Source organism: Nymphaea colorata, chromosome 6 (assembly GCF_008831285.2).
Source record: "Nymphaea colorata isolate Beijing-Zhang1983 chromosome 6, ASM883128v2, whole genome shotgun sequence".
In the NCBI taxonomy this organism is placed as follows: domain Eukaryota; kingdom Viridiplantae; phylum Streptophyta; class Magnoliopsida; order Nymphaeales; family Nymphaeaceae; genus Nymphaea; species Nymphaea colorata.
This window is the reverse complement of record NC_045143.1, coordinates 10,149,999-10,293,712: the sequence shown is the minus strand read 5'-3', so window position 1 is coordinate 10,293,712 and position 143,714 is coordinate 10,149,999. Positions and strand designations below refer to the sequence as shown.

At 37.9% G+C, this 143,714-nt stretch overlaps 10 protein-coding genes across 13 annotated transcripts; 6 read left to right on the top strand and 4 right to left on the bottom strand.

Annotated features, from left to right (window-relative positions):
• The first annotated feature begins 16,390 nt into the window (after positions 1-16,390).
• LOC116256133 (serine/threonine protein phosphatase 2A 57 kDa regulatory subunit B' beta isoform-like) lies at positions 16,391-21,438 on the top strand. The gene is made up of 3 exons (XM_031632360.2): positions 16,391-16,793; positions 17,237-18,607; positions 20,804-21,438. Exons 2-3 carry the CDS (start codon positions 17,405-17,407, stop codon positions 21,131-21,133), a joined length of 1,533 nt encoding a protein of 510 aa, XP_031488220.1. The 5' UTR covers positions 16,391-16,793; positions 17,237-17,404; the 3' UTR covers positions 21,134-21,438.
• A 1,198-nt stretch (positions 21,439-22,636) lies between these two features.
• On the bottom strand, positions 22,637-32,538 carry LOC116256406 (putative transcription elongation factor SPT5 homolog 1). The gene is made up of 22 exons (XM_031632769.2): positions 32,109-32,538; positions 29,450-29,682; positions 29,196-29,351; positions 28,941-29,102; positions 28,778-28,861; positions 28,581-28,651; positions 28,134-28,491; positions 27,880-28,035; positions 27,675-27,772; positions 27,548-27,596; positions 27,312-27,464; positions 27,044-27,187; positions 26,826-26,922; positions 26,472-26,636; positions 26,355-26,403; positions 26,165-26,259; positions 25,321-25,399; positions 24,445-24,505; positions 24,252-24,366; positions 24,036-24,179; positions 23,714-23,814; positions 22,637-23,379 (listed from the first exon to the last, which is right to left on the bottom strand). Exons 1-22 carry the CDS (start codon positions 32,404-32,406, stop codon positions 23,134-23,136), a joined length of 3,114 nt encoding a protein of 1,037 aa, XP_031488629.1. The 5' UTR covers positions 32,407-32,538; the 3' UTR covers positions 22,637-23,133.
• Positions 32,539-45,563: 13,025 nt separating this feature from the next.
• LOC116256892 (purple acid phosphatase 2-like) lies at positions 45,564-51,361 on the top strand. Its single transcript, XM_031633431.2, has 8 exons — positions 45,564-45,971; positions 46,106-46,306; positions 46,899-47,010; positions 48,164-48,390; positions 48,951-49,089; positions 49,273-49,493; positions 50,679-50,800; positions 50,957-51,361. The coding sequence occupies exons 1-8, from the start codon at positions 45,792-45,794 to the stop codon at positions 51,156-51,158; spliced, it is 1,404 nt and encodes a 467-aa protein (XP_031489291.1). The 5' UTR covers positions 45,564-45,791; the 3' UTR covers positions 51,159-51,361.
• A 1,099-nt stretch (positions 51,362-52,460) lies between these two features.
• Positions 52,461-61,212, top strand: LOC116256573 (purple acid phosphatase 2-like). The gene is made up of 10 exons (XM_050078340.1): positions 52,461-52,628; positions 52,777-52,977; positions 53,209-53,320; positions 53,995-54,221; positions 54,910-55,048; positions 55,196-55,416; positions 56,089-56,210; positions 56,479-56,636; positions 61,062-61,088; positions 61,169-61,212. Exons 1-10 carry the CDS (start codon positions 52,461-52,463, stop codon positions 61,210-61,212), a joined length of 1,419 nt encoding a protein of 472 aa, XP_049934297.1.
• A 13,488-nt stretch (positions 61,213-74,700) lies between these two features.
• LOC116256535 (probable GTP-binding protein OBGC2) lies at positions 74,701-83,636 on the bottom strand. The gene is made up of 10 exons (XM_031632929.2): positions 83,388-83,636; positions 82,330-82,808; positions 81,820-81,914; positions 80,853-80,936; positions 80,260-80,337; positions 78,979-79,179; positions 78,784-78,891; positions 78,047-78,121; positions 77,461-77,681; positions 74,701-75,108 (listed from the first exon to the last, which is right to left on the bottom strand). Exons 1-10 carry the CDS (start codon positions 83,483-83,485, stop codon positions 75,045-75,047), a joined length of 1,503 nt encoding a protein of 500 aa, XP_031488789.1. The 5' UTR covers positions 83,486-83,636; the 3' UTR covers positions 74,701-75,044.
• Positions 83,637-88,188: 4,552 nt separating this feature from the next.
• LOC116256682 (uncharacterized) lies at positions 88,189-99,844 on the top strand. Of its 4 annotated transcripts, none has more exons than XM_031633092.2 (8): positions 88,189-88,689; positions 97,522-97,663; positions 97,788-97,935; positions 98,116-98,191; positions 98,356-98,467; positions 98,604-98,695; positions 99,102-99,200; positions 99,422-99,844. In XM_031633092.2, exons 1-8 carry the CDS (start codon positions 88,654-88,656, stop codon positions 99,464-99,466), a joined length of 750 nt encoding a protein of 249 aa, XP_031488952.1. In that variant the 5' UTR covers positions 88,189-88,653; the 3' UTR covers positions 99,467-99,844. The 4 variants fall into 4 exon arrangements, with proteins under 4 accessions (XP_031488952.1, XP_031488953.1, XP_031488955.1 ...); XM_031633093.2 differs by having other exon boundaries at positions 88,192-88,689; positions 99,364-99,844; XM_031633095.2 differs by lacking the exon at positions 99,102-99,200 and having other exon boundaries at positions 88,203-88,689; positions 99,364-99,844.
• A 4,102-nt stretch (positions 99,845-103,946) lies between these two features.
• Positions 103,947-108,602, bottom strand: LOC116255502 (cytokinin dehydrogenase 5). The gene is made up of 5 exons (XM_031631349.2): positions 107,307-108,602; positions 107,033-107,160; positions 106,335-106,604; positions 104,934-105,199; positions 103,947-104,574 (listed from the first exon to the last, which is right to left on the bottom strand). Exons 1-5 carry the CDS (start codon positions 107,854-107,856, stop codon positions 104,241-104,243), a joined length of 1,548 nt encoding a protein of 515 aa, XP_031487209.1. The 5' UTR covers positions 107,857-108,602; the 3' UTR covers positions 103,947-104,240.
• A 10,537-nt stretch (positions 108,603-119,139) lies between these two features.
• Positions 119,140-122,267, bottom strand: LOC116256572 (zinc finger CCCH domain-containing protein 15-like). Its single transcript, XM_031632972.2, has 3 exons — positions 122,041-122,267; positions 120,728-121,363; positions 119,140-119,476 (listed from the first exon to the last, which is right to left on the bottom strand). The coding sequence occupies exons 2-3, from the start codon at positions 121,337-121,339 to the stop codon at positions 119,174-119,176; spliced, it is 915 nt and encodes a 304-aa protein (XP_031488832.1). The 5' UTR covers positions 121,340-121,363; positions 122,041-122,267; the 3' UTR covers positions 119,140-119,173.
• A 1,960-nt stretch (positions 122,268-124,227) lies between these two features.
• Positions 124,228-127,715, top strand: LOC116256884 (low-temperature-induced cysteine proteinase). Its single transcript, XM_031633422.2, has 6 exons — positions 124,228-124,737; positions 125,834-126,069; positions 126,194-126,334; positions 126,419-126,847; positions 127,027-127,092; positions 127,258-127,715. Exons 1-5 carry the CDS (start codon positions 124,248-124,250, stop codon positions 127,090-127,092), a joined length of 1,362 nt encoding a protein of 453 aa, XP_031489282.1. The 5' UTR covers positions 124,228-124,247; the 3' UTR covers positions 127,258-127,715.
• A 4,647-nt stretch (positions 127,716-132,362) lies between these two features.
• On the top strand, positions 132,363-138,689 carry LOC116256474 (protein IN2-1 homolog B-like). Its single transcript, XM_031632846.1, has 10 exons — positions 132,363-132,447; positions 132,677-132,745; positions 134,855-134,915; positions 135,190-135,276; positions 135,352-135,450; positions 135,871-135,973; positions 136,863-136,942; positions 137,774-137,881; positions 138,017-138,097; positions 138,432-138,689. Exons 1-10 carry the CDS (start codon positions 132,437-132,439, stop codon positions 138,441-138,443), a joined length of 711 nt encoding a protein of 236 aa, XP_031488706.1. The 5' UTR covers positions 132,363-132,436; the 3' UTR covers positions 138,444-138,689.
• Positions 138,690-143,714: the final 5,025 nt, after the last annotated feature.

Genomic DNA, 143,714 nt, shown 5'->3' with positions numbered 1-143,714 from the left:
AAGGGCAGCACACTTTTGTGTTCCGACGCCCCTCAACCACAAATTTCTGGCTCCGCCAAATGTCTACCCGTAGACATTATTCCGATGCTACACGTTGCACCAGCATGATTTTATTGTGCTTTTGACTCTGCACGGCATCAGATCCAAAGGCGAAAATGGATTAGCTAACCTTGTACATCAGGCCGACGTGGATCGGCCCGATAAAAGGTTGAGCCCGACACCCAAAGCCCGAGTGCGGCCTGAGTTCGACCCAATTATAAAATATATATTTTTAATAAAAAATAATATACAAGTATTATGAATCGTAATGAAATATTATAATTATATATTAAAAATAATAAAATATATATTAAAAAACTATTATCGGGTTCAACCAAGCATATCGGGTTCACTCGAGCCTGGGCTCGAGTCGAGTTGGGTACCAGATACCCACCAGCGACCCGGTCCAGTGTCAGGCTTAGATTAACATCTCAATACTAATCCAAATATTAAAGCTACACACATATTTATATACCAAGCTGAAAATTGTGATTAACTATAATTGCCTGATCCAAAACCGTACTCAGTGCAATATATCAGATGCAGGTGGCCTTGATGATATATTTGAAGGAGCACCAAAAACCTTGATTACCAGGAATGGAGATATGAGTTTTTCGTTAAACGATTGAGCTACAGTTTCAAACATGACGTCCTTGCACGCTTAACGTATTGTTGTGCAAGACAAATTAAGCTTGGATTTTTTTTTTAAAGGAGAAGTACTTGGATGCAAAACATCAAATAGCCCACTGCATGTTGCTACCATGATTTAATGTTCAAGAGGCATATTGAAGGACTATGTACATGTCCGGTGACAGGTTGCACATGGTTTATGGTTTTACGATGCTGAATACTTAATGTGACATTTATTATGTACTTTTCTTTGCATTAACCACGGGTCAGACATGTTCTTAGGTGAAAAAGAAAAAGTATTCTATTTTACTGTTCAATAAAAGAGTTGAAACTTCCCTTTACCTCTACACACCTGCTTTCGGTGTTTCACAATAATGTCCACAATATGCTTTAACTTACATATCAATGCTTTTCTTTTTTTGCAGAATAGGTAGTTGATGCCTCATGTTGGAAAAGAGAACATCAATATATAAGTTGAAACACACTAATGGTATATTGTAAAAGTTGGAAAAGAGGATATATTTTAGAAGCATGTTTACATAGTAAGGAAAAAAAATCAAAAGAATTTAAATTGATTTACAGTAATGGCCATGACACCTTTTTTTTATTGTATATAATTCTCTCTCTCTTTCTCTCTCTCTCCCATAACTTCAGAAACATAGGCTTAAAATATCCTAGATGATAGCTGATGTAGCTTAAGGCATGTCAAGCAACAAATCAAACAAGTACACAATAAATTCTTTGGAGGACAAGTTAATATGATTTTAAAGGATCTCGAGTAAAAAATACAAAATGGATGCCAAATATGGTAATGAATGTCTTTGTTTCTAAAACTAACATGGAAAGCCACATGAAATGAAGATAAATAACCTCTTGGTAATTTTTGCACCTAAAAATAAAGAAGTTTTTGCTTGAAAAAGACTCTTTAAATGATGTCAAAATTTTGACAAGATCATTCATTTGCTTGTCCATTCCTTTATGCATCAGTTCCTTTTGAAAGAAAAAAAAAATGAGTACACACTTTGGTTTTAAATAAGTTGTTAGAGTCAGCAACTTTGACTATAACTCTGTACTAGAAAATTCTTTCCTAGAATATTAGATGGTGCATGACTGATCAAGTACAAAACTAAGCCAGATGTTTCAACTTTCAACCTATTATATTCTTCGCATATTTCCTATAAATCAACAAGGCAATGCTTAACTTTGGACCCCAAAATTCAGTATACATTTTCAGAAGGTCAAAGCATGTCCTAAACCATCCAAATGTGGTAAAATATAACTTCAGTAGAAATTTCTTTTAAACAACCTTGTAAAATTTTTTTTCTCAAACATCAAAGAAACAACACTAATAAGATTTTTCATAATCTTAACCAAAGGATACTTGAGGTCTATGAACAAGACATTCTGATGAGGAAATAATACTATACAAATAATTATCACCAAATAGTCAATGAATCTCTTTAGTTGTCAACATTGTTATTCTTAATTACTATTTTGTAAACATTAGCACAACGAGTACACTAAATTAGATGTAAAAATACCATGACGCAGATTTCGCATAACTATAATGAGCAAAGTAACAAAAAGGAAAATAGGGAAAAGACATACAAATAGTCAGCAAATAATGTCCAACATTTCAACAACTAATATATTTTATTAGCTGAATATGCAAATGCCTTCAAAGTTTTCTCTAATGTTCTAAACAAAGGTGTCGGTTGAACTTGTCAAGTGTAGAGCTGGAACTGCCTTTGCTAGGTCCGACATGATGCATGCAGATGCATGGATGGCATGGACTAAAAATTATAAAATAGAAGGAAGTGATTGCACTTTTGCATCCCTTTCTTGAGCTCCAACAGGACCATATGCAACCCTTGTCTAGTTCAAAAAGATACTTATATTTGATGCATGCAAAGACTCAAATAAAGAGGAATAGAGAAAATAACAATATAGTTATTTGGGAAAAATACATAAGTAGGAGTACTGATATGATGATGTTAAATGACCAAGACTCGAAAAATTAGAAAGAAATGGAGTTTCCTTGTTCATGTGCATAGTGCATTCTTCAAGGCTTCATGTAATTTTAAGATAAAATCAAATCATTGCCCATTCATGAGAAGGATGCTCACATGGATATAAATATGGAAAACCAGCATTTAAAGCAAACTATAATGCAAGCATGGGGCAAACTGTAGTCAAGGAATTCTTAAAAATGGCAAACAAGTCCCCTTTGCATTTAAGCTAGTGTCTCCAATGCAATGGTGCTCTCTAGTTATGATATTAGAGCTTCACTAGGATATGCTTAAGGTGACCAATGCATACCTAAAATGTTTTCTACAAAACAAAGGTTACATTGCCTTTAATTACATCTAAGGTGCTTCCCTAGTTATGTGGGAACTATCTAAGCTAAGAGGTGGATAAGAGGCACAGGGAATGCATGCTTCAAATGCAAGAAAACAAACTAACCTGTACAAAAAAGGCCTACATGATGTTTTTAAAGAGAAAAATTTTGTGATATTTTTACATTACTGAAAAAAGTATCTATACCATATTATCACTTCCATCTTTTTAAAAAAGTTCTTTTGTACTTTTTGTTTACACCTTTGGTTTATTTTTCAAAATTTCGAAAAACTATTTTAAATATGTATAAAAATATTTGAAACAAATTAACATAAACATGTTAATTTTAGTAGTTTTGGCTCATATTTCATAAAGATTTAAATTTTTTAATTCCTAAAATTCTATTGAGGGAAACACTTTTTCCACCAAATGCGCAAGAAAAACTTCGCAAACAAAAACCCCGAGAATTATGCATGTAATTCAGCAGGTTGGAACATAGAGTACCAATCTTTAGTTAATATCTTCCATTGTACACATGCACAAACAAATGCATGCACACATACACATGCAACAATATATGCACACCATGCATGTGACAGAAATCTATATTAATTGTACATTGCAGATGCACAATAAACAATATTTCTGTTTTGCAAAACACCATCCATTTTGAGACACCATCCATTTTGAGACACTCAACCTGCACTAAGAAATAAAAATATATGATGCATGCTTCCCATCTTTTTTGAAATATAAATATCACTAGATGAATAGCAAAACAGAAGGCGAGCAATGAATTAAGACATATATTATGTATATGCATACATGCATACATACTTATATATATATATATATATAGTTCTTATATTTACTTAGTCTACATATTTTAAAAATCTTACATATTTAGGATGGTAGAAGACTGTTCTGACCTAGTTTACATCCACAGGTGAAGCAAGTACCTATCGATACATGCATCTGCAACTAAACATGCAAACATAGAGAATGTGAAAAAGTAAAATAAGCAGATGTTTAAAAGAACAAGTAGAATTGCACAAGCACTCCTACAAACACAAAATATTTCAAAAACAAAAGAACATGTACCTATTTCAGCACATGCCTTCACTTGCTATAGCAAAAGAATACATACTCTAGGCACAAAAACGTACTTGCCAAGGATAAGTTTTGTTACCCCCTTCCTTGAATATATTGTATATATTTCTGAAGGAACCCAAGCACTCACATCAGCTAAATACTAGTACCGTTAGCATTTTTGCTGATCATTGGATCAACAATTGGATGTAGATGTTTAGTTTTATACTACGTGTTTACTTGAGAACTCCCAATGCTAGAATCAGAATGCAATGACTTAGTCATAAATGCATATTTGCTTTTAGAATGAGACTATTTGGAGTACCACATGTATCATATAGCAAAAGCATTCTATCAAAATCATTTTCATCATGTGAGAAATCCAAATACCTCATAGGCAAAAGAGACTTTTCTTCAACAAAACCTTTTGAAAAAGCAGTTGTTCTCATGCTCGCATGTCCTTGAGCATGCTTAAATGACCTTTCAGTTGAAGCTGGCTTACCGTGTTAAATACTACTGGTATTCTTCAGCAAATGCTCTTTGTAGTAAATATTATTTAAGTGATCCATTTTTTCCAAATCATGTTCCCTACTTGACTTATATGCTTTACAAACACAACTAAGAAAATTATCATTTGGAACTAAAACACATCATCTGCAAATTTATGGCTTCATTGCAGAACTCTTCTCCAGGAGAATTGGGACACCCGGATGTTTCATGAGTTATCCCATTCCCTGAATATATTGTACATACTTCTAAAGGAACCCAAACACTCAGATCAGCTAAAATAATATCCCTTGATGGACTACTACCAATTCCACACTTCTCAATTGACTTAGGATCACAATTGACTTCTTTTCCTGCTAAAACAATTAAACATGGAGAAGAGACTTTTCCAAGCTGATTTTATCTATCTCCAAAAATCTCAATTTCCATCACCTGAATACTAGTACCGCAAGCATTTTAGTTGATCATTGGATCAGCAGCTGGATGTAAATGTCCAGATTTATACTGCATGTTTACTTGATAACTCTCATTGATAGAATCAGGATGCAATGACTTAGTATAAGTGCATTATTTGCTTTTAGAATGAGAATATTTGGAGTACCAGCTGAATTATATGGCAACAACACTCCATCAAAATCATTTTCATCATTTGAGAAATCAAAATGCCTTAGAGACAAGAGAGATTTTTCTTCAACAAAGCATTCTGAAACAGCAGCTGTTCTCATGTTGATATGTTCTTGAGTATACATAAATGACCTTTTAGCCAAAGCAGGCTTACCATGCCAATATTACTGCTATTCTTCAGCAAATACTCTTCATAGCATGTATTATTTAAGTGATCCAATTTTTCCAGATCATGTTGTTCTCTACTTGTCTTAGATCATTTACGGACATAACCAATAAGATTATCATTTAAAGCTAACGTATCAACTGCAAATGTATGGCTTCACTCCAGAACTCTTCTCCAAGAGAATTGGGACATCTGGATATTTCATGAGTTATCTCCTTACTTGAATATATTGTACATACTTTTGATGAAACCGAAGCACTCACATATGCTAAAATAATAACACTTGATGGACTGCTGCCAATTCCACATTTCTCAATTGATTTAGGATCACTATTGACTTTTTTTCCTACTAAAATAATTGAACATGAAGAATGGAATTTTCCAGGCTTATTTTCTCGATTTGTAAAATCTTAGTTTCCATCACCTAAATACTAGTACCGCCAGCATTTTTGCTGATCACTGGATCAGCAGTTGGATGTAGATGTTTAGTGTTATACTGCATATTTACTTGAGAACTCCTAGTGCTAGAATCATGCACTTTGTCATTAAGTACATTATTTGCTTTTAGAATGAGACTATTTGGACTACCAACTGAATCATACGACAAAAACATTCTATCAAAATCATTTTCATCATTTGAGAAATAAAAATGCCTCAGAGACATGGGAGACTTTTCTTCAACAAACCATTCTGAAATAGCAGCTGTTTTCATGCTGACTTGTTCTTGAATATGCTTAAATGACCTTTTAGCTGAAGCAGACTTACCATGCCAAATGCAACTGCTATTCTTCAACAAGTGCTCTTCATAGCATGTATTATTTATGTGATCCAATTTTTCCAAATCAAGTTGTTCCCTACTTGTCTAAGATCATTTACGGATACAACAAATAAGATTATCATTTGGAGCTAACATATCTTCTACCAATTGTATGGCTTCACTCTAGCAGGAGAATTGGGACACCCGGATGTTTCATGAGTTATCCCCTTCCTTGAATATATTGTATATTTCTAAAGGAAGTCAAACATTCAGATCTGCTAAAATAATAGCACTTGACAGACTGATGTCAATTCCACACTTCTTAATTGACTTAGGATCACTATTGACTTCTTTTCCTACTGAAACAATTGAACATGGAGAAGAGACTTTTTGAGGCTTATTTTCTCCATCTTCAAAAATCTCAATTTCAATTACCTGAATACTAGTACCGCCAACATTTTTGCTGATGATCGGATCAATAGCTGGATCAAGATGTTTAGTTTTATACTGCATGTTTACTTGAGAGCTCTCAGTGCTAGAATCAGGATGCAATAACTTAGTCATAAGTCCATTATTTGCTTGTAGAATGAGACTATTTGGAGTACCACCTACATCATATGGCAAAAGCATTCTATCAAAATCAATTTCATCATTTGAGAAATCCAAATACCGCAGAGGCAAGGGAGACTTTTCTTCAACAAAACCTTCTGAAATAGCAATTGTTCTCATGCTCGCATGTCATGGAGCATGCTTAAATAACCTTTTAGCTGAAGCTGGCTTACCGTGCTAAATACTACTGTTATTCTTCAGCAAATGCTCTTCATAGTAAATATTATTTAAGTGATCCAATTTTTCCAAATCATATTGTTCCCTACTTGTTTTAGATCCTTCATGGACACAACTAAGAAGATTATCATTTGGAGCTAGCATGTCATCTGCCTATCGTATGGCTTCACTCCATAACTCTTTTCTCGGAGAATTGGGACACCCAGGTGTTTTATGAGTTATCCCCTTCCTTGAATATATTGTACATACTTCTGAAGGAAGTCAAACACTCACATCAGCTAAAATAATAGCACCTGACGAACAACTGTCAGTTCCATACTTCTCAACTGACATAGGATTGCCATTGACTTATTTTCTACTAAAACAATTGAACATGGAAAAGAGACTTTTTCAGGCTTATTTTCTCTATCTGCAAAATTCTTAGTTTCCATCACCTAAATACTAGTACCGCCAACATTTTTGTTGATTATTAGATCAATAGCTGGATGTAGATGTTCAGTTTTATACTGCATGTTTACTTGAGAACTTCTAGTGTTAGAATCCGAACGCACTGACTTAGTCATAAGTGCATTATTTGCTTTTAGAATGAGATTATTTGGATTACTAACAAAATTATATAACAAAAGTGTTCTATCAAAATCATTTTCATCATTTGAGAAATCAAAATGGCTCAGAGGTGAGCGAGACTTCCCTTCAACAAAGCCTTTTAAAATAGCAGTTGTTCTCATGTTGGCCTTTTAGCTGAAGAAGGCTTACAATGCCAAATACTACTGTTATTCTTCAGCAGATGCTCTTCATAGCATGTACTATTTAAGTGATGCAATTTTTCCAAATCATGTTGTTCTCTACTTGTCTTAGATCATTTACGGACAAAACTAAAAAGATTATCATTTGGAGCTAACATATCATCTACCAATTGTATAGCTTCACTCCAGAACTCTTCTTCAAGAGAATTGTGACACCCGGATGTTTCATGAGTTATCCTATTCAATCTATTGTACATACTTTTCAAGAAACCCAAACACTCACATCAGCTAAAATAATAGCACTTGATGGAGCTATTGTCATATCCACACTTCTCAATTGACTTAGGATCACCATTGACTTCTTCTCCTCCTAAAATGATTGAACATCGAGAAGGGACTTTTTGAGGCATATTGTTTTCGTTTGTAAAAATCTCAGTTTTCATAGCTTGAATACTAGTATTACCAGCATTTTTGTTGATCACTGGATCAGCAGTTGGATGTAGATATTCAATTTTGTACTGCATGTTTACTTGAGAACTCCCAATGCTAGAATCATAATGCAATGACTTAGTCAAAACTGCATTATTTGCTTTTAGAATGGGACTATTCGGAGTGCTAGCTGAATCATATGGTAAAAGCATTCTATCAAAATTATTTTCATCATTTGACAAATCAAAATGTCTCATCGGTAAAGGAGACTTTTTTTCAACAAAGCCTTCTGAAATAGCTGTTGTTCTCATGCTGACATGTTTTTGAGCATGCCTAAATGACCTTTTAGCTGAAGTAGACCTACCATACCAAATACTGCTGCTATTCTTCAGTAAGTGCTCTTCATAGCATGTGTTATTTCAGTGATCCAATTTTTCCAAATCATGTTGTTCCCTACTTGTTTTAGATCCTTTACGGACACAAGTAAGAAGATTGTCATTTGGAGCTAACATATCATCTATCAATTGTATGGCTTCACTCGAGAACTCTTCTCCAGAAGAATGTGGACACCCAGATGTTTCATGAGTTATCCACTTCCTTGAATATATTGTACATACTTTTAAAGGAACACAATCACTCACATCAGTTAAAATAATAGCACTTGACGGACTGCTGCCAATTCTACACTTCTCAATCGACTTAGGATCACCATTGACTTCGTTTCCTGTTTTTTTTTTAATTGAACATGGAGAATGGACTTTTTCTGGCAAATTTTCTCCATCTACAAAAATCTCAATTTCCTTCACCTGAATATTAGTACCGCCAGCATTTTTGTTGATCATTGGATCAACAGCTGGATATAGATGTTTAGTTTTATACTATATGTTTACTTGAGAACTCCTAGTGCTAGAATTAGGAAGCAAAGACTTAGTCATAAATGCATTGTTTGCTTTTAGAATGAGACTATTTGGAGTTCCAGCTGAATCATATGTTAAAAGTATTCTATCAAAATCATTTTTATCATTTGAGAAATTGAAATGCCTCACATGCAAGATAGACTTTTCTTCAACAAAGCTTTCTGAAATAGAAGTTGTTCTCATGCTGACATGTTCTTGATCATGCTTAAATAACATTTCAGCTAAAGCAGACTTAGCATGCCAAATACTACTGCAATTTTCAGCAAATGCTCTTCACAACATGTATTATTTAAGTGATCCAATTTTTCTAAATCATATTGTTCCCTATTTGTTTTAGATCTTTTACGAGCACAACTAAGAAGATCACCATTTCGAGCTAACATATCATCTGACAATTGTATGACTTCACTTTATAACTCTTCTTCAGACGTGAGTTATCTCATTCCTTAAATATATTGTACATGCTTCTGAAAGAACCCAAGCAATCACATTAGCTAAAATAATAGCACTTGACGGACTACTGCCAATTCCACACTTCTCAATTGACTTAGGATCATCATTGACTTCTTTTTCAGAATAATTTTCTCCATCTGTAAAAATCTCAGTTTCCATCACCTGAATACTAATACTTCCAGCATTTTTAATGATCATTGGATCAGCAATTGGATGAAGATGTTCAATTTTATATTGCATGTTTACTTCAGAACTCTCAGTGATAGAATCAGGATGCAATGACTTACTTATAAGTGCATTATTTGCTTTTACAATGAGACTGTTTGGAGTACCAGTTGAATCATATGGCAAAAACATTCTATCAAAATCATTTTCATCATTTGAGAAATCAACATACTTTATAGAAAATGCAACAAAGTCTTCTAAAATAGTAGTTGTTCTCATGCTGACATGCTCTTAAGCATGCTTAAATGACCTTTTAGCTGAAGGTATTATTTAGGTGATCCAATTTTTCCAAATCATATTGTTCCCAACTTGTCTTAGATACTTTACGGACACAACTAAGAAGATTATCATTTAGAGGTAACATATCATTGGCATATCATCTGCCAATCGTATGGCTTCACTCGAAAACTCTTCCATAAAAGAATTGAGACACCTGGATGTTTCATGAGTTATCCCCTTCTCTGAATATATTGTACATACTTTTGAAGGAACCCAAGCACTCAGATCAGCTAAAATAATAGCATTTGATGGACTGCTATCAATTCCACACTTCTCAATTGACTTAGGATCATTATTGACTTTTTTTCCTGCTAAAACAATTAAACATGGAGAATGGACTTTTCCAAGCTTATTTTCTCCATCTCCAAAAATCTCAATTTCCATCACCTGAATACTAGTACCGCAAGCGTTTTTGCTGATCATTGGATCAGCAGTTAGATGTAAATGTCCAGTTTTATACTGCATTTTTCCTTGAGAACTTCCATTGATAGAATCAGGATGCAATGACTGAGTATAAGTGTATTATTTGCTTTTAGAATGGAAATATTTTGAGTACTAGCTGAATTATATGGCAACAACACTCCATCAAAATTATTTTCATAATTTGAGAAATCAAAATGCCTCAGAGACAAGGGAGACTTTTCTTCAAAAAAACCTTCTAAAATAACAGTTGTTGTCACGTTGACATGTTCTTGAGTATGCTTAAATGACCTTTAGATGAAACAAACTTATCATGCCAAATACTACTGGTATTCTTCTGCAAGTGCTATTCATAGCATGTATTATTTATGTCATCCAATTTTTCTAAATCATGTTGTTCCATACTTGTCTTAGATCATTTACGAACACAACTAAAAAGATTATGATTTGGAGCAAACATATTTTCTGCCAATTGTATGGTTTGACTCCAAAATTCTTCTCGAGGAGAATTGGGACAGCCAGATGTTTCATGAGTTTTTCCCTTCCTTGAATGTATTGTACATATTTTTGAAGGAACCCAAGCATTCAAATCAACTAAAATAGTATCACTTGACGGACTGCTGCCAATCCACACTTCTCAATTGACTTAGGATCACCGTTGACTTCTTTTCCTACTAAAACAATTGAACATGAAGAATGGATTTTTCTAGGCTTATTTTCTCCATATGCAAAATCTTAGTTTTCATCACCTAAATACTAGTACCGCCAGCATTTTTGTTGATTACTGGATTAACAGTTGGATGTAGATGTTTAATTTTATATTGTATGTTTACTTGAGAACTCCCAGTGCTAGAATCATGATGCAATGACTTTGTCATTAAGTGCATTATTTGTTTGTAGATTGAAGCTATTTGGGCTACCAACTGAATCATACGGCAAAAGCATTCTATATCATTTGAGAAATCAAACTGTCATATAGGCAATGGAGACTTTTCTTCAACAAAGCCTTCTAAAATAGCAGTTGTTCTCATACTGACATGTTTTTTAGCATGCTTAAATGACCTTTTAGCTGAAGCAGACTTACCATGCCAAATACTACTATTATTCTTCAGCAAATGCTCTTTATAGCATGTATTATTTAAGTGATCCAATTTTTCCACATCATGTTGTTCCCTACTTGTCTTAGATCTTTTATGGAACAACTAAGAAGACTATAATTTGGAGTAATATATCATCTGCTGATTGTATGGTTTCACTCAAAAACTCTTCTTCAGGAGAATTGGGACATCCAGATGTTTCATGAGTATTGCTAATGTTACCCAAAAAATTATATATGGGATTGACATTCATCTCATTGGTCGGTGATGGCGCTCTACTACACCTCCTTAGAATTCCAAAGTCCTCGATACCTATCATGGTAGGATTTTTGCTAGAGCTACCACCCTACAAGATAATTATAAAAGTTATAAGCACTTCATTTCAAAACAGAGAGTAAATAATCTAGAACGCTACTTCAGGCTCTTTAGGACAACTTGAGCATTGCTTCACAGACTGCTCATTTGATTGGGAAATTATGTCATTTTCACATCCAGAATTTGCTTCAAAAGTGAAACCACTTGACGTCTTAATTTCGCATGACTTTTCTCTGTTTGTGATGCATTGTTTTTTCTTATTTGTGCTACTATTAACAATGAGCAATGAAGGGCTACATCTGTTTAGACCTTACTATGAGATAATATTGATCCAGTTGTTTTACCATAGAAGAAATTCCAATGTAACAAATATTCACAAAAAATGCAAACATGTGAAAAGGGAGCATGGACAAGGATCTGTATTGAATAAATTTTAGGTTGGAAGTCATGAAAGGAAAAGAAATGCCAAACCTACAATATACAGACAAAAAATTTGTTGGAAAATGTGTAAGCTCCATTTCTGCCCTTCTAATTTCGGCATTCACCCCTTCACACATGATAACACCAGCTTCTGGAGCCTTTCCTGGTAGGCGAACACTCCATCACGGAAGTAGATTTTCCAGAAATAGCTTCTTCACACACTGAAAAGGGACAAACTCCATTTTGCAACATCTTGTTGGAGTACAAAACTTTCAGCTTGTGAATTCACCAGGTACTTGTCTAGAGTATGCTTCAACTTCGGAGATGCTACTAATTGAGTACTAGCACTTCTCACACTTTTACCGAACTTTTCAGGGGTGATTCAGGTTTCTTTTCCCTTGCAACAAAGAACTATATGTGGCAAGAAAGTAAAAATAGTAGCAAGAAATGTATGAGGTACACAGTAACTAATCATTTTTACACTTTGCTAGATCCCATGTACAAAAATCAAAATCATCACAAAGAAGGGCTGTTGCACTCATGACAAAGTTGCTCAACAGGTCAGCAACAACCAAGCTAGAATTGTAGCTACATGAGGTCTAGCCCAAGCTAACTCTATGACTAAAGCTGCTCAGGACTGAAGCATATAGCTTGTTAATAATTGACCACAAATTTAGCATGAGACCCTTTTGACCTCTCTTGTGTCATTTGTGTTAGTACTGAAAATATGCAATGATACTCATCGAACCATAATAATGTCTCCATGTCGAGAAAGGCCCTTTTTTCTTGTGCAGGTTCAACCAATGTTTGGCTGGGAGACCTGGCCATTAGACAGCTCCAATGTCTAGAGTTCTAGTTGTCAAAGCTAGCTAAGTAGAAAGTTCCTTTTTGTCATATACATTTAGGCATTGCCTCCCTTTGCAAGCAATGCCGCTGTAGCATTTTTACAGTGTTTTTTGTAATACCTCATGCAAGTGACCTCAACAATGATTTCATATTTGATAGATAATATTAGGAATCCTTGAGGGATTTTAAAACTTTGGTGCCTTACCACCAATTCCAATTGTCACTTTATAGTCATCTTAGGTGCAAAGTGCATGCTGAGATCAGCGACAAAGCAGGTAGGGATGGGGTTCAATATCTATCGTGGATGCATTTTGAACCCTATCTTATGCTTTCCCATGATTGTGTGGTGAAAGTGCTCAACAAGTTGATGCAGAACATATCCAAGTTGATCATTTTTTGATTTAATAGTGTTTTTATAATAAGCAAAACTGAATAGCTTACATATTATAAACATTTTGATGATAGAAAATTCCATATTTTTAATAAAAACAAATTGATTCAAAACATGCTTTATATCAAAACTGTTTCTATAAATATATTACGATGCTTATATTTTATTTAAAATATTTTTCTTTTAATTAAAGGGTCAGGTTTTGTCTTTGACCTAACAATCTGGTTTCTATCCAAGAAAATTTTTATATCTCAAACCGCTTAGGCCACAGAAAAAAAAAACCCGACCTCGTAAATTTTTGTTGAAAAAAAAAACAACATTTCAGCTTTCTAATATGTTTATAAATACTATTTTAAAAGAAAATATGTCGTAGTTCATGTTGTTTTTATGACATATGAATTTTTCTACAATTAAATTTTGTATTTTATAAGATCAGTTCGTTTTTTCATTACTGCAACGCCACTATTAAGCTAAAAAATGACTAAATTTAGTGTACGTTTCTCATAGACATATTCTTAAGTTCATTTTTATACAGTTGAATTGTATTAAACACCTTTCTGACAATCAGTTTTGAGAGGTCCCCGCTGGTCTCCTGTCTACCAATTACTTATATATATGAATATATATAGTGAGTGGACAATGACTGATTATCTAGAGTCACCAATCTATTTAATATCCATTATGCAAATAGGTGAGTGAGAGAATAACAGGGTAAAAAATACGAAAACAAATCCCCATCATATTTTTCTTATTGTTTTTTGCATCAGAATCGTCTTATTAGATGTCATTGTAAACTCTGGAAAGTTAAACCAGTAATAAATTTTCTTTATATATATATATATATAAAACAGCCGAGCAATTTTGCGCGGCTATTGTGCAGCCTCCACGGCCTTTTTAAAATAAAAACATACGTTGCCTAGCGTCGAGAGCCCTGGGCCCTTCCACCCGCCTGTTTGTGATGCAGGAGGCCGTCGCCTCCCCTGTCATCGCTTGTTTGTGATGGGGGAAGCGTCGGCGGGTGGAGGGCGGCGCAGCCCGCCGGCGACGACGGCCTCACCCATCACGTTTTTTTTCTAACATTTACTGAAAAAAACAAGGGCAGGGGAAGCCATCGCCTCCCCCGTTCTTGTAACATTAATAATTAAAATAAAACGTCGGAGGCCTCCCCTTTCCGCCGGTGGCCTGCGCCGCTTGTCATCGCCGGCCGGTCCGGCGGCCACCACCAAGATGGCAGCAGGCCGCCAGTGGCGACGGAAGGCCACCCCTTCTCGTTGATGGGGAAGAAAGCGAGCCTCCCTTAGTCCGTTTCTTCCAACGCTCTATCGCGCGTCCTTTTTTTATTTATTGAAGTTTTCAAAAATCACCAGCGTGGGCCATCCGCGTCGACGGCCCACACCAGCCGAGCGAGATATATATATATGTATATATATATATATATATTATATGAAGCTTGTTACATGAATACCAATTCACATGCTTTGTAGAACTGAATCCAATCCAACTTATTTAAATCGAATCAAGCGTCAGACAGTTTGTTTGACAGTGATGAAAGTACATTGAAAACTAATATGAAAAGCTTTTGGTGATGACATTTTTTAGAAATTGAAGTTGTGCCACCTTTATCTCTATCCAGCTAAGATGTATATATCACTTCACATGTCATTTAGACATTCACAAATTCATTGATGAGATTTGAGGTTGTTAGATTTCCAAATAACACTCCTTCAGAGGGCGTTTGGTAAGTTGCATTCTTTGTAATGCAATGTTCAATGAATTTGTCCATTTTTTATAATACATCCATAATGAATCCATTTTTTTATTACATTCATAGAACAATAGATTCCAAAGAATACAGTATTCCTATTATCAACTGCTCTTCCAATGACAGTCGCTCACTCATTAACCACAGTCCGGAAACCCATTACTCGGACTCAGATCAATTGAAGTCATGGTCACTAGAGAGAGAGAGAGAGTTGACCTGGTGTCTCAGCTGGGTTAGGTCATAAACATTTATAATAGTGTTTTTTTATATATATAAATGGACGAGGAACACAAGTTTGTCATGACATCATGTTTGATTTTTTTATCAACCAAAATTGAATGACATGTACTATGGGTATTTATGTACATTTGGTAAAGTTTGTGATATTTCACAATTCAAAAAAAATAACAAATTTTAATATTTAGCAACACACATTAGTTGGCGATCCCGGCTGACTCGGCAAACCCCGACTCGACCTAATTACATGAATGAACTTAGCTAACTCGAACTCGAACTCAAACTCGAACTCAGGTAACTTGCAATTTGAATCGGCAGGTTTGCCAACTATGGCGAAGACCAATTGGCAAGTGCTAGAGAGTCGATGCTTTTGAATCCAATAAGGAGAACAGATCTAGCTTGCGACTCTTCTTATAGATTGGCAACGGTAACCGTGCTCCTTAAGGAAAAACTAATAATAAGTGTCACCATGATTTAGCTTTAAATATTAGCGCTTCACGTACTCATAAGGCCGTCCATAAATCTAACCTTGAAAGGGCAGAAAAGAAATGGGGGACAATTCGAGTCCGTGAAAAGCGATTAAGGAGGAGTACGGACGCTTCGATCGAAACAGTCCGTGAAAAGCATATACATTTATTGAGCGAAATTTCATTTTGAAGTCAACCGTTATCTATAACTGAAGAAAAAGACATCTTCTTTCAATTTGGTGATATCAGCCTCAAGTTAGAACCTCGTTCAGATTAAAGAGAATGGCAGTGATCGAGGGGCACACTCTTTTGGTAGTTTAGATAAATGATCTTCTTACTTGATGGTAAGAGACGAAACTTTAGATCTTCGTTTTGCTACGGCCAACTTAAAGCAAACATGCAATTACGTCTCCTTGTGAACTGAGCAGTTGTCGACAAACCGTATGATGAGTTTGGAAGCCAAGAAGTTTGCATCTGAAATTTGCGGAAATTTTTTAGTTCCTGAATAAAAGTTTTCTATTTTTAATTACTTCTCTTAGAAAAAGTGCCATATCTCAACCACTCTCCGTGCGTACAACGCTCTTTCTCTCGGTCTCCCTTTCGCTCGGTCTCTCTCTCTCTCTCTCTCTCTCATATGATCTGCTACCTGAGAGAACGCCACAAAAAGTAACTAAATTTTGATTTTTTTACGTCTCTCCCCTAAAAAGTATTTCCTGTACGCATCGACGCCAAGAAAAGTTCTGCAAGGGAACCTACTAATAATTGCCAACATTGTCGTCGGAGTTTCCTGGAATTACCATCAGGTGGTTCTGGCGTTCCTTGCATCAAACCGGCCATGAATCGATCGGGAAACGGTACTTTTTCTGGTCCTTTCTTTTCCTTTTCCTGCTTAGATTTATCAAGATCGGGCGCTTCTGAGGGGCACTGTTGGTCCCTTCTTCCCTAGTTCTTAGGTGAAGATCACGATATCCTTTCTCTTTTTCTCTAGGGTTTTGTGGTTATTGGCTTCCTATCCGTTAGGCCTTGTGGGTGGCTCTCAGATGGACGAAGTAGGATTTTAAATTTGTGGGTTTTGCTTTATTTGTGATTCTGTTTTCATTGAATCACGATGCCGGTGTTTTTTTTTTTCCTTTTATATTGATGTTTTTGTGGGGTTTGATTTCCGTAATTCTGATCCGTTACATTTCTATTGCATTTTTTCGTTTGGTTTTTATAGATCTTACGATGAATCGTGTTCTTATTCATGGTTTGGATTGTTTTGGAATTTGGTGATTTACGTTTTTGTTTTCTGTATTAGGGCTTACTGGGACGTGCTTCCTACTCCATTCGGGCCTTCTGAAACCGATTCATGGACCCTAATCTCATAAGGCTTGATGGGTTTTGTTTGATTTTTTTGACCGATCCATTGGAGCTTCTGGTAAGGCGGTTATCGATATATTTCAGCAGTTCCTAGGATTCTACAAAAATGTTTACCAAGATAATGGGCAAGCGGGGAAGCCGCAAGCCCTCGAAATCAGATCCAAATGAGTCGGCGGTGTTCCACTTGTCTGCAAATTCTTCTTCGGGCCATTTTGTTTCCGCTTCAGTTTCCAACCCAACCAGCATTTCGACGTCTAACGTCACTGTGAATAATAATGTAATTCGAAGCAATGCAGCTACTCAAGTGGGTGGGGATAGAGTTCTGGCCACCACGCCTTCTTCTGCAGGAGCCATCGAATTGCTTCCACTTTTCAGAGAAGTTCCAGTCTCTGATCGGCAGAATCTGTTCATGAGAAAGCTTCAGATTTGTTCTATAATTTTCGATTTCTCAGATACTTTCAAATTTGTTAGAGAGAAAGAGACTAAAAGGCAGACGTTGCTTGAGTTCGTCGATTTCATTCAGTCAGGTTCAGGGAAAATGACGGAGCCCATGCAAGAAGAACTAATCAGGATGATTTCTGTTAATATATTTCGATGCTTACCTCCTGCTTCTTATGAGAACACTGGATCAGATACTGCTGATCCTGAGGAAGAGGACACTTTTCTTGAGCCAGCATGGCCACACTTACAGATTGTTTATGATCTTCTTTTACGATATGTTGTTTCTTCAGACACTGATACTAAGATTGCTAAAAGGTATATAGACCACTCTTTTGTTCTGAAACTGCTTGATTTGTTTGATTCAGAGGATATGCGTGAAAGGGACTATTTAAAAACCATTCTTCACCGCATATATGGAAAGTTCATGGTCCACCGTCCCTTCATAAGGAAGGCAATCAACAATATCTTTTATAGATTTATATTTGAGACGGAGAGGCACAGTGGGATTGGTGAGCTTTTGGAGATTCTTGGAAGCATAATAAATGGGTTTGCGTTGCCAATGAAAGAGGAACATAAGCTGTTCCTGGTACGGGCTCTTATCCCACTTCACAAGCCTAAATCGGTTTCAGTGTATCATCAACAACTATCATATTGCATAACCCAATTTGTCGAGAAAGATTATAAGCTTGCAGACATAGTAATTAGGGGACTGTTGAAGTACTGGCCTGTCATTAATTGTCAGAAGGAGGTGCTTTTTCTGAACGAGTTGGAGGAAGTTCTTGAGGCAACACAATCTGCAGAGTTCCAGCGCTGCATGGTCCCACTTTTTAGACAAATAGGCCGCTGCTTAAATAGTTCACATTTTCAGGTACATTTGTTGTTCATATTCATTCCACACAGCTCATTTCCTTGTTACATATTATGCAAGATTTTTTTTACCTGCTGTTTGATGGAACTGTAGGATTTTAATTGAAAAGGAGAATTCCATGCTTCCTCGTTTAGGAGTCATGCGAATTGATGTTGATCTTTATTCCTGGCAGTTGTTTTTCCTTTTCTGTAACATAAGATCGACGTGTTCCTGATAGTATGGGAAGTTCAATATTTTGGGGGATTTTATATGGTTGTTACACAAGAAATATTTGAAAAACTTTGGCGCCCCTTTCAGTTTCCTCCTTTAGAGGAGCTGTGGTTTGAATACCTTGCTACAGCTTGTGTATCTCCAGATATAAATCAGCTATCCTGGAAATCTTCAATGAAGGAGCAACCTGATTTGCCATTTTCCAAATCTGGTTCCTTTATCCTGATCATGCTTGCCATTTTGACACTAGTTCTTTTATCCTGATTTTGCTTTCTATTTTGACCATTCCCTGGTTTTGGCTCATTAAATAATTTATGCTTGGTCAATTTGCTAATCGAACAAGTGGAAGGTTGTTATCTTTTAGCATCTGGCTTAAGAACTGACAGCATACTTTCTACTATATATGAGAAGATTATGTACCATCCTTTTATCAAACATGCTGTTTCCTATTTTTGATGTACTTGCTACATCCATTCAATTCCTAGTAAAACTCGCTGTGATACTTTTGATTCTGGTCTAGTATTAAGTTTTCTTGTGGTATTCAACCTCTCAACAAGCTTCATGAAAGTTGTATTTTGTCTGGAGTTTCATGTGTGTTCCTTGGCTGCTCATTACATACAATTTTATGCTTTGTTAATGCTACAACTTCCTTCCACTCCTTGCAAGTGGATGTTTTCTCTATTAGAATAAAATGGTTCTCTCATGTGCAGCGTAGGCTGGAAGCTGGTATAATGAATGTTTTTATCTTTTTTTTGGTGGATGGGGGTGAGAGTAGACTGATCAGTCAAGACTCAACTTCTATGTTTGCCTGCTTGACATTTTGTGCTAAGTGGTTTTTTCTGTTTTCGGGATGTCTTCTAATTTGCTTGGGATTATCCTCCAATATGTGTCTTTTGATTCTCTGTTCTCATAAAGCATATATAATTTGTAATGGTCAAATTTATCGTGCAGCTTCATCATATTATACAGCCTGTATATGCATAAACTAGCACAATCTGATTATCTGAAAATGAAGTGCAACCTTGCAACAGCTGAGAAATGGATTCATTTCATCAGTTGCACTTTTTTTTTAGCTCTGCCGGAAATTATTGGCATGCAGGATTATGTGGTGAACCTGTCAATATCACATACACAGTTTGGGGACATGCGTTTCCTGCCACAAGTTAAATTTTCTTTCAAGGCATTTCAAGCATGACGATTTTCCCTTTGGGATAAACATGCATTTCCAGTCCCAAGTTAATTTTCTTCCATGGCGTTTCACGCATGAGGGTTTTGGCTTACACTTGAACCTCTGTATCTACTGGATCTTGACTTGGGAAAAAGATGATTCCATATGATGATTGATCAGAGCATTCGCAAAGGAACTATTTTATTTTAAACTGGAAAGTCAGTCTTGAATAGTTTATTATTTCAGCATGCAGCTGGTGGCAGGTTTTTGTAAAGTTTAAATGCCATAAGCTGCTAGACAATTCTTACTTATTTGTTCATAATTATGAAGGCTTCAAATCTAAGGCATTGAAATCTTACCTATTTTATTTTGTGTTATAGTTGTTTTGGTAGTTTAGGCCCCAATTAATTGCTTTAATGGTGGATCCAATTGTTTGGACAATGGTGTGGAAGGGGGTACAAGAAGTTTATTTAGAGAATTAAGGAGAATGCCGTCTAGATGAACAAACAATCTTCAAAATTTTTAAGTGAAAGAAAGTGCTCTAGTGCAATTTACAGTGTCGAAATAAGATGCTATTTTCGTGGGATCTTTCATGTTGTATGTCCTTTTGGTCTCTTCTTTTTGTCGAAGCATAAGAGCACGTTTGAGCATATTAATATATTGACAGTTAACACATTTTGATTGTTATGCAGATTACGGACCCACTGTAGTATGCCTATCATCATGTTTTCCTTTGATGGTTGAATTCTAGTTTTTTTTTTTTTTTTGTAATGTATGGATTATGTGAATCATATGCTTTTCTTGGTACTTCTTTGCAGGTAGCAGAACGTGCCCTTTTCCTGTGGAACAATGATCACATAGTCAGTCTGATAGCTCAGAACCGTAGTGTGATTTTCCCTATCATCTTCGAAGCACTGGAGAAAAACATACAATCTCACTGGAATCAAGCAGTTCATGGTTTGACTCTTAATGTCCGGAAAATGTTCTTGGAGATGGACAATGAGCTTTTCCTTGAGTGCGAACGACAGTATCTGGAGAAAGAAGCAAATGCAAAGGAGTTAGAAGAACAGCGTCAGTCGATGTGGAAGAGACTGGAGGCTGAAGTAGCTGCGAAGTCAAGAAATGAAGAAATGGTGCTCGTAAATTAAGAGGCCTAGGTTGGTTTACTACCATATTCTTGCTCCCAGATCATTGGAAGGATGAAATCATTGTGTGGACTGCTGGCTGTTGAGAGTTTGAGAGTGGTTTCAATTGTGTCATGGGTCGTCAGTAATGGTATGCAGATTATGGTTTGTTAACTTTTTCGTTTCACTCTTCTTCATGAAGGCGTTTTTGCATTGCAAATGAAATGCAATGCCTGACAACATCAATGTTACTTGTTGATTGAGAAAGTCCAATAGGGGCAGAAATACGTTGTTCATGGAAGCTATAAATTTTTTCTGTATTCTTTTTCCTCTGGTATCGTGCCTGGACATGCATTTGGTTGTCACCTGGAACAGAAACAAAATTATTCGCATCCACATTCAGCGCGCGAGAGAGAGAGGGGAGTCCCTTTGTAACGCGACGTCCGTCGGCAAAATGAGCTGTGGTTAGGGTAAAGGCCCAGCACAGGCCCTGGATGAGGATCTTGCCTCTCTAAGCTTTTTCCTTTCACTCTGGACCAAGATATTTGCTTTCTCCTTTGCGAAAGCGAAACTGAAAGATAAGAATGCATGATTTAAAAGGTCCTTGTCCATGCGTTTGATCATCGACGGAACAAGAATCTATGGCTCCAACCAAATGACACAATCAGATGGTACGTTCCATAGTCAATCGTCCATTATTGCCGATACAGCTAAAAACCAGCTAATCAGGCATTGCTCATGACACCTTTGTTATTTCCCGAACGATTGCAATGCGATTAAACGCTTGGAAGCAGTTCGTTGAAAACTCTTTCACATCCCCGTGTTCATTCTTTTCCAACAACGAATATGTTGAACATTGTGTAGCAAATCATTAAGTGCTGTCATATTAAGTCATAACAAGAAATGACAAAACTGGTGAACCAAGGGGACGTGACCACGACGGTCGTTAGGTTCAAACCTTATCGTATCATTTTCCGGAAAAAGCCCATCACAAAAATGAGCTGTGGTCGTTAGGTTTAACCTCAAATTTTATGCATGTTGGAGAGGTCACGGTAGGTGGAACAGGCGGGTCAGCCACCTTTTCAGATAATACAGTAGATAAGTCCGTAGGTTTTTGAAGTTTCATTTTACATTTGTTTGCCCCTTGCTAACAAATGCTTCAGTTCTTCCATAAAATCTATATATTTCGAAAAGCAAAGAAAATCTCACATGCATCATATAGCCACTTGACGACACACAACATTATGTTGTTGTTGAGATGCTTAACATAGTGTAACTGGGGTTGAACATGATGAATATTTCATCCTACCACCAGACTTTATTCTACCACTTGCCAAAGAACCGAAGCCCCTATCTTTACCCAACGTTTGACATAGAAATTTAGATCATGGGACACATAAAGAAGTCACAAAAACCACTCTTTTGCAAATGTGCAAGGTTCCAACGTTCCCGGGCTGGAAGTCATCGTCCTCCGAATGCAATTACACCGATGAAGCCTTTCAGCTTCCAGCAAGAGGCACCATAAAATGGGGATGCAAGCACCGGAAAGAGAGGCCCAAGAAGCACCCTTCAGACCGGAAAATTTGGATATTAACTGAAACAATTTATACAGAACGGCTCCCAGAAGGCCAAGTGCCACCCCTATTAGGCGTATACAAGCCGGCAGGACTGTTGAGGCTAACCTCGTGACGATGACGGGAAACACCAAAAAACAGATGCTACGTCCATTGTAAGCAAAAGAAACTCTCATTTTGCGCAGTTAAGTACACAAAACCACCGTCGAGGTGAATTGCTCAACAAATTAGCATACAACTACTAAAATACAATAATTCTGAAAAAAAAAAAAAAAACAAAGCATCACATCCTCCAGCCTCGCCCACCCTATCATCTTCGGGTGCCTTCTGTGCCCCTAAAATTTGTTCCTCCATAACAGAACGCAACCTTGCAATAACTCCGTTAGGGTGTCCCTTTATATATACACGGGCGAGAGAGAGAGAGGCTAATGAACATTAGTATACTGCTTATTACTGTGGCGCCAACTTGGCAAGAATAACCATATCCAAAATCTTGATGTCAAGCGTGTCATCCACTTTCACGATTCCATCAGTTCCATCAATACCAATAAGCTTTCCAGTGACTCCACGCTGTGAACCACTCATTATCTTTATTCTGTCATTCTTCTTTGGCACAATAATCTCTAGATCTGTTGGATGAGCAGTCACCATCTCTCTGTTACCAGATGCCCCTAAAGAAACTTTGCAAGATCCGTCCTGCAAGCAAAGGAAAGGAAATGTAAGTTGGCTCACCAGCAAAAGTTTAATTTGACCGTGCTTTGGTGGGATACTAGCAGCATTTGTCATACTGGAACAAGTAGGTTGATGAGTTTGGCAAACGAATTGCCCAGAATGGCATCAATCGGATTTTAAGCTCACATTTTGTGATCTTTTTTTGCCATATTATGATCCTGGGGAACTACAACAACATGACTCAGAACGTATGGCTTAGTGACTGGTTACATCTGTAGGGTGCGTAATGGCCAAGATCCATTCCTCCACTTTGGTTTTAAAAGCGACAAGTAGATTATTTCTTTTGTTGATAACGTACCATGAGCACCTCCCTCACAACTCCAATTTGAGGATCATCCCCAGATTTCCGAACATTTACTAATATGTCAGGCAAAAACCACTGTCCTTCTCCTTCTCCACCTGTCAGGAAAGCAACTTAGAGTCCAAAGCAACAAATTATAGGAAGACTGCAATATTATGCGTGTCTCTCTCTCTCTCTCTCTCTCTCTCTCTCTCTCTCTCTCTCTCTCTATATATATATATATATATATATATATATATATGTGTGTGTGTGTGTGTGTGTGTGTGTGTGTGTGCTTGTGTGTACATGTGCGTGTGCGAGTGAGAGATAAAGAAGGAACCTATTGCAGGAGACATCATATCCAATCCAACGTTTCCAGGTGTCATTGGCTGTCCACCAGGAGTGCCTGGAAGATATGCTGCAGAACTGGGAGTCATCGGCTGCCCACCAGGAGTGGATGGCAAGTACGGGCTTGGTGCATTTGCTGAGCATAAATTTTCAATAAGTCAGCATGATTTTAGGCACTCCAAGGTACTCAGTGTGGATAAATACTAACCATAAGCAGAGGTGCTTTCTCTTGGCGTCCCAGCTTCAGCAAAATTAGCAGCTGGAGTAGGCGCCCAACCTGAACCAGGAGTCGGTGCTTCGTAAGGTCGTGCAGGAGTTCCTGGCTGAGCATGTAAGAGTTTATAAGCTGAGGGTTACCAGCATATGCAAATGGCAATTTCATAAAGGAAACATCCACCAACCTGATAGCGAGGGCTAGCAGCACTTCCCCAAGATCCTGGATTTCCATCTTCCCAGTTGTCCCTGTTTGATTATTGTCAACTCTTAATATATAAATGTACTACTAAAAGAAGATCCTCAAATGGAAATTCATGAAGTTATTATATCATGAAGACAGAGTTCAAAGATTTCTTGACAATGGAACATAAGATCTATCAACAGCAGAGTGAAGGTCAAACACCAAAAGCTACAAGGAGAATTGTTAAGATAGCAGTAAGAAAAGTTGACTATTAATGCTGTTAATGATTGACAAAGTTTATAAGGCATGCAATTCTTCTCACTTTCAAGCTTCACTACCCTATTTTCCTGGGATATAAATTAGTTTTTCTTCTCTGATATAACCATGTTCTTCTAGGATCGCTTTTACATTCTCTTGTTTTCTCCCCCCCAGTTCTGATTAAAATTTTCAAGATTTCTTGGGAGATAGCCTTCAAAAGATCTGCCACTAGAAGAAGACATGGTCGGACTTGCAAGGCACTCAGCATTTGTCAAACACAATAGAACAAGCATAAACATGCTACCCAAATAGCATGATTAGCATCATCTATTGTATCCAAATTCTGAACACACTCCCCGTTGAAAATTAGTGGAGTTTTCCATGATTCAAGGTTGAATTGTGATTTGAGATTGTGTAACAGTGTTTTCCACAGATAAATTTGACAGTACTGTTTTACCACAGTTAACACTGCCATTGGGAAAGGTAGAGCTCCAAACAATGTCTATCTTTGTCAGATCACATAAAGAGAGAGCATGCACAGCCACACATTTATAGGTGCTTAACAAGTAAAATTTGCAAGAATGCGTTGTTCAATAGACATATTTGGAATAAGATTGTATACCTTGCAGGACTCATTGGTGCATAAGGATTCCAAGCACGGTCGCGCATCGGTGTCCGCATGCCATCATGTATGGGTGTTGCTGCAAAACCATGCAGAAATCATTTAGTAAACACATATTACAATGGAGACATAAAGCAGGTAAACGAAGACAAGATGCTCAATGAGCCTACACAGGATATACAGAAGAACGGTCTAAAAAAATCATTAAAGCATATTAGCAATTTAAGAAACCTCTACAAACTCAAACCTTTCAGACGTTGAAAAGCCCACAGAACCATGCAAGAAATAAGATAATGGCACATGGTATAGTTATATAAGAATTAGTGCTGTACAAAAAAAAAAAAATTAAGCCAATCAAACAATGACAAAGGAAAACTGACAATGTCCTACAATTGGCTCTATAATCTATATCACAGAAGATGTATCCATATCATAAAATAGATATGCAATGCCGCACTACCTGAATCAGAAAGAAATAGAATTGATTAATCATGTAGGTACCTATTATAATACTATTATACAACTTAAGAAACAAGACCATTGCAAGAAGATCCTGTCAGGCTAGCTCATAGAATAGACTGGACATACAAGTCAGTTCATAGTCAACCAAGCAGAAAAGTGCCAATCAAAAGGCAACACGGACAAGTGAAGCTCCTTCCAGTGCTAGGTCAAATGGATTCCAGGACCAATCCAAGCATGATTTTATGCTAGCCAGTAGCCTACTTGAAAGAAAATAATTTACTGCAGAAACTGCTTTGTGATTTCCTATACAAATCTACGACAAATTAAAACAATAAAAGAAAGAGAAATCAGCCAGTAGAACAGGAAATTTTGTAGCATCTACCTCCGGGGTCCCGCATGGGTGTCATAGTTGGATGCATTGGTGTCCGTGAAGGATGCATAGGTGTCTCACTTCCCAATCCATAACGATGTGAATCACTGGTCAGCAAAGAAAATGTCACTAACTGAAAACCAGTACATATCATGTAATAAGAAGGTGTTGCAACAAATAAAATCTAGAAACAAGTGCATACCGGTATGGTGTTGCAACAGCCGCGGTATCAGAAATCTGATCACGGTCAACTGCACATTCACAGCGATGATTACACGACATGGTCAGTATAAAGATGAAACAAAATAATGATATTCACCTGAAACAACTTTCATTATAGAGTCCAGTTCAACCCGCACGGAAGTTCCATGAACATCTTTAACACGTCCACGGTATCCTTTATAGGGACCTTTGTGGATCTTGACAGTGGTGCCTATTAGGGAGTCAGGTCTCCCTCTCCCACCTCGGTTTCTTCCACCACCAACTGCACAAAATGACAATGTCATTTCTGCCTTCAAAAAGGCACTTGACACAGGATGATAAAAGGAATGGAGATGTTGATGGTGAGTGAATGACAGAAAGGAATAAGATACATGCAGAACTGATCAACTGCATGATAAAAGTGAAAAGCAAAGAGAGAATTGCAAAGTCAAAAATTCAGAAATTAACGTACAATCTGCAGAAGGTCCTCTTGGTGGCCTCCTTGGAGACTGCAGGACATTGGGAGAAGCTCTCAGACTATTAAATCTGCTCACCACATGATTTTTCCCCTGTGATGGAAGCATAAAATGCTTAATAGAAAGAAGAATGCATGAAAAAAATAATAATAAGAAAAAGGTGCAAGACACTAAGAGACAAAAACTGTATTCTTCAAATAATGTCAAAATTTACATTCATGTCAATGCCTCCACGTGATCCGCCAACTAGAACACACGACTGGGACTTAACACAAATATAACCAGCATTTTCAAGATGATGTCGGTCATGTATAAAAAGGACTCCTTTATATATATGCTCAACCGGACCTTGCTTCCCCTGGAAGAAAAAAAAAACAGGTACTTCAAGAAATTGTGGCCTTCCTAAGAATGAATATCTGGCTATGAAAAATTGATAGCAGACGTACATATAGCTATGAAAAATTGACAGCAGAAATACATACACGACATGGACCATCACAGATCCTAACAACATCTTTTGGAGAAACTGTGTTCATTGCCTTATCCTGAGCATTCATCCGCTTTTCAATTTTATCTTTTATTTCCCTCAATCGAATAAGAACTACCTCAGCCCGGTCCGGTATCCCTTTGAGAACCTGAGGCAAATTTAAACCATCATCATTCTTTTGTAGTTACAGATGAATGACAAAATACGATTCTTTTCATTAGCAGCACTTACATGGAATGCTTCACTTTCCACACGTATAATCACACCAAAGTTTTTGTCACTGCATAAGCAATTTATCCCATCAATACTAACTGCATAACATAAATATCAAGCACAGAGGAAGGCAGTGATAACTTACTCTAGTAGAACAAGATCATGGAGCTCATAATTTCCAAGTTTAGTGAGGCCTGAAGTCACTTCTGAGCTTGCAACAACATGGTCTGAAAACACTTTTATCTGAAAATCATGACAAATTGACAATTAATATTAAGAGAATTAACTGATATTGGAAATATACAGAAACAGTATATTTGAAACAAAGGTAAAAAATAAAAACCACTTACATCCTCCTTTGTTGTGTCTGATATGATAATAATATTATGTCCTTCAGTTTTGATCACCATACCAGTAGCCCCTTCATGAGCACCTGTCACCACTTTTACATGATCACCAGGCTCAAAATACTTACAGAGCTCTCTCTCCTTGAGGCATAATGTTTCCTATAAAAATGGAGAAATTGAGGTTTTAAGAAGTTCACTGATTGTGTTAATCTTAACATGAAAATTTTAAAAGGAAAACAATGTAGAAACAATCTTACTGGCAATCCAGCTATATTTGCTCTTATGTGGACATTATCTTCCTCTACTTTCTCAACCCGTCCCTTCAAATTTATTAAATCTCCTTGAACAACAACAACTGCATCACCTTTCACAAAATGACCTTTTTTCCTGTTTGCGAATAAGCTAGACAAGCTAGCCATGTCACCACTTGCATCATCTCCAGACTTTCCAAATTTCTCCAGCTCATCCAAAGTAGGCTGGCTGATCTGAGAAGTAATTGACTTAACTGATACAACTTTGTAAAGATAACCATCTTTAATCATATTATTGTCAACTGTCTCGAAATGCAAGCCAGTAACTGGATCCCATTTGCGCTCAACAGGAAAGTTCATCTCCCTACAACACAAGGAAAGATCAGATACATCTTCAAAATCACTGATCAAGTACATTCATCAACAAATGCTTAAATTACAGCAAAATCATGCCTAATTTCACGCATATTGATGCGACGTGGAGGTGGAACAAACGTCTTTTTCTTCCCAACTTCTTTGCCTTCCTGAAACAGTAAACATGTTATGTCTAAGAGACCACAAGACAGACGCCAAACAAAAAAATTGAAAATAAATATATTTAGAGACATAGCCATTAACTCCAGAGGTCTTTATTCAAGACAAGGGATTACCAATTTGTTGGCCAAAGCCTGTAAATCAATCCTAGGTAAAAGCTTAATGGTAACTCTCTGGCGTACATTGTCCACATCAACAACCTAAAAGAAACATTTGAGAGTCAGCAAAAAGAAGCAAGAGAATAAACTAAGAGTTGTCTGAGTTAAACAAATAGACAACCTTTGCTAGGTCCCCTTTGTAAGTTCCAAGTTTAACACGGACCCATTTGTCCTTTGACAGCTCAACAGATTTACTTTCAACAGAAAGTACATCGGTCATTTCTTTTATTGGAACAAGCATCACTTTGGAACTGGAAAATATGTTACGAAGCCCTTTGATCGCCTGAGTTAGAAAAAAGAACACATAAATATAGAATACATATGATGACAAGACTGGAATCAGACACACTTCACTGAAAAAGGGCAAAACACGTACTTCCTTGACATGTGCTTCTCTATCAGCTTCTACATAGATGTAATTTTTAAGATGATCTAAGGCAATCACTGATCTTATCTGCAAGTCATTTCCTTGAGACTGTAAATCAAGATACTTTTGCATAAGGCAAACAGCTACCTCCCGTTCATGACCAATCTGAGACATATATGAGAAGCATATAGGGACACATATGAGTGTGATATTTCAAAAGGAAAGGAACATATCATGCAAGTGAGGTTAAAACAAGATCATACAGCGCATTTAACCATCCACAGTTTTGGATCCTTGACTGACGGTAAGAGAGCCTGCTGCTCGACATCTGTTGTTTCTTCATCATATTCAGACTGAGCAGAACGACCATATTTTTCCTGAATTAATCTTTCAAGATCTTCAACATCTTGTTCATCCTCCCTTGGTAGAAAAGGGCGACGGTGCATTGCTCTTCCTTCTTCTTCAGGCAAATCAGTTCCCACATCATTGATAAAATCTGAAATCAAGAAAATCTATCAGCAGTTGTAAAATCAATATAAAGGCAGTCCTCCCAAGATCCAAAGTATAAAACTGAATGGAAGTAATCAAACTTATAATTGATTAAAGCAGGAACCACCTGGTCAGTGCAAGCTTGCGAGGGATAATCAAATAAAAAGAGAACAAGTTTCAGTAACATCCACGGGAAAAATGAAATCCCAATAAGCAAAAAATATCACATGCAAGGTTCAGGAGTCCATCTCATCAAATCAGATGATCTTCTTATCCATTTCCAAAATGAAGAACTGTCTTTTATTTAAATGACTGAAAGATAAATAGGTGAAAATTCCCCCCTTGTTTTGTACATTCTTGTCAATCATAAGCATGAGTAGGTCTGCATTTTTTTTATTCTTCATTATTATCACAAATACAATTACTCAGTTTTGGTATGTACTTTTTAATTAATGCTATTCCGTCATGATGTTGCATATTACTTGTTAATGTTATCTCTTTTTGTTATATATATGACTTCCGAGATGGTTCATAGCCATGGAGGAAAAAGGGAGGACTGATATTCCTGTTAAAAGTGATTAAGCACAACAAAGTAAAGTAATTATGTTAAGCACAAAGAAGCAAAAGGATAAGATGAAAGGTCATGCATCCAATACTCCATCCGATGTATTCTCAGTATCTAAGTGTTAAGAAATGAAGTCGTTCTCTATTCCTACACTACGCACTAGTTACCATATGCTTGGCTGCAATGAAGATTGTGAACCATATCATTTTACCCGCATAAGAAATTTCTAAGCTTGCTACTTTATATTGCAGAACCTGCCTAATACTTCAAAAAAGGTACTTGATTTAATGATGCTACTGTCCTAGGCATTCCCGTCTGCCTATTATATAGACATACACTTAGGGTTGATTATTCCTCTATCTGTGCCTAACCACGTTTCAGCTTTGTATCCATGCAGATGCACATAGATGTTTTAACACCATGTTCATAAATAACAAATAACAGCATCTTTGACTCAGTGCATTAGGAGCAAATAAGCCAAAATTTCAGCCTTGCATTAAAGCTGCAGTCTATATGGTAGTTTTGAACAAATTTCTCTAAAGCTTAAGCGTGGGATTTTGTAACCTTGAAGGAATAAGAGTTCTTCCCTGAGTGCCACATAGAGAAATTTCTCAGGAAAAGAAACTATTACGTACTGATACATCAAGTAACTCCAGTCTTGCTCCCCACACTCTGCTCAGATAAGCCAAATGACAGGCTTTTGTAATACCTGTCCCTCCAGATTTTCTGACATGTCATCACTAGGGCTCATTCATTTGAAGTTGGAAACGGAGAGGAAAAAGACTGGACCAAATACACTCCTAACAGTAGTACAGTACATAAATATGAATTATTTTGAGCCCAGTTCTCTGAGGATTCATCGTCATTCATCAACTCCCTGGCTTTTGCAGTGTTCTATCGATCAAATGACACCTTTGTCTCAAAAAATCAAGTAACTACTTGTCAATGGGTACCTTCATCACTTCACAATTTGCATGCACCTTACCGCACATAAATCTCTACAACTCTTGTAGTTGTCTACCATAGGTACAGGTAGAGGGGAAGATATCGATGTGATAGACGATAGTTTGACAGCTCAATCAAGTAACTAGTTGTCCACGGGATTACTTTGAGAAAATGCGAGCAGTTAATGGTCCCCAAACTGCTGGTATCGGCCAAAGACAATGTAGCAATCTTTGTACTAATAAATAATCTTTGTTGTGGCAAAGACTAGATTCACTAAATCTAGAGAAAACAAATATATAGGCAAAACTAAAACTAGAAGTAAAACCAGGCTGTGCAGATTGAGGGAAAAAAATTAAAAAATATATCAAAAAAAGACAAATTGTTCTTTATCCAACAGAGGCCTATTGCTATAGTCTCTGCGCAAGGTCCAACATATCCATGAATATAGCACAATGGCGCCAAATTGATTAAACAAACATGCAAAAGTAAACCGATTCAGAACCCTCATATCCGCTTGGAAAAGATAAGATTATTGCAGCCGAAAGATCCTATTAAAGCCTAATTACAAATTTGATTTTGATGGATATAATATTGTGCTGGACCAAGCGCCCACTAGACCGAGGTTGAAATGACAATACCAATTCTCAGCAGGACACTCGGAATTACTTTAATTCGAGAGGATTCAACCGACCGAAGAATGTGAAAGTAGCTAACTAAGCAGAACAGAAAAGTAAAAAAAATATCAAACAGCGCAAGAACCCTGATCAGGCGCCTCAAAAGATCGTCAATAAACAGGAACCCTAGAAGCACCTTTCCCAGCATATGCGCCACAGAAACCAATGACATTCCCAAATCGCACAGAAAGTTCACCAACCAAACATGATGAAACCCTAATTTCCGAAAAGGGCGCTGGTGCATCTTACCTTCCTCCCCTTCTTCCTCCTCCTCATCGTCGTCACTGGCAACGGCTGCGATATCGTCGAAGAACTGCGACGCCGGGCGGCTCTTCCGCTTGCGCGGCCGTTCGTCCTCCTCCTCTTCCTCATCATCGTCCTCCTCGGCAACATCGTCGATGAATTCAGATCTCCTGTACTTCCTTTTCCTCTTTCCGTCGCCTTCCTCATCCAGCTCCTCATAGTCCTCATCATCCTCCTCCGCTACTTCTTCTTCCTCCTCCTCCAGCTCTTCCTCTTCTTCGTCGTCGTCATAACGCCTCGCCATCCTCCCTCCGATGCCCTAGCGCTAGAACAAGCTACAGAGCGAGTAAGCGAGAGAAACAGAAGGTTAGTCTCAGAGACGATGACCGAGCGCAGAGAGCGAGTCTGGAAAAATTTATAGCGCAGAGAGAGAGAGAGAGAGAGAGAGAGAAGGGGTGTGGTGTGGTGTGGCTTGGAGGGAGAGAATGGAACGGGTGCAAGTGGATCGGATTTGCTAGACCCGGACTGAATTTCCACTTTCTGGTTATTTCTCGTCTTAAATCCAAGGTATTCTCAGATCTTCTTCAATCGGCTATTGGATCCAAGTCCATCCATTATCTTCACATAATTCAAAATAGTTTTAATCCAAATACTTTTGGATCATGGATTCATTTTAGATCTAAATTAAGCGGTTGATCTCAATTTTCTTTTTTTCCCCCAATGCGCTTGTCCATTGTCATTTGCCACTTTTTGTCAGATGCAATCTGACCTGAGGCACTTCCTATCGGATCTGGAAGCATCAGAGAATCTTGGGAGTTGAATAGGATCTCAATTTGGATTTGATTATGAATATCTGACTTGAGTTTAGTTATTGTTAGTGCTACACACGAGTTGAGTGGAGTTAGAGTCAGAGCTCAACTCCTCGAGCTCGAGTCGATTATAAACACGAGTCAAGTTCGAGCTCGAGTTGATTATAAACAAGTCAAGTTCTTACAACTTGAACTCGACTCATTTAACATTTCTAGTATCAATTTAGACTCGAGCTTGACTCATTTATAAACAAGTACAACTCAAGTTGAATTTGTTAGAGCGAGTTCAAGTCAAGCTTGAGTTGGCTCGATTCATTGTGCAGCCTTATGTCTATGTCTACTTCAAACCTGACCTGTTCCAACACCCACGCCCATATGAAAAGGGTTTATGAGATTTAGAACTACCAGATTTGGAAGACATTCTCACCCAAATCCATATTCAACCCATGCAGTGGATTTCGCAACTAATCAATTGTAGACGAACCCAGATCAGATCCTGAGACTGATCTATAGGTCCAAATCTAGGCTCCAAATTATCCAAGTTATCATGATTAAGCGTCCTTATCCACTTGTACCCCTTCTTCTTCTTCTTCTTCTTTAACCTACAGAATAGCAAAAATAACGAATTAAGCCTTTCAGAAGAGGGCTGGAGAAATGTTTGATTAGGGCGCACGATGATCAATTAAGAAAATGAGTGTCCACTAAGAAAATAATGGGCATATATATATATATATGACCACTTGGGTAACCGAAGACCTCTTAAATTTGTGTTAAAAAGTATTTTAAATAAAATATGAACTTCTTAATGTAATCTTGAACACTAATTTTAATAAATGATGCTTTAGTTCAAGTTATTTTTGAAAAAAAAAAGACCTTTTACTATTGAAGATTTAACATTTTGAAGTTATAAGAGCCGTTCAGCTTTTACTATAAAACAATATTATGAAGTAAAATTGTAGCTAACATAATATATGTTTCACAGCAAATCAATGGTATGTATAAGGTCAAATTGACAGAAAAAATAATTTAATAATTAATTTTAATAGGTCTGGTTATATATATATTTATATAAGGAAAACAGATACCACATATACCTACTAGACCATTTGTATACAAGATTGGATGAAAACCTTATGAGCTGTCAATTTTAAAAGGATTAAATAGTGAAGATTAAGTTGAAAAAAATAGAAATCAATTTGTATTTCAAAAAGACTAAAATATCTCGCAAAAAAAAACAAGAGATTTCTTGAAAACTAATTTGTTTCTATGAAGGGATTTCAATCTCTCGAAACTACATTTTGTTTTCAATGTAATATTCATTGTTTGTGCTCTTTAAAGTCGAGTCGATGGCCCATACTATTATCATTCAGCCTAACATATATATATATATATATATATATATATATATTGAATATTTGGGATGTGAAGAGTGTTTGCTGAAACCGGCTTAGTCGGATCGGTCCGGGTTGAATTTTTAAAATATAATCTAAAAGTAAAAGGCAACATAAGATTCAGCATTAATTTGTCAGAGTTTGATTTGGATTCAAGCACAAAAGTGGCTATAGAATCTGGATTCGATCTCTCTGTGGATCTTAATTCCTTATCAGATCCTCACTGAATAAATTCAGATTGTGGCGGTAATCGGCTTCTCCGACCCACTGAAATGGGATTGGCTCGATAATCAGTTTGTGGTGAGAGCAGGCCAATTGTGACATGTCTATCTCTCGTGCAAATTACATGACAGTCGGTCTTTGGTTGCTCGATAGTGTTACTTGGGTAAGGCTGAGCAACAGGTCGCTTGACTCATTATTGGGTGGGTCTGAGTGGATTCGATAATTTATTTTTTTAGGTTTTTTTATTAATATATATATATATATATATTTATAATATTTTATTATAATGATTTAGATTTATATATTATTTTATTTAAAAAACATATTTTGAAATTTAATCGGGCTCAGGCTCAGGTTTTCGATGTTGGGCTGGCCTGGGTCTGGTTTTTGGATGTTGGGCCTGCCCAATGCCCAAGCTGGGTGCTTCATAGTGTCACTAATGTGGTTTTATGACGATCCAAAACTGGTGAAAAGAAGCACATTCGCGGGGCTTCGGGTGAGTTTATGAATATAAACTTTGATAATTGTAAATAAATTTTTCAATAATAAATTTCTTTTCTTTTTTAATTTGTAATATATATATATATGTAGAGAGAGAGAGAGAAAGAGCCTCACAAATTAAGTTAAGTGTTTTTCAACTACTATTCAGTTGAATTCATTTTTTTTAAGAACTTATTAAAAAAAATGATTTCATAGAAGACCATTTTGAAGGGGCTCATCCAAACACTTTAAGTTTTCCGAATTTGGATGGCTAAAATATAACATCGTATTTTTATATGACCGAAACAATGCGATCAAAGGTGAGAAATATTCACTGGTAATAAATGAATAAAGTATGTGTGGCGTGTGACAACGTGAAAACTCGACGAATCGAGTGTATTTGCAACCACCTATTTGATACGAATCTAACATTTCAGGTGGATGTTGATAACACTGACATGAATTCAAGATCTTCAAATTCGTAAACGTTTTAAAATGCAAGAACTATAAACACACACATACATATATATATAATTTGTGCATGTTTTTTAAAATGCAAGAACTATAAACACACATATATATAATTTATGCATGTTTCAAGCAAAAACATTTCAGATCTTTGACTTAAACTAAGAACTTCAAATAATGAAATGTAAGATTTTAAAATCTCAAATCGTCATGAATCTTAGCTCCAATCGAGTTAATCAGTTAATTTATTTTGGTACGCGGCTCAAACTTGGCTTGTGCTGGTCATGAATTTAGCATAAATTATTTAATAACATGTCTTGTGCAAGGCCTAGGGCTGTTCAATGAGTTGAGCTCCGTTGAACTCGTTTAGGCTCGAGAAAGAAAATATATAAAATACGTCTCATAAATTTATCAAAACAAAATACATTGCTCAAATAGGTATACACATGACTGGTATGTGAGAGGTTACATGTTTAAGTCTGTTTATTGCCTCTTCTTTGAAAAACATAAACTTTTCAATGAAATGCTTTGCTCGGTTCAAGCCAAACTTCGGCTTAAGCTTAATCGAGCCCAATCAAACCGAGCTTGAATTTTAATAACTCAAGCTAATGAAATCGAACTTGAGTCGACCACCTCAAGTGGAGTTCGAGTTCCTTTCAAGACACACGAACCGAGTTTCAGCTGGCTCAACTCGGCTCGAACTTGCTCATGAACATCCCTAGTTATCCCCACATATTGCTCTAATTAATAGAATAGCCAAGCTCAAAGGAATTAATTTGATCTTTAGCTGAAGGTTGCAGGTGGAATTTAATGGCAGTGAGATGACACAAGCAAAATGACTTCATATATGGACGATGGACCCTGTCAATCACTCCCTCGAGAAGATAATGAAGGAAAGGAATGACCTAACGTGATGGCCACGAGCAATCATATAAATTTATAACAAGTGACAATAAATAATAAGCATCTTATATTCCACACTAAACATTAACAAATGAAAAAAAAAAAATACAAGCAAGAGGAAAGGTGCATTAAAATATAGACATCAGAAATTCTGGCAAATCTTCTTTCCACCACCTGTTTGTTCTTCTTGACTCTTAGATCTATCTAATTTCTCCTAGCTCCTTGTGATCTCTCTCACTTCATCTTGCCATCAGGCAACGAATGTATTTACTGCTAATCGATACAATACAATGGTTTGATTGTCAAGCAGCACAGTTCAAACTGAGCATTTTTGAAAAGTTTTATCAAACGAAGTAGCATGTTCTGTTCATGCATGGCTTCACCCAATTTCTGTCCAAGAGTTTTGCAAATTTCTATATTTTTGTATTACCCGAGGCAAAAGAGAAGGAAATGCCCTACCTCAATGCTGTTTTTAGCTTATCTTCTTCTTATAATCCCTTCATCCTGCATCTTCTTCCTGCTGTCTGTCATGTCCAAAGAGCAATCTATGTCTTCTATGATGATTATTGAGTTGCTACTAGTTTCAATCAGGAGCTTTTTGAGCTAGGTGTTGTCCGTGACAAAGGTGAGCTTGAGATCACACACACACACACACACACACACAAAAACAAGAATATAGGGAAAAAGATTAAAATATATATATAATGAAAACAAATAGGAAAAAACAAAAAAGAATTTATACAAGAATTAAGAAGCTATTCATGCAGAAACATATCAATAACCTCAACAAACAGAAGAGAATGATTTATCTCTATTCTACCCAAAACTTCTCTGAAATCAGGAGCAACTGGCATTTTTGGGAGATGTTATCAATCTAACATTGAAGCCATCCCTTCCAACTATTATAGTTGAATCTAAACTCTAAGTACAATAAAGTTGTAATGTCTCTAATAAAAGACTCCAACAAAAGCAGATTTTCTAATAAAAAGTTTCAAGACTTACTTTATTTTGATTAATCCTTGATGACAGAGAATTCGAACATAAATGCTGATTATCTGCAACATTTGAAACAGCAATTTTGAAGGACCATCCATCAGAAATTTAAAATTCTAACAAGGACTGAATGTATTGGTTTGCAATGAAAGCTGAATTGATGATTTCCTAATAGGGTATGTCCAATTTTGCTTCATAATTACTTCAACATAGGTCAAAATTGCTCTTTGAATCTCTCTCATCAGAATTTACATACTATTTATGAACCACCTAGTTATTAAAAAAAACGAAATTCCCCAAAATGGTAGTAAATACATGAACCAATAAAATTGAAATTGTTTACAAGAGAATTGTCTTCTAATCCACCATTGAAATTTAGAGTACAAATCTCTCCAAGGGATCCTCCAAACGCCAAGCTTGTCAATCACGAATTTCTAAATACTGGTTTAAGTAAAACATGTAAATAGAACATGTTCTTGATCCTTAACATTTGTTTGCAAAACCGACATTGAAGTTGGAAGTTTATTGAAGTTGGCCACATGTGAAAACCAACATGCTCTAAGCACATTGACAACAAAGCGCATTTCTTAACAGTACTGAACAACTTTAAATTTTGATTCATAGGAAAGTTATAAGTTTCATATTTGATTCAAACAAATTTAGACATGAAAGGTCACAATCATATGGCTAATGCAGTCATCCGTTCTTCAAACAACCCACTTTGATCACTAATATTGCGAAAGAGTCTTGATCAAATCTATAGATTTTCCCTTAGAAGTAGCATTTCAAACTTAAGATTAGGGTCAATGTCTTCATCAGTGAAAGCAGCACCAAATGCTGTTTTTTTTTTTTTTTAATTTCTTCTTCATTGTTGTCGCACCTTTCCTACGACAGTAACAGGAAAAAAAAAAAGAGAAATAGAGTGTGGACGCCCTTTCTATTGATGATGGAAGGAAATGGTGGGTGGTGGCTTGCCTTTTTTAGTTGATGAGGGAGGAAGAAGAAGAGAAGGGCACTGCCCGGTGGTGCCTCCTTCTTCACAAAGAAAAAAAAAAGAACGGCACAGTGGCAGTCACATGCCGACGACATCCCTCATACTATCAGTCCCTTCTAACACATGCCCAGATATTGCCGCATAATTTTGGAAAACATATTTTTAAACCTTTGATCTATGTATACACTATTATGGGAATTAATGGTTATGTAAACACCCCAAACTTGTTCAAAAGCTTAAATGTTAAGAATCCGAAGTTTCGAAATTAAAATTTCAACCTTGAAATAGATATGGATCTTTCCCATCTTGGGCAGATCTGGATCAAAATTCCAACAACTTGGTTACTCAACGCCATAGGAATTATCTATCTTAGAATACAAAGTGAGTAAACTTGTGTCCCATTTTGTGCTTATGCATTTTTAGTTCCATCCATTCTGCAATCTATAGTTAATTAGATGCACGTTCAAAATATTGTATGAATCAGGTAGTTTGCTTCTTCATTTTTTGATAATCAAGGTCAGGATGTCTATGTTTGACATGCCTATTGCTAAACCAAATTTGGTGATCTTTTTGGGTAAGCCACAAGTCCATGCGGAAGAAGGGGAAAGCAACTGTTTTCCATGATATATTGGTGATCCACACATGTAGTGAGAAATGAAATATGCTGCAATGCTATGTTGAGCATCAATCACATATGCCATTTTCAACAGTTCTCGTGTAGTGGAAGTTGTTTGAAGCTCAATATCTATGTCCTCCTTTAAGGTAAAACGTAGACTTAAAAAGCGACGAAAATGGTTGTGAAGTTGGTTTTGTGGAAGCATCTTCCTCTGATCATGTTTTACTTCTAATGACTAAAGGGTAGGGGTGAACACGAGCTGAGTCAAGCCTGAGTTCAGTCAGCTCGAGCTCGGCTCGACTAATGAAACCTCGAGCTCGAGAATAGCTCGATGGAAGCAGCTTGACTCAACTCGACAGTTAGATGTTGAGCTCAAGCTTGACTCAATTAAGGCTCGACAAACTCGTTTGAATAGAATTGATGTTCATCATTACATGTTGAGCTTGAGCTCGACAAACTTGTTTGAATAGAATTAATATTCATCATTACATGTTGAGCTCAAGTTCGACTCGAATAAGGCTCGACAAACTCATAAGCTCACTTGAATATGTCAACTTAATTAAGGCTTGACAAAATCGATTAAGGCTCAAGCTCGACTCGGCAATTACGTGTTGAGCTCGAACTCAACTCGATTATTTTAATGAGTCGACTCATGAACTCAAGCTCCACTCATTAGGCAAATGGCTCGACTCTAAACTCATTCACGAGCTAAGCTTTAACAAGTGGAGCTACTCGAGCTCGACTCGTTGTTCACCACTACCAAATGGAATCTTTTTTAGAGTTGAGGCAAGTAAGATTAAATTATTTACACAACAAAACAGATATTTTGCTTTCTGACATAACATCCTTTTTCTGCAAAGATTAGGAATTACTACCTTTTGGGCTGCTGGTTATTGGCACTATAGGACTTAATGCTACTTCTTTCTCATTATAATTCAGATGTATACTATTTTTTCCCGTATGTCATTTCAGAAAGGTCAACTATGAGAAAGGTCTATCATCAGGTGTGGCTGCAGTTTCTCCCAATCCGTGGTCCTGATTTGTGTTTCCTTTTCCTTCACATTTCACTTTCTATAAAGTTCAGCTCCTAGCTAGGATATACTGCTTTGCATATATGAATTGATTTTTTTTTTCAAAATTTTTGGGTTAATTAACAGACTTTGTTGGGTGCTAGAGCATTCTGAATCTCTGTTGAAGTCCGGGAATTTGTGAATATTGGTGAAATCAGCATTGAAGCCCACATTAAATAGTCCTGCTAAATAGTGCAGCAAATTATTGACAATGTTGAAGAATTGTGGTAAATTTTCAGCTTACGTGTGTGTGTGTGTGTGTGAGAGAGATAGATAGATAGATAGAGAAAGAGAGAGAGAGAGAGAGAGAGAGAGAGAGAGTTTAATCTCAATATTTGCCTAAAATATTATTTGATGAAGCATCAACAGATGTGGGATTTTTTTTTGTTGGTATTGCATGCTTGCATTTTAATTCCTATACTTGTTTTTTGTTGCTCACCAGTCCCCTAATTAAAGGATTGTTTGGCAATACGAACCAGATGTTGCTGTTCTATGCATCTGCCCAGAAAATCGGGAGAGGTTTATGATATACTTTTTAAAGTGTTTTATGAACTTACCTCAATTTTTTGGTTCAATATATACATTGAATAGTAACATCTTTTCACTATTGCCAAACAGTCCCTAATGTTCCAAAAATATCGACGGGGACTCAAAAATTAGCCTTAACCAAATTGAGGTGCCCAACATGCCATCTATGGTCTGCATTTGTCCAAAGATTAAACAACTCTCTGGTTCAGACAAAGGACATTTCAAGACGATCTTCGGAAATTATTTTCACTTGACATGCATTGGTGGTAAACGATTGGGAAGCCAAGAGGCCATTTGGCAATGGGGACCATTTGTTTTTATTTGTTCGGGCAGATTCATTAAACACTGCAACATAGTGTTCCATGGATCTGCCCTAAACTTTAGCAAGAAATGGTTTGTTATTGTTCTTGTAGTTTTTATGAATCTGCCGCAATCTTTAAAGTAGATTCATGAAATAGTTTGTTACTGTTCTCATCACCAAACAACATCTAAAAACTCATTCTTGAGCAACTTGGACCATTTTGTTGGCTAGCAAGGAAACACTGCTCACCTTCAAAACCCACCAGTGGCTGAGTTTTAGATTGCAAATGAATGTGAAGCTCATGTGAAAAGTGCAACCCTTATTTCATGTGCAATGTAAAGCTGCAAATATCGAATCGATGCATGCATACCATTTATAATTGACATCGAATGGCAGAGCCGTAGGTAGGTACAGTGAAGGAGCAAAACGAGGATTTTTTTTAGGAGAGGCCAAACTATCCAATGAACTTATTCAGGTAGGGCAAAACTAAACTCAGATCCAAAAAATGTATTACACAACTAAAAATTTTCAATTTTTTTAATGTAATTTTTTTTTTTAAATTAGCTGGGTTGGGGCCCTGGCCTAGGCGTTCTTTTTTTGTCTAGGCCCTAAATATGATCTCTTATCTTGTTTTTGGCTGTGATGTAGTAGATTGCCGTTTTACTGCAGCAATCTTCTTGTATAGTTTTTTCATTTATATTTGGTCACAACTTGGAGAGGTGCTGCTCTCGCAAAGATTGGCACCCATAAGAGAGAGAGAGAAGAAACGTAACTTCATTAAATGGGAACATGAAACAGCAGTACAAAAACAACCACTAGCTAGCTACTGATCCTATTTGGATTGAATATCTGATCAAGCCGTTTCGAAAAAATCGGATATGAAAAAAAATTAATGTTCAAGTAAGAAATCTGATCATATTCGAATACAAGAAATGACCACTGAGATTAGATTTGGAGTCAGATTCAGATATACATAAATACCCACTGAGATTCTGATTTGGATTCAAATCAGATTTATTCTTAAACAAATATTTTGTACCAATGCGACCTTATATTTTGAAAATAGGCCAGACTTTGTTCAAAATTCAGATTCAGGTTCAGATCGGAATATGAATGTAAAAATCAGATACAGATCAGATTTGGATTAATTGTGAACAAAGAATGAGAAAAAAAAAAACACAAATCTTCCACAGATTACCGATTATATAAACTAGCTAAGAGGCAACATCAGCAGATGGCCATTCTTTAAGTTGACTACGGAAGTGAAAAAACCTGCTTATAGCAGAAAATCCCCTCTGCAAGACACATCTTCCTTCTAAACAGCTGTTCAGCCACCGGTTCCAGTTCCTGTGTGGTTGGAGAAGGCAAAAATCTTCAAATAGAAATCTCATTTAAGCTGCTAAAAATCTGATTAGGTATACATACATATATATATATATATATATATATATATATATATATATATATATATATATATATATATATAATGTCTTTTTTACAATCTGATATGATATTATGAATATGTCCATGCAAGACATACATTAAGGTGATCATTTGTTAGACTTCAATAGTGCTGTTATGACAAGAAAAAAATGGATGGCTCCCATAGCATCAACATTTTGATACTAAAAAAATCCATATTTTTTCATAAAAAAACAACTTAAATCAAAGCATGTTTTATGTTAAAATAGTTTTTATAAACACCATTTAAAATATTTTCTTTGTAAAAAGTTAAAGGGCATGGTTTTTATCCCTGACCTAAACATCTGGTGTCAGCAGAAATATATATATATATATATTCTTTATTTAGCAAGAGAAATTTTCACAAGGGCATGATTTATGTCATTGACTACCAACATAACAGTTAGGGCACCTTCTCTTGAGTCTATACCCAGACAAAAGCTGCATAGTGCATGGGTGAGCTAACTTTGGCTCGAACAAAGGCACGTGATAGCTCGACAACGGCATGGGCCCAGCTCAATGGCGTTTACATTGATTGAGTAAGTCGCTTGTCGTCATCAACATATTCCATCCAGACAACATAATCGACATCATACGCATGAACACGACTCAGTTAAAGTCTTCCAAAAATCGGCTCGAATGGCTCCAAAGAAGGTGTTTGTTCGTGCCTCCCTTTTTCTTTCCAATAATAGAGAGTAGAAGATCTGGCAGCTTTAATTAGGCTATGAAGATTGATCATAAATTTATTTTTGAAACCCTAACTTTTTTAAGTCCATTTATTTTTTAAAAAATAAATAAATTTGTTGTCGAGTTTTTCCGCTCCCGATAAACACAGTAGTGGCCCGAGCCCGGCCCGTTAATTACCAGGCTGGGCTGAGCAAAAAAAACCCCAAACTCAAATTTTAAAGACCTATATATATATATATATATATATATATATATATATTAGAGAAAGAGATTTTTATAGGCTATTAGATTACATATTGTTTAATGTCAACAATGTTGTTGTTTTGCGTGTGGGAGATTCCCGCACAACCATATATTGCTTAATATTAATATTGTGAATGATGTACACATTTTTTATATGACAGACGTTGACTACATCGCTTTGAGTTCTTTTTTTATGTTGTTGCTGGAGAGAAGAAGAAAGATGAGCATTTTGACATTGAAATTTGAACGCCTCAGGAGACGGTTTCATCTTTCTTCCTCTTACTTTCTATGTCCCTTTTTTCGAATGGTCACTTATTTGTAGTTGAATATGAATCTAGAAAAATGTATATTATATTTGGATATGAATTTGTGATCCGAATGTGGTCTGGCTTCTTAATTCGATATCAATTGTTTTTTTGTATGCCCATTTTTGTTAAAGATGTTTGCTAGCGTATATAATCTAAATTGGATCTATTGTCATTAATTTTCTCTTTAATTAACAAATGTTCAGCTTTAAAATTTAATTTATTCATAATTAGATTGAATGTCTAAAAGCGGCTTGATAGAGAGGGTTGTCGTTGTGTATTGATGGAAAAGGCTGTTCAAACACACACACGTAAGAGGTCTTCTCAACTATTTCAAATTGTTTTGTTTCCCCTCCTTATCAACGATTGTTTTTGCATTAAAACGACGTGATTAAACAACTGTTCTTGGCGTTTGAGCTCGTTGACTGCATTTCCAAGATGCTTTAAATTAACTATAATAAAATAATTAACTGGAATAAAATAATTAATGTTTTGAGAAATTCAAGAAGGTTCCTTGTACGTATGTAATTAGATCTCATTTGGCTAATTATTTATCTTAATATGGAAGAGAGGGAGATGTGTTACTTATGGAAAGTTATTTTTGTTGGTAAAAATAAATGTTTACATTTAGTTTGTCACGGAAATAATCATGAGGCATTTTAATACTTAAAAACAAATGTTGACGACTTTGTATTATAAATATGTCATTTTAAATGTTGTTAATAAGAAAATCAATGTGATTAAGTTGCCCTTTAAATTTTACTTGCGTATAAAAGACATGCGATCAACCGGCTTCATTTTGGGATTGCTTCGACCAATTCCTGAATTTTAACAACTTTTTCCCCTTGACATGAGACCACTCCTGGTTTGGCATGGTCGTTGGTAGGGGTGAACATGAGTCGAGTCGAGCTCGAGTTCAGTTAACTCGAGCTAGGCTCGACTAATGAAACTTTGAGGTCGACTCGGCTCGAGCTCGAGAATAGTTGGATAGAAGCAACTCAAGCTCGACTCAACAGTTACGTGTTGAGCTCGAGCTTGACTCGATTAAGGCTTGACAAACTCGTTTGAATAGAATTGATATTCAACGTTACCTATTGAGCTCGAGCTCGAGCTTGACTCGATTAAGGCTCGACAAACTCGTTTAATTTATAGAGAATTGTTATTCATCGTTACATGTTGAGCTCGAGCTCAACTCGAATATAGCTCGACAATCTCGTAAACTCATTTGAATATATCGACTTGATTAATGTTCGACAAACTTGATTAAGGCTCGAACTTGACCTCAACTGGATTATTTGAACAAGTCGACTCATGAACTCAAACTTAACTCGTTAAGTAAATGACTAAGCTCGACTAGTGAACTTAACTAGTAGTAGCTTGACTCGTTGTTCACTCCTAAAAAAAACCCTCTTGGCAACTAGTTTTTGAATAACTTAAATTCACTCTTTTTTATAAAACCAGCTCTTATCAAAGTTGGGTTTTCTTTAAACCTAATTTTGAAGGCAGCCGAATGCTAGTTTTAAAACCCAGGCAGGTTTGATAATTTCTAATCCGTAACGTACGAAAATTCATGCAATGTTCTGATGACATTTAACACGTATGCCTTTAACATATGAAAACATGTTATCACGAAAGATATTTTGGTGATGACATTTAACACGTATGCCTTTAACATATGAAAACATGTTATCACGAAAGATATTTTGGTAATTTATAAGGTCTACTTTTTCCAGCTTCTACATTTGATCATTTCTATTTCATAACACGTAGTCCCTTGTTAGGAGCCATGACAAATAACTTGCTCCCACATTATCCATCCATTAAAGGTTGAAAGATAGAGGATCTGTGGGAATATGAGGCTTCATGAGAGACATTAGCGACGTAAGCCTCGTTTTGTGATTGTCATTAAATAATGCATCGGCGAAGAAAATTATCTTTCCGTAGCGAATCTATCCACTGAGCTGTGATAACGTCATCCGCAGCCAGCATAGATACGCTGGTAATTCAAGCATCAACGCCTAAAACTCCTCCCTCTCTCCCTCTTCCTCTTGACTTCCTTTCCTTAATCCTTACCCTTCTTTCCGCATTTATTGCGGCAGGATCTTCGATGCATCTTCCTGAACCCTCCCCTCCCGGCGTCTTTATATTTGAAGTTCCAGGCTTCAAGCTTGAAGGTGATTGTGTTGATAGAGACAGAGGGAGAGAGTGAGAGAAGTGAATGAGAGCTATGGAGAAATCCATGATACTGGCATTGCTCTTGATACTTGTTCTAAGTTCTTCAAAGACCTCCAATGCTGGAACTACAAGTAGCTTTGTTAGAAAGCTTGGTGCATCCCAAGATATGCCTCTTGACAGTGATGTCTTTAGAGTGCCACCTGGTTACAATGCTCCCCAACAGGTTTCCCTTTGATCTTTTTTTCTTTTTTGGTTGTTTCAGTCTTGCTTTTGAAGTGGTTTTGCTTTTCTTGCGGTTGTGGTTGGGATGTGTTTGTGTTGGAAAAGTGGTTTTTGATGCTTGATTTGTTCAATTAGGTGCATATCACACAAGGTGACCGTGACGGAAGGGCTGTGATGGTTTCATGGGTCACAGCGTCTGAACCAGGATCCAGTACTGTCTTGTATGGTACTGCTGAGCATAAGAGAAAGTTCAAGGCAGAGGGTAGAGTCACTTACTACAAGTTCTACAACTATACTTCAGGGTTCATTCACCATTGTACTCTTAGGCATTTGCAGGTGAGATTTTTCTGCTGGTTCCTTTCTCTCTCTCCTCTTCTCTTGGAGGTTATTTCCTTGCTACCTTTGCTGCCCCTTCTCTCTCTCGCCAATAAGTTCGACGCAGTTCCAAGTTCGAAAGGAAGAAGTTTAACTTTTCTTGATTTTTTCCACGTTCTCGTACAGATTTCTTTTGTAAGTCTTGCTCTTTGGTCTTTGAGAACTCTCTTTGTAACAAAGGACGAGCCTTTTCGCTATTAACTGGGCTTCCGGTTATCTGTTCGTCTATGGTTTCTGCAATAGAATGACATCTGCTTGTGCTACGCGGTAGTTTTTTTTCTTCCATGTGGTTGTGTCTGGTTTAACTTCTGCCCTTTACAAGTTCTGTGGATCGTTGATGTTGGTCTTTGTAACGTTCATTACTTATGTTCAGTTTGTGCATTCGTGGTAGTGGAAGCAAAGCAGGTCCTTGCCTAAGAAGCACATGGGCTGTCCCTGTTAAATGTCGATTTATGCTCACATAATCTCTGTTTCTAAAACAGTACATATGTTCGAATCTAGGTTGATATTGTTTTCACAGAAGAAATAAATCTGAATACTGTTGTTGGTGCAGTATGATACGGAATATTATTATGAGATCGGACTAGGACATTCAAGGCGGCAGTTCTCGTTCAAGACTCCACCAAAAGTTGGTCCAGATGTTCCCTACGCTTTTGGTCTCATCGGTAAGTTTTGGATCACTCAAGAAAGCATATACATTTCATGCTAATCTTAGATTTATGTCGACAAATTTTATATAAAATGTGTAGCTCCTTCTTCTATGCACATCAGTCGAATCCATCATTAAACTAGCTTCGTTTTTTGATGATTTACTAATTTATGTGGTTATAGTTTCAAATTTTACGATAAAATACTTGGTGTGGAACAGAACAGATTGAATATGATTCACTGATTCAGTAGTGCTATTTACTGTATGCTGATTACTTTGTGGGCATGTGCCTCCATCTTGGATAGTGAACTCACCATCATTATAGGAGAATTAAAGCAGAATTTTATGCAGTTTACCTGTTATCCACTTCCATTAGTGGTGTGGATCATGGTCTTCCACCAACAACAGATTTTACTTTGTTGTTTTGTCACTGTATAACATTTCTTCCACAAGCGCTAAAACTTAGACCAGATTTTGAGAAAAAGAAAAAATTGTTATAGGCCTTTTTGTTTTTGTGATTTATGGGGTAATGTTTTACTTGTAATCTGGTAATTGGGTGGTTAATTTCAAAATTAAAATGTGCTGAGAATGCTGTGAGGATGAAGAAGACTATAGCCCTAGTTGTCAATTGATCCAATTTGTTGGGAAAACTGACCTTCTTCTCTATGATTGCCCAACGGTACATTGGTGCTATCTACTTTACCTTCTCAAACATAAACAATTGTCTTCAGAAGTTTTCACTGATAAAGAAGGAAAGAAAATAGGCAGAGAAAAGGAGAAAAAAGTAGGTCTTGCTGATATTTTTCCCTGGGTAAATAAGTCTGAAGTTACTCTTGAAGAGGCCAGGTCATTATTTGCACTGGATTCATGATTTAGTTTGACAGGAGGTGAAGGGATCAGGTCATGGTTTGCACTGGATTCATGATTTAGTTTGACAAGAGATGAGATCACCTTCAGCTTGGTTGTCAAACAGGAATCCTTCCTCCTGGGATGACACAAGCTACAGTGAACTTAATGATTCTCACTGCAGTGTCATTGGCATTCCTGTGGATTCTTAAGCATAAACACTAGCTTTCAACTTTTTCTTGCTTCTTGTTATTGACCTTTTCTTTCTTCTTTCTGTAAACACATGATTGGATATGGCTTACCTTGCTTACTGGTGTGCTCAGGGGACCTTGGACAGACCTTTGATTCCAACACCACACTTACTCACTATGAACTCAATAAGAAGGGACAGACGGTGTTATTTGTTGGAGACCTTTCCTATGCAGACAATTACCCTTTTCATGATAATGTCCGATGGGACACATGGGGGAGGTTCGTAGAGAGAAATGCTGCTTATCAACCTTGGATATGGACTGCTGGAAATCATGAGCTAGACTTTGTTCCTGAATTGGTAACTAGCTTAATATTTATCGATCATTGCTTCGTTTTCTTTTGCTTCTTCTGAATCTTTCTTTATGATTACTTTGGATATTATTAGATGTGCACCTGTGATGTCATATGGTAGCAACCCTAGGAATTTTTTTGGTGTTAGAGTGTTGCATCCTTTCTGAACCATTCTGGTCTAAGGCAATGCCATCACATGAATGATTATATTCACCTTATTGTAGTGTGAATAGATGATAATATATGCATGTGCACAGCACATGCAAGCTCAACCATTTATCTTTTTGGTGTCGACATTTAGCACTATTAAATTATTGATAACTCAGAAATAGCCTGCCGTGGTTTTCTGATGTTTTTTCTTAGCCTGGTGCTATTTCTAATCTAAGCCAGTAAAATGAAGGCATTTGTGTCCCATCAATTGTTAGATACGACATTATCCAAGTTTCTGGATTTCATTGTGTACAGAATACCAACTTTTGATGGATATATGTTGGTGTAACTTATGATTATCATAGTAGACATTTTTTTTCATATGATTTCATCATTTCATGTTGTTTTATGTTCCAGGGTGAAACAAATCCTTTTAAGCCTTATAAACATCGCTATCATGTACCCTACAGATCATCCAACAGCACTTCTCCTCTGTGGTATTCCATTAAACGGGCATCAGCATACATCATTGTTCTGAGTTCATACTCAGCTTATGGTAATGACTCTGATCTGGGCTCTGGTCCTTATCTTTTTAAGAGAAGGTTTCCCATTGGTTCTTTGTTGAGGTCCCATCAAATGTCGGGGCACCGTTATTGTTCTTGATGCTGTGACCCCTACTATCATCTGTGTAATTCAATGGATGTATTTTCTCTTGACAGTAGTTCCTTTCCCACTCCAGGAAAATACACACCACAATACAAGTGGCTTGAGCAAGAACTTCAGAAGGTTGACAGGAATGAGACACCTTGGCTGATTGTCCTTGTGCATTCTCCATGGTATAATAGTTACAACTACCACTTCATGGAAGGAGAGACCATGAGAGTCATGTTTGAATCATGGTTTGTGCAACACAAAGTAGATCTTGTGTTTTCTGGTCATGTTCATGCTTATGAAAGATCTGTAAGTCATTGTCTGTTTCTTCTTTGCAAATTTTGCCACAGTATTCTTAGTCATAGCTTTAATTGAAATTTCAAGAAACCAGTAGCATCCTAGTGAACAGGAGGTATGTCCATGCTTGAAGTTACAGATACATACAATAGTATCCTAGTAGATCTTTTGCTTAATCATAAATGCTTTAAAGTCTGTTACGTGGAAAAGGCATCCACCTTCCAGAACAATGCAATTGTGGAAAACTTTGCATGGGTTGAGTTGTTAGATTCAGCTTCACATTCAGATCCATTATGTTTCCTGTTGTTTTGCTTCTCTCTTTCGACTCTTTATTCTTACCAAATAAAGTATAGTCTCATAATCCACAAATAAATGTTGCCTTCTGAGAGTATTATTGTAGAAGAACTACATGGAACTGCATCATATTCTAAACATGTCATTTCTTCTTCTCAAAATCAATCTGTGAACTGGACTCAAATGGACCACTGTGTAGCACAGAAGATCTGATCTGGAATCAAATGGACCACTGTTTATCACAGAACAATCTGATCTTAACACAACTGGAAGCTTCCTCTTCAGAAAGTTAAAGCATATCGAGTTCACTTTCTGTCATATTAGGGAATTTTCAGCTGTGGCTATTGCATAGCAAGACCAAAATAACATTTTAGTCCTAGTCTGTGGATTGTATAACTACCAGAAACTCATTCTGGAGATTTTCAGGTGTTTGTGAATTTATACCAGTTTTTTCAAGCATTAACTTATGAAAAATTGCTCATAGGCATAATCTTGCTAATTCACCAAAGGCTACTCTAACCGCTTATACTCATTCATTTCATGGACTTGCAACATTAGTAGTTGGTATTCTCAAATATCTTCTGTAGGATCCTGACTATGAAAATTCAGGTGAATCTCTTGAGTAACCCCGACTTGGCCCAAGTTCAGGTCTGCTAGCATTTGTGACAAGAACAGCTACCATTGATCTTCCTATAATCTTTAAACTGCCTGTTTCTGAGACCACCTTTTTCTCTAGCATATCTTGCAAGCTTTTTTTTTTGGGTGTGTGTTTCACTGTAGATTCCCCTCCTCTATGGTCCATGTGATTCAATATTTTGTGGTTATGAAGTTCAAGCTCTTCTATTTCATAAATGCCATAATGCTCCATGAATTTTATATAATTCTCAAAAATGTGTTTCTTAGGAACGTGTCTCCAACATTGCATACGATGTTGTAAATGGGAAGTGTACTCCAGTATATGATCCATCTGCTCCGGTGTATATTACGATTGGGGATGGAGGAAATATTGAAGGACTGGCCAACAAGTAAGATTAGAAAACGAACTCTACCTTATGAAAATGCACTTGTACTTCTTGATTCTCGACATGGGCGTGTACAATGTGCATGTCCTTTCCATTTTAGGAATTTGTTATCTGATCAATACAATGAAGATTGTTACTGATCATAGTTCATTGATGCAGCATGACGTATCCACAGCCAAAGTATTCTGCCTTCCGTGAGGCGAGCTTTGGACATGCTACTCTCGAGACAAAGAACCGAACTCATGCTTACTATAGCTGGCACAGGAACCAGGATGATGTCGCAGTAGTTGCTGACTCGATGTGGTTCTACAACAGAGTTTGGTATCCCAAGCCAGAACCTGGAACAACAATGGTGCAGTAACAGTCTCCATTTCTTCTTTAGGTGGACGGAAAGGAGACGATGATTAGTTTCACTTTTCCAACTTGATCTCTCCTGCATCTGGCTGCCACCGCTTCCTAGTTGCAACTGGTTTAAAAGTACTGGAGTTGCATGCAAGGCCAAGCCTCTGTACTTTAAGCAATCCTTATTCTTTCAAACAATAAAAATATAATCTTTTTTTCAGATCACCGGCTCTCAAACTCCACGGATTAGCTAATTAGTTGTCTAATACAGAATATTTTTAATTGGTTACTCCCCATAGTAGTAAGAATCTTGATATACTTTCTTTTAATTTTAAGTTTTTTTTTTATATTAGATGTTTTCTTTATAGTTGTTTCTCTGGATTTGTTTACGGAAGAGACTGCCGTTTGGCAGATTGCACTCGCATGCCGGAGCAAGCAGAAGAAATTCCGGACTGACAAGTTCCAACGACATCCATGTCTTGCATTATCTATTATATCTTCATATTTTCCATGTATCGGATCATGGAAGATCCAAATATGCTTCATAATAGTCTAATGACCTTGATGTTAAAACTGACTCCTCTGGTTGACAACTTACTGATGGCCATGGGTTTGATATCCTCCTTCACAATTAATCTAGCCTAATGAAAATTTGGTTAATATTTGTAGTCCGCAAAATCGAATATAGTTTGATCAAAGGGATATTTCCATTCGTAGCCCAACTTTTAGCCATAAATTCAAATTAGGGCATCATAATTCCTACCAAAAATTGAGTTTTTCATTTAGGGACTAGATTTTGATAATTTTCAGTAATGGGTCTAATTTTCTTGACAATAAAAGAGGAAATTTCCATTTAGAGGTCCATAATTTGGTCATAATTTCAAAAGAAGGGCCTTATGCTTCTGACAGTGGAAAAGGAACTCTTAAATGACGGCCTTTATCATCTTAGAGCATATAATTTTCTGCAGTTCTCAAGTTACCCTTTCAGATTGAGAAATGCCTAGATGTTTGCTCTACCTTCATGAGGAATCACCAGCCTATATCAGAAAATTTAGAAGCAGGAGGTTCGTAAGTGGTATCAAGGGTATAAAAGTGGGCCTAAACAGAAAAAATTCCTAATAACGGGTTAGCCATACCAGGATGCACAAGAATACAGAATCTTCATCCAATCATATATTTACTCCTAAAAACTCTCAATTTTTCTGTTGTTCCATGCTTATCACCTATGAAAAGGTCTCCTATTTAAATAAAAGTTGGTTCGTCAAATAAATGAAAATCGACTCGACCACTGAAGGGAAGAAAAGCTCTTCATCAAGAAACGATGAAGTTGGTAACATGCATCATATTCCTCTGCTTGCTTTTGAGCTCTGGTAGGCTCTCCAATGGAGGTACCACAAGCAAGTTTGTCAGGAAACCTGCACCTTCTCTGGACATGCCTTTTGACAGTGATGTCTTCACAGCTCCTGATGGATACAATGCTCCTCAACAGGTAACATAAGCATTAGATGCATCTACAACTGGCTTCTAATGTTATGTTAATTCTTCTTTTCTTGATTTTGGGATAAGAAGATATTTCATTTACATACTTTACATATATTTTTATATACTGATTCTGCTGTTTATTTGCTTACGAAAAGGTGCATATAACACAAGGCGATTATTTGGGGAAAGCAGTGATAGTTTCGTGGATCACGCCATTGAAAATGGGGTCCAGCAGGGTGCTCTATGGAACTGCAGAGAACAAGAGAAGGTATACCGCACAAGGTACTGTTACTAGATACAAGTACCACAACTATACTTCAGGATATATTCACCATTGCGTTCTAAAGAACTTGGAGGTACGTAGGAGATCTCCTCATTGTTTTTCGTTGATTTAATTTAGTAAGTCATGGAGTCGATCTCTGGAAAAGATTCACTTTTCTAGTGATATGTTTGTTCAAAAAGTATTTTACTCTTTTCTGAAACAAAAACCCAATCTTTTCTCATTAATACTCTTTGAAGAATTATTTCTTCTTCCAGGGGAATGAAAAGTTGTTTTTGTTGTTGGTTTTGTTTCTGAATGAAAATAGTACGAGACGAAGTATTTCTATGAGGTTGGGATTGGAAATTCACCTCGCCAGTTCTTCTTCTGGACTCCTCCAAAGGTTGGACCAGATGTTCCTTATGCTTTTGGTGTTATAGGTACTCTCTCTCTCTCTCTCTCTCTCTCTCTCTCTCTCTCATATTCTGAAATGTTGTGAACCCAAAAAAATGCTTATTTTCATATTGACATTTCAGGGCAAATTTTCTCATTTATAATTGGTGCTATTTAAAAATTTTAAATTTTACAACCAAGGCTTAGGCAGGGGGTTGCAAATGCATAAAATTTGAATACCCGATTCAAATATCCTCTATCAGTTTCAGTTTTCGACCAAAAAAGGAAGAACTTCCAAATATGAATATGGGTTTGATTAGGATTTCCGTTTTGAACAGAACTAATCGATCTTCTAAGATCGATATTGCGGTCCGATCCAGTTTGGACATGCATGGATCAAGATCTAGTACTCCACATACGATTTACTTTCTACACATAGCAGCAGGCTCTTAACCATTTCAGAGTGGGTCCAGTACCCCAACATATAATCTACACTTTTAGTTTCAACTTTACTTTGTGGGGTAATGTTTGGATTTGGATTATAGTGAAATTCAGATCCAAAAAATGCTGCCCATATTCGAGTATTTGCTTCTTCATTTCTGAACAAAATCATGCATGACATTGGCGTTAGGTTAAAAATATGCAATGACTTTCTTTCTTTCTTGGGGAAAAATAAGTTCTTAACTTACATCTTGCTGAAAATTCATTCTTGTTAATGCAGGGGACCTTGGGCAAACATTCGATTCAAATGTGACAATCTCCCATTATGAAAGAAACAAGAAAGGGAAGGCTGTTCTTTTTGTTGGGGACTTCTCCTATGCAGATCATTACCCGTTTCATGACAGCAGGAGGTGGGACAGTTGGGGAAGGTTTGTGGAAAAAAGCTTTGCATATCAACCATGGATATTCGCTGCCGGCAATCATGAACTCGACTTGGTGCCTGAAGTGGTATGTGCATTTCATGATACTTAACAGAACCGAGCTGAAGGGAGTAACCATAAGTCACGACACAGTTCTAGACCCTATGAGCAGCGAGCAGGAATGGGGGAGGGGAACGCTTCGGCCCTTCTTTCGGGTGGTGGGGTTTCCTCCCACTCACCCGAACAAAACCATGGTTATAAGCTTCACCAAAATACATGCATTGGGTTTACGTTATATTTTCTTTATGTATTGTGACGCCCTATAGAGGAAAACCATTTTTTCTTTTGGAACAAATTTCTTCTCGCTTTTCTTAGACTATTTACATGTCGTTACTTTCTTATATATATATATATATATATATACAAGAAATGCAAGAACCATTTAAAACATGCAAAGCTTTTTCTGAGAACCATAAATGTTTAGCAGTTGGAACACTCTATGAACATTTTATGCATCAATATAAAAAATTCCGACAAAATTCATGAAACACTAAAATTAGGTATTTATGCATGTGTGCCAATCTTTGGTGTAGATTCACAAAACTCTCACAAAATATTCCATTTACTAAAGGATCCTTACATGGTACAACTTAGATTTTCATCAATCGATAGAAAAGAATGCCTAAGTCATTCCAAGCAAGTCTGGTTTTTAAAAGTTGGCTCACTTTGTGACTTAGCTCACTGCTTGTTTGACTAACTGGATGGATACGATACAGGGGGAAACTCAGCCATTCAAGCCATACCTGCATAGGTATCGTGTGCCATATGAATCATCCAAGAGCACATCCCCATTGTGGTACTCGATAAAGCGAGGGCCCGCACACATTATCATCCTATCTTCATATTCTGCATGTGGTAGGTTTCGATATTCCATTTCATATGATCAGTATATAATTCTCAATTTGGTGATCACTTCTGACAGGATATAACTATTTCATAGTTGATTTCTCAAGCTAATTCTTTGTATACATGATTTGAAATTCTACTTTTGATTTGTTTTAGGGAAATATACTCCCCAATACAATTGGTTGCAAGAGGAGCTACCAAAAGTAGACAGAGAGCAGACTCCATGGTTGATTGTTCTTATGCATACACCTTGGTACAACAGCGACAACTACCACTACATGGAAGGAGAGACCATGAGAGTGGTGTTCGAGCCTTGGTTTGTCGAACACAAGGTTGACGTCGTGTTTGCTGGACATGTTCATTCCTACGAACGATCGGTATAATGCATTCTTCCCCTCTTTCTTCCAGCACGATCCTGAAAAATCTTTTAAATGGCCCTTCTTAGTGCAGTAAAAATGCCAACAATATTGACATGGTAAAGCAGCATTATAGAGCAGATAAAAACTTTGCCTACTTGACGTTTCAATTTCCTTGTTAGAGCACGGTCCAGGTGCGAATGGAATCTAGGCCCTGGATCTCACTATTTGAGCAGATAGGACCCAACTTGGATACTGCAAAATCATTTTCGGCCCATAGTTTTACACCCTGTTTGGATTGGGGAAAGAGAGGGAAACAATGGATGGAAATAAGAAGAAACGAAAGAGAAGGAAAGGATGTAGATATCTTTTCTTTCCATCTCAATCTCTCCAATTTTGAAGGAACTCAATTCACATTGATTTTTTTTTCCCTTTGCATCCTTCCTCTTTCTTTCCTTTGCATCCAAACAGTTTTTTTTTTTTTTTTTTTTTTTTTTTTTTTTTTTTTTTATTTCCTTTTCCGCCTTCTTAATTGACCAACTAAACACAAGAAGGACCATCATTTCCCTCCATCCAAACACAGTGTAACTATCCAAACAGTACTTATATATATATATATATATATATATATATATATATATATATATTGTGTTGTCTTAAGTTCTTAACCCATAGTACTATTATCTGTTGAAGGAACGGATATCAAACATCGCATATGACATAGTAAACAGAGAGTGCAGCCCTGTGGACGATCAGTCTGCACCCGTCTACATCACCATTGGAGATGGAGGAAACATTGAAGGCCTTGCTAACAAGTAAGTTTGCGCTCAGCCTACCTTCAAAACGAATCTATACGTCAAACTCATGCTGCCAAAGAGCTTTTGATTGATCTTACATTTTAACTTACGCTCCGCATGGAAAGTTGTCTGGGTAGCTTGTTTGCTGATAGTCATGGACTCTTTCTTATATAGTCATATTTGTTGAGTCCATGTTTTGTTCATAAGATGAAGCTGATATTTCTCACACTCACAGGCACATAATGGATGTAGAGTAAAGATCTTATAAGTCAAATCTATTTTGCAGTATGACGGAGCCACAACCGAAGTATTCAGCTTTCAGGGAAGCCAGCTTCGGACACGGACTGTTAGACATAAAGAATCGAACGCATGCTTATTTTAGCTGGCACAGGAACCAAGATGGGGATGCAGTAGTTGGTGACTCTCACTGGTTTTACAATAGATTTCACTACCCATTACGTGAGCCCACGTTATCAGTGCCATCTAATGCATAATCCAGGGCAAAAGCTTCTCTTCTCTTCTCTCTCTCTACCATGTCACTGTTAAAAACGTAATCTTTGTCTAAAGAAATGCGTTGAGAAACGGCAGATGTTTAGAGCCTTTCAACTGAGATAGTGCTTTTTCAAAACTCTCAAAATAGAATCTGTTCCAAACTTATATGCCATGGTTCTTTACTTCGGCAGGGTGCAAATATATAAATTTCATCCTTTTAGATACTTTTTCAGACTCATTGTTGATACTAAGTAGCAGTCACAAATTTGTATCTTTTTTTTATGATATTATGCATGAATCAGATATATCATGGTCAATTCTTCATATTCCTTGTGGGCGATCTGATAAGTGAGATTTTGAGTAAGTGTAGAATCTTCTTATGCTTGAAGAAATGATTCATCAAAATGATGAGTCACCCACTTCCATTGAAGTGGACACATATAAGATCACCAAATGCTCGGGAGTTCCTCTATTCAATCATTTTCCTTCTTCTTGTTGCTGGATATCTCGTTCTTACGCATCTTCTCTTTGTTTCCCGAGTCTCTAGTGATTTTGTACCAAAGGATACTCATTCAAAAAAATCCTAGATATAATAACATGATTAAGCGGCAAACAATATATAAATCAATGAATTATTGAAAACCACGGATACAAAAATAACTAAAACTTGTGGGACTATATGGTACAACCCCGCTTGGCTTAATATAATTTTCTTGTTACAAGTCATGCTCTTGGAAACAAGATCATGAATTTTTGACGAGGTCATGATCAATTGCTGTACATTGCGAGCATGCAAAGAATCGTTAGTATTGTAGCTGCATTCGTTTTTATTCCTTAAACTACTTCAATTAATTAACTAGAGAAAGAGAGAGAGAAAGCTTTATCTTTAACAACTTCATACCTGATAAAAATAAAAATGTTTAGAGGAAGTTTGGATGACACACTCGTTTAACCCAGTTTTTTTAAAAACTTGGCTTTATGCAAAACCAAGTTTTTTAATGAGCTTTTAGAAACCTTGTTTATTTGTTTCGGTGACATATCTAAGACCTAGTTTTTGAAAAACATAAAGACTCTTTTTTTTTTCACAAAACTAAGTTTTGTCAAAACTGGGTTTTCCTCATACCCCGTTTTGATGACACCCAAACACGTGTCCAAAAACCTGGTTTTGGGGCGTCATCCAAACCTCTTAATGTTCTTTTACATGGTTAAATGGGACCTTGAATCAACCAGTCCATATAAGAATTAAGCCAGCTTTTCGACGATCATTTTCAAGTATGCAAATTGGTTTTATTCAATCTAAATTTATGAATGTTTCCAAAATAATGTGGTTTTTGATACCACCTTACCCTCGCCATCCTCTGTGTCAATCCCCTCGAAATTAAAACATGTTAAAATTTTTAAAATTCAAAATTTCAAGTTCTTTTTTATTAAAACAATATTTATAAGAAATTATTGAAAATTTCAGAGAGATCTAGCATGGTCTACTGATAATTCGGGAGTTCGATGTATTGGACTCGGAGGAGATCAAGTGACATTTCGTTGTAAGCGTCCCCTTTTTGTTGTTCAATTTCCCGATGTAAGTTTCCCGGCGACCTTCCAGGGATCTACCTAACGCCGCCGTTCCTGATCGAATGAAAGTTGATGATGGGAAGTTTCCAGCACAATCCAAGTGAAATTCAAAGAGCATGCCGTTTGACAATCCGCTTCCATTGCAGAATCAAACAACTTTGTCTTTGACATCTTCTCCAACGCAGGTCAACAGTGACCTTCTTCTGTTCTTCGCGCTGACTTTCTTAAGTCCCGATGCTTTATCATTAAGCCTGGACATTGGGTCGGCCGGGCCCAATAAAAGGAGTTGGGGTTGGGCCGGCTAGGCACCTAAAACCTTGGCCGAAGCCCAGCCCGACACTTAAAACCCATGCTTGAGCTCTAGCCTGCTGGGGTCCGGTCCAATTAAATTAAAAAATATATATTTATAATATATAAATATAATTAATTGTAATTAAATATTATAATTATATGTATAAATTAATAAAATATATGTTAGAAAAATATTATAAGGCCCACCCGGGTTTATCGGGCCAGCTCAATGATTGATTTGGCCGGCTTTTGCCCTTTTTTTGGGGCCCATGCCTGAGTCGGGCTAGATACCGGGTAGCCGCCCGAGGCCTAGCCCAGTGCCCAGGCTTATCCACCATCCTTAAACGCTGGAGCCATTGCCCCACTCAGTTTTCTAAAAATTAAAAAATCTAGATGTAAATTTTTTAAAAATTAGTTTAACTAATATAAAAAATTTGAAAAATTATAGTTCGGCCCATGTTAAAGTTTTGAAACTATAATTTGGTCTACAATGAAAAATTCCAAGCTCCGTTCCTACTACCTCGTGATCCTGCCCAGCATGTTAGGGACGAGTTTGTTGTTGCATTTATTGGTGTGGCTTCAGTTACCGAGTTAAGAATTTTAGTTGATTTATTGTCCAAAAGAAGTTCAACTTTTGTGCTTCTCAGCAACAATTGTGAATTGAGAAGAACTAGCAGGTTGGATTAGATAGGTAGGCTTAATGCCTTGGTTATTGGAGTGGATTGTGCTATCCTACTGCATGAATAGATTATACTTGCTCTCTTGGCCTTTTAAGTTTTTCCCTTGTTACTGAATTTGATAGCTTTTCTTAGCATGTTTCTCTATTTTCCTGCTTGCAGTTATGTTGATTACTTTGTCAGAAAACAAATTTTTACTGTTCAGAAAATGAGCCAGACATTAACCACTAAAATCATAAACAGGTCAGTAATGAACATGAGGTATTGGTCATGTCTTGGCTCGCTAGGCTTATTTGTATATATTTTCCATAATCTTATATATTATTATGTTAGCTGGTGGAGATTTTATGTTTACATATATTCTTATTTTATAGTGGACAATGAGGTAATATCTAAGCGCATATGTTTTAGCATTATATTTGTCTGTAACAACTTCATTAATGTTTTTAAATAGATCATGACAATCTTCATGTTTCAGATACGAAGGATGGTGGTGACGGGTGGCGCCGCATATGCCTTAAGTTCCTCATGCTCACCACATATGCTTGAGGGTACATGAAATATCTCTCTCAATTTTCATTTTCATATCAATCTCTAATCAAATTTTTTGAATATATATATATATATGTCATGTTTAAGCCATTAAATTTTGTTACAGCAGACAGAAATTATTCTTAGATTTGGAGACGAAGAATGCAAAGGAGCCGATGATTAATTTGGTGTGGGTCCGATGCTGCAGTTTCTCAAGAATTGCTTAGTTAATTGACTTATTACACCAAGCAAGCCAACTACAAATATACCTTTGACTCATGCAATATACATGGAAATGGTCCATGAGTTGCTTGATCGACAAGCCATGCAAGACGATGGTTCTTGTGATAGATCAACTAAGGCGCATGTTTTTAAATTTGCATCCTCCTTGATCCGGAAGAAAAGAAAATAATAAACTGTGCTTTGTACATATGTGCTTCAAAACTGTTTGATATCCCAAATTTACAATTAATTTCTTAGGCCACACAGGTTCGTGTTTGGCAACAGTATTTTGTAAGTGTTTTACGAATCTGCCGTAATTTTTTTTTGTCGTAAGTGTTTCATGAATTTATCCTAAAGGTTTTTGGTTTTTGTCACTCCTATTAATCCAAACAAAAGTTTTTGACGAAGAATAATGAATGTTTCAAACTTTGACAAAAACGTTGGAAATGATAGGAATGTGGTCGCACTGAAAGCTACATTTTCCAAAATGTCATGGAGACTGTTGCATTTTCATCAAGCGAAGGAGTTGCATTTATAATCAAACAGTTATTTCCTAACTTTTTGGTTGGTAGCATTTATGGGAAGAATTCCATCAAACGAGCAACAAAGTCTCTCAACTTCGGTGGTCTCCTTTCATGCTGGCACCAGACCCACGGACCTACATAGGGTTTGAGAACAAATAAAATTTCTAGTTCTGCCATTGTACCTACATAGATGACTACATATAAAATGTAAAGATTGAATCTGACTTAAAAAAAAAAAAAAAAATAGTTCAGCGAAATGGACCATGGATAAATACCATTCACGCGGTCTGTTTCAAGTTGAAAGACGATGGAGAGCAACATACTGGTTGCGCAATGAGAATCACGACGCACAATGCGTAATTGTCAATAAAAGAATGTCAGCCTATGCACGTTATGAGGCAAGATTAAATTGCAATGAGCTAGATTAAGTTTTTAGCAACAGGGTTTTGCTTTCCTACCAACGGTTTTTTGCCGTCCCTAAAAACATAATTTCCTATTATGACCGTTTTGTGTCAGTACTTTTCAAAAGTCATACCTTCTTAATTTTGTCATTCTACAACTGGACTGGAGCTCAAGCCCAAGACGAGTTGGTGGGCTAGTTGTTCAAGCCTACTTACACCCAAGATCATCTTGGCGGCTTTTATCAGCAGTTCATCATCTCATCATCCAGGGGGCAGAGAGACGAGGGCTGGCAGGGACATTGGATCCCTTTAGATTTAAAAAAACTTTAAAAATTAATATGTAATTTAAAAAAAAAATAGTTTAATATATATATAAATTTTAAAATTTTTATCTCGGTCACAGTTAAAATTTTGAAAATATAATTTGAACCCTGCAACAAAAAATTCGTGTCTCCACCCGTCATCATCCATCCATGTTCAAAGTAAAAAAATAGAACACAAAAGATGAAGCAATAAAGACAATATTATTATAACGGGTGACACTCAGTCGAAACTGCAAGCACAATAAAGAACTGATCTACAAATCGACGCCTAATACGACGGGCAAAGTACAAAGAATATGCACCAATGAAGGAATAGCCAATGAAAGAGAAGGATCCTATGGTACCTATTGGAGAAAACAAAAGAGACGGACCAACGCGGGTTTGATGACTACATAGCTACAGACGCGCAGAACTTGGTGACCCGGCAACCGACGGCAGCAGAGAGTGATAAGGAAGATAGGAGCCACGCCGGCCGCCGGCGACGTTCATATTCACGTGCAGCGCGGTGGTCCGGGGACTGTCGTGAAACATGAACGTGTAGATGGTGTCAGAGGGGCGCCCTTGGGCAGCAGCTCGAGCACCAGAGTCCTCTTCCATGTCGTCATCTTCCTTCCTTCAAGCGGCCTGGCTGCTTCAAGTGGCTGAGCCCACATGAAGAAGAGAAGCTGCACCAAGGCTACTGCTGCAACCATTTTCCACAAGCTGGAAGCCATTGGCTTCTTCTTCTGAAGTGTTCTGGTAGTGGTGACTAAACGCTCTGTTATGGAGAGGGTTTTGATGGGTTGTATGATATCAAACTGACAAGGGGATTATATATACATATATATGGAAATGTTGAGGAAAAGTGTTGAGGAAGATTTTGCCTTGTGTGCGCATTAGGGCTTGACTTTTTCACACCGAACTCTCTCTCTTCTCCATCCTTCCTGTGTATTACGCAGAAGCAGGATCAAGATCACGAGTTTGACAAGAGAAACCGTGTGGTAGGTCCGATCGTAGCTCTTCTGCACCTTTGAGTTTCAGATTTAAGGAAGAATCTGCGCCCGAGATCGCTGCCCTCCTCTTCTATTTTGTTTTCAATTTCATTTTCGCAAAGGAAATCAAACGTCTATTGCTCCTTGATTAGCCTGTTTGACGGATTCCAAGCAATACAAAGTGACCTTTAATTTTTCCACTTTTTCATCTTTGTCGTAAAATGGGGGAGAAAGATGTTAAACTCTTTAAAATCCAAACATTGATGTTGCCTTTCTAGAAAAATATTTACAAGAAATTATTACATTTCTGGGAAAGACCTAGTAGGTCTACCGATCATTTGGGAGTTGGATACATTGAGATCAAGTAACATTTTGTTCGTAAGCGTCTCCCTTTTGTTGTTGAATTTCCCGATGTAAGTTTCTTTGCGACATTCCTGGGATCTACCCAACGCCGCAATCCTGATCATCAAATGAAGGTTGTTGATGATGGAAAATTTCCTGGAAAAATCGAGTGAAATTCAAAGAGCATACCATTTGAAAATTCGCTTCAGTTGACCATGCAAAGGAGCTCCTCTTCTGCCACTTTCACCTCCTCTGCAACTTTCAGGTCTAAAGTCAAAACAATATTCTAATCAGGTGAGCAAAGGTCCTCTCTCTCTCTCTCTCTCTGCTGACTAGTTGCACTTCTCCGTTTTTTTGCCTCTTCTGCTTATTTGTTTTAATATTTTGTTTTATTACTTTTGTTCTTGGTTTCTTGTGACTTCTGGTCATAATTTTTGCTAATGAATTTCTTAATTTTATCGGCTCTCTCTCTCCACTAGATTCAGCTTTTGAAAACACATTCCTGCCTATATGCATGGAGATATGTGCACGGAGCAGATCTAACGACAATCGTGAACTGTTTATGTTTTTTTTATGAGATTATATATAAGAATTATAAAAGGAACATTGTCTTAATGATGTGATGATGTCAATTTTGTTTTACTTAAAAATATATAATTATTGTCGTACCGCCATTTCAAAATTGGCAAAAATGTTGTACCGGTACCCGTCATACCAGCATCCGTACATGTACCCATGTGACATAGGTGGCATCCTATTGCATGAATAGGTTATACATGCTCTCTTGGCCTTTTAAGTCTTTCCCTTGTTACTGAATTTGATAGCTTTTCTTAGCATGTTTCTCTATTTTTGCTTGTAGTTATGTTGATTACTTTGTCAGAAAACAAATTTTTACTGTTCAGAAAATGAGTCAGACATTAACCAGTAAAATTCTAAACAGGTCAGTCATGGGCAAGAGGTATTGGTCATGTCTTGGCTCGCTAGGCTTATTTGTATATATTTTCCATAATCTTATATATTGTTATGTTACATTTTAATCTTGGCTAGTCTAGAAGCAGTTAGCTGGTGGAGATTCTGTGTTATATATATTCTTATTTTACAATGGACAATGAGTTAACATGTAAGCGCATATGTTTTAGCATTATATTTGTCTGTAACAACTTCATTAATGTTTTTGATAGATCATTGCAATCTTCATGTTTTCAGATATGAAGGATGGTGGTGACGGGTGGCGCCATATGTGTCTTAAGTTCTTCATGCTCACCGCATATGCTTGAGGGTAATGAAATATCTTTCTCAATTTTCATTTTCATATCAATCTATAATCAAAATTTTTGAGTGTATATATATATATATATATATATATATATATATATATATATATATATATATATATATATATATATATATATATATATATATATATATATATATATATATATATATATATATATATATCATGCTTAAGAACAAGCAAGCCAACCCCATATATACCTTTGACTAATGCAATATGCATGGAAATGGTCCATGAGTTTTGCTTGATCGACAAGCCAAGCAAGACGATGGTTCCTGTGATAGATCAGCTGAGGCGCATGTTTTTCAATTTGCATCCTCCTTGATCTGGAAGAAAAGAAAAAAATAAACTCTACTTTGCACATACGAGCTCCAAAACTGTTTCATACCCCAAATTTACTATTAATTTCTTAGGCCATACAGGTTTTGAGTTTGGCAACAATATTCTGTAAGTGTTCTATAAATCTGTAGGAATGTTTTTTGTCATAAATGTTTCATAAATCTATCTTAAAGGTTTTTGTCGCTCGTATTAATACGAACAAAAGTTATAGACGTTGAAGAATAATGAATGTTTCAAACCTTGGCAAAAACGTTGAAAAATGATAGGAGTGTCACTGCAGTGGATGTAACATGTAACGAAGACTGCGTCTGCCAAAATGTTATGGAGACTGTTGCATTTTCAACTTCAAGTGGAGGAGTTGCATTTATAATCAAACAGTTATTTTCAGATGACTCTTGAAAATGCCTCACTAGCTTTGAAGAAGTGGGTACATGATTTCTAACTTTTTTGGTTGGGAGCATTTATGGGAAGAATTCCATCAAAAGACCAACAAAGTCTTTCGACTTCGGTGTAGTCTCCTTGAATGCTAGCATCCGACCTACGGACCTACACAGGGGCCGAGCCAAGGAGGACTGGTAGGGGCCATTGCCTCCCTCCCACCTCTCAAAATTTTAGGAAAACAACATTTTAAAGTTATTATTTTCAACTATTTCAATTTGGCCCCACAAGATTTTTAAAATATACATTTTGGCCCGTGTAAAAATATTCCCTTCAATTAACATTTCTAGTTCTGCCCCTGTACCTACATACATAACTAAATATAAAATGTAAAGATTGTATATGACTTTAAAAAAAATTAGTTCGGCGAAATGGACTGTGGATAAATTCCATTCACGCGGTCTGGTCTAAGTTGGAAGACGATGGAGTAACATACCGTTTGGGCCATGAGAATCACGACGCACAATGCCTAATTGTCAGTAAAAGAATGTCAGCCCATGCATGTTATGGGGCAAGATTAAATTGCAATGGCCTAGATCAAGTTTTTAGCAAGAGGTTTTTGTTTTTTTGGCAACGGTTTTTGCGGTCCCTAAAAACATAATTTCCTATTATGACGGTTTTATGTAAGTACTTTTCAAAAGTCATACCTTCTTAATTTTGTCACCTACAGCTGTACTGGAGCTCAAGCCCAAGCCGAGTTGGTGGGCTCGTTGTTCAGGCCTACGTGCATCCAAGATCATCCTAAGCCAAGTTGGTGGGCTCGTTGTTCAGGCCTACGTGCATCCAAGATCATCCTAAGCCGAGTTGGTGGGCTCGTTGTTCAGGCCTACATGCATCCAAGATCATCCTAGACCGAGTTGGTGGGCTTGTTGTTCAGGCCTACATGCATCCAAGATCATCCTAGATCCTAGACCGAGTTGGTGGGCTCGTTGTTCTGGCCTACATGCATCCAAGATCATCCTTCACAGAAACTTGGCAGCTTTTATCAGCAGTTCATGATCAGTTCATGATCTCATCATTCAGGGGCGGTGCCTTGGCGCCCCCCCTTCAAATTTTGAATACTTTAAAATTTTAAATGTAAAATGTAAAAATTTTTGGTTTAATATATATAAAAATTTTAAATTTTTATTTTGATACTTATTAAAATTTGAAATTTGGACCCTCCGATTTTCTGGGTCCGCTCCTGTCATCATCCATCCATGTTCAAAGTAAAAAAATAGAACACTTAAAAGATGAAGCAATAAAGACAATATTATTATAACGGGTGACACTCAGTCGAAACTGCAAGCACAATAAAGAACTGATCTACAAATCGTCGCCTAATACGACGGACAAAGTACAAAGAATTTGAAGGAATGGCCGATGAGAGAGAAGGATCCTAATGTGCTGCTTATTGGAGTAATCGAAAGAGACGCACTAACGCGCGTTTGAGGACTACATAGCTACAGACGCGCAGAACTTGGTGACCCGGCAATCGACGGCAGCAGAGAGTGATAAGGAAGATAGGAGCCACGCCGGCCGCCGGCGACGTTCATATTCTTGAGCGTGCAGCGCGGTGGTCCGGGTGCCGTCGTGGGACATGAACGTGTAGATGGTGTTAGAGGGGCGCCCTTTGGCAGCAGCTCGAGCACCAGAGTCCTCTTCCATGTCGTCATCTTCCTTTCTTCAAGCGGCCTGGCTGCTTCAAGCGGCTGAGCCCACATGAAGAAGAGAAGCTGGACCAAGGCTACTGCTGCAACCATTTTCCTCCACGAGCTGGAAGCCATTGGTTCTTCTTCTGAAGTGTTCTGGTAGTGGTGACTAAATGCTGTGTTATGGAGAGGGTTTTGATGGGTTGTGTGATATGAAAACTGACAATACATACATACATATATATATATGGAAATGTTAAGGAAAAGTGTTGAGGAAGATTTTGCCTTGTGTGGTCATTAAGGCTTGACTTTTTCACACCGAACTCTCTCTCTTCTCCATCCTTCCTGTGTTTACGCAGAAGCAGGATCAAGATCACGAGTTTGACAAGAGGAACCGTGTGGTAGGTCCGATCGTAGCTCTTCTGCACCTTTGAGTTTCAGATTAAGGAAGAATGTGCGCCCGATATCACTGCCCTCCTCTTCCATTTTGTTTTCAATTTCATTTTCGCAAAGAAAATCAAACGTCTATCACTCCTTGATGAGCCTGTTTGACGGATTCCAAGCAATACAAAGGGAACTTTAATTTTTCCACTTATTCCTCTTTGTCCTAAAATGCGGGAGAAAGATGTTAAACTCTTTAAAATCCAAACATTGATGTTGTCTCTTTAGAAAAATATTTACAAGAAATTATTACATTTCTCGGAAAGATCTAGTAGGTCTACCGATCATTTGGGAGTTCGATACAATGAACCCAGAGGAGATCAAGTAACATTTCGCTCGTAAGCTTCTCCCTTTTGTTGTTGAATTTTCCGATGTAAGTTTCTTAGCGACATTCCAGGGATCTACCCAACGCCGTAATCCTGATCATCAAATGAAGGTTGTTGATAATGGGAAATTTACAGGAAAAATCAAGTGAAATTCGAAGAGCATACCATTTGAAAATTCGCTTCAATTGACAATGCAAACGAGCTCCTCTTCTGCATCGGGTGAGCAAAGGTCCTCTCTCTCTCTCTCTCTCTTTATCGGCTTTCTCTCTCTCTCTCTCTCTTTATCGGCTTTCTCTCTCTCTCTCTCTTGACTAGTTGCACTTCTCTTGATTTTATATTTTGTTTTATTACTTTTGTTCTTGTTTGCTTGTGACTTCTCGTCATAATTTTTGCTAATGAATTTCCTAATTTTGTGGGCTCTCTCTCTCCCCACTAGATTCAGCTTTTGACAACACATTCTTGCCTATATGGACAGATTTAGTGCACTGAGTCTGTGCGCGGAACATACCTAACCACGTCTCAATTCTTGGAGATCTGCCGATTTTTTCTCCATACAATGAAAGCTGATGGCTTAATTGAGAAGGCTTGTTATTCCCAGGTATTAATAAAATGTAAAAAAATAGAATATCAAAATCAATAAAGTTGTAACTATCAAAGTATTGAAAAACAAAGAAAGTCCTCTTTCTCAATGTCATTCTCAAGTGATACGGGATGAGGTTCCACTATATTTTATAATCTTTACAATGTTCAACTACAATATCTTTAATTTTTATATTTTTTCGACTACAACATTGTTGAGTTCTTCATTGATTCTAATTATTTCCTTCTTGGGTTGAATGGTTGTTGTTATTGGCTTTACTACCATTGGAGTTTCTTGTTGTATTGCTAGATGCTCTTGCCTTAACAGTAGCATCGTCTTCCAAAAGCCCGTGAAACACAGGATTTGATATTGATTTTGATATCCTACTGCAGAATAGGTTCTACTTGCTCTCTTGGTTTCTTGAGTACTTTTTCCCTTGTTACTCAATTTGATAGCTTTTCTTAGCATGTTCCTCTATTTTCCTGCTTGTAATCATGTTGATTCTGCTTAATTGCATAACTTGTTGTTTGGCTTGTCAGAAAACTTATTTTCACTGTTCAAAAAATGAGTCACACATTAACTCTTAACATTAGAAACAAGTCCAGCATGAAGATGAGGTATTAGTCTTGTCTTGGCTTGTTAGGCATATTTGTATATATCTTATATAATGTTATATATCATTATGTTACATTTAATCGTGGCTAGTCTACAAACAGTTAACTGTGTCCATTTGGATATTTTGTGTTACAGATATTCTTATTTTATAGAGGGCAATGAGGTAACCTTGGCATGCAAGTTCATGTTTTTCAGATTGTTTTTGTTTGTAACAAGTTTATTAATGTTATTACCAGATCATGGCAAGGTTCATGTTTTTAGGTATGGAGGATGGTGGTGACGGGTGGCCCATATATGCCTTAAATTCCATGCTCACCACATATGCTTAAGGGTAATAAAACATCTTTCCCAATTTTTTTCATATCAATTGATAAACAAAATTTTTCAAGAAGCTTAATATATATATAATATATATAAAAGTGACTGTCTTTTTTGAGTTACCCAACCATCTAATGAAAGCCGTCTGACCCATCATGATCAACAATAGTAAGATAAACATAAGGAGAAAAAGGTGTTAGATATTTTCTTCATGTAATATGAGTTCCACCTTTTCTTCATGTTTTTATCTCAACCATCTACAAAAGTTGTCCTCCCTCCAAAGCTAGTTATATCCACAGGCTTGTGCTCTTCTCTCCACAAATATGTCAAATCATGTTTAAGCCACTATATTTTTGTTGCAACAGACATAAATTATACTTATGTTTGGAGATGGAGAAGGTAGAGGAGCCGATCATTAATTTGGTGTGGGTCCGATGCTACAGTTTCGCAAGAAATGCTATAGTTAGTTGACTTCTTGTTAAGGGATACTTCGCAATTAATTTCTTAAGCTACACAGCTTTGCGTTTGGCAACACGTAAGTGTTCTATTAATCTGTCCTAACGTTTTTTGTCGTAAGTACTGCATAAATTTATCTTAAAGTTTTATATCATTAGTATTAATACAACAAAAGTTTTCATGTGACGAAGACGTTGAAGAGTAATGAATGTTTCAAACCTTGACGAAAACAATGAAAATGGTACGAGTGTCTTTGCACTGAAGTAATTACATGCTACTTTCAGTGTGAAGACTGAATTTTCCTTGTCATTAAAGTAGAATGTCTAGAAGACTGTTGCATTTTCAACTTCGAGTGACCCTTGAAAATGCCTCACTAGCATTAAAGAAGATGGTGCATGATACCAAACTTATTGGTTGGAAGCATTTATGAGAAGAATTCCGTCATTCGAGCAATAAAGACTCTCGACGTCATCGACCTTGGAATAGTCTCCTTGAATACTGGCATTGGACCTACACAAGGCGGAGCCAAGGGACTGGTAGCTCCCCCCACCCCCCAAAATTTGAGAAAACAAAATTTTAAAATTATAATTTTTAAAACAAATCAAGGTTGCATCTTCATTAATTAATATGACTTGAGAATTCTCTCTCTCTCTTTTTCTCTCTCTCTCTCTCTCTCTCTCTCTCTATATATATATATATATATATATATATATATATATATATATATATATATATATATATATATATACATTGCAAGACACCGACAGTTAAAAACTTTTGCTGCATCATTGATGACACCCTTAAAAACTATTCATGTATAGCCAGTGTCTCCTTTAAAAACTCTTGGCACATTGTTAAGGGTCACTTAGATATTAAAACGTGAAATATTACTGGTTTCAAATATGTGTAGACATCAAATAAGATACCCGACAAGTATAAAATTGACAGTCAAATTGGGTCCAACCCAATAAAAAAGCAGATTGGGCTTGAGCTACCGGCAAGCGGTTCGGGCCAGTCCAAACTCGGCTTTGTTGAACCTTGAACTAGCTCTGCCCGACCCGACCGAATGCTAAGCCTTACTTACTATCAACAATGACATATAACATGCTCCCTATGGTCCCATGGTATCAACCATGACGTATATCCACAGTGAAAGCTTATGGAATTTACTTAGAGCAAATATTACAAATCACATTTTAACTAAAAAATGTCATCATCAACCATAAAACATCCAAGGCCCTTTCATTTTTCAAAAAAAAAAAAAATCACCTGAAAATTTTTCAGTTCTGCATCTAGGTAATTCCAAATATGGTCCCACGTGTCCTTCCAATTTTTTCTAATAAGGGCCTCGCTTTTGCTGACAACTGCTAAAAAAATGTGGACCTCAAGTGAAAACGTGATATGTTACACTATCAAGTAAAAGTGTTACATACCAACTTTTTTTTTTTTGTACATAGGAGCGGTTTATAACAACATTAACTAACTATAGCATGAGGTCGAGCTACACCAATTCGATCCTCATCAATCAATCGATGCAAATGATAAGGTGGATTGGTAAGAACGATCACTCCAAATGATCCTTGAAAGGCCCATGAGGTAAGAAAATCAGCACACATATTAGCTTCTCTATACGTAACATAAGACACACTCTCAATCTTGTCTTAACAATTATTGACACTACTTAACTATTTGGAATAAAAGATCACGAGGCTACACTTCTTTTAGAACCTTATTCATAGCTAACGAGGAATCTGATTCAACAATAACTTTACGAAAGCCACGTTCCCAAGCTAATTTCAAACCATGAAAAATAGCAATAAGTTCAACCTTAGTTATATACCATAACCCGCACGACAAGTTAAGCCAAATAACCATTCGCCATTAGCTTTGCGAAATAAACCACTAACTACTAAGTCTCCTGGATCTGTTCTAGCAGCCACATCAACATTCAACTTAACAAAACCCAAGAGATGTGACATTCATGCAATAAAGGTATAAACTTTTTATTGGGATAATTGAAGTTGGGCCATATGGTTTCTGAACTCTTCAATGAAAGCAGCTATGTGGAATAAAACATCATTAAGATAGAAAAATCTCTCTTCAAATACAACTTGATTCCGCCATCGCCAAATATGTCAACAAGCGAAGCAAAAGAAAATAGACCAAGGAATCGTATCGTTAACCAAAAAGCGATACCTAGAAATATTATTTTTTAGCCAAACCTCCAAAGTAGCCACCACACCAAGGACAAACTGTATTAGTCAAAATATTCTGATGTACACAAGCAGATCTAGTAAGAAGATGATTATGAAATAATAACCAAATAAAAAACTTAACCTGAGGGAGAATATCCAGTTTCCAATGTTTAGACCAGATAATATCTGTGTGAACACCAGCAGTAAACAACTTATAAGCAGAGGAAACAAATAAGTTGTCATCGCCTGAAGCTTGCCAAAAATTCCTATCGCTCATCCTGTTGAAGCTGCACAAAGAAAGTTGATCCCTAATATCAGAAAAGCACTAACAACTGCTCACTCCAATTACTGTTACAAACATAGTTCGTAACATGTTTAGTTTGTTCATCCTCAGATAAATTAACATTACAGTGCTCTAGGACGGACTTATCGCCAAGCCATTTATCTTTCCAAAACAAGGTTTTTGATCCATCATCTACAATTCGAGCATAACCTTGATGAACAATAGATTTGGCTGAGGTTATACTCTGCCAAGTGTGAGAAGCATTTTATGGTATACGAGCTTGAAAAAAGAAAATTGTTTCAAATACTTGGATCGCAAAACTCTAACCCATAGACCTTCATCCCCATCTTCCAATTTTCACCCTAACTTGGCAAGCAATGCTTTGTTCATATTAGCAGAGTCACGAATACCAAACCCTCCTTCATCTTTTGCATGACACACATTGTCCTAATTCAGCAAATGAACTCTCTTTTTCTCTGCCGTTGATCCCCAAAAAAATTTTCTATTCAAATGATCAATATCCTTAGTAACTGAAACTGATAATTTAGTAGTTTGCATAGTATAAACTGTAATGAAACTACTCACAAATTGTACTAAGGTGGCACAGCCAGCTAAAAAGAGCTGGGAAGCCTTTTAGGAAGACAATCGCTTATGAACCTTGTCAAGAAGTTGAGAATAAGTACTTCTATTAAATGACTGGTATGTAGCGGCACCCCTAGATAATGGCTAAGATCAGTGCAGTGTTGCATACTGGAGCTCCCTTAAATACTTTGAACAACATCGTCATGAACATTTTGGGAAGTATAAAATAGAGATTTAAAAAATTTCACCATCTATCCATAAAAGAGCAAAATTTATTAAAACAGTCAATCACAGTCTTACATTGCTTGACTGTAGCCTCACCCATAAGAATCAAATCATCAAAAAAAAAATGTGATAAACAAGGACCACCTTGAGACAGAGAAATAGGTTTCCAAGCAGCATCACGAATCAAAGTATCAATAATATCATATAGCTTTTGTAAACATATAACAAAAAGATAAGGTGAAAGATGGTCACCCTGTCTTAATCCTCTAGAAGGTTTAAAATAACTAGTCAATTCTCCATTTCAAAGAACATTCATCTCAGTTGAAGTCACACAAAACATGATCAAAGAAACCAGCATAGAGGGTAAACCAATATCCATAAGAACCCAACGGAGAAAATCCCAATACACCCGATCATAAGCCTTTTCAAGATCAATTTTTAGTATCATACCACTGAATTTGTCTTTCTTTTGTCTAAGAGAATGAAGAGTCTCTTGAACCACAATAATATTATCTGAAGTTCTTTTCCCTGTGATAAAGTTACTCTGAGTTGGGGAAATTAAATTCCCTAAGAAATGTTAAAGTGTATTAACAAGTAATTTAGAAAGTGGAGAGATATAGGCCGAAATTGAGAAACTGATTCCAAATTTCAATTTTAGGAATAAGAACAATAAAAACCTAGCTTAAAGTAGCATCAAATTTGCAGTTAAGAAAGCATCTTGAACAAATTTATAAATAGAGGATTTAACAACTTCCCAATTAGCAATGTAGAATCCAGCTTGAAAACCATTTGGTCCAGGTGCCTTGAAAGGGGCCATAGATTTTAAAGCCTTAAAAATCTCACCTTCATGTGGAACATGGGACAGATTGAACTCCTGTTGATCCCCCAATGGCACACTAGTCTTCGGACAACTAGACACAAAATTATTATCAACAGGTTCTGCAGAATACACATTGTGAAAGTGAGTAATAACCAATTGCTTGATAAGGCCAAGAACCAAATCCAATCACCATGTTCTGCTTTCAAGGTCGTAATGGAATGGCTTGAATTGGCTGATTCAACCAACCAACCAGGTGACAAAATTGATTTGATTATGTGGACAATTCAAAAGTGCCTTGTGTTGACTTTCTTTGAGCATCTTTGGAAGAAAATTCTTAATGAGGTTTTACATATTTTTTTATTGTTTTGAAAAAATGGTTTTTTAATAATTTTTACTGATGCGCAACATCAATTCAATGAATCCGCAGGTGGATCGATTCAACTCCAAAAGTCATTCTTGTTACATAGATTTTACGGCGACTCCTTGGCCTGTTAACACTATTTTTTTAATGTTTATTTAAGAGAAACTGCAGTGGACCTAAAACCCCAAGGTCGTATCTTTAGGTCTCTCAAAGCTCTAGCTTGTTTCAGAGCCTATTTCGAACTTCAAACATCTTAGATGTGAACTGCCTTGCTGCCCAATTGCTCTACACCCCTTAAGGCTGTTAATAATGTTCCGCTAAGGTTGCTGGTAAACCGGTAGATTGATCTCCAGTTCAAAACACAACATATGTCATGAGGCAAAAATATTTGTAGATATGATGGAATAATAGTTAATGATGAAGACAAAAGGTTAGCGCAACCAGGGAACGATATATGCCTTAGCCAGTATGTAGCTGCATCCTGCATGCTTATGAATTCAGACTTCATTGTTCTTTCTTGCCCGGAAAACAATGTTTTGTTGGGGTTACGTAAGCTTGGGCATCAGGTGGAATATCAGGTACTCGGCCTGACTTGGGCCGAGGTTTAGACCCAAAAAAAGGCACTGAGTTATCGAGCCCAGCCCACGTAAGCCCGATTAAACCTGGTTCAGCTCGATAAGAATTTTTTAGTATTGTTTTTATTAATTTTTTTATATACTTATTATATTTTGTTACCATTAAGTATATTTATATATTATTTCATGTTAATATATATAACTTTTAAATTTTAATTAGGCCGGGCAAGGTGGGCCCAAGCTCAAGTTTCAGGTGCCGGACCAGCCTAAGCCCGAGCTCAGGTTTCAGGTGTTAGATCAGCCCGAACCCATCTCCTTATCGAGCCTGGCCAGTCCGATGACCAGACTTAGGCTTAAGTTCCTTGGGGCCTGCACTTCATAGTCTTAGAAAAGGTTGTAAATACTATCCCCGAGTAAAAATAATAATAATAATAATAATAATCAATTTTACAAGCATCCCATTTACATCGCTTAACTACGGCACGTACAGAAGTCTTCATAACAACTCAAATATCAACTACCTAATATTAATTATTTTATCCTTCAAAAATTTGCATATGTTCAAATGGATCGACTGTCTATTCTTAAGAAATAGAAGTATCCAACATCTCTATCGCATTAGAGTTGCAAAGAAAACATCCGCAATTACTACAGATTTCAATAGGAATAATTGGCTAGGCACGTGGTGAAGGCGGAAATCAGTTATATCGTATATTCTAAGAAAACCCAGTGGTGCAAAAACAGGTTGGTATTTGCTCAAAGAGTCATACACATGATACAAGTACTCAGGTTACATCATTGCGCCACCGGGCATTGTGAGACAGCTGATGATGAACGCAGACCTGGATGTAAGAGGATTGGCATCCTACGAAGCTCAATACACCATATGAGCCCTCAAGAAGTAATTGTAGACAGGAACTCATAAAGCCAGCTTCTCGTAGCAGGATTGAGGCTGATGCTGATGGTCACACTACTTATCTTTTAGCCAAAGATGTTCAGTTCATCTAGATCCTCATCATCTCCATGCATCTCATGATACTTCTCTTAGAGACCGACGTATTTCTTTCAACATCTCATCCACAGCAATGCGCTTGCTGTAGACAGGGAAAAGATGAACCATGTAAAGACATAGTTAATACAGGATCCACCTTGTTGATCAGTAAAATTCACACAAGTAATAACTCCAATTAAGAAGCAACAATCTGTATAATGTATTTTCTGTAAAAAGAAACGCACTGTGCATCCTCAATGTCCCCATTCTCTGTTCTTTAAGCAAAGCATAAAGCCTCATATGATATCAAAAGGCATCAAGCAAACATTCTCAAGTGTTTAGTTTCTTTCCTCTCCCATAACCCTCGGCAAAATTAACTGAGATCAACAACCCAAGCTCCCCATTGAAGTTAAATTCCCAGCTATACAAAATTAAGCCTGTTATAAGTCTCAACAAATGAATGTGCTAGGCTTGAACCAGGAGTCAAGATCCTCAAAAGTTCTGATATGATTGTTATGAGCTTGATCCAAAATAAGTAATATTCCTGCCACTTCTAACAGTCATTGATATGTGGCTGTCTCTGTGAGTGCATTAGCAAAGTGATGACTGATGGCTAACAGGATGTATCCCAACCCAACAGATTTTCAAAATATAAAATTTACAGGTGCAAATTTGAAAATTTTCTTTCCGCCCTATAAGAATTTCATAAATATATTTGTTTCTGACAATGTCTCCCCAACCCAAAAATTTCTGACTCCGCCCCTAGACAAACATATAAAAAAACTTGGCTCCTCACACAAAAACATCGCTCTAATACTATTGGATATTATTAAACTAAGTTTCAGGTTTCAGTAATTCCAAAATTAAAATTCAGAAGTCCCAATCCAAGATGATTATGGCCGTAGGCCCCGAAAGGCCTCAATCCTTTCAGCTCAAACAACTTGAACACAGAGCCGAGTAGAGGAAAGATTGGCCTGAGATGTACAACCAAGATTTGCTTTAGTTTTGCTCAAGAATGGTCCAAAGTGAATAAAATTAAATGCCGGAAGGATCTCAATGTATTTCCTCTGTTGACCAAAGTATACTAATATCTAAATTACTAAGGTCAAAAATCGTAACTTGGCCCACAAAGTTTTCTACCAAAGTCAGATATATCAAAGAGGAAAATTAAGGTACTGGAAGATAACCCTAGAGAAAAGAAGTTCCAAAGATTCCAGAAAAGACAGCTCATTTTCATGGAACAGGAAACTTTCATATTCTAGCTATGCCAAAAGGAATCAACATTTTGTTTAAGACAGCATAGAAACCTTTGAATTAGATGAGAGCAGTAATAATCTAGCTATTTGCTTCATTAAAAGCCAATGGCCTTCAAAAAAGGAGACAAAATGTGAAGTGCATGCAACCGATATTTATGTGCAGTTAGAATGCAAGTATCACCAGAATAAACATAATGATTCCAAGTAGTTTGAATGTTCATAGGAAAACTTGTAAAAGTAGAGAAATAGTAACATAGTATAGGTTGAAAAAAGATAACAGGAGAAGAATAAAAAAAATAAAAAATTACAAGCAAATGTTAAGGCTTGAAAATGACAAGGCTACGATGCTTTCCTATGTGATTTGAGAGCACTTGTAAGTAACAAAATCACGTCTGCTCTTGTATCTTGGTGCTTATCTAGTTACCTAGGCATACAATGTGGACGAGAATACTTCTGCTAATATTGGGGTCTCCGCCCATGCAAGAAAACCAGATCAGTCTGCGCTGAAGATTCAAAAGAATCAAAACTAAAGAAACAAGGTTATCAAACAGGCAGACCTTGTTGAAAGGTGCTAACTAAGTCCAGCACACAACTTCCCGACAAACATTTCACCTGAAGAATAACTCAGATTGTGTATCTCAGGACAGCTGGGTTAGTTAAATTTACCAGTTCGCCTACCTTTCAAGTTCAAGATTTCTGAGCTGTTATAGGCATAATTCACATAGTACTTGAAAAGTCAACTTTAAAGGGATGAAAAAACTTGCCTTAGATATATCCTTGATTAATCAATAAATGTCAAAGGTCCAGCTGAGATATCACGGATAATCTAGAAATTTTGCGTGTCTTTTCCCACCTAAGGGAGATATTAGGATATACATTTATATTTTGGTTCTCTTACTATAATATGGGTTTTTCCTTATGTAATAGACTAATCGGTGTTTTATAATTCTCAGGGCATATTTGCTCTTCAATTGTGGAGCTGTGAAGAAACGGTTTTGAAATTTGAAAGAATGAAGAGTAAATGTGCACAATAAGTCCCTCAAATTACTCTACGAAACAATCCAGGTGACGTTAGTGCATACCACATCCATGATCAAGATTTTACACAAAAAATAGTTTAAAAACTGATTGTTGTCACAACCACTCAACCAGGATCATGATAGCTAGACAAGAAAAAAGAGACAAGAAAGAAAACATACAGGACACTAACACCCACAACAGAAAGAGGCCGTGGATAGTCTTCAAGAGCCTTCTCCTTGTTCTCCTCAACAAAAGAGCCAGGAGAGGATAAGCTTTCTTCTTCACTTTGGGAAGGTATTGCTGGCATTGCTTCTTCCACTTTCATGGGTAAGGCTGAAGGTGTCTCAGGGCGACCAATAGCTGCTATCTCTTGTATCAGGGAATGCAACCTATCCTTAGCCTGTAGCAGAAATAATAATTTCAAGGGAATATTTCAGATAAGCACTTGAGCACTCAAATTTATTCAAATCCCATATTATTAGGTTAGTGGACATTACAGAAACAGTAGGTCAAAAGGCAGTATATATCAAATCCCATATTATTAGGTTAGTGGACATTACAGAAACAGTAGGTCAAAAGGCAGTATATATATATATATATATATATATATATATATATATATATAGAGAGAGAGAGAGAGAGAGAGAAAAGGGGAGAAAAGAAAAAGTGGGTGACAAAGAGACAGACACAAAAAAAAGAAAGGAGTTAGGGAAACTAGTTCACCACCTGACCACACACACACACACACACACACACAAATGGTACCTCTGGCAGGTCGATTTTATTTAAAACCACGACATGAGGTCTATTAAGATAATCTGGGTTGTACATTCTTAATTCCTGCAAAAATAAGAATAAACGATCAACCAAAACAGGAACATAGATTTCAAAACTCTGAATAAAAAGGATGTCTGCTGTTCAATGGTGCACCTTAAACATGTAAGCTTTGGAGTGCTTTTACATAACATATTTATTAGAAGCTTAGATATCAAAAAGGAAGAAAAGGTCAGTAATTTATTACATCCTTAAATTTTGAAGCTAAATATTGTTTGAAACTCAAGTCAGCACATCAACTTCTGGTGAAGGAGAACTTAATTATATTTAAGAATAACAGATTTTGTAAAGTTGGCATGTTTACCAATAATAATATCAGATAGATGATCAAGGAAGAGCACAAAATTCAACAGTAGGGATGATTCTTAACCTTTTTATCTGTACATACTACATGATATAAACAGAATAAATTTATATTGGGAGCACAGTGTCTCTGACACAAAACGTCCAGAGATAGAACAATGGGATTTAGTGATTTACAATATCAAACCAAGTAGAAAAGCAATGCATTTGTTATTTGTTTGGTTTATGATAGACTCCATTCATTAAGCTTCAAATTGTTAGACAAATTATGTGCAGAAATAGATATTGTGCAGGGTAGATATTGTGCAGGGTAGAGTAATAAGAACCAACCAACAGAAAAAACCTATACAAAAAGTCTATCATACTTCTCTGACGGTTATGAAATCTTTCACAGGGTTCTCTGCTGTTGCATCAACAACATGGACCAGTAGTCTTGTTCTACGCAGATGCCTCAGAAAATTTCTACCAAGACCCTGCAAAAAGGAACCACCAGCTACTTTCCTAATGCTTAAAAAGTTGAGGTAAAATTAAGCATAATATGGTCCTAAAAATTACATTACTTTTCCAAGATGAGCGCCCTCAATGAGACCAGGCAAATCAGCCAATGTTGCCTGAGAAGTATATTCCTGTGCTCCTAGGCTGGGATCACCATCAAGACGACCAAGGTTTGGCATTAGTGTTGTGAAAGGATAATCAGCAATATCTGGTTTTGCAAGAGTGATGGCAGCTAATAGTGTAGATTTCCCAGCATTTGGGAGTCCCTGAAAAATACAATACACAAGCAAGCAAATTCAAAATTTCCATCATACATGTACAAATATTCAATCTGATAGGGTTCTAAGTTTCTAACACACTTGCAATTCAAGAAGGGTGATCAATTACAACCTGCAATATCAAAGGGCACAAACTTCCAACTAACCTACTAAAGTCAGATGCATGTACACAGAGAAAGTCATATAAGCAGAAAATGACTAAGCCGATAAAGTAGGATCAGGTGATAAATATTTAACTAATGATGTACACCTTAGAGATTGACACTAAGGAATCCTCAAAAATGTACATACCACATATAGCACCGTTAGCTGAAAATTTGACTACGTCGGGAACCAACGGAAAATAAGTAATTGAACTCAATTACCATGAAAGATGGAGAATGACATTTCCTTAAAAAATACATATAGCAGTATAGAACCATGAGCTGAGAAATGAACTACATTGGAAACTTATGGAGAATAAGTTACTGAATTAAATGAAGAATCACTCTATTTGGATGATGTATGGAACCTCCCAATAAGAGCTACAATGTTTCCTTTCTCTTTGACAAATGGGCAGGGATAACCTGGGATGGTTCAGCTAAAACCCCTCAGCAAGAATGATGAAATTATTCATACTCTGTCCATCACATCAAAGTGCTAGTGTCCAATTTTGATGAACATTTTACAAAATCATTGCCCAATTTTGATGAACATTTTACAAAATCATTGCCCTAAATACATGAGATAGATGATGTGTGTGATAATGAAACTAATGAGACGTCTGGTGGATAAAACAAAGAAAAAGGATTAGTCCAACTTCCAATAGACTAATACCATTTGCAAAGTTGGAACTAGATTTGCTGGCAGCTATTATAAGTGCAATATAAGACAAGCTGGATCAGATAGCACAACAATCGTTTTTAATTATTATTTTGTTAACATGCACTAAGAACAGATCATCAGCTAATAACCATCAGATAATAACACTACTTAGCTCTGCATGATATACTAAGCAAGAGGATGCATTTTCCACAATAAAACTAGGACAAAGTTTGTAACTGCAGAGGAAAATTAACACATACATACCACTACCCCAACGTCAGCAACCACTCTTAGTATGAGTTCCAAATTGACCTCTTCACCTTGCTGACCCAGAACCATTACCTGCAATCATTTCAACATAAGCAACAGCTGGGAACAATTTCCATTCCACTGGGAAGATGACACTACAAAGGAAAATACAGGGTTAAAATTGCATATCAAACAATATTCTCAGATAAATTATTTTTCCCAAATCGAATCTAAAAACAATCACAGAATTATCCTTGTTCTGCAATAAGCCATTCAACTTCAGTTTTTGTGCCTCGGGCTCCATGACACATGCCATTTCACTATTACCTTAAGGTCTAATTTGTTGTCTACGTTGTTGCTCATGGTGTCTTTGGCCACAGCATTACCACCCATCCCAACAAATCATTGATTATTCTTTTCCTATGAAATCACATTTGATAAAAAAATAGCCATATCTAAAAAAAAGGAGTAGGATTCAATTGCAACCAACAAGTAGAACTTGCAAGGTTCAGGGTACTCAATGCCCTGAGAAAATATCAAAGGCATAATAGTTACCTGCAATTGAATTAATACACACAATGGAAAGAAACCATTTTGAGCAAACTAACCTTATCAGTTTCATCTCTCACAATGTTCATAGTCATGGCCATAAATCTTCTTCTCCTATGCTCTGGCATCTCCAGCAAGCTAATCTACTACAATGGAAAAAGTAGCCAAGTGTAACAATATCATTCACCTATGGAAGAACTTCTAACTATAGGGAAGAAGAGAAATGCATGAACAATATGCAACAAAGAGGGAAGCACATCAGCCCCAGATACTTATAATCAATTGAGACGTAATAAGGTCAAGGTGACATACTGGATTAAAAGTACAATATGGTACTACAGAATTACAAATCATGTAGGAAAATAGCCAACATTATAATGCTTAAAGAAATGAATTTTATTCACGAAAGAATGCAAATGCCTTAGAAAAACGAGTTCAGACAGCATTCTTGAATAATCTGTGTGTATTTGTGCATTATACAAATTTGCAATTGCAAGCTTAAACATGCATGACATTCAACATCTGCAGCACATGCTAATAAATATGGTAACATCTAGATGATGATTCTTATGGTTACTAGAGAAAAATAGGGATTGCTTTCATAAATTAGATCACCCAGGACTGAAGGGTAATAGCAAAAACACCTTGATTATATGCAAGAAATAGATAACAAACCATCACTCTTAGTAATAAACCGGCTTCAACCTACCAAGTCTGCCCAGAAAGAATGAGGTTCAAAGCGAATAATTAAGCAAGAAAAACTACACTACATTTCTCCCCCGATGAATGAAAACAACTTCTGCATAATGTGTCATTCTTAAGTCATACAACAAAAGAAATCTATGCCTACCAAACACCTTTGCTGAAAAATGAGCAAGAAAGCACACATTCTATAAAGCATCTTCTCCAAGGATAAGCAAATAGAAGTTAAATTATACACAAACTAGAGCAATAAGTTCACCGAATCATCCTTTTGATTGTCAATCTCATCAAGGATTACAACTGCAATAAACAGGAAACACTCACTCCTCCTTGCCCACCCCTGGCAACAAGTACTTCATCATCCGGACGCACAAGATCTGCAAGAAACTTTCCCCCTTGTTTGCGTCTTACCACAGTACCTGTCCCACACAACATGATATACTCAGGTTAATCTTCATGACAAAAACATGGTAAATTTGCATTTATCTTGTTTCATCTTTCCTGTGTCAACCACTTCTTTTGCCTTCTAACAATTAGTCAATAAAAAGAACTTCGTTCCCATCTGCTGCATTATCTTTTATGTTTTCCAAAAAGTGTTAACATTTTCTCAATATTCTCAAACATTTTTGAGCAATTTAAAGCATCCAGCAGAAGATTCAATAAATCAAATTCTATTCTTGAATAGTAACAATTGAACCAGTTAGAATATGTTCAGCTCTGCAAGGGATCAAATCAGTGTCCTTTGGCTTTATCAAAATCACAGAGATAAAAGAGTCTAGACAAGAATGACAAACAAAAAGTTTGAGTCATTGATAAAAAGCACAGATCCTATACCTACTGGTACTGGAATGCGCAATGTTGGAGCAGCAATTCCATCATGTAATAAGGAAGTTAGCACTCCCATAGCATCCACATTGCCTCCACGTTTTGCGTTATACCGGGTCTTCTTATGGAATTCAAGCAATGAATCCTTGCTCTCATCAGCATATATGACCACGTCACCTCCATGGCCTCCCATTGGTAGTATAAGTGAGCCATCTGCATCTCTTTTATACAAACTTTTCTTTTTTGTTTTCTCTTTTTCGTTTTTGCCCAGAGATTTTGAAGATACCTTTTGGCTCGGCATGCTAAGAACCGCACCATGTCCACCGTCCCCCGAACGGACAGTGATAACGACATGATCAAAATACTTATGTGGTTCCCTTGTTACTGAGTCAGGTGTCGAAGGTTTTGGTTGTTTCACAACCTTAGCAATTCCACAGTGCACCACACGATATGTAGGACCATACGAATGTCCATATCTCTTATGTAACCTGCCAACGTGAAATTGGCAAATCTCAATAAGTTCAAAATAAGATGGAAAACATCAAAACAAAAGACAAGGAGGACCTCCGATACAGAACTATGCATAAAAAATAACACAATATGAAGTGTATATAATGTCGAAACTGAAACGCCTCCAGAAAATCATGGATGCTCAAAAAGAGAAAGAAATATCTCACCTCCAGGAGAAGCATTCAGACGTATACTTAGATAAAAGATAATGTTAAGAAACAGCAGAATAGCCACGTTTCTTGGTGACCAAGGGAGAGATAGCAGAAAGATGTCTATAAGAAAGAACAATAGGAATACATCCCAACAAAGGTTCATCTTTCTAGCCCCATGAATTTCGACTCCTCCAAAACTCTCTCTCTCTCTCTCTCTCTCTCTCTCTCTCTCTCTCTCTCTCACACACACACACACACACACATTGAAAAGGAAAAAAACCAACAAAGTTTTAAGGCAAGAACATAGAAGAAATGAATTCAAAGAATATAGGCAATCATTTCGTTGAAACGAAAATGATAGGAGGAAAAAAAGGTTTTTGGGTTCACGCAGAGAGAGAGGCGTACCTCGGGTTGGACGAAGAGAGTAAGAGACTCTTCGGTTCAGAAAGGAGGAAAGGGAGACGACGGAAGGTCGCATTGGGAGGGACGAGCTGCGTAGCCATGCTCTCTCCGCCCTCGGTTTCTCTGTTAACTTGTGTTAAAACCCCCGTGCTCACGTCTGGGCCACTACTAGAAGATCTTGGAAAAGTAGATACCAGAGCTACAGAGTGGATATGAGGTCGCCACCGGCGAACTGAATGCACGGGCGAATGAATATTACCAAAACATATCAAAATAAATTGGGAAAGTACTGGGTCCTGTCTTTCACTTCTCTCTTCTCTCCCCGCCCCCCACACCACCCCCCGCCCCCAAAAAAAAAAAAAAAAAAAGCGTTAGTTTTGTAATTGTGTGTTTTACTAAAGCACAGACCCAAGTTTCGAGCATTATGATAGTCAGCTGCTTCGACTGAATTTGAAATCTAAAGCTCAAAAGCACACTTGTTTTGAACTTTTGTCATGATGATAGTGGTTGAATCAAGTGCCTCCGTTTTGATGTTCCATCACCTTATTGACATTCTCTAATAATTATTTTTAATCTTGTCGCAACTGTGGTGTTTCACCAGCATAGTGACTTGTCATCAAACGATTAGCTACTTTAGTTTTAAGCATATAAACCTTGGCAAGAAGAGCCAATCAACTTACTAGAGCACACACTAAAGGCTCTTCAAGCTTTAAGGGATCAAACATTTGATGTCTAAGGTGTATCACAATTACTAGTTTATTTCCTCGTCAAAACTGCTGAAGTATGACCTTTCCGACTTTTGTTAAACAAAAACTAGCTTTACAAAAGAATGGCTGCACCAAAAGGAGGGGAAAATGCCATCTACATCAGAAGCTTTATAGTGCCTGAATCAAAAGGAATTGACAATGCAAAGCAGTGGGCAGCCTGAAAAATAGAAAGATAAGTTGCCCTTTCCTTCCATCATTGATCGAAACCAATTTAGGCAGGCACAGTTGATGGAAACCACTAGAATACGTCTTAAACTGCTGCAACCTACCTCCCTAGCACCTCGTTCGTCAACCTTGTCTTAGTGAAAATTTCATTGGTGGGAAGTAATTGTCTCATGCCATAGTTGCGATAAACAACTGATAACTATATGTGCATAGGTAATGTTGTTACACATTTATATACATAGTAATCATACATGCACATTAGAACAGAGGTAATGTTGCTCATATACATTTGTATACACAGCAACCATATGACACACTAGAGCATAGATAGTGCAGTTTATATATATATATATATATATATATATATATATATATATATATATATAGTTTAGAGATACATGACAACCATAGACATATTAGAGCAGAGATAATGTTGTTTATGAAAACATTATCTTGAAAGTGACTGTTATGCATCAAATCAGGTTGCGTGAATCTGGTTATGCCTACATGTTTTTCAGGAAATATTTTATATATAATAAGAACTTGAAGTTGGAGTACTGAAACAACCCCTCATGGATCATCTATCTCTGATCAAGCAAGAAAACTGCAGAAACATGTTGGTGCCAATAAGATAGTAAGTAGGGATTAATTAGTGAAATCAAGTCCTTTGCCACCGTAAATAAACTGGAACTGAAATCTGTTCTCTTTGGGGATATGCTGATCAACAATGCCTAAGGGAACCCAATTTGATTAATGTAGCCAAATTTTTACATGGCAATGTGTTTCTTGTGGGTAGTTTAACTTTTTAATCTTGGGAATTGTGCTCAATGGTAGGTTCCATGAAAACTACTACAATATGTTTTAATATAGCAAATCCTTTGTTGATATATAAAAGAACATCGACACATAGAAGTGTCTGTGGACTCTAGTGGTTGGCTTTATCCCGAGAGATTATGGGTTGGCATGAACTCACTCTGGCTGCTCATTCTTTTGTTTGCATTGGACTGCTCAAAGGGTATTCAACGACACAAGTGCTCGGGCTTTTGTTTTTATTTCTATTGGAGAGCGAGGTGTTTATTGGTCCCTCACCCCAGATGCCTACAGGGGCCAGTTTATCACTTGGGCCAAGGTCAGGTGGTTGGACCATGCTGCTATAGCGGTGATTTACGATATCTCAAGAGGCTTCACTACACCCTCAGTGTATGTAGACTGCCTGGTGAAGATTGGTTTTATTCTGCATGTGTTTATGCCCACATGATTGTTATTGATGCTTGTTACCATGACCATGATTGGTAGTTGTTAGATTATCAGTGAAACTTTGCAAACCACAAGGAATCATGTTATTGCATTTGTGGTAGTAAGTTATGCTATGTGTGGCTTGAAGACCTCAACTCATGGGTAATAGTCCTGAGTTGTATATTAGTTTTGTTTGATACAACTGTATATCTGCTTTACTGAACCATGCTCCACTTATGATTGGAGATTTTCATACTCACAGTAATTGACATTTTTTCCTTCAATCTCTATAGGTATTTCTTGATTGACTGATGACTTTTTGATAGATTCCCTCAATTTTACAACGGACTGACATTAGCGATCTAGGCATTGAGTCGAAGTCTTAGATTTTTGAGACTTTGTTATCATTGACTCATTGTAGTCTTTTGCTTGGGCTCTACATAGGTCCTTCTAACATTGTTCTTCATTGTTTTGGATCTATTTTGCTTTGACCATTACCCATGATTGGATCATTTATGACTTGATGTTCATTTTTGCTATTTATCTTTATAAAAAAAATGGTGCCAAAAGTTGGGTCATGACAAAGGAAAGGTATTTATGGCGTCAAATAGTGTCATGCTTTGTATCCTAGATTAAGTGCATATGCCTACTAGTTCAAGATAAGTAATAGGGACAAATTGTTATTCATAAGGAGACATCAAGCAAATATTATCCTGATCTCAATATATAAGGAGACATCAAGAAAATACTATCCTAATCTTAATATATGTGGATGATATTGTAATTATTGGAAGTCACTTAAAGAATATTGCAGTTAACCATATCAACCAATGCATGATCAATGCATGCACTCTTCTTTTTGGGAACACCAAAATGCAATAGATCAAATATTAAGAAATATCAAGAGTTCACCCAATCAAGGAATTTAACGACAAAAAGAAATCATAAACAAATTGTTGGATACTTCGATGCAAATAAGGTTGAATACCAGCATGATAGAAGATCAACTATAGGTTGTGTTTTTGTTGGAGGAAATATCATAGCATGGAAAAGTAAAAACAAAACAAAATGTTGTTGGGTGGTTTGGCTGAATATAGAGCTATTGCAACAAATACTTAAAAACTTACATGGACAATGAACATCCTTTTCTATATACATGGGTCTTAAAATTGAGACTCTTCAAAATGTCTTCCAACAATTATGTTCCCATTCACATTGCAACCAACTTTATCTTCCATGAAAAGGCCAAACATATATGTGTCAATTAGCACTTCATCAAAGATAAAGTTCAAAATAGAGAAATTTTTTCTTCTTTTAATCCCAGCTTGAATCAATTGGCAAATATGACTCCTAAAGGACTAATTCCCAAGAAGCAATTTGGTGTAATTCTCAACAAGTACGGTTATTACAGTGCCTAGACCCCTCTTGAGGATGACTGGTTAAAAAAGGGGGGTTTATAGTCTCCTGTGCATACTTCATGCCAAGGCAATTTCTCGGTTAACATCTTTCCCAACGTGATCGTGTGGCCATTTTTAGGAAATTCTCCTCAGCAATGGTATTGCCTATTGTATGTTATTTTTTAACTTGTCAACAAAGCCATTGCTATAAAGGTTGATCAATATGCTTGTACATTGTGTCCTCAAGTTGACTCTGCAGGGAAAAATGACAATAAACAAGTGACCTTCGTGAATGTTGGCCAAAACCAGGTCACAGCCAAGTTAAGCTATCGTCTATGTTTTCTCTAGCTTGTTTTCTTCCACACGCACAATAACTTTGAATTCTTTTAAATATTTGCAAAATTTTGAAAAGCTCATGATGTTATTATGTCTATAAAAAGGTTATGGTTTTATTAACTGAAAATAAGCCTTATTTATTCATTCTGGAAAGGTAAACTTTGTTTCTTTCATCATCTTCCTAACTCAATTGGTATGCTTAGCTAAGAAAATTTTGGCTAAGAGACACCAGTTATAAAATTTTAAGGAGCACTAATATATAAATGAGAAAATTATGAAGTATCAATATAAAAATAAGCGTTTTTTCTGGGTCTATGCCCCCATAGTGCTCACACCTGCCTCGACTCCTCGTCCCTACTTACTCGTCCCTACTTAGATCATGCTATAGGAAACACTAAGGCATTGAACTGAATGACTATTTTCAACTTCAAAGTCTTAAGCTAGACTCCTGGTCTGGTGAATGAACCTCTTGCATGCTTTCTAACAGTTCTTACTGATAATTTACCGCCAGATTCATGAGTTCCCAGCAATTTAATTTTATACTGGGCGCATTTTAGCCAGTCAGAAGTTTTGCTTTTCTTTTTCCTTTTTTTTATTGAATTTGAGGGTAAAGAATTCCACAATCACAACATTACAACTTCTAGGAACTCTTTATAGCGAGGCCATGTGTAGACATGGTTGGCTAATGGCTAGCCCATCGATCTCAAAACTGACACAAATTAAATGGGTACCTTGCACATGTAATGGGTAGTCTTAGAAATAAGCTTCGCGTTGTCCAGCTCACTTTCTACATAAGATAATATAGGACAACCTTTTAAAAGAATGCAAGTCTTTTTTTTCTTGCTTGGAGCAAGATTTCTACAATTTCCTTCACTTTTCTTTCCCTTATGGGCCTCTGGTCTGGTTTCAAAATTGTATCTGATAAATTACTGTTCTTTGGTTTCGGCTATTGAGATCAAAGTCTGTTCGAACCAAGCCCCAAGCCTGAGGCTGTTAATTGAGTCTCCGCGCGAGACAGAACGAGGTTTGCTCCAGACGAGTGGAAGAGACAGATAAGGGTGAGGGCGTCCCCACGGCAGGAAGTGTAAGTGGGACAAAGCGAACGTCGGGGGGAGGCATTTCTTTTTTCTTTCATTTTTCTTCGGCGAAAGGAAAATAAATCCAGATGAATCGAGGAATTTCCTCCTCGGATTGAGCTGATTCATGACTCTGACCTCCTGCGTGTTCTCCTCTGGAAGCATGGCTCTTACGCCTCTCTCTCTCTCTCTCTCTCTCCCCTCCTTTCTCTATTGATCTCTTCAACGTCCTTGGTGGTACCCAATATTCATTGATGCGATATAATTTCCTCACTCCTTGATTCCATCCTGGATGATGGACGTGGATTCTCGTCAATATGAGCAAGTGGTATGGAATTCTTCTTGTTCTTCTCCTTGAATCTGATAGATTGATAATAGATGACGTTTTGTAAATTACCATTTGCGTACCTTTGGTTTTTTGGGTGATTGAAGTTTGGTTTGATTCTTTGGACGGATTGGCTTTTGGTTAGAATGTATGGAATCCAAGCTATAAATGGGTGTCCTGCTTTTTCCAGAAAATGGGTTTCTTCTGTCACTGGGAAAGATAGAACAATGTCACATTTCTTTTTGTTTCTTCTTTTGCTGACATCCCTTATATGTTAATGGATCCATTACTTTCTTTAGCTGAAGTTCCTTCGGGATTTCCTGGGTCTGAACCTTCTTTTGCGTACTCTGCATTTGTACTAGAATCATGTGGGATCATATCATTATGCGGAAAGTTGAGGTGCCGTTGGTATCGCAAGCAGGTTCTCTAAATTTTGCATTGTTTTCCATGTGTAAGTTCAATAAAAGGGCTTCTGAAAAGGAATATTTGTTTTATAGACCGATGATTGCGTATGTATACGTTTCCTCAAAAATATTCAGTCCCGAGTAACGCATAGGTTGATAGAAAATAAATTTACTCGCCTCCTTGTGGTTCTCTCTCAGTTGAGGAAGTCTTGGATAAAGGAGTATCTTACAGATATGTGGTCCTATCCTTGGACTTTCTATCCCAAGTACGCATTCAGCAATTGAAGCTTGACTTGGAAAGCGTCTCTTTACTGAAATGTAACCCTGAGATCTTAGACCCATGCAGCTGACTGGATTCATTGTTATAACTGAATGACCTCAACCCGCTTTGGTTACAGATCTGTTTAAAATGGACCTCACCTTTTTGTTTTTTTTTTTTATTGACAGGCTGTTAAATTTTCTAGCAGTTGCTCAGTAGATAGCATGTCATAAACTCAGTAATTTTTAATGCCAAGATGTGTTTCCAAAAGGGCGAAAGTCAAGGGCTCTCATTGCATTAAAATCTGCAATGAAAATTTCAAGCTTTTTCACACTACAATTTGTTTTTAGACATATATCCTTGAGTAAAAAGACAATGACAAACTTACGTAATTGTTTGGATCAATAAAAGGCATTGATAATGAAAAACTTGTGAAGTATGAGAGAGGAGAAGTTTCCGCATAATCTGAAGTTTTTGAAATATATTTGCCAATTGCTAAATCTCAGATTCTATTTGATGATAATTTCTTGGAGTTAAGTAACAGCAGAAGGTTATTTTAGCAGAAGGTTATTTTATATTTCATATGAAGGGCATATTTTGGCCTGTAGGGATTTTATTTCAAGCAGCAAAAAATATCGACCATTGGTTGGCCTTATAGAACAAGCTAGACCAGTCTTCTTTATCTACTGCTTCTCGTAAATGGCCGGGTCATGTTGAAGGTATTTGTGTAAACAGCATACCACTGTGAATGTCTTCATGCAGATGAACTTTGTTGAACTTAGTATGGGAAAAATATTACCGACTTCAAGCAAAAGTGGAAAATTATTATTTATAAAGCCTAGCATATTTGGTTTTCCTGGATATTCAACCCAGGCAAAAAGGAGTACCCACTAAAGCAGCACAGAATTCCAAAGGTCTTTTTTGTTTTCCAATGCTTTCCAGTGCATCACAACATTTAGATCAATGAGGTGGCACTTGGCAGCTGAAGTTCTTTCACTTTTCATGTTAGCCCATGAAGGGCTTAAGCAGCTTGTGTGGTCCATCCCAGACATAAAATGTTATGCTCAACCTTAATACTTACTGAACATGGAAAATGAACTTTCAATTTAACAGTAACGAGTAGCGGCTGATTCTTTTGATTGTTGAGTGGATATGCTGCTCATGAAATCCTAGTTGTGTCCTGTGTCAGATATCTGCTTTGAGATATTTTCTTTTGTGCATGTATGAGAAATGCAAGCTAAATCAGTAATTAAAAGATATCATATGCAACCTTGATCAGTTATACCTTACAATAAACTATAGAATTAGAAAATATGTCAGTCACATGGGTGCCCCTCAATGGCTGCTGCGTTCATGTCGATGCTGGTGCTTCTTCGGCACAGCACCTCCGGTTCGGTCAGCTGAACCGGCCAAAACTGACCATTTTACTAAACTAGCTCTAACACAAAAAATTTATATGTAAATATAGACAAATAAGGCTATTAAATAATTAAATAGCTATATGACAAATAATACACACACACACACACACACATCTTGCCACACTTGCAGCTAATTTTTTTGGAAAAGTTGCCCCATCTGCACCCACAGCAGTACCTGCACCATCCACCCATGTGACCTAGGTAAAAGGTGTAAGACTAAGAGACCTGTTGTTCAAAAATATCCCTCCTCAAGGTCCAAAACTAAGGCATGCTTTCACAGCTTATTTCCAAATTTTCTTCTCGAAAAATAAATTACACTTTGGGGCTTTAACCTTCCAATAAAGTTCATAAGCATTTGCTTTTCTTTTCTCTGAAACTTTTATTTGTTATCACATTTCATGTGTGTTAAACAAGAAAAGTTTTATGTTTTAGGAGGTTCTTTGTAATATTAAAGAGTTATAAGATCTCTTTAATATTTTTCTTATTTTCCATTGAGTTATTTTGTAAATCCCTTTTTACCCTAATCTCTTTTATAAGAGAGATGAGGGTTATCGTAAGGAAAGGTTCTCAAGGTTCAATCTCACGGCAGCTTCTCTCTCTCACTCTCTTCTTCTCCGCTGCAACATGGTATCAGAGCTACGGACGTGACTGGAGACTTGAAGCACACAGCCAGCGCGCGGACGTGACGCACACCATCGGCGATCCTCCGTCTCCTTTCAGGCTTGATCTCTTCTACTTCCTCCGTCTTCTTTCTCCTTCATCTCTCGCCTGTTCTAGTTGCTGTTTTCCAGCAACGGAACAGTGTGGAGGAGTCTATTCACGTTAGGACAGATGCGTGAATAGACTCCAGCCGTGGATTTTTCAGAAGTATATATAGTATTGCAGCTGTGTGGGAGTCTGCGCTGATTAATCGCCTATGGTTTGATATGTTATATGATCAACGCAGCCAAGTGGAGGACTGCTATCTATGACGTCTATGGCAAGTTTATGTTGATTGTTTTATTTGCTGTCATTATTCATGATCTGTGAAGGATAAACTGTGGTACAACAGCGTTAGATGCATAAATAGATAAGTCGTTGGTCAGCGCAAACAATACAAACAGTGGGGATTCGTTTTCAGTTGTGGGCTTGCTGGTAGCAGCGTTTTTCTGTCTTCAGATTGCAGTCTTCTTTGTTGTGGTATTGCTGTCAACAGTTGGACAGCAGGTTGATTGTTTCTGCGCATCTAACGTTGCCGTGTGGGACGTCGGTTCTTGTTGATCAGTTTCTTTCTCAATAGAAATATATATATATATATATATATATATATATATATATATATATATATATATTCTCTCGCTATTGGTGGTTGATCTCTTGTGGACAGATTTATGATGGCTGAAAGTAATAAATCTGATTTTTCTCATGAAGTTAAAAGTGGAGGAAATCCATTTTCGTATGGTTCTACTGTAAAGTTAGATGGATCTAACTATGAGATTTGGTCTCGTGTGTTTATGATGTCTGTGATTGGACATCAAAAGGAGCATGTTATAGAAGAAAACGAACCTGTTGAAAAGAGTGGAAAATATAGTTCATGGAAGGGAGATAATAATATTGTCATGTCATGGATCATGAATAGTGTGCAACCCCAAATTGCATCAACTATTGCATACTACACCTCGGCTAAGCAAATGTGAGATTTCTTGAAACAGACTTACTCGAATGACAGGAATATTAGCAAAATATTGCAGGTAGAGGAGGAACTACTTAATCTGCAACAAGGTGACCAAAGTCTTGCTCAGTACTTCGCTTCCCTTAAGTCCATCTCTGAGCGACTTAAAGCATTACGTCCTCCATGTCCAACATGTTATAAGACCCATGGTGAACAGTCTATGGTTGCGAAATTCCTACAGGGTCTCTCCTCTGAATATGCAGTAGCAAAGGCTCAGATGCTGACTGGAGCAGAAATCCCTGATCTAGCTGAAGCCTACAACAGGCTTAGTCGTCTTGCTGTGACCCTCTCTTCACCTGCCAGTGATATCCATGCCTCTGCCTTAGCAGCTTCAGGAGGACGTGGACGCGGTTTATTCAGGGGAAGAGGCATGGGCCGTGGGTCAGGAGGAGGTCGGGGGAGATTTCAGTGCACTTATTGTGGGAAAATAGGTCATTTGGAAGACAGATGTTGGGATAAACATGGTCGTCCTACTGCAGCGCCATCCTTAGGCAGAAATGTTACATCAAAGCTAGGGAAGAACTCTTTACAGTCTTCTATTGGAGCGGCCCAAGCAGCGTCATCAGTAGTAGATGGGTCTTTATCTTCTTCTCAGTCTGAGACAATGACTGTGAGTATCAATAAGTCAGAGTATGAGGACTTTCTAGCACACAGATCTACTCAGCCATCGGCCTCCACAGTTATGACTGACAGCGCTATGTCTGTTGACACTATCTCACATGATACAGGTACTACTTGGATTATTGATTCTGGGGCATCGAGGCACTTTTGTAGTACGCCTTCTATGTTTACTGTGCTACACTCACTACCTCAGATACGTCATGTGAGACTTGCAGATGGTAGATTGTCACCCATTATGGGATATGGAGATATCAAGATCTCTCAATCTATGACTATTCCCAATGTGTTATATGCTCCTAAGTTTCCCACAAATTTGTTATCTGTCGGACAATTGGTTAATGATTTACATTGTCGTGTTACGTTTGACTCTGGTTTATGTTCATTTCAGGACTTGCCTACTGGGAAGACGATTGGTGGAGGCTATGAGAAAGGGGGCATCTACTTCCTGTCGGATCCCGTGGGTATTGCAGCATCATCGATCACATCGTTGTCCTCCTCGTTCCAGTGGCATCTCAGACTTGGTCATCCATCTGTCTCCAAGCTCCGTCATCTCCTTCCACATCTCTCCTTACCAGAGTCGTTCCAGTGTGAAGCTTGTCAACTTGGCAAACACACTCGTAGTAGTTATTCATCGAGTCTTAGTACGTCCAGTTGTGGACTATTTGATCTTCTTCATGTTGATGTGTGGGGTCCTAGCAGAGTTGCTAGTAGGTCAAGATTTCGTTATTTTCTTGTCATCGTAGATGATTATTCTCGAGTCACCTGGGTTTTCCTTTTGAAGGAAAGGTCTGAAGTCGTATGTACTCTCAAAAACCTTATTATTGAAATAAAGACCCAATTTGGTATTCTTGTTAAAAACATTCGCACTGATAATGCTCTTGAGTTTAAGGCATCTACCTTAATGAAGTTTTACTCAGATAATGGCATTTCTCCTCAGTTTACATGTCCCCATACTTCCCAGCAAAATGGAATAGTTGAGCGAAAACATCGTCAACTTTTAAATGTGGCTCGTTCCCTTATGCTTCATACTAATCTCCCTGCATATTTTTGGGGAGATGCTATTCTTACTGCTTGCTACTTAACCAATCGTTTACCATCATCCTCCATTGATAACCAGATCCCCATTAAACTTGTGCACCCACAAAGATCTTTGTTTCCAGTGGCTCCCAAAGTATTTGGTTGCACATGCTTTGTTCACATTCTTGGACCCACACGTGACAAATTGGGAGCCCAAGCCATTAAATGCATTTTCATTGGCTACTCCAGAAACCATAAAGGCTACAAATGCTTTGATCCCTTGACCCAAAAAGAGTATATCAGTGCGGATGTCACTTTCTTTGAGTCTCAACCTTATTATAGCCTCACTCCTATGTCTACTGAGATGCTACGGTCTCCAGACCCACTGCCTATTCCTCCTATTCCTTTGGAGTCGTTCCCTGTTGAATCTCCTTCGTCTGTTGTGTCCAAGTTTCGTGATCCACCGCTGGTCTACACACGTCGACAGGACCCTTCTCATAATCTTTTGCCAACCGTTTCTCAGGAGGTAAGTACATCTGAAGCGCATAGCCCTACTCATTCTGATCCTTGTCAAGACTTACCTATTGCTCTTCGCAAAGGCAGACGACAATGTACTTTACATCCTATATCTCATTTTGTGTCTACTGATGGGGTTAGTAAAAATATGCAACAATTCATTCATGCTTTGGCTGCTCATACAGTTCCTACGTGTCACCAGCAGGCCTTATTAGACACCCAATGGCGACGGGCTATGCAAGATGAGATGGATGCCTTAGTGCAGAGGGGCACTTGGGAACTTGTTGATCCTCCTCCTCGATGTGATATTGTTGGCTCAAAGTGGGTATTCACAGTTAAGTATAATTCTGATGGTTCTTTGGAACGATACAAAGCTCGATTGGTTGCTAAGGGCTACACGCAGACCTACGGTGTGGATTTCTTTGAGACCTTCTCTCCAGTTGCTCGGCTGGGAACCATTCGTCTTATTATTTCTGTGGCTGTCCACCATGACTGGCACATGTATCAACTGGATGTCAAAAACGCCTTTTTGTATGGTGATCTTGATGAGACTGTCTATATGCAACAACCACCGGGATTTGAACGACAGGGGGAGTGTGGAAAAGTGTGCAAGCTGAAGAAAGCTATTTATGGACTCAAACAGAGTCCTCGTGCGTGGTTTCACAAGTTTTCCGAGGTAGTCTCACAGTGTGGCTTTGTGAGATCTCCTCTTGATCATTCCTTGTTTATCAAGAAGGCTTCCCGAGGTATAACTGTTCTCGTGGTTTATGTTGATGATATTATCCTGACAGGTGATTCTGATCAAGAAATTTCTGATGCAAAGTTGTTTCTTCAAAAACACTTTGTGACGAAAGATCTAGGTCCTCTACGATACTTCTTGGGAATAGAAGTTGCTCGCAATGGTGAGGGTGTTGTTCTCTCTCAACGGAAATATGTTCTTGATTTATTGCAGGACACAGGGATGCTAGGAGCTAAACCGGCAAATTTACCTATGAATCCACGTATACATCTTCATGATGACCAAACAGAATTAGTGGATTCTAGATCTTACAGATCCCTTATTGGAAAACTTCTCTATGTTACCGTGACAAGACCAGACATTAGTTTTGCAGTGGGAAAACTAAGTCAATTTATGGAAAAACCAAGGAAAGTTCATTGGGATGCTGCTTTGATGGTGGTTAAATATCTGAAATCTTCTCCTGGCAAAGGCCTTTTGTTCACAAAAGGCAAGACTCTGGAAGTGGAAGCCTATAGTGATGCTGATTATGCTGGCTCAGTAGAGGACAGAAAATCTACCACAGGATTTTGTGTATTTGTGGGAGGAAACCTCATATCGTGGAGAAGCAAAAAACAAGGTGTGGTGTCAAGATCTAGTGCAGAATCCGAATACAGAGCTATGGCTCAAACAGCAGCAGAAATGACGTGGGCTAGATCCATGCTATCCAGCTTAAGTGTGTCAATCACACTTCCCATGAAGATGTATTGTGACAATCAAGCAGCCACACACATTGCAAACAATCCAGTTTTCCATGAAAGAACTAAACATATTGAGGTGGATTGCCATTACATTCGAGATCTCGTTCAAGCAGGAACCATTGCCACTGCTCATGTTCCTTCAGAAGATCAAGCTGCAGATATCTTCACCAAAGCTCTTCCTATTGGTGATTTCTCTAGATGTTGTGACAAGCTGAGCATGTTTAATATGTATGCTCCAGCTTGAGGGGGAGTGTTAAACAAGAAAAGTTTTATGTTTTAGGAGGTTCTTTGTAATATTAAAGAGTTATAAGATCTCTTTGATATTTTTCTTATTTTCCATTGAGTTATTTTGTAAATCCCTTTTTACCCTAATCTCTTTTATAAGAGAGATGAGGGTTATCGTAAGGAAAGGTTCTCAAGGTTCAATCTCACGGCAGCTTCTCTCTCTCACTCTCTTCTTCTCCGCTGCAACAATGTGCACAAAACTCATTATTTGAAATGTTTCATTTCATAGTCTCCGACAGTCAAAAGATATTCATACCCTTCTTTAAGTTGCTGCTAAAATCTAAAGGAGGACAGGACTCGTCACTTGGTTACCATGTGTAGGCATATGCAGAACTTGCATACTAATCAAATTGCAGTTTTACAACTGAAGGACCATGGTGAGATTCATAATGTTGAATTCTGGAATTAGCAGAATGCCTTGAAGATGGTCTGAGATATCTGACCTGATTGATTGCATCCAGGAGCTTGCTACTGTGGCTCCCATGAAATGGCTATAAGTGGAGATGCCATAACTGCAGAAAAAGTCACTGCCACAATCAGAAGGAAGCAACACTGCTTTTGTGGGGAAATTATTAATATATTGAAATAGATACCTTGAAATGCTTTCGTCCTTGTAACTAAATAATTCATCTAGTACTAGGGTTCAGAAGCAGAGAGATAATTTTATGCAAATCTTACCTAAACATGGGACTGATGCAAGCTTCATTTGTGTAGAAAGATCTTTCATGAATTATTTAGATGGAAGTTACACTTGGTTGAATATGATCATTGGATGAAGAATTTGAAACCTACGAATGCAATGCCAAAGGAACCATTCTTTAATTCTTGAGCTTTCTAAGAAAAATGTCACATCCATTCATGCCACAGTATGAACATGTGAAAAACTGAAAGTGAATTATAAAAAAACTTGCTTTCATGTTATGTTAAAATTTTCGTCACTTTTTCTCATTTAAAAGCCTTCTTACCTATATTTTCTGTTCACATACTTTGGGACTCAATTCTTTTTTAGCATCTTGATTTTGAAATTCAAGTTTCACATCAATGAGGAAGATTTAATTTATGTCACTGTAATGTGCATAAATGTCTACAACCTGCTTCTTTACTAGTATGTGGCATTATTTACAGGCTATCAATGATAAGGATGTCCACAACATTATATTATCTTATCTTCTCCACAACTGCTTCAGGGAGACTGCAGAGTCATTCATTTCATGCGCTGGAATGAATCAACCTGCAGATTATCCTATGGAAATGGACAAACGGAAACGTGAGTCATGTATAAACAATTTATCATTTTAGCATGTTAATATTAGTGTATTTGAGAACATCTGCATATACTTTATCTTGGGTGATATTATCTTACACCTTGAACTTAACTTGAAAATTGTCAGCAATATTTCATTCTGCAATGGAGGGGAATGCTCTCAAAGCTATAGAGTTGACACAAGAGTTGGCACATGACTTACTGGAGAAAAATGAAGACTTGCATTTTGATCTTCTAAGTCTTCATTTTGTTGAACTTGTCTGCTCTAAGAAGTGGTAAGTAAATATTTTTTGGTATCTGTTGGTAATCCATCTTGACCAGCTGTACGACATATACATAGACTTATAGGACTTCTCAGCTGTAGGAAATGGTGTAGAGTTTTGGTCTGACTTGAACTCTTGATACTGCATTGTCACCAAATGCAAAAGATATTTTGTGGTTTTTGTCCTTGGCAGCACAGAAGCTTTGGAGTTTGCTCAAACCAAGCTGACACCATTTGGGAAGGTGCAAAAATTTGTGGAGAAGCTAGAAGTAATTTTCTTTCCCTTTATTTCCTCTGGTACTGCTTGTTATTGCTCTGTTCAGACATTTTTCTTATTTCTTTCTATCAAAAAAAAAATCGCTGTATGCCTAAGTTTGTTAATATAGAAGAATGTCACAAGAATTTTGATTCTTTTGCTTTGGGAATTGTTCAGGATTTTATGGCACTTTTAGCCTATGAGGAGCCAGAAAAGTCCCCCATGTTTCATCTTTTAAGCAGGGAGTATCGTCAAAATGTTGCTGACAGCCTAAACCAGGCAATTCTTGGTATATATCTAAATGTCTCCATGTCTGATTGGCTGCATGGTTGCCTTTCTTTCGTCATTGCAAAGTCAGGAATATGTCAAATATTTTATTGAAAATTTGCTAGTATAAGTTAATTGGAACTTTCATGTTGTTGCAGCATATTCTAACTTGCCTAGCTATCCATCACTAGAAAGGCTTATTCAGCAGACAGCAGTTGTCAGGCAGTGTCTTAGTCAAGAACTTGGGAAGGTATGATCCTGTTCCTTTTTTCATTGGAAAATCTGCATATGTTTCTTCCATTTTTCATATAAAAAATGCATCCAATTGTCAAAATACAAGAAGGTTGCAGAACTTTCTGATTAAAAGGTTCCCTCTGAAGTCATGTGCTTAGGGATTGTAAACTTCTCGGAATTCATGCACTTAAGGAACCTTTTGGTACATGAAAGGAAGTTATTATATGTTAGTTGAATGAATGAAATCCAACAAGTTGCGGTCCAAATCATGGAATATATTATGTTTCCATTATGCTAAGAAAATGGATCTTATGAGCTGCCTTTTCTAAGCACTTTCTTCCTGTATCATAGTACAATATTTTGTTGCATCAAGCTGTGTAGGGTAGAATCTGACAGACAGTTTAATACTTGATATGCCACAGACAAGGGCATGTGCAAGAATGCTGTTTGTTGGCCTAGTCCCTAGAAGTAGGCTAGGTGCTGGTGCTTGGAGGTCACCTAGTAGGGTGGGCCTGGATCAGGTAGGTCATGCTTAGCCATCATCTTTTTAGGTATTTGTTATTGATGACTATTCTCCCGGAAAAAATTAATGATAATGTGGAATGTTGAGATTGACTGGACGAATGTGACTATCATGATTTTCTTTGTTATCGTTTCTTAAAAGTAGCATATGTTTATGTGCAGTGAAGGGTGTGTCAAATCTTGTTTTTATCAGAAAATATTCATGTTGTTGGATTACCAGGATGGACCTCCACCATTTTCATTGAAGGCTTTCCTAAAGAGCTGAACATGGTGTGACATCTGAAGGTTGATAATATCCTTACGGGATGGTTGAAGCCTACGTAAGCAGTTAATTGGTGTCATGTGCTTTCTTGCTGAATCCACCAAGGGTTATCATGTTGGTGAAGGCTCAGAATAGGCAACATTTCATGTTATTGATTCTTCATATTGCCTAGAAGAGCAGCATGCCCATTCTCCGTCAGTATTGTATTTATAATGCTTCCTTGTGTCATAGCAATCGTGTAATCCAAGTTGTTTTTGAACACTTGTTTACTGCCCTTACTGTTGCTAGTTCTGCATTGTGCATACACGTCCAACCCTGTGTAGAAAATGCTTCTGTTCAGTGCCTCATTCATGATAAGCCAGAAGCATGGCGTTGATATTCTTTGAGTTTGTTGAATCATATATAGTTTGGCAATGCATGCAACTTAACGGCAAATACTTCACTCAATTTAAGTTCTACAACGCACTTCTCAATCACATCTTCATTTGAGACGAATTTTCTTAGTCTGGAATGTGATCTGATTTTCGTTCTTCAAGACGAGCTATCCTTTGGTGGCTTCCTCATCGGTGCAAGCGTCCTTGTGAAATGGATTGCTAAGAAATATTGAAGTGCTGGTCTTAGTATTATGCCATTCTATCGAAAGATGGAGGTATTTCATCTGAAATAGTTGGTGACTCTTCTTGCCATTGGTTATTGCTGTAGTTACCTCATGACCTTCATCCTTTTTATTCTACCTTCTATGTTTTCCTCAAAACACTAGCTCCATTTCTGAAAATTAAACTATAGCTCTAGTAACTGTTGTATACGAGGGTGATTTTTCCCAGCATTTAACCTCCTTGACAGTTTTACACGTGTTCCTGTCTTGCTAACTGTAGCCCTCTTGCATGTTATAGAGAAAGAGAGAGAGAGAGAGCTTTACATAGTAAACTAATTGCATGCAGTCATAGAGTGAATAACTTAAACAACGCAGTGACCAACAAAAACTGTCATCCTCTGGGCTTTAAGTTGAAGGACATTAAAAGTTTGACAGTTGAGGTGTACCTGCTGTGAGTGGTGGATGGAGGGTATCCAAAGTTAAAAAATTGACAACTGGTGCTGAATGAATTGAGGTCAAATCACATGGTTCGTCACACAGCATATATGGACTAAATATATGATCTTGGCAGGCTTATAAGCTTGTGGACGGTGGTGCTAACCATGAAATTTGTGGTTTTGGTATCCTTTTGTATTAGGAATCTACAACAGCATGTAACCCGATCTGCATTTTTTTTTTTTTGGAAAAAATATGTGCGTGAATCTTTTCCTTCACTCAGAAGGGAAAAGGCCCTCGGTTTAGCGGCTTTCTAAATGATCTCTCCAACTCCAATAGATTTTTCGGTTCTCTAAATTAAATTTAACATTTTTCCCTACTGATGTTGCACATGATCAGTTAATACGACAAAAGGGACAAGCTTTTTCTTTAGGCCACACTTACACAGTTTCTCTCCCTCTCTCACTCACTCACATATTTGCATTGTCATGGGTGACAACAATCTTAAATCCACCAATCATTTTCCGTCTTCAGTTTGGACCATTTCTTATTTTGTTGCCACATTGAGGGTCCTAGCGGGCCCGACATGAGTTCATCAACCAGATTTACCAGAAGCCCAATGCAATAACTTCTCCCCTCTCCTTTTCCCTTTGCTGATAATTAAGCTGGGAGTTGTTAGATTCCTACCAGCTTTCACTGTCCATATTGAATCCTTGATCTCTTCAACCTAAAGGCCTTAAGTGCAACCCTCAAAAAGGTTTAAAAAGCTGTGATCAGTTCCCTTGAGGGAAGCTCCAGTAATTTTCTGAACCCTTAAGAACATCAGTGCTGAAGTTAATAGAAAACCATTTTGATTTGTGCATTCTTTCCCACATGAATTTCCATGACATACATGATTTGCCAAGAAGGTGGCAGTTTTATGGAGAGAAGAGGAGAGGGATAAATGGACTAAGCTCAGCATTAGTGCAGCTTAAACCATAAGAAAGTCTATTCTTGAAAGAGCCTCTGCAGTATCTTTCCTTGCTGTGTATAACAAGGTCACCGTCTGTATCATGGACTAATACAGTAAGTGCCTCCCTGCCATCAGTGACATGCAAAAGGTGGACACTGTAATAACTTGTCCAATAGCTTTTCAATAGTCTTGCATTTTAACTCCAATAGCTTTTCAATAGTCTTGCAATTTAACTGAGTAATCTGAACATGTGGAAGCCTGAATTATCAGTTAAGAATAGAAAGACTTCCCATCATCTCTACAAGAAAATGACATCAACTGGCACACACCCTGTTCTATTCCCCTCTACAAATGTGGCCGGTTTCTGCTTTGTCTCTCTTTTTCTCTCTACTGCTTGTACTGTAGTTTTCAGTTTCCAACTTTCTGTTTCAACTTTTGGAGATGTTGGCTATATTTCCCTGCCTCTTTTTTCTCTCTTTGCACAAATATACGTGTCGACAAATTAAAGGAAGGCAGTGGCGGAACCACGTGTGATCTGATGCAAGCAATTGCCTGCACTAGTTCCACAAAATACTTTTATTTTTATGTTGTTGTCTTCAAATATTTGATTATTTATATATGTGTGTGTGCCCTCCAAGCATGAAAGATTTGTATTAGTTTCTTTCCAACCAAAATTTCTGGCTCCGCCACTGAATGAAAGACATCTGTCGCAAGTAAGGAGCTCCAACATGATTCCCTTGCCATTGTCATCGATGATAGGAGAACTGTGGGACTGACAGAGAACATTTGGACTGGTTTGTTAATGATGGCAAAGTGATGGAGTCATTGGTGGCAACCATGGAAGAAGCTGATGTAGATTAGCCAGTCAAACCGCTCCACTTGTCTGCAACTCCGGTGTTTAATGCGAAGATGGCAACCTCTCATCTGCCTCCTTCACTTTCTCTTCTTCACATCTTGTCCATGAAAAGGCTGTTTAGTTTGTTGATAGGGGAGATGACAAAAATGGAGGTGGCAGCTTGCTCCTCTCCTTCGTGTGGCCGATGGTGATGGCTCCTCCATGAATTGCAACTTACCTTTAACATTGGTGGCAACCAAAAAAAAAAAAAAAAAAAAGGTTAATGTAATTGATAGTAGGGCTGCACAGAGCCAAGTCAAACCACTCAAAAAACTCAAGCTAGAGCTCGGTTCGAACTCAAGTCGAGCTCCATAGAACTGGCTGTAGTTCGACTTAATGATACAACATCAAGCTCGACTTGCCTAACTCGCGTAACTCATTTCTGTGAATTTAACGTCTCATTACTTGCAACTCGTTTAATGCATTAATTCGTTTAACTCATGAACTCCTTTAGCTGGTTTCTTTTAACTAATTCAACTTGAACAACCATCTAACAGAAAATCCAAAGAAAGAATGCACATATTTTGCATCCAAATATTACCTAAAGAAAAACTTAGCAGTAGAAACCTCCAATTCATGACACATCGGATTCTTACAACTCAAACTTGACTTGTTTAACATTTCAAATATAAATTTAAACTCGAACTTGACTAGAGTTGAACTCAAGACTTTTTACAAGTGAGTTCAAATCCAGTACGAGTTGGACTTATTGTGCAGCCTTAACCACAATTGCTATCTCGGTTGCAATTCGATTGAAGAGTGCACATACCGACACTTGATCTCTTTAACTTCAAAAATCTTTCAACTCTCCAGTCTCTTTTCCTTCGTCTGCTTTAACATGCCTTTTGTTTTAAACATAAGAAAAATGAAACAAAGGTGAATATATATATGCATCGTAATCTTGCAACACAGAAAATATGTATGTCAATTTGTTCCCCTTTTTGGCGCTTCCACAAATCACACGCCTTCTTTTCATTTCTTTTAAACTAGGTAAAGAGAAGCTAGTCCTAAAATTTTGTTGGGAACGAGTGCAAAAGAAAATTAGATTGAGCTCTGAAAGCATTTGATAATGTTTAAAACACAATAATGTTTGAGAACACGATCTCCTTTCTTATCAAATGCCATACGAAAAATACAATTAAGACTTCAACTTGAGTAAAGCTGAAATGACAAATGTAAGTTGATATTAACCAGAGGTTTCGAAATCACTCATGTATGTTGTTACATATTTAACCCCAAGCGAATTATGTCTTGTTAATACTTCATGAGAGTAATGTTGTTAATTTTTTTGTTGGGCATATTTTTGTAGCTAAAAGTATCGCATTGGCCCTTCATGGCTGAGACCGATTCAGTCAAATATTTGAATAAAATAATAAACAGATTTGTTTAAATTTTTGAAAAATATTAAAATTGGCCAATACGTGCCGATACGTATCGGTGGGAGCACCGTATTTTTACAGCATTACATGATTCCACTTCTTCATGGTAAACTTGACTCAAGGGAACAAAAAAGTTGGGACATGATCCAAATCTGTAATGACCAAATTACCCTTGGCAAGGTTTTCGAACTTTGGACGGACGCACTGGAGAGGTAAACGTGAAAAAAGGAGAAGAAATGGGAAAGATTTCATTTATAATGACAATAATACCCTTAATACGGAATGAGGGTTACATCCATGTGTGGTTTCCTCTTGTATTCCCTTTTATACGAGCAGTTATTTCCATAATAACAAGACTACCCTTTCGCCGATACACAGATGCTCGTTGCGTCATCCAAAGGCTCCCAGTGACAAAAGGGCATGTCGACGTTTTGGGGAAAACGAAAGGATAGAAGAGTCAAAAAAATATCCATATACAGTAGAGACGACCTACAACAGGGGAGGAACTAGGAAGGCAGCCGTTACGAGTCGGAAAGGAGAGTCGAACCGGGACGGAATATCCTTTGACCCGGCGAGAGAATCGCCTTGGGATCGAACGCGGCCTTCCGCCGAACAAACCGGTCCCACTTGTCGCCGAAGTGACGCTTCCATTCCGCCGTATCGGCGTAGCTTGGGAGGTACTGCTTCGCCGGAATCGCCCGATCCTCGCAGAACCGGAGGATCTCCTCGTTCTGCGCAGAGAGGAACTCGAGCGTCTGCGCCACGTCCCCGGAGTCGAGAGCGGAACGGAGGAGCGCCACCAGGTAGAACGTCTCGCCTTCCTCCGGAATCACCACGGACGTCCGGTCGTCCCATCTGCAGCGGTTCACAGGCAAAAATCAATGGACGAAAATACCCTCACCCTTCTTCGTCTCTGACACACATCCACGTAAAATACTCGGGGACATTTTCGAAAAGCGAGGGGGACAAATTGTCATATATTGTTTCCACCCCGGACGGGGTGCACGTGCAAAAAGCGACCCCTCTCGGGGACAAAAAAGACATCGGACGAGTTCGTGGGCCCCGGCAACCGACGTATCTTCCACAGATCCGTCCTACCGCGAGAAAACGACGACGGAGATTTGAAGAAGGCACGAGATCGAGGGGCGGGAACGCGACAAGAAAACCGAAATGACAAAATCGCCCTTGGGCGAGCCAAGTCCGCCGCTACTTACTTGTGCTTGTTCATGGGGTATATGAGAATGGGGCCGCTGGTGGTCTTATTTGCAAGTATGCCCTTGAAGACGCCGGCGTCGAAGTCGGCGATCCGGGAGGCGGGGACGAAGAGGTTGAGCCACGGATGTGGGACGTCCCACAGGCCCTTGGCCCTCAGTTTCAGCTCCGCCTTGTGCACCCTGTCCAGGAAGTCCACGTAGCTCACGTCCGTCATGAACACGGACACCGGGATGAAGTCCAGCCGCTTCAGCAGGCTCTCCACTTCCTGTTCACCATTATAATTTTCCATAGACAATTAGTCGCAGTTCAATCTCTTGTTAAATGCCATATGAAATTGCATAATTATCATGATAACGATCAGATGGGAGCAGGTAATCTGTCTGGTAGCCTAACTAAACAGATCACTTGTTAAGACGGAATCCTTAGAACACGGCGATCTTGTTGGTGGTATCAGATATGACCGCAGTTATTGCGTCAGCGTATCAAGGGCCTCTATAGTTTAAATGATCTCGGCTTCCACCATCGTAAGGATTGCATGTGACAACCACTTTTGTTAGTTCACCATATCAGGGTCTTTCCGTGCCTAGAAATTGAAGGTAGGACCATGGTCCCTCATCTACGGTGTTCCTTTCTTTTCTATTAAAACCTACTCTTGACTCGTAGGTATCCCATGTGTTCAATAAATGATGCACACAACAAACAAACACTTGGGGATCACAGGAAAATAAATATATGGTGATGAACTAACAACGTTGGCGCCGATGCACTAGAAATTTGAAACTGAATATAGTATATGTGCTATTATGAGCAACACATCATATACTGTATTGATTAAGTGATATATATATATATATATATATGAAGAATCTGATACAACTTGGACAGTGGGGGACCTTCTCATTGTCATGTATTAAAACTCATGCATGACAACTATACCCACGTTCTCTTTTCTCTCTTTAAATCTCTTTCCCATTTATAATTGTAGTTTGTAAAAGACTCTTTTGGCTCTGATCAGCTAGCAGCACTCACATGGGTGTTTGGTTTTACACCATGTTGGATCAATATGACCAGAGGGCTGACGAGTTTTTTGGATTATCAGGACTTTTTCCTTTCGAAAGTGATGCAGATAACGATGGCATGAAGATCCACATGAAAGGCATGGTGTGACACCAGAAAAGCAAGACTGTAGTTGGTGTGGATGCCCAAATCCTTGACATGGATGGAAGGAATAAATGTCGTCTCCTACTAACTATATCATTCACGATATTCACGAGCTGCTGCTGTCTATCATCTTCTTATAGAAAGAGACTCGCTATTAATAAAAGAAAAAAAAACCATATAGAAACAATGCATTGTACTTAGGGCTAGGGCGAGGGCTAGGCACTGAAAACAAAATATACCTGGTCGATGGTGTCGGCTGAAGATTCATCATAGTTCTTGGTCATCTCCAGGCAATATAGGACACCGCCCTTGTTGCCCAGGGAGGAGACCTTCACTGGGTTACGTGGGGAGAAGAAGGAGGACCTCCAGTTGTTTATCAGGCCCTCGTCCACTATCACAAACCCTTCCACGTAGTCGAACTTCATGGCCTCACCATGCAGAGATATGAGGTACTCCTGGTCCTTAGTGAAAGCAGAGAAATCCGAATACAAGACCCGTATCCATCTTACCTAATACACCAAGAATAAGATCGCAAAAGAACAAAATTAGTCCCTAGCTCTGTCAAGAGATATGCATATCAACTTAGAATATTCATCTGTATTATATATCAAAAGATTCATAACATAACATAGTAGCTCCTGCGAACCCCAGTACCTTGAAAAAGTAAACCTAGGGCCACTGACACAGCTTTCAAACGATAAAACCAAGATGAAACTTTCACGCATATAACTTTTGTTACAAAATGAGTAAAGAAGAGCCGACTACGATGGGGAGATGAGCTATCCTTGTCGAGAAAACAGGGACATGCATGTCATTTTCAAAAAGAGAGATTGATCGTCCCCTTTCGGCCAACGACGGGGTCGTCAATTTAAACAATGACAAAAATACCCCTACCGGAGATGTCACTAGCGATGACGTATTTGCATAAAAAAATTACCCGTTGAGGTGCTGTCTCCAGAGCGATCCTCGCTCGAGTGATGATCCCAAACTGACCGAGCCCACCCAGCACCGAGAAAAAGAGCTCCGAATTCCGGTCCTCCGAGCACGTCACCAGCTCCCCTTTGCCTGAAAACATATGCATATTAACATTACTATTATGTCTTTAAAATGACAAAAATAAAAGAATTAAGACTCCAACATGGTATATATATATATAGCACTATATATATATATATGAAAAAATGGGTGGGGTGGAGGTTGTCGATCGTTACCGGTGACGACGTCGAGCTCGAAGACGTTGCTGATCTGAGGGCCGTGGTGGAAGGCCTGGCCGCTGATGCCGGCGTTGGAGAGGGTCCCGCCGACGGTCAGGTAGAGGTAGTCGGTCCAGGACCTGGGCGCGAGCCCATGCTCCAGCGTCGCCGCCAGCACGTCCACCCACAGCTCCCCTCCCCAAGCGTCCACGTAGGGCGCGCCGGACCCATTCACCCCTACCCTCGGCGGGTCCCACGACCCCGAGCCCATCTCCACCACGACCCCGCCCGCCGCCTGCGCCTGCCCGGCGATAGAGTGCCCGTGTCCACGGGCCGCCACCCCAAAGGGCGACTCCGTCCGGTAGGACGACGCCACCAGCTCGGCGAGGTCGGCGGCGCCGGCCGGGAAGTATACGCCTGAGGGCTGGTCCCGGACCAAGTTGCCGAAGTCGGCCGTTGCGGGGACCAGGTCGACCGGGTCCCCGCTGAGCCGTCCCCCGGCGGCCCTGCCCGGAGCTAGGAAAGAGAAAAGAAGTAGCAATTGAGGAAGAAGGGAGGACACCATCATCACAGTCTGCAACTCGTGGCGGAAGTGTTTCCGTCGTGTTGGGGAAGAGGCGGGAGAGGCGAGCTATATATAATTAAACAATGACAGGGACGAAGGGTGTCGTGGTAATTTCCTTAGCTTCTCGTAAGGAACAAAATCTGGTGGGTAGGTTCGTGGGGAGGGAGACCATCTCTCTAGGGCGATCTTCTGAGGCAAGGATTCTCGCAACAGGACGCTCCAAAAAGATCGAAATCTTTGAAAAAGAAGGAAAGCGAGAAAGAATGGAAGAACTCGTGGACGGACGATACAGACACGAAAACCAGAAACCATGGTCGGCCATGGACGTACTCGGCCCCTTTACCAGACTGCCCTGCCCCTGCTTGGACCACCGCGGCCCTGACTCGGTCTGGTTCGTGTGGGCTTTTGCCACTTTGGTAGTGCTAAAAAGTAGAGGTTAGTGCCGCGTTTAGAAGAACGCGGGTGGTATTTGACGATCACAAGCGGTTTAGTCAAGAGTGTTGGACTTAGGTTGACCGGTCGTCCACATTTGCTTAGTTTATATGATTAAAAAGTTTCTTCATCATGTGGAAATCGGCCTATAATGTTGGCCCTACTTTGTAAAAGTTTAAGTTATATTTCAATAATACTTTAAGAAACATGAATGTAAATGATAAACGTGGTCATGTGGGGCCGAATCACCGGAGTCCGACTAGTCAAACCCTAGTGGGGCAGGCGGTCAAACTTCGATCTTCAAGCTTTTCATGGCGAATGGGATCGGAATAACAATGCGACGTCGGGGGAGGAGCCACCGGAAGGACAGAGGGTGAAAGGGTAAAAACGGCCGGCGATCTTCTGGCTGTCTCGGATCGTACGTGCAGGATCTCGCCGGACCACAGTTTGGGAGGGCTGGCTGGGGGGGCCGAGGTGGGGCCGGACTGCCCTCGCCGCCGGCGACAGCTTGCGCTGCCACGTGCCGGCCATGTAGTCCCCACCTCTCCTTCGCCAACCGAGGGGATCGAGTCGGGGACGGAAGGGATGCTGACCGGTTGGGGGACCCACCGGAGGATACGGCGGATCTTTGTGGGGACGCGGGAGGAAGAGCGGCTGCATAGGCAACAGCTGCCACGGGGACCCTCCGATCACGTGGCCGTGGGATGGGAACCGGGGGAGGCTACCGGTCAACCCCTCCTTCTTTCTTCGCACCGCAGCTTCCATGGCGCCTCCTCTGTTCCTCTCCCCATTATTCAAGAAATATAAAAGATTTATGGAAGCAAGAGCTCAGAAGAATGTCTCCATCTTATGGGCAGAAGTATCAGAGACTTATCTTTTGCTTTTGTCGCACACATAGAATCTTGCAAATGAACCTGTCATGATACTGTTCTGAGAAGCCATCTCTTGGGTCTCGCTCTTTTCTTCCACTTGGATCTCATAAGTCGACTTTGTTATATGCTCGATTCATAGAACAACGCGATCAATGCGATCTAGAAGTTGGCATATAGATAATATCACCAACTGATATCCTTCTTTAAGATATCCTGGTGTTGCTTGTTACCGAAGCATATCCATATATTCGTGTTTCACATCAAAATTGACAATGTAAGAAACTCGATGCTTGAGTCTTGGATTACAGTGAGATTGAGGTTAGAAGATCAGTAGGAAAGCTGTCCTGAAGCGGCTGCCGTGTGGTGGAATGTCAAGATTTGGTGATCTGAAGCCTTGACTTTATTCGCCAAAGTTACTTTCATCATATTTCTTTGTAGTTATGTTACTGAACTACCAATCTCGGCTTTTACATTTTGTTCTGATAAGTGCAGAACAACGCTTTCTTGGTACGTGACCCAACATTGGGTTGTCAGTGTGGGAGAGAAGGCAGCTTTTTGTTTTAGGAACAGCTGTCTTGTGCTGCTGGCGTGCCTGCACGACGAAAATGGTAGCCCCAGTTTCCGCAGTGCTAGCGACAGTATTAGCAGTAGCTACCACTTACAAACACTGGGTTTCACGCGATTCAAGTACGGAAAACCAAAATTGGGACACTGCCAAAGGTTCGGAGTACTTCTACTGTTACCGACATACAGATATATATATATTACAGTAAGCCAAAGATAACTCTTTCAACTATTCAGAATTACAAAGCCATTTAATCACGATGGTTCATGTAAAGCATAAGGATCCTTGAAAAAAAATGAACTAATACTATACGGCGAAAATGCTCGTCACATTTTTCTCACTGTTTTACTCTTCATCGTTTATCGTGTTACATCATATTAAATGACTGGGTGACTATGGAAAACAATCAGAGCCACTATTTGATATATATATATATATACATATCCGTGCATAAAACTTGACATAAACATTATGCTCACTTTGATATATAGTTCAGGTTTTACAAGTTGTTAAACTTCCGATTGTCACATATTTTCAATTTCTAAAGTCATATCTGCAAAGAAAACATGGTTCTTTTTGTTGCTCGAGAATGTTTTTAAACTTATTAAATTTCCACAGAATGGTCTGTTAATGGTTCAAAATCATCAAATCGAAACGTATTTTTGTTTTTGAATGTAATCAATTAATTGATTCATAGGGTTTATATTCACCAATTTTCAGTGATAATAGCTAGGAACATATGACAAGTTGGCGTAGCCAAACTCTTCTTGTGACTAGTAGGTACAATTTTGGCAGTTCGGATGAGCTCCCTTATTAATCCCCTTGATTGTAAACTAAAGTACACATTTAAATTGCTTGATTTAAGAATCTATTGTACGAAGCCAATTATAATAATGCTATATTTGGGATTTGCCTTGCTTTTTAGTGCATGTATGTGTGGCAATTATACAGGTCAGTTGTACTTGGCTCAATTTTCTTGAGTGTGGTTCAAGCCCATTCAAGGTCCTAGAAAGAACAACCTTTACTGTTGGATTTATATATAGATAAGGGGGATTATGTGGAAGATAATTAATGATAAGTAAGCGCATGGCAGAGCCAGGTGGGTCCACATTGAAAAGAAATTTTGACAAATGATATTTCAGCCTATGTTAAAATTTAGTAACTTTAATTCTGCTGCCTTCATAAAAAATTTCTAGCTCCGCCCCTACATAAATAGTCAGGATGGAACAAAATGTTGTGGGGCAGGATGTTCTATTCCATGTGTTCCACCACATCAGCAAAAAAGCGAGAAACTATTTTCTATATTTGTGAAAGGCACTTAATATGCCTGTTCCTTGTTTGGTGTTCTTCGAACGCTGTTCATGGACCTTCTTATAGAGTGAATCCACAAGAAACTTGCTTGCAAAAGGAGGTTGTCCACTGTCTCTATGTGCCCAGTCCATAGTGTTGTCCTTATAAGGCATGGCAATGAGGGCTAGTTTTCTAAGCAATCGGAAAGAGGACCAAAAGATGCCACTGAAAGACTCCAATGAAACAAAGATGGGCTGTCAAGAACTTAGAGGAGATAAGATGGGTAGTTGGTTAGATTTAGTATGGATTGTACATGGACGATAGTTGGAGTCGGCGGCTCTCTTAGGGTTACCTCATCTGGGATCCCTAGGGAAGAGGATCAAGTTGGCCCTTGCGCCTTATTTGAAAAGTGGGTCCATTGAGTGATATGGTCCTGGTTAGGTTCTGATCACAATATGAATTGAAGTCATCCTTATCATGAATATAAAGAATGAAGAGTTCATGAATCAAAACAAGGCGTCAGATCTTAAGATCTTAAAAATCAAAACGAGATATTCAAAGATCGGCTTCCTTGTCTCGTCAAACAAAGGCAAACAACCCACTCTAGTCTCTTGTATCTGGCCATATATGATAAAACAAGTAAAAGGGGGTCCATGCTCCCACGTAGGGCTCGAGGCCAACAAGAGCTGTGGTTAAAGGAAAACTTGTCTCCCAGTTTATCCCATCACGAAAGTTCCCTTTTGGGCTCTACAAGACTACAACTCCTGTTTAACTTAACATGCTGATGGATCCTCCCCGCGGGCAGTCGGTCTCTTCAAACTGATTAACTGCGAAGTGGTATAAACATAAAACGTTTCTTTTCATTTAATTAATTTAAACAAACAGTTTAGTATTAAATCATACATTTGTTATCAATTAAGTAAATTAGTAACACTTATTCAGTGTTAATTTGTTTTCCATGCTTGTACATGCAACACTATTGAAAAAGCGACCAATCTAACTCAATTGGTCCAATTGAAACGTGACCCGTCCCAAATCTTACGAAGAGTGTTTGATAACAGAAAAGCTGCATTAGTCGAAACAAAATGTTCCATGAACCGTTTCATAATCACAACATCCCGTTAATAAATGTTCGTGAATTTGTTTAATTCTTTAGGTCAAATTCATGGAATAGTTACAAACTGTTTTATTAGTCAGTTCGCTAGTGAGCCGTCAAAGTCACTTATGTCTTTATTGATCAAAGCTAAAGGATACATAGTTTCTTTAGGTCAAAGTCCAAGTTGAGCTAGGGAGACCTAGTCCTAGACCTTTTCTTTTCACCGCCCTTTTTCCGGCTTGCTAGATACGGACAAGGCTAAATCCACACTATCTACATCATTGGCGTTAGCCTTGTCACTTAAGAACATTATTATGTATATATGTATGTATGTGCAATAAAGATACAACATATCCTACATCATATATTATCTTTACATCATATATTATCTTAAATATTCAACATTTTTTTTAGAAACCCAGAATGGTAAATCACAATAGAATAAAGTTGAAAAGTAGAAAAGTAAGAATAAGTGAAGGTTGTGAAATGAAATGCTGTCTAACTTTTATGAGGAAAGTGGGGTACTGCAGCTAGCCTCATCACAAGGGCATGCCTGCACCTTCACCGACCTAACCCCATAAAAAAAGAAAAAATTGATAGTTAGGCGGCTTGCTTTTATTCATGTCCTGGTGACCATGAATGATTGGTTAATAAATCGATATGGATCCAATACTTGGTCCAGTTCTATCTAGTTCCACACAAGGGTCCATAAAGCATCGCTCTCAAATCCGATGGCATATATGACGAATACCCATGAGCCAGAAATTTTTCATGAGAGGGGCTGAATTGAAGTTTTAAAATTTTGACAGAACCGAAATATTATTTTTCTAAATTTTTGTAAAGGACAAGTAAAATTTTCTAAATTTTACATGTAATTTTTTGTTAAAAAAATTAAAGTGTGATGAGGGTCCATGCCGGCCCCCACTTGACTCCACCCATGTGTGTGAATACTATTCTTTTTCCATGACCTTATATCTGAAAATTACATTTATAAATGTTACAAAGGCAGAAGTAATACGCCATGCACTCTTGATCAAAATTGAGCTCTTTATAAGTAATGTTTTAAAACAATGACAATGTCTTTGACACAAACGCTCAACGGCACTTGAACATTTGCATAGAATTAATTTCAAGAGTCAAAAGTTACCTTATGTTTTGCTTATACGGAAAAGTTACAAAGGACGAAAAGAAGATTCTTGGAAAATATTGTCTCTCTCTCTAATTCTTCCTTATCTTATTTTAAAGATTTACTTGAAATATCGAATTACTTAATGATTTACTTACATACTTTACCGATGTAAATAGATATCTTATCTCAGGTAAAATCATATTCTGGAATCCGATAATGTGTTATGATTATGTAAAAAGTTCAAGCCCGAGAGCAGACAGATGTAAAATTGTGGATTGGAGGTGTTGGTTTCTTAGATTTGAATCTGCCCATGAAAGGCAAGCATATATTAGACCTACAACATGGTATTTGGCTATTGATTTTCAGATGTTGGAGGTGTTGGTTTCTTAGATTTGAACCTGCCCATGAAAGGCAAGCATATATTAGACCTACAACATGGTATTTGGCTATTGATTTTCAGATGCAATGTAAAATTCGACGACAGAAAAGGAGAGATGGAATCCGGATGAAAAAAAAAAGAAAGGATCGTTTTCTATGTGTAGCTGATTGGATTCATAATTGGAAGGGGTGCATATGAGTCGAGTTGAGCCCGAGCTCAGTGAGCTTGAGCTCGAGAATAGCTTGACGGAAGCAGCTCAAGCTTGACTCGACAGTTAGGTGTTGCGATTAAGGCTCAACAAACTCATTTGAATAGAATTGATACTCATCGTTATGTGCTGAGCTCGAGCTTGACTAGACTAAGGCTCGACAAACTCGTAAACTCATTTGAATATATCGACTTCTTAAGGGGACTCGACAAACTTGATTTAAGCTCGAGCTCGGCTTGGCAGTTACGTGTTGAGCTCGAACTCAACTTGATTATTTAAACGAGCAACTCGAGCTCGACTCGTCAAGCAAATGACTTGGCTTGAACTCGTTCACAAGCCGAGCTCTAACGAGTCAAGCTCGAATAGGTTGGTGAAAGTTTGACAATGTCAATGGACACTATTTATTTATTTAGATTGTAAATAATGGATGGACGATATTTAGTTGACAGATGTCTTCATCCCACTCAAGCTCCAAAGCACTTATGGTAATCATATTCGCTCAATTTAATGCATCAGGCCGAACCCCATGCCTTGTATCTGTTAATGTGTGGTAAAAAAGAAAGAGGATTTTCTGATCAATTCGGAAGGGAGAATTGACCAGTGTTTGATTGTGAAAAAACAAGCCTTGGACAGGTGTTTGATTGTTCTATGAGGGTGGTGGACAATAATTGGAATCACGTAGAGCAGCGGCCACGCGACCAACGTGTCGATGGCCGTCGAGTTGGAAGTCAGCACCTGGCGAGCAGTACAGATCTAATGTCCTCCCGGATTCCTCTGTTGTTGGACATAAAATAAAGAAGAGAAGGGAGGTGAAAATTTCACCCAACACAATAAAGGCTAGCTAGCGCACAGAAGCGTCTTCTATATTTTAGTGAGGAGAAAGATTTGAATCCCCATTTTGTAGTTGGTGTGTCTCCTGGTTGGGGTGACCGTCAGCACCCAACATCAATATGCCTTTCAACCAATTCCCTACTCCTACCATCTGCCTTGCTACTGCACTTGGCCCCATACCCTTTGCATTATATATCTAAAGAATACCAACTTGCTTTAATTATTCACAACGTTAGGTAAGTCTATGTGAATCCACTTATATTGAACTTAGACTTAGTTTGTGTAGCATATACATTTTTACCTTTTTGGTCTGTCTCACGTATTAAAGGCCACTCGTACAAAGATTCACGTAATTGACAGATGCATTGTTTAATCTAGAAGATTGTGTTTGATTACCACAGATCTGAGATCGGAGATCCACACGAAGAGAAATTAATTAACAAAAAAACCAGTTTTGCAGTGGTGCACAATGACGCTTTAAAACTAAAGCACTATATATATATATATATATATATATAAAGAGAGAGAGAGAGAGAGAGAGAAGAGTTGGATTCCTCTAAATGGGTCTGGCTAAAGGGATCCTCTGACCTCTTGTAAGTACGCACCCTGACACCTACATCAGGGTTCCAATGTGCCTTGATGATGAGAGGGGATCCTCCTTGCCAGGCATCCAACTTCTCTTCTCTTTCTTTTTCTCTCTCTCTCTCTCTCTCTCTCTCCTTCACCATTTGGATGTCCATCCAATCACGACCGGTAACCCATATAAAACATCAGACAGTGTGCTGTGAAAGGCCTGAGGGTTTCTTCATACAAACTATGAATATAGTATGATACTTGCATGCAAGTGTTCTATGATACGAGTAATTAAATTAAAGCATAGTATATTAATGCTCATTTGATTCCATTAGATTGCACCTAACCTCAATTTGTGTATGAATTCCGCTCTTTTATTATAAGAAAACTACAAAGATTGAATGAGTTAGCTGATTGGTTGGCCAGCTCATTTGCAGGTCCTTAAACAACAGTGGTATTTTCAAAGTGCCAGAAACTTGACTAATTATACATACCAAAATAAATAACCAATAAAATGTTCAATTGTTCAGTATGTCCTCCTGGCATGCAGTCTATGTTATATTATATTAAGTTGTATATACATGTCCTACAATTATGATAAACGAAACGGGCAGAGTCCTTGATCATACATTTCTCAAGTCTATAATAATATAAGCATTCATCTTAGCCCATTTGCTAAGGATAGATACTTCAACGATGCTTTTTTGCTTTTTTTATGGGAGAAATATAGCCTTCTTTTTGCCAGACTAACGATGAAATTTTTTGTCTCCTGACATCGAATCTTTATAAGATCCTATGTCAGCAACATAATTGATCAGCAAACCAAATGTTGGTTTTAGCAGAGTCAATCATGTAGGTCACGTTCTTACCAATACACTTTTTAAAACATAGATAGAAATGACATATATATTAGTTGTCACATTTCAATAGTCAAATCAGGTTACGCGGACACGAATATGAAATATGTAAATCAGCATCGACCGCTGCAAATAGACCAAGTTAGGTTGATTCCTGGCATATATTCTTGTTTTATTTTTACAAGTTGGGCAAGAGATGCATGTTAGTTAAATTCACTTGCATGAAATCAATCGATCAATCTCTCTCTCTCTCTCTCTCTCTCTCTCACGCACACACATACATGCAAATATGGACCTAACTTTTGCAGAACAAACCCTTACTGGTGGATTTGTCCCTAGTAGAATGAACATTTAGGGAGCATTTAATAGTTCAAAAAACCGTCAACAATACACAATTAGGAGAGAGATCGGACTCAACAATCAAGTTATTACATATGATTATAAAAAGTCAAGATCTAACTTCGCTTTCTATATATATATACATATATATATAATGTTGGCAAATAAGTACCATGTGAATATTTCATGCTACCTCAAAAGATTAAAGCAGATTCATGTAAAATTAAGACTGTACTATGAAAAAATAAAGATAATGGAAGAATGAATGCTCACGGAACACTCCGGTCAAGTATGATCTACATCCATGGGCAAAGGCATGCACAATGAGTTTTCCCATTCTTTTTTAATGAAACTTTTTTACAATGTACATGGCACTTCATCAAACGAGAGAACAAAAATAGCTTCCGTGGTACAAGAAGCAAGAGAGGGAAAGCAGACAATCCAAAAACCTTGTTTTCTTCAAGGGAAAGTAAATTACCATGTAGATCTTTTGCTACTGATGGAGAGAGGAAGAGAGAGAGAGATTTCCCGTTGTGCCTTTTCAATTGGATTTCATATTCAACATTCTCCCTCAAGTGGGTATGTAAATCATAACATCCCTACTTGTCGAGAAGGAACTCAAGCTGATTTTGTGACTCATTGGCTGAACCCATCAGCCAATTGCTTTGTACTCTGGAGATAAGCAGTCTTCACATCTCCAGAAGTAATTTTCTCTCGAACATAATGACAATAAGTTATGATATGCTTAAAAACTGGGTTCATAATAATATGCATTGCAGTCTTATTGTCACAATATAAACTCAAAGGAAGTGAAACTGTAAATCCCAATTTAGTCAAGAGATACTTCATCCAAGCAAGTTCACTAGCTCCCGGCTGCCATAGTCTGTATTCTACCTCCAAGCTGGATCTAGTAATGACATTTTGTTTTTTGCTTTCCATACAACTAGGTTTCCTCCATGAATGCACAATATCCTGTAATAGATTTTTTATCAAAGGAGTCTCTGGCCCAATCCGGATCAGTGTGCCCAGTGATATGAGTGTGCTTATTTGTATTGAACCATAATTGTTGTCCAGGACATCTTTTTACATACCTCAGAATTCTATCACTAGACTTGATATGAAACTGTCTAGGATTCTACATGTGATAACTAATCAAATCGATGGAGTGAGTGATATCAGGACAAGTTACAATAAGGTAGATAAGCTTCAACTAGCCTTATCAACCTCAGGGTCATCACTATTGCACTTATGTGCTGGCTTTGTTTCCATAAGAGTATTAGCTTTACAAGCTCAAAGTTTTTTAGTTTCCTTGAGGATGTCAGAAGTGTATTTTCACTGTCACAAGAAGATTCCTTTTTGAGAGTGAACACTTTCGATTCCTAATAAGTGGTTTAATTTTCCAAGATTTTTGACATCAAATGTGCTATTAAGGTATATCTTGAGACTTAAAATCTTGGCTTTCCTGTTTTTTGTGATAATAATGTCATTAACATAAACTAAAACAATGGTGGAAGTACTCCATTCCCTATTGATGAACAATGAATTGTCTGAATGAATGACATCTCTATCAGATCACTTCTCAAGAGCTCCACTAAGTTTGGCATACTAGGCACGAAGGAACTGTTTTAAGCCACATATGACCTTGTTCAATTTACACATCAAGCTTTTCCCTTCATCAAGATGTCCAAGAGATAGTTGTACGTAAATTTTTCTTTCAAGCTCCCAATGCAGGAAGGCATTTTTCACATCATGAATGTAGAGGTTTGAGTTGTTGTGTCGGGCAATAGAATGAATACTTTTGAAAGTGTTCATTTTCGGCATAGGAGCAAAGGTCTCATTGTAGTTTATACCTAAATCATTTTGCTACAATCCTCACTTTATATATCTCTGTGAATTCATCGCTATTCATTTTGCAGTGCATTCCTAACCACCAGGTTCATGATCTTTAGGCAGGGAAACTATAGCGCAGGGTCTTTCTTTTTTCTTTGAGCCTTGAGTTCTTCTTTAACGGTTGTTCCGGTGCTTGCTTAGCCTCGAGATATGACTTGGGTTGATACTTAGAAGAGATACGACTAAGGAAGTCTCTCTGATGCAAGGAGATTCAATCATATCCAATATGCTTCATAATGGGATGAGCAAACACTTAGAAAGGGTGACATAATCTTACAAGTATCTAGGAGGGCGAGACATCCTTTTAGATCACCTGGGCTGAGTTTGTATATCACCGTGGGATCCATTACCATTGTTTGTATTGGTCCCTTCATTCAGATCGGATTCAACATTCTCATTGCCCATATTCGATTCAAAATTGGAATTCTGACTTTCACCAATGACTGGATTTTTTATGTTGCTTTGAATAGTGATGTGCAAAAGATCATCGTGCTTGCTCAAAGTCAGGCGAAGAAGCTTCTTCCCACAAAGATTATCATGATCATCTAAGACATGTTTGTAGTAAAGCTAATCTTGCATTACGAGAAACAATAAACTTTTTAGTTAGTTTCAGCATAGAAGCATTTGGTCAAGTTTAACTTTATTCCATGCTAACTTTTCTAGAGGAGCAAGATTGTTAAGGTTTCTAGTAATCCTATCAATGATATGGCATGCATAAGACATCATCAGTATAGAAAACTTTAGGAACATTCATCTGAAACGTCAATGCTCTAATGAGTTCCAAAAGATGATGATTTTTCCTTTCAAATTGATCGGTTACAATATTATAGAGGCGATGCTTTATTCAGGGGAAAAAGAATCACTGGGGACGGGTAGCAGAGAGTCTCTCCTCCTCGGTGAGAGCGTGACGGAAGTGGCAGCGATGGCCATATCGACAGGTCTCTCCGGCAACCACCATCTTGCAGAGCTCCGTTTTGTAGCGAGGGTGGCGGATGACGGGTCGAAGTTCCTGGATGCCGTGTGCGAATTGGCAGTGGTCGCTGTAGGGGCATTCCCCGGTCTGCTGCCACTTGTTGCACAGCTCCGTCTTCAACATCCCCTGCTTGAATGCCTCCACCTCTACCTCAGACTCCTCCTCTTTCCCGCTCAAAACGCGAACCCTCTGTTTCATTATTGACGCCACGCGCACACAGCCAAACACCAATTTTATACGTTAACGGCCAAGTCAAATTTGAGGTGCACATGAAACGAGAAGCCAGCTTAACCAAATGCAGATGTTATTTACGGAATACGCGGAAATTCCTAGTGCGAATATAGGAACATACTAACACTGTGAGCCTGCCACCCACGGCAGGACCTAGAGGCCAAACTGTCATATCCAGCCGTGAGGAGATCAGAGGGAGAAGAAAAGTGTTGACAGTACACCCATCTGGGCTATGGGAACAGTTGTTCATGGTCTAGAGCACCCAATATAAGGATGATCTTCAACCATTTTCAGTTCTGCGGTGTCTCTCTTGAGTTCAAAATTTTCCATGCCATCCGCCATTTCACATGATCGATGGTCGATGGTGCTAGCGATCCTTATCATTTGACCATATATGCCTCCCCGATCTTGCTTGATAAAGATGTTATATTAAAGAGATCGAGAACATGTCAAGAACCAAATCAAGTGTATTGTGGGGCTCATGGTTTGAGTGATAGGTGCTTTACTGTAGGAGGGGAATATCACATACTTTGTGCAACGTGATCGCACCTAATCCGCCCCCACATTAGGTGAAGGCTCACCCGCTATATCATTCTCATTTCCCCCTTCATTCTCAAACTCATGATTGACCGCTGATGTGGATCAAAATAGACCTGACGGAGGTCATCACTCAGTTTAATAAGCAGAATATCAAAACCTTCAAAAGAAAACATGCACATATGACCTCTTAACATCCAACAATGGACGGCGGTAGTAACCGTTAGGATTGGAAATTTTATTTTTTTGGTCAAAAAATATGTTTCGGGTTTTGATTCAGGTAATAGAGACCTCGTTTATGAATAAGAAAGCATGATACAAAGTTTCACATAAAAGGACCCGTTCCAAACCTACATGTGTGGTCTGTTCTCATTATTATGTAGACATGCCATTCTTTTGCTTGACATAACGAGCCAGATCAAATACGAAGGGTCCGGGGTTTGATTAGGTATGGAGGTTGGCGCTTGGCTGCTCTTTGGTGGCAGCTAAAGGGGCATCAGTGTAAAGTTTTCAACCTAAGATGTACGAAAGGAAGCCATCACCCTTCCCTCCCCTCGCAGTTCGCAGTATAGCGCACCAAATAACCAACCGATCAAGAGATCGCCATCATCATGATTCTGGGTGGTAGGAGCCAGCAAACACAACAAAAAGTAAGGTCGAAGCAAAGCTTACCATTCCAGAAACAGGACTGGAGAGTCGGACTCGGCTCGGGTGATTCGAGATTCTCCCGCTCCTGCCTGGCTGGCTCATTTTCAAGAACCCTGCTGATCGAATAGCTATGCTTTTCGGAAGCGCAATGCGGCCCGTGCTGCTCGTCCCCGTTGACATCACCGCCGCGACCATGCCCACTGAATTATCAATGGCGGGAGGTTCCTCGAAGCTTAGCACGCTCGTTGGACTGTTGTCAGGAAGCCCTTCTCCCAATGTGTCATCTTCGATGTTGAGCCGCTGGAATTCAGCGAGAAAAGGAATAGAAGAGAGGGCGCGATAAGCGAAGTATCCTTGACTCCACAACGAGCTGTTGAACATGCTGAGCCTTCGAGTGAGATCCGCGTTTGCCTCTCGAAGCATCGCATTTTCTTCCCGCAGAGCAGCAACCTCCATGGCTGCCTCCCGAAGGTACGAATGGTACCTCTCAGCCATCTCCTTATAGTTGAAAGTTAAGCAAGTCAAGGTGCTGATATCCTCTTGCCGTGGAGAAGTGGGTTCAGGGGAGATGGTAATGGCGGTGTTGTACCCTGGGGTAAGGGCGGCACCGCTGCTTGAGCTGTTTGTTGGCTCCATCAGTTGTGGTTTCCTCAACAGAACCTGCAATGCCTTGGCCCGTCACATATGTTCGTCGTTTGATTATTACATTTATTAGAGAAGATCAGGAGTATTAACTCATATAAATCCAAAAATGATTCAACCAAACTAGAAAAGTAGAGATGTAAATAAACATGATAAACCACAAGGAAGGAAGCATATATAACAAGAAAACAACGAATAACTAACAAGAAATTTCAGCCAAAATAAAAAGGGGGAAAAGGAAAACTCAGAATAGGAACGAACAAAGGACCGACAATTTCCTCAAGAAACGGAAGTTGAATCGCATGAACAAATGGAAAAGCGCCAGAAAATCGATACCTGAACCAGAAATCCTTCAAAGACCCAGGCTCAGAGCGTCGATTAAAACCCAAAACATGATTCACGGTCACGCTTCGCGAAAGAAAGCCATAAGTAAGAGGAAAAACCACTGACGAATTGCATTTCAGCGCTTCAACAACGACACTCGTAGAAGAATCCAAAAACTTCAACGATTTTTAGAATCAAAACACAGAACACAAAAAGAACCTTCCAAACTTCGCCCTTCTTCATGTTCAGTAATAGCAGTTCTCAAAGCACACAGAAATCAACCGAATAAATGCTGCAGCTCACAGAGCAAAGTAAAACAACGAGAGAGAGAGAGAGAGAGAGAAATAAGAGAGAGAGATAACGATGCGCACCTCAGAGCTCCAATTAATGGCTTCCCTTGGAGTTAAAGAAGCCTGGAACAACTCAATCGTCACAGACAGAGAGAGCGAGAGAAATGAGATACGAATGCCTGGGGCTTCTCGACTCTATATGATCGAAGAGAAAGAAATCTGCGAAGCTCCGAAATCGTATGGTACTCCCGCTCCTTCTCCTGCTTCCGATCTTCTTCTCCACTTCTTCTTTGCTCTGCTCAGCAAGAGAGAGAGAGAGAGCGCTACTGTAAGAAGAAGAGGCAGGTGCGCGCCAAACAATATATATGAAATGATGAAAGGGGACGTGCTGGGAGGCCGGATCAGTTACAATTTCAACAGAATGAGGGTGGGGCCCTCCATCTGCTCGCTCCCTCTCAATTCTCAAATCCAGATTGTTGCAGTGACTTCTAACACTCGAATCGGGTCCGATGGTTGATCAGTTTGACGCTTCCAAACCAAGAGCCTCTTGGATCCACTATTTAACGGATCTGTGGCATAATTGAGTCGCCTTAATCAGACCCAGACTTGGACTCAGATTTTCCCAAATGAATATTTGAAATGGAACCCAGATCCAATTGGGGGATAAGATACCCCGAAGCTGGTCAGATCCTTATAAAATCTCCTATTTGGTTTCAGGCTGCTAACCAAGTTTTGAGTCATGCATTTGGATCTGAGATCATCGTAGATCTGACATGGTGGTAATTGAACACACCCTATATAACAAAAATTTGAGGACAAGATGTCTCCTAAATATAAAAATAAACCACAAAAACAGAAACAAGAGAACGAAATATACAATACAATATACAGTAAAAAAAAAAAAGCGAAGAGAGAGAGGAAAGACGGAGCGGCACAGTCACCCAGCTGCAGATGGACAACGGCGCCTTAACCGAATAGCAAACTGAACATCCCCTGCCAGCCTGAAAGAAAGAAAAAGAGAGAAAGGTGAAAGGTTTTTTGTCGCTGTGGACACATATCAGTTAATGAAATGATGATGTGAGTAGCTCCTCCATGGTGCAGTGTGCGACGATGCGGCCTGAAATTCCGATATTTATGATTAATTATCAAGATAGCTAGTTTGTGTCTTTATGTCTGTAAATCTCTTCTCATCGTGAAAGTTGATCAGAAATGACTTCAAGCTCAATCTTTATAACTACTTGAGAACATATATGCTTGTTCTTTTATACATGTCATTTTGTTCATGAGAAAATCACATAATTCAAATTAGATGTTTGGTTGCTCAATTTTCTTTTAAGCTCCCAATTTGTTTCAGTTTTATAATTAAAAAAAAAAATCCACTTAGGTACTTCTAGCTTGGAGAGGTCTGTGTCCAAATAGTTTCCACCTTTGCTAGACTAGGAAGTAAGGATGTCGATCAATCAAGTTCAGATTGGATATATCATTAATCATATCCGTTTTTTTGGATGTTTGGATTTGAATTTGAATAAAAAAAAACCATGTCTGAATCCGAATCTGAAATCCAATTTTACAATCAAAACTTAACTTTTATATTTATATTTGAATCCGAATCCGAATTTTTGAACCGGATTTTATCAATTTTCAAAATTTAATAGCATTAAATCCGAGATATGTAGAAAATTTTTTTTGGCTTTTGATTTTTTTTTTAAGAAGGATGACATAAACAAAATCAAAGAAAAAAATGGCAAATATTTTAATCATTTAGTATTCATTAGCAATTTTTTTTCTTTGATTTTTATCTATATAATATATATATATATAAACGACCCTCTGAGTTGGGGAGCTGTCCAATGGGCTGTGGTCCGTCGGCCCCCAATCAAACGACGGCTACACCACTTGTGTGGCCAATCTCGAATGACCCAGTTGAAAAAAACGTTATTTTTCAATTATACAAGCTGTAAATACAAACATTAGTACCAGAACCGGATCAAGCAAGTTCTGCTACTTCTTCCTATCAGAGAAGTGTTTTTTTTTTTTTCCTTTTTACGTAACTAAAATACGCGGATCACAATATTTGAACTAATGAGTGCGTAACCCCATATAATTTTTTATAATTTTTTTTTTTTTTAACAAATTTGACTATAGAATTATGGTTCAGATAAATGATCACGGTATCAAGTGTGAAATAGGATTTAAAATATCGTGATATTTTCGGGAGAAAAGTATTGGTTGTAGGTGATAAAAACGGCAGACTGACTTCTCGTGCTCCTTCCGCAAGCTCATCTGAAATGGCAAGCTCCCCTGCTTCCTTCTCCGCCCTCTTCTCCCTATCATTATTATTATTCACCACCACCACCACCACCCTTCTTCTCCCGACCTCCTCAGCTTCTTCTTCTTCTTCCTCCTCCTCCTCCTCTTCTTCTGCATCTCTCTTTTCTCCACTGTTCGAGTCCTGGTGTGATCGCCATGGTAGGGTCTACAACAGTCACGAGGAGAAGCTCCACAGGTTCAGAGTTTTTCAGGACAATCTCGCCTTCATCACCAACCACAATCGAAACTCTAATTCATCCTACACCCTCGGCCTCAATCAATTTGCCGATCTCACAAGCGCCGAGTTCCGGGCGTCCCGCCTCGGCCTCGCTCCCTCCATCGCCTCCGTGACCAGGCGACCCTCGACTGAAGTTCTCTTCGATGGTGCTGTTGGCGGCGATATCCCGGCTTCGGTCGATTGGCGCAAGGAGGGCGCCGTTACCCCCGTCAAAGACCAGGGGAGCTGCGGTACGCACAACCATCACTGGCTCTCTTCACTTTGAATTGTGTCAATTGGACTGTGGCTTTGAATCTGGGAAGTTCGATCAGGAATCGGTGGCTTGTTAGTTTGATTTGCTGCGATTTCTGTTGATGATTTTTGTGGCTTTAAAGTGAGGAATCCACCGAGATTCCACTGGAATCTGTCTTTTGTCTAGTTTCTCATTTTCCTTTCCTTTTTTGACGTCTGTGACATGGATTCATGAGTTGTTGATATAAAGCGGAAGATTCGTCCGCATTTAGGTCGCCCTACAATTTAAGGATCAGACTTCCGAGCCGTTGGTAATTTCTCTTTTAAGTGGTTAATCTCGTTCCTTGCTGGAGGCGTAAATCCAGGGAGTTGAAATCAGGATCTGAGAGAATTTAGTTGTGTTCTAGTCAACCAAATTTTCTGACAGAGAATCAAGTGTGCCTATATGATTGTGTAAGGGAATGTACATAGCCAATTTATCTCGGATGTATAATTGGGCAAAATTCCCAACAACACCATATTAGAATTTGTATCTAATTCGTGACAAACGGGACAGACAAGTTGATATTTCGCAGCAAGTAAGGTAGAAGAACTAACCTACACACTGTAAAAATCTAATTCAAACGTTTATTTTAATTCATCGTTTGGCAGAAGTTAGGAGCTAGTTATGACGGACGAGGTTTTGTGCGTTGATATCTAGTCCAATGTTTTGATGTTCTTTGAGTGCATGATGAAGGTTGCTTTGATTGAGTTAATGGAAAGCTTGCGCTGGCTTCGAAGGTTGCTTTTCATGCGTGGAAAAAGTCTATTGCTATTTGTGGCAATGAGATATATGCTAATGTCCTTGAGAAACATATATGCCTACTTTAGCAATATGTGCTACAAAAATCTAACGAAATTCTTTTGCTTAATTTCTTTCTTTACTCTGTTGAGTGCAATAATGAGTTTGGTGATGTGAAAGTGTCTTCATGAGAATGACGGAATCGGTTGCAATTTCGAGTCTCTCTATTTTGTGGTTCACATCTTTTAAGTAAGATGGCTACTGCTGGCAATCAAAGGTCAGTATGAAAAACTTCTTGTTGCTTTTCTTTGCAGGTGATTGTTGGGCATTCTCAGCTACTGGTGCCATAGAAGGTATAAACAAGATTGTCACAGGAAGTTTGATCAGTCTCTCTGAGCAAGAGCTCTGTGATTGTGACGGTTCTTATAATAGTGGTTGTAACGGAGGACTTATGGACTATGCATTCAAGTGGATTATACAGAATCAAGGCCTAGATACTGAGGCAGATTATCCATATAAAGGAGTGCAATCAACATGCCGTCGAGAAAAGGTATGTATTATGAGCTTAGTACCAATTCTTATCAACGCTTGGTGTATATTTTCAAATCTAATATTTTTTATATTTTTTTGTCAAAGTTACATGCCAGTTAAATCTCATCATTGTCTGCTTGCAGCTAAACCAGCGTGTTGTTACGATTGATAGCTATTCTGATATTCCAGCAAGCAATGAGAAACTTTTACTTCAGGCTGTTGCAAAACAACCTGTTAGCGTTGGTATATGTGGAAGTGAGCGAGCTTTCCAATTATACTCGAAGGTGAACTTATTGTTCTGAAGCTTCCTTTTTTTAAGAAATGCGGCTGAAACATGATCCTGAATGTCGAAACGCTTTTCCTTTCAGGGCATTTTTAGCGGGCCATGCTCTACTTCTTTAGATCATGCGGTGCTTGTTGTTGGATATGGTTCAGAAAATGGTAAAGATTACTGGATAGTTAAAAACTCATGGGGAGCAAGTTGGGGTATGAGTGGCTATATTCATATGCTTCGTACTAGTGGGGACCCGCAAGGAGTTTGTGGCATAAACATGCTAGCTTCATATCCCATTAAGACTGGCTTGAATCCTCCTCCGCCTACACCAGAGCCAGTTAAATGTGACACTTTTAGTCGCTGCCCTGCTGGAAGTACCTGCTGCTGTACCCGTCATCTTTTCCGAATCTGCATTTCATGGAGTTGTTGCAATCTGCCGTCTGCTGTGTGTTGTAAAGATCATCGTTATTGCTGCCCATATGATTATCCCATCTGTGATTCAGTGTCAAAGAAATGTTTAAGGGTACAATTTCTAGATATCCTTCTATATCTTCTTTCTGTTGAGTTTATCGTTTCATAATACTTGTTATGCTTGTAGTATTTAATTATATGATCTATGTAAATAATTGCCGATTTCCTCGCTTTCCACTTGAGATTTTCTAATGATGATTAATAATCCATGTGAGGACTTCATGTTTGCAGGGAAATGGAAATTCAACAGGAATAGAAATGTCGGAAAAGCAATCTTCTTATAGTGTATCCTTCTAGGTAACCATTATTGCTCATTTTTCTGCTCTTGTATTCGTTTTATCCTTGAACCCTGCAACTTTCATGGTGATGGACTCTCCTGAAATCAACTTTAAGTTTTCTTGATAACTGTCTTTATCCTTTTGGAACTTTCGTCTGATTGTGTTTGTGTTTCGCCTTCTGCAGCTTCTCTGCATAGCAACTGACTGGTACTGACGTTTGGATCCAGATGATGGTCAAGAACCAATCCCCTGCATGAGTCTTTAATTTGATGAACTTGATAAGGATGCAACATAGTTCTTTTGGTGGCTGATCCTATTTCTAAGATCATCTCTTGGTTTTACAACTTTCTGCTGTCAGATCAGAATTCAGAGTGCACGAGCTTTCTCCAAATCTATTCATGGTTATCACTTATAGTTTGTGAAGGATGGTCAACAAATTCATAGGTGTGGTTGTTGTAATTTGTGTAATGCTGTAGCTTATAAGATTTTGTCATCCTATAAATCTATTTTTGTCATTGAACTTGTGCCCTTCATCACAAAAAGGGGAAAACAAAGAACTGAAATGCATGTGAAACAAACTTAATCTTTTATTCATATATGATTTATCTGGCTCTTAAGAGGGGTGTTTGTGCTATTCTTACATTATTGATGGGCCTTCAAATTGCTGATTGTTATCCCTATTCTCCCAGCACACATAATGTACAGTATATACAGCTTGGGTTGACCACTGCCTGCCATCTATGTGGATGTGTATTATTTGGATTTTCAATCTTCCAAAGCATTGTTGCTAATCATAAGTTTAGATCATTTCAGCATTTACTTTCGCTAGAAACTGAATCTTTAGTTATGAAGTTTTCTGGTTAAAAAACATGATGTTTTACCTGAAACTAAAAGGGGGCCCTTTCAAGGTGACACTGTGATGCAGTTTATGCATATTGTTGTCATTAGGGGTGCAAACCAGTGGATATAACCTGATTTATGTATATCCAAGCCCTTTCCCTCTTTTCTTTTAAGGATTCCAAACCAGCTCCAACTCCAGTATAATCTAAAAATTCAGTCCTCCATTCAGATGTAATAATATGTGAAACTGAATCTGAATTCTAAGAAAACCAGGAAACATAAATGTAACTTAGGAGCTCAAGTATTGACGAAAACCAGTACCATTTAATTTTGGATTTTTATCAGATTCGTATACATTATTATTTTATTTTTTTTAAATTAGAACACAAAGCCTATTTTGCAAAGAAACTATATTGTTTTCAACAATTTATGGCAATTTTTTTCATTAAAAAATATACCAAAACAATCTTCACAACAAGTAGTCAAATTAGTTGTTTCTCAAGTTCATACTTGAATGAAATTCGCTGGCCAAGCTTTCATGGTATAATTTATGCTTAATTTTTACATAGTAAAAGGCTTTGGATGTGTTGTGTGCAATTAATTAAGAGAAACCGCTGGCCATTTGTTGGACAATTCTTGCTAGTCAATTATTTCTGCAATCATTCAAACATAAGCCAGGGGATGAACTCACTTATAAGTTGCTCCCAGCGGGGTTCATTCTTGGACCCAATTCACCTAATAAGTCTCATTTCTTGATGCATGTGCCTTCGTGTTGGACAAATGGATATAACTAATCCATTTTCTAAGCCTTACTGAACATTGTGATGGAGCTTACTGTGTACCCGTTGATAAATGGTGATAAACTGACCTCGTTATCAGATTGATGTAGGCTGCATGGTTCGAAGTTCCAGCTGCAAGAGGTAAACCTAGCACAATGATGTTTCAATTTGATACATTGGACGCTTTGGGCGCCAACTATGTATTCAAAACCTAGGAATAAGAATCCACACACACACTATGTATATATATATATAACCTAATTAAGCTGGAGTCTGCCCAACTACTCTTTGCATACCCAAAAAGCGAAATGCCAGTTCTAAAACTCTATCAATTGTTTGCATCTGGATTCTACTAGTTTGTGCTGCATATCCCAAAAAAAGCTCCCTTCCAGAGCTGTGTCACATGGGTGCTGGTGAATAATGCAGTAAGTTTCAAAAAATTTTGGTGGGGTGTCATGAGAGCATATAAATAAATAAATAAATAAATATATATATATATATTATTTGTTATATAAACAATTTGATTTGTCTATATTTTTAAACTTTTTTTTTATCAAGGTTACCTTAATCTCATACAAAATTCAAAATTTTATTAAATAAAATAAGGGGCGAGAGAGATAAGGGAAGAAAAAAAAATGAAAAAAACAAGAGAAAAGAACAACGAGTGTGTTCAGCAACATGACTCAGTCGGGTGCCGTGTTGGACCGCACCCTCACCCCCACTGTGCATCCGTGTGACTTACTTCCAGAGTTTTACCATCCAAGCTTTTTGGCACCGAATCCATTCTTCTATTTTACTGCAAATGATCGTGATTTAGACATGTTATTTGCATGAAAATATGAGCTCAGATTGAACTGCTGTCCGCTATCCGTATGATATATTAATTTTTCATTATAGATAAACCCATCCAAGATGGCATGGCGGCTCATACTCAAGAGATCTGAGATTTGAATTCCATGATCATTGTTACATGATGTGCTACTCTTTTGGGTTGCAAATGGTGGCAAATGTGACACCTAAGTTGAAAGATGTACCATAGATTCATCTAAACCTCATATCAAGCCAAAATTTTGGAAGTATAAGGTACTACGGCCTTGGTTTTTTATGGAGGAGTAGAAGAAGAGAGAAACAATGGAGGGAAGCTCAATTGGTTGTTCAATCTGTAAATTAACCAAGAAATGGGATCCTACTTTCTAGAGATGTCAATATGTCCGATTTGAATCAAATATCTAACCGAATTGTTTTGAAAAAATTGAATATGAAAAAGAAAATTTATATTCAATCAAGTAATCAGATCAGATTTGGATTTAAAAGAAGATATTAGATCAGATACACATTCGAATATACATACATACATATCTGATCGTATTTGAATTCAGATCAGATTTAGTTTTAAACAAATATCCTATATCCAACGCCCTTATATTTTGAAATTCACCAAACTCACATCCAAATTCGGATTCGAATGTGAATGTGAAAATCATATTCCAAAATTTTTAGGCCGATAATACATTAAAATCTCATTCTTTTAAAATTTCAAACGCACGATGATTATTCTATTTGGTCCTATGTGCCACAAGTTGCCTACCTGTAAATCTCTAAGTTTTAATTTTTAATTCAGTGTCCATATTTTTCCATACAACTTATCTCCATTATTCTATTTGGTCCTATTTTGCAATATTTTATTTGTAAACCAGCCGTTTTTGTGCATCACTCGTCGGCATTTTTTTTCCCTCTTTTGAAATTCAATATACGATTATCACCAACAATCCCTTAGAATAAACATAAAGAAAAAGTTCTTTTTAAAGCAAATAGGTCACGAACGATGCATTTTGCATGATTTCTTTGTTAATGCATGCGTTTGCAGTAAATATATATCTTTGTGAAATTTATATATCTTTGCAAATCTAACATCATGAGTGCCCTCGTTCCTCCTTATAGTTAATTTTGTAATTAATTTTTCAGTGAAGAATATATATATATATATATATATATATATATATATATATATATATATATATATATATATATATATATATATAATAAAAAAGATAGGAGATATCTTGGGCGCTGATGGCGGAATTATTTAAACAGGTGTATGAAAAGAATCTTGAGCGCTCTAGCATCAGCCTGTTTTCAGGTAATGGCCGGTGAAGGCAAAGGATTGCACGTTTTACTATGTGCTGGTTTCAATTCCCATTGGTTTCGAACCTCTCTCTCTCTCTCAGACACAAAAACGCAAAACCTGGAAAGAGAGAGGGGGAAAAGAAAAAGTTCAACGATTAGAAAGATTGAGTAACCTTGCAGAAGACTCTACCTTGAAATAAAAAAAGATGTTATCTAAGTATTTGTCTTGGAATGATCATATACTTCTTTGAATTTACGTGCTACTTTGGAATAGGAATCCAGCATGCCTGCAACATCATCTTACTCACCAAGACTAAGCAAGGAGAAATTTTGGCACAAGAATTATATATATATATAATTATATATATATATATATATGGTAAAACAATTGATTGTTGCATTATAAAAAAAAAGCAATTAATTTTTAGTCACCACCATATTCTTTGTGGAATCTGAAAATGTGCCCCACGGCTTTCATTTCTCCTTCATGAATCCTTCCACGATCCTTGACAATCACCACACAACCTAGATCCGCATTACCCACATAGCTAAAGCCTATTGTTTTCGATCCATGCATGGACTCTGACAATGTTAATGAACCATCCATTTCTATCTGAACTGATCATGTCATCACAATAAAGCCCAATTTCCATCCAAATTTTCAGTTTAATTTATGTCTCAAGAAGCTACTTGACAAAGGAAAAGTTATCCATGCAGCTCCTCCACACCTCTCTTTTGAACCTACTTACCTAGGGTTCAAAACTCTTATTTGTCAGGAGCCACATATTTCGGCAAACAATTAAGAAGGACATCACACCTAACTCTACCAAACTTTGCAGCAATATACCTCCAAACTTTCTTTGCTAACTTACATTTCATCAAGACATGGGCATTCGTCTCTTCAGCACATCGGCAGAAGGAACAACGGTTTGCTAGTTGAATCCCAGCCTTCTGATTCGGCTTCGCTCGTGACGTTGAGTGTTTCTGATAATCTCGCCTGCCTTGAGAAAATTTTAGTTACCATTTTAGTGCAGGCAATAGCTTTAGTCCAATAGTACCTTCATGTTGAGATATTGAAACACAAAAATAGTTCCAAATTATAAGAATCCTCAAGACATCAAATTTTTATTTTGTAAAAAAAGGATACCACCAATATACAAGTTGAAGTATAGTGGGGTCATCATTCGAAGTACTGAAAGTTGGTGTGGTACTCTTGAGAGATGAAAGGTTTCGAATTTTTTGTGCGATGGTAAGGTAAAAGAATCTTGTTGCACACCCATGAATTGATATTAGAGAATATATCTTATATATTAAAAAAAAAAAAAAAAAGTGAGGGGAGATGCTTGTTCGTGTCACCACAACTACGTCACCACCCACGCACCAACTGAGTTCACCACCACGAACCCTACTTCTTTAAAAAAATTGTTAAAAAAGAAAATGTCAACCGTCAAACCTGACCGCCTTGACCATCTAGAATCCAGTCCACCCGTTCCCTCCTCTATTTATACCTTCACCGATTTCGTTCCCTCCCGCCTAAGTTTCTTCCTTCTTCTTCCTCTTCCTCTTCCTCTTTCTCACCTTTCAATTGGAAGATCACGAACTCCCTCGTTCTCAGCCATGTCTACCAAGTAAGTCCAGATCAACAAATTAGATCCGCACTGGCCGACTTGACCAACCGTGGATCTGTGGATCGAACGGCCATGAATGTATTGATTGAGGATCTGGACCTGTGGGTCCTTGATGCAGATCCGCTCTTCCAGACACAAGGGCTTTGGGAGAGAAATCTAGTTCTCGTGTTTGTCTAGAACTTGTCTGTGTTTGGCTCCTTGTTCTTACATTGGAACTGCTGTTTTGCAGCGCCGAGCTCACCCAGTACGTGCTGCGCTCGTCGTCGCCCGCTCCGGCCATTTTTGACGGCACCACCAGGTTTAGTTCTCAACTCCGATGATGTTTGAGCTATACACTGAACCTGCTTGGCGTGAAAGTCTTTGGAGTCTGTAGTTTCTTTAAGGGCCAGGGCCCGTTTGATGGGCAAGATGTTTCTTGTAGGTTGTAGCCATGGAAATAAAATTCAAATTTTTAAAAATTTTTATTGCACGTCAAACTTGGGATGAAAAAAGTGAACGTTGAGCTAGTTTTTAGAAAATTTTATCCAGAAATTTCTTTTTCTTCTTTCATTTTTAGCTGAGAAATTTATTTTCTGTAACATAAACCCAAGTACAACAAACACAAGAAGGTTTTGAAAATCTTGATTTTGTTTTCATTTCTTCAATTCATCAAATAAGTTTATAGAAACTTCTTTCCAACTCCATATTTCCATTGCATCAAACGGCCCCTAAATGGCAAGCCTGGCGCCTCGGCTGGGTCGAGACTCGCCCAAGCTATCGGCGACCAATCTAGATCAAGAGTTCAATGTGGTTTGGCCGCAAAGGCCTATACAACCTGGTCTTTGTGCCCACCAACCTCAACTTCAATGCTTTACTTGCAGCCAGTTTCCAAACTGGAGAAGCAAAATGCTGAAATCATTTCCGGTTCTTAATCAATTAGGAGTATAGTAAAGTTTGATATCTAGAAATTCTGAACCCTGGATTTCATGATCCATATCTCAGATATCCGGGATATCACTGAGATTTTTCTGTTTTTTAAAGAAAAGAAATTTAAAATTGCCTAATGAATGGAATTTATCTTGCCGTTGTTTTCCTTTTTTTAAACTGCCGACATTATTCATTTGAAGGCACACTCTTCGAATGACATGACCGGCTGCATATCTGTAATTTTTTTGCTAAATGATCCGAATTTGTCTGAGATATGGATCACCTTGAATGACATTAAGCAAGCATATATTTAGATCTTGGATAGGGTCAAATGTTGAATTGAAGGTTTAATCCAATTCAGATTTAAATGAAGCTTATACGGATCATAAATATATATATATATATATATATATATATATATATTCCTAAATTCAAGCCTCAAAATATGCATGGTTGACCTGACCCACCAAAAAATGCAGCCTGTCTTAATCAACGTGGGTGGACTTGGTTGAGTCGTTGTCAATGTTGGATCTCAACTAAGCTCGATCGGTTTATTGAACTAAAAAAAGGCAAATAAATGCTCACGTTTAATCATCTACATTAATTTTTGCCTCGATAGTTCCGTACTTTCTTTAGTATATGCATGATCAAAATCAAATAAGTAAACTGGTTGGCTTTGTTAGATTTAAAGTGGGTGGCAATTGGATTTAATATGGGGTGAAGTCAGAAATTTTTTATGAGGCATGCCCAATTAAAGTTTCTAAATTTTAATTAGGACCATTATTTTTCAAAATTTTTATATAAAAGAAGTGAAATTTTTTAAAATTTACATGTAAATTAAAAAAAAAATTGAAGTGGGGTAGCGGGCCCTACCTTGACACCTCCCCTGGATCCAATGGAGAATAGAGAATGGAAATTTTGCCGTTGTTGACATGTACTGTGAGTGTATTTTGCATCATAGGATCAATTGTTAGATTATCAAGATCAAATGGTTCGTCGGTGCAGGTTAGATCAAGTTTAGTATGGCTGGTCGGTCTGAGTATCGCAGTGACGATGTCTCCTTTCATTTGATTCTCGTGAGTGCTACTTTTCTAAATTACAAACAGTGGCATGCAAAACACATACCCTAGGACCACAGCCGGGTTCTCAAGTAGCCTTAAACCTTGGAGGCAAAGGAAAGGAGGTGGCTTCCCCTCTCATGAACCGCTAAGTTTAACATTAAACGTGGAAGACTGGCTAAGCTATTGGCTGTGAACCAATTCAGCAATCACATTGTCATGGAATGAGCAAGTAGATCAAAATCCAAAATCCGCACCCTAGAACTGGGTAGTCTAAAACTGACTAATGATAAGCTTTTCTGGAAAACTTTGATCTGGATCTGAACTGCATCAATATGGTCCGAGTCCTGATTTTGAGATCCAAAAATTAGAAGATCCAGATTTAGCTGCTTGTGGATTGATATACGATCTCATTTAATAATCCTTTTTGTATTTCTCATCAGGCTCTATATCTCGCTGGTTTGCCCCTACGCTCAACGTGTGTGGATTGCCAGAAACTACAAGGTAAAGATCTTCCCCTGAGACTTTGCATTGCTACCAACAAATTGTTCATTCTTTCTTCTCCGTCCCCTCTATTTGAGCATACTGTAAAGTCATTTGTCCAATTTGATTTAGTTGAATCGATTATGAACTAGCAAATGATATTATTATATTTAGAAAAATAAAAGAAAAACATATATGAAATTAATTTTAAATAAAAACTCTAAAGTATTTGAAATAATAATAATAATAATGTAAACAGTGTATAATACAATATGTGGCAATCTCCCTTCCTCAGGGTCTTGAAGCAGAGATCAAGGTCGTTCCCATTGACATCAAAGACAAGCCTCAATGGTACATGGAGAAAGTCTATCAACCAGGGCGGGTAAGATACTGAAGCTGCATCTCTTTGGAAGTAAATATATACTGTGATTTTGTTCTTCATTTCATTATGTTGCAGGTGCCATGCCTTGAGCACAATGGGAAGGTGATGGGTGAAAGCCTGGACCTGCTCTACTACTTGGACGACCATTTCACAGGCCCACAACTTCTTCCTGAGGTACGTAACAAGTGAACATGGATATGAGGCTGTGTGCTAACTGGGTTCACCAGACCTGACCTGGCTTTGACTCGACGCCTGGGCTCGTCCGCCTGGACCGCCCATGGCTGGACAACTTTGGCTGGACTAGACCCATGATTAAGCGTTTGTTGGTTGGTCCATTACAATTTTGTTCACCGGATACAGAATCCAATTGATTCAGATATCCAGATCCAGTTACTAGTCCAATTCAATTTCATTTTGCCCCATCTACTTTTCAGTAAATCAAACTCAAGTCTACTCACACATAGATCTGGTTCAATTTGAGAACACTAACTGAAGATTTCTGATACTTCAACAAAGTGATTCATGGATCAGCAGATCTGCACTGGTTGCTCTCTCTCTCTCTCTGTATGATAAAATGTTGGTGGTGTTGAGCAGGAAGAAGAGAAAGTGAGATTTGCGAAAGAGATGATGGGGTATGCCTCCACCTTCATCAAGTCAGGCTACACTGGTCTAAAAGGAGACGCCCTCAAGGATTTTGGTACCTTTCTTCTCCCCTTTGTTTGGAAGTCGTTTTTGCCAAACACAGCTGGGAAGCTCAAATTTCTCTGGGTTATAGCGTAGTTCGTCATATTAAGAGCATGTAAAGAGCATAATCACAAATAATGTTTCGAAGTTTTAAACAGCAAGACTTTTTTCGGATATAGTCCGGTGAGCTTGAAGAAAACAGGAAAAAGTACACCAACTTTTTAAAAATTAAAAAAACCTAAAAAATAGGAGAAAATAAAAATATGTGAGAAACTAATAACACAAACATCAAAAGATAAGTAGATTTTCAACAACTAAAAAATAAAAAAATTGTTTGGCATTAAAAAATGATAAAAATGGAAAAAATGAAAAAAAAATGTTAAAAACAAGCTTTTTTCATTTTTAAACCTATTTTTTCAAAAAAACCCCATTTTTTTAAGTTTTAACATCAATTTTTTCGAAAATAAAACGTTTTTGCGACTATAGTAAAGAGATACTTTTTTATTGAGTCTTAAGTAGTAGGGCACGGTACTTAATTGGAGGGTGCATCGTTACCACCGCTGATATCGAGACAGCCTACGACCCCCAAGGCAAGGAGAATGGGGACATTTGGGCATCTTTTCTGAACAGTGTGTTGTTAATCTCTTGGAAACAATCAATGGTACACAAACACAAAATATGAAAAACCAATGGATTGGATCCATTTGTATCAAGTTGTGTTTGGAACAGGAAAATGGTAACGGGTGAGTATTATTATTTAGGCAGCACAATGAAGCACAACAAATAAAGTTTCATATTTAACTACATAAAGCATTCATATGTTCATCAATTTTTACAACATTAGCCATAATCGTGTTGGAACAATTTGATCTTTTTTAATCAAATTTTCAATTACTTTGCAGGTTCAGCCCTGGATGCCCTAGAGGCTGGCTTGGCCAAGTATGGAGATGGGCCTTTCTTCTTAGGAGAGAAGCTGTCAATGGTATGTTACTTCCCTCTTCTTAGATTATTTTGGAAACAGAAGAAGAAGATGAAGCAGATTGACGTGGGCATCCTTCGCCGTCGATCATCTTCTCTTCTTCTTCCTCACATCAAGAAAAATGGCTATAAGTAATGCATCAACCATGGGGATCCAGATTACTGGGTTTTGGTTTTTGTTCTTGTTTTGCATTCCAATCTGAAAATATATATGTATATATTGCATAGCATATTTGGTCGGCTTGAGAGACGCACGTATGATGTGTCTTTTAAGTTACATTCTCATGGGTGTTATTTCTTTAAACTGCAAACGGTAGGATGTGCGACACTCAAATTGAAGAGTGCACCATAAGACCACCTAACTCTCGAAGCAGCTCTGAACCCTGAGTGGTAGCTTTGGCTTCTCGCATACCATTTGAGTCGAGCCGTGTTCATGTAAACAAGCTAAGCTTGATCATTCAAACAAAGCCCACTGTCAATAGGGAAATACAACTCCAGTAACCACACATATGGAAATCTTGGGTCAACTTCATCCTTTGGAATTTGAATTCAGTTTTAAACATAGGGTCTTCATCTAAGTCGTGATCTGAAATCTTTTTAAATTCAGTTCAGGTTCAGTGATCAAGCCACTTACTGAATCCAATTTCAATTACTGATTAGTCGTGAAGTTATTGCGCGCGTATTCGATTAAATGGATCGATAATCAAATTTTATATATCTGATCCTTTTGCATCCCTAGGCCCAAGGATACCACTTCTTGCATTGACATTTGCCGTTTAATTCTGCTAGCTAGTTGGGTAGTAGCAATACTAACATGAAAAATCTGGATTAACAGGTGGATATTGCGTATGCTCCATTTATTCAAAGGTTCGACATCCTTTACCCGATTTTCACAAAATATGATATTTTCCAAGGCAGGCCTTTACTGGCTTCACTGTATCAGGTGAGATTCAGAGTTCACTGCATTAAGTTTGATTACGAGAATCTCAAACTGCATTTTAGGAGTTTGATTTGGAAGCGCACATGAGATTTTCTTTATAACAATAATGTTATACAAAGAAAACCAAATACATTGCAGGAACTGAACAAGACAGAGGCCTTCAAGAAGACGAAAGCAGATCCACAAACCCTTGTCACATACTACAGGCAGCATTTTTTGGTATACTCTCTCTCTTTGTGTCTCTCCATCTCACTTTGTGCCATGTGTTAATGTTGTCTGATGGTTAAAAATTTAAAATACGTATGTATTATATAAGCACAGTTTAGGATGCAGTAATGGTTCGTGGTGTTTTCAGCAACGACTCGTTATGTTTGTAGCAACAAATCTTTTAATTTTTAATCATCAAGCAACATCTGTCGGTCTCTGTAATGTAATCATAGTGTTTTTTTGACATACATATTGTTTGATATGCTTCCATATTTGAATCTCTCCCTAATAATTGAAGTTAAACTTACTTAGCTCCTATTCACTGCAGTTTGTTCCTTTGCTGTAGGGTGAAAAGTGAAACTGGCTGATCTCACTGATTAACAACAGATTGTTACCGGCGTCGAATCCGCTCCACAACAGTAAAAGGCAATGGCACTTTGATTAATGTAGATTGGACCCTTGGCGATGATGTTATTTGTAAACAAAATTAGTTTTGATATGGACGTGATTAATATGTTATTGCATGCTCTAAGATGTTGTTATTGGGTGAGTGGAAGAACTATTTCATCTTACTGTTCATCAAGAGGGTCGAAGCAATCTCAGGCCTGCTTTTAGTGCCTCTACAGTGTGTTCTTTTTGCAACACCGGAAGTTGGCACCTTGATACTACGAAATAGAGACTGATTGCCTACCACAGGTCATGTATAGTCAAGTAGTCTTTTCTCTTATGAAAAAGATGGCCATGTGCCGAGGGACCCTACTAGAGGTTGGTGAAATCTGCCATTTTGTCCGCAGCTCCTAGTGGATCTCATCCTATCTTCATCCACTAACATTGTTCATGAGCATTCACAATGCCTACCAACTTTGATTGGACCCAGCAACTAGAAATATTTCCCTGAAACCTAGGCCGAGCCTCTTTGTCGGTTGGGCGCATGGTAAGCGCATGCTTGATCAGAGTCAGAGACCCAATTCCAACAATTCAAGTTACCTCGCTTGTCAATGGTCATGGCAAGAAATTTCGGGGGTTGTCTGGTTAATGAAAAGGTAACATATCGGTCTAGGGACCTGCTTCAAAGTTAAATTAGTAATATACCATAGCAGGAACACGATAATAGTGTTTCATGAATCTGTCCTAATTTTTGAAATAGTCAAATGACCATTCGGAGGCTGTTTGACACTAGTAACAAATTGCTGATGTCTAATGAAACTGTCCTAATAATTGGGACAGATTCATGAAACCCTGTAACATAGTATTTTATGAATCTATCCTGGTCTTGAGGTAGAATAACTGGACATTAACAATATGTTATAAGTACCAAACGGCCCCTTAAAGTACTATTTACTTAAAGTTAATCTGGACATTATATGGAGGATTGGGTGAAAGCATGCCAATTATAATTATCCATCAAACCACACTTTTTAAATGGATTTTATGTTCCCCATAATCAGTTTATCATTCCTGTGCAAACTGATTGGGGAATGCTATGGAATGAGATAAGGGACTCCTTCATTTATTAGCAAAGTTGTGGCTCCTCCTTCCTTTGTATTCAATTCATTAAAAAGTGGAGATTTTGTTTGCCAATTTTAAAGATTTCATTTCATGGGAAGCGCAATGAAATAAAAGTGCCTAGAAGGTGTTGGATAGGAGTCCATTTTTTTTTATCAAATGGGCCTGCATGTTGCATGTTGCATGTTGCATATTGCAGGAAAATAATGAGCTGGCAGGAATTATGCATATGTATGCAGAACAGTTCAAATTTGTTTGATGCCGAATTTGCAATAAATATTTTTTTTTTAAAAAAAAAGAAAAAAACTGTTTGGCATTAAAAATAAAAAAGTGCTTTAAAAATGTGTTTTTTTTTTACTTTTTAACATTTTTTTTAAGAGAACACGTTTTTTTTTTAAAAAAGGTGTTCTTTTAGTTTTAAACGGTAATTTAATTTATCACATCTTTTCATGTTTTTTTTTTTTGAAAAAAACAATTTTTTTATGATTATGATATATATATATATATATATATATATATATATAGACAAAGATGGAAAGGTAAGGTTGAGAAAAAAGGAATTGGGGACCATATTTGCTCACCCACCGAACTTTTAATTTTGCCGGCAAAAGTGGATGTGAAGGGGGGAACCATGGAATAGCTTCTTTTTTCTTTTTCCAGCTTCATGGTGCATTGGCCCCGCCACCAATTAAGTGTGTTCCTTTTGTTTTAGAATAAACATTCTCAGGGAGTGGTGAATTTGAGTTGGGTTTACACATGCAAACACAAGTTCTTTCATCTCAACAACGAAATTCATTTTAGATATGCAAACAATTACATAGACTTCTTCTTCTTCTTCTTTTCTTTTAATGAGAGAGGAAAGAAGCGAAAAACGAATGTTTCGAACAGCCTTCGAGCACGTGAAAAGCGAATCACTTTCCTTTTACATCTTCCATCTTGTGATTGGCTTGAATTGTAAAAGAAATTGGCAGTTCACGCGTCCCTCTTCAAGTGAGCGAGCAAAAGGTTAACAACCCACCGCTCGAAATGCCGTCAATTCTCTTTGCCTCTATAGTACTGCACTGCATCGTTGTCGGCACATAGCGCCCACGACAATCAACTGGAAACATGTCTTTTCATATGCTCCTAACTCATTCAATCAATCAACTGAGATCTGGCTTTTGCCCACTAGCCCCTCCTTTTCTTTTCTCCTTTCTGAAGTGGCTGGGTTTAGTCAGATATGTTCATACCAGCAGATGCACCTGCAGTATTGGACTGTTGCTATTTCTTGCACTTCGGGTGTCATTAATCATGGCATGAGACAGCACATGTGCAGATTGAGCTTTTCTCTATTTTATGTAACGAATAAAATGCGGATATGGTCGAAGCAATAATGCGGGTTCGCTATCCGCAGAAGGTGGGGCAATGTAATATGAGAAATTATGCAGTTAACATACCTACTATACTGTATAGTGTAGTGGTTGTTTGGTTTCTTTTGGCACCGGTGTTCCTACTTTTTTTATTCTTACCAAATCTACAATTGCATGCACTACTAAAAAAAAGGTGGTATGCCTGCGAAAATAGCCGTCGGTGAAAGTTTATTCTTAGCGGCGTGCCGATGGTGTGAAGATTGACTTTCACGGACGTAAGGAGGAAGAAGTCGATGAACATTGTCCTTCACCGATGTTGACCGTTATTGATGTGTGCCGAATACTGTTGTTGAAAATTAGTTTTTATCTACGGCCATAAAATGAATGTCAGTAAAAAGCTTTCACCGACAGGTGCTATCACTTTTACTGACATTCTCTTCACTAACATCGATCAAATTTTTACCAATGTTGCTTCCTCTTTTAGCAATGTTTTCTGGTTGTCCGTCGGTAAAATAGCATTTTTTTATTTTTTTTTGTAGTGATGGCAGTCTGCTATATATCTATCTCTAGCACTTATGCCAACCCTAACCCGTTGATATAGATCGGTAATTTTTCCTAATCATTGAAGGGGCCTCGTGTAACGATAGCCTTTCTTTTCTCCATCAATTTCTTTTTATTTAGTGTAATGGAAGAGTAATGGAGCTGACCTGGACTCATATCCTACTTGACTCGAGCTCGATTCGTTTAAGCTTGTTAACCGGCTCCTCTATTTGATATGCTTTTTGGAATTTGAACATTACAAAAAAAAAATAATAATAACCTAGATTGAACGAGCTTATCCGAGTTTAATCGAGTCAGAGTTCATAAGTCATTCATAAACTCGAGTTTTTGGACAAACATAAGTTCGATTCGAACTCGAGTTGGTTTGACTCAATTCGTCAATAGAAAATGAAAGTGGTTTTATAAAAACTGTGACATTACATTGCAAGAATTATCTTAATAGAAAGGCCATATCAATTATTCCAAGAAGGACCCAGTTTGTTCCACGCATATTCTACTTAGTCCCGCCCATGTGAATTATAATAAGGACTGGTTGCGACTATCCCCATGCAGCTTCTTCTATTGAGGCCACCTAACTAAGGGTGAACAATGACTCGTTAGCTACGATTTTGGACCGAGTCATTTGCTTAATGAGTCGAGCTCGAGTTCATGAGTCGATTCGTTCAAATTATCGAGTTGAGTTCAAGCTCAATACATAACTGCCGAGTCGAGCTCGAGCCTTAATCGAGTCGATATATTCAATCGAGTTTACGAGTTTGTCGAGCTTTAATCGAGTCGAGCTCAACAAGAAACGATGAATATCAATTCTATTCAAAAGGATCTGATCCGGCCCTACTCCAACCCAAATGCCAGCATGTGCACTTGAAATATCGATATCTAAGGAAACTCTCATCTTTAAATTATATAAATCGGGTTTCAACCAAACCCGAAATCTGGGACGGGTTCCGGAACCAAACCGGTTTGGCGAGCGAATGTCCAAAACCTTAGTCCAACAACAGAAACCCAACTAGGTGATCCAGTAAAGGTGGCTAGAAGATGGATAATCCGATCTGAACCGGAGCGTTGGTTCAACAAGAACACCGATCCAGTCTGTCCGGCTCGCAGACGATTCGGGTCAGCATTTTCGGGTCTCGTGTCCAACCTACGACCCGACTTGCCATTGATAAACGCACCGTTGCCGGGCACGGGACGGAGAACGGAGGGCTCGTGATTCGGAGGGCTTTCCCTTGACGGTGCATCCATTAACACAAGGCGGGCCCCACCAGCGTTGGGAACGGCCCCTTCTTGAATTCCCATCATGCCCCTTGACTCCCCACCAAGGTCGTCAATGGGCCTCAACCAACCAAGGATCCGATTTTCTAAAACCCAACCACAGTTAACGAAGGCTTTGATCTTATTCGCATGACCCGAGAAACAAGATCCATCCACTCTTTTTTTTTTTTTTTCCTGAGGTTTTCAGGCTCCAACATGATCCAGTTAAGGATCAGATTCAAGTTGAATATTATCATAACTATATATGTTTTCTCGGATATTTACATGTGCAAGTTTGAATTCAGATTTAAATACATCTGAATCTAAATCCAAAATCTAACTTCACAGTTTGAACTCACTCGATTTACATCGAATTCTTACATTTCCCTTTAAATCCAAATTTGAATTTCAAACTGAATCTTGCAGATTTTCAAAATGTAAGGGTGTTGAATATAAGATATTTGTTTAAGACTGAATCTGATCTCGGATTTGTGTGCAGTTTTGAAATTGAATTTGAACGGAAGTCATTTCTTAAACTCCAATTCCATCTGATTTTTCAATCAAATATTAAATTTTTTTCGTATTTGATTTTTGATTCAATCGAATATGTGATTCGAATTAGATATATTCACATTCTTATGTTAAAAAAAAAATGAAGGATATGGATCGAATATTAAACCTTATTTGGTAAGCCGTTACCTAGGGAGTGGCCCGTAATCGATAGGAGTGAAACCCAAGCGTTATACAGTAAAAAAAGAAAAAAGAAAAGAATCGGGCTTCGTCTAGGACAGTGGATCACAGTCAAAGGAATCGGGTCCGGACCCACTTGTCAGACTCAAGTCCAACCATGACACTATATATGCCCATGGATCGGGTCTGGACAGACCTCAATACGCGTACGATCTGTCCGACGTTTGGTTTGTCAGTTCAGGGTCTGGACCTATGGAAACCCAGGTGGGGGG

Coding starts and splice junctions, on each gene's coding strand:
- LOC116256535 (XM_031632929.2), bottom strand. CDS start 83,485: ATGGCTACGCAGCTCGTCCCTCCCAATGCGACCTTCCGTCGTCTCCCT. Junction 82,809..83,387: donor CTCTCTTCGTCCAACCCGAG/GTACGCCTCTCT, acceptor TCACGTTGGCAG/GTTACATAAGAGATATGGAC. Junction 78,892..78,978: donor AGGGCGCTCATCTTGGAAAA/GTAATGTAATTT, acceptor TCCTTTTTGCAG/GGTCTTGGTAGAAATTTTCT.
- LOC116256474 (XM_031632846.1), top strand. Junction 135,277..135,351: donor AAGTCTATCAACCAGGGCGG/GTAAGATACTGA, acceptor ATTATGTTGCAG/GTGCCATGCCTTGAGCACAA. Junction 137,882..138,016: donor TACTGGCTTCACTGTATCAG/GTGAGATTCAGA, acceptor AATACATTGCAG/GAACTGAACAAGACAGAGGC.
- LOC116256573 (XM_050078340.1), top strand. CDS start 52,461: ATGAAGTTGGTAACATGCATCATATTCCTCTGCTTGCTTTTGAGCTCT. Junction 56,637..61,061: donor TCACTGGTTTTACAATAGAT/TTCACTACCCAT, acceptor TTCTACAACTGG/ACTGGAGCTCAAGCCCAAGA. Junction 61,089..61,168: donor CTCAAGCCCAAGACGAGTTG/GTGGGCTAGTTG, acceptor CTCATCATCCAG/GGGGCAGAGAGACGAGGGCT.
- LOC116256892 (XM_031633431.2), top strand. CDS start 45,792: ATGAGAGCTATGGAGAAATCCATGATACTGGCATTGCTCTTGATACTT. Junction 46,307..46,898: donor GTACTCTTAGGCATTTGCAG/GTGAGATTTTTC, acceptor TTGTTGGTGCAG/TATGATACGGAATATTATTA. Junction 49,494..50,678: donor TTCATGCTTATGAAAGATCT/GTAAGTCATTGT, acceptor TGTGTTTCTTAG/GAACGTGTCTCCAACATTGC.
- LOC116256572 (XM_031632972.2), bottom strand. CDS start 121,339: ATGGAGCCAACAAACAGCTCAAGCAGCGGTGCCGCCCTTACCCCAGGG. Junction 119,477..120,727: donor CCAGTCCTGTTTCTGGAATG/GTAAGCTTTGCT, acceptor ATAATGAAACAG/AGGGTTCGCGTTTTGAGCGG.
- LOC116256406 (XM_031632769.2), bottom strand. CDS start 32,406: ATGGCGAGGCGTTATGACGACGACGAAGAAGAGGAAGAGCTGGAGGAG. Junction 27,465..27,547: donor TGGAAAGTGAAGCATTCCAT/GTAAGTGCTGCT, acceptor AATTTGCCTCAG/GTTCTCAAAGGGATACCGGA. Junction 23,815..24,035: donor TATGATGTCTCCTGCAATAG/GTTCCTTCTTTA, acceptor CTTTCCTGACAG/GTGGAGAAGGAGAAGGACAG.
- LOC116255502 (XM_031631349.2), bottom strand. CDS start 107,856: ATGATGGTGTCCTCCCTTCTTCCTCAATTGCTACTTCTTTTCTCTTTC. Junction 106,605..107,032: donor TGGAGACAGCACCTCAACGG/GTAATTTTTTTA, acceptor TTGGTGTATTAG/GTAAGATGGATACGGGTCTT. Junction 105,200..106,334: donor CAGCCGACACCATCGACCAG/GTATATTTTGTT, acceptor AATGGTGAACAG/GAAGTGGAGAGCCTGCTGAA.
- LOC116256133 (XM_031632360.2), top strand. CDS start 17,405: ATGTTTACCAAGATAATGGGCAAGCGGGGAAGCCGCAAGCCCTCGAAA. Junction 18,608..20,803: donor TAAATAGTTCACATTTTCAG/GTACATTTGTTG, acceptor ACTTCTTTGCAG/GTAGCAGAACGTGCCCTTTT.
- LOC116256884 (XM_031633422.2), top strand. CDS start 124,248: ATGGCAAGCTCCCCTGCTTCCTTCTCCGCCCTCTTCTCCCTATCATTA. Junction 126,070..126,193: donor CAACATGCCGTCGAGAAAAG/GTATGTATTATG, acceptor GTCTGCTTGCAG/CTAAACCAGCGTGTTGTTAC. Junction 126,335..126,418: donor CTTTCCAATTATACTCGAAG/GTGAACTTATTG, acceptor TTTTCCTTTCAG/GGCATTTTTAGCGGGCCATG.
- LOC116256682 (XM_031633092.2), top strand. CDS start 88,654: ATGATGGACGTGGATTCTCGTCAATATGAGCAAGTG. Junction 97,936..98,115: donor CTTGTCTGCTCTAAGAAGTG/GTAAGTAAATAT, acceptor TGTCCTTGGCAG/CACAGAAGCTTTGGAGTTTG. Junction 98,468..98,603: donor CCTAAACCAGGCAATTCTTG/GTATATATCTAA, acceptor ATGTTGTTGCAG/CATATTCTAACTTGCCTAGC.